This window comes from Calonectris borealis, chromosome 15 (assembly GCF_964195595.1).
Source record: "Calonectris borealis chromosome 15, bCalBor7.hap1.2, whole genome shotgun sequence".
Lineage (NCBI taxonomy): Eukaryota > Metazoa > Chordata > Aves > Procellariiformes > Procellariidae > Calonectris > Calonectris borealis.
The window spans coordinates 17,008,530-17,135,286 of record NC_134326.1 but is presented as its reverse complement, the minus strand read 5'-3'; the positions used below and the strand labels follow the sequence as shown (position 1 = coordinate 17,135,286).

At 51.0% G+C, this 126,757-nt stretch overlaps 1 protein-coding gene across 4 annotated transcripts; it reads right to left on the bottom strand.

Annotated features, from left to right (window-relative positions):
• Nucleotides 1–5,314: 5,314 nt before the first annotated feature.
• On the bottom strand, nucleotides 5,315–121,152 carry PPP2R2B (protein phosphatase 2 regulatory subunit Bbeta). Of its 4 annotated transcripts, none has more exons than XM_075164437.1 (10): nucleotides 121,002–121,152; nucleotides 120,678–120,755; nucleotides 35,586–35,683; nucleotides 33,881–34,046; nucleotides 31,342–31,454; nucleotides 19,649–19,826; nucleotides 16,791–16,955; nucleotides 8,879–9,048; nucleotides 8,261–8,352; nucleotides 6,022–7,425 (listed from the first exon to the last, which is right to left on the bottom strand). In XM_075164437.1, exons 2-10 carry the CDS (start codon nucleotides 120,739–120,741, stop codon nucleotides 7,146–7,148), a joined length of 1,326 nt encoding a protein of 441 aa, XP_075020538.1. In that variant the 5' UTR covers nucleotides 120,742–120,755; nucleotides 121,002–121,152; the 3' UTR covers nucleotides 6,022–7,145. The 4 variants fall into 4 exon arrangements, with proteins under 4 accessions (XP_075020536.1, XP_075020538.1, XP_075020535.1 ...); XM_075164434.1 differs by having other exon boundaries at nucleotides 120,903–121,057; XM_075164435.1 differs by lacking the exons at nucleotides 120,678–120,755; nucleotides 121,002–121,152 and adding an exon at nucleotides 113,965–114,329 and having other exon boundaries at nucleotides 5,315–7,425.
• Between the last annotated feature and the right edge of the window lie 5,605 nt (nucleotides 121,153–126,757).

The window sequence follows — 126,757 nt, the reverse complement described above, 5'->3', positions numbered from 1 at the left end:
TTTTCCTCTGAGTTGAGGGGTGGGGAAGGATTGATTCTTCCATGAGAAATTGATATTTTTTTTTTTTTCCCCAGCAATTACTGTTTTGGTAGCAGTCTGAGCACCAAGGCGGAAGGTTGTTCACAAAGATTTAGGCAGCTTGGGAGAGATTTGTACTGCTGACATCTGAAGCATGGTGCTTGTAGTAAAAACTTCCTAAATTCAGGGCAAGCATCCCTCCTCTCTGTGCCTGCCTGCTCCGTCGGTGTGGCCGTACCCAAGCCGTCGGAAACCGGCGCAGGGCAATGCCTTTGCTGGGGCTGGAAGTGGAGTAAGGAGGATTGTAGCTTGTGTAAGGCCAGAAATGTTAGACCCTGCGGGAAGTGTAGTTCCCACCTGGAAAGTACAGAAATTAAACTCTGCCTGTATGCCTGCCGGGGAGCAGGGGGAGGCTGCGGAGCGGTCTGCAAGGGCCGTGGGGAGCGGGCAGAGCTGCCCGCGGTTCCACAGTCACTGTTGGACCTGGAGAAGTCCCACGGCTGCTGCCGATAAGCTTGTGTTAGCACGTCAGACCCTCGGCAGTTTTCTTAATTTTTAACAAATTCTTGATGCTGTATTTGAATGTCAGATGTCTAGAGCTTTTTGGATTGCCTGCTTCAGGCAGACAGATTTCACGTGTATTTGTTCACATCCGAAAACAGGAGTGAGGGACACGAGGGGGACACGAGGAACGAGCGCAGGAACACGGTACAAGGTGAGCAGGAACGGTTTCGCCAAGGACAAAATGTCAGAAAGTTTTTGCTGCGATAACATCAATTCAGAAAAAAAGCGTTGGTTCTGCATTGAGCTGCCCCAGCCAGACCCGTCCTTTGCAGGCTGCTGCCCGCGGTGGGGGTGGCGGGCAGGGCGGGCGGCCTTTGCCTTGGCCAGCCAACGCTGCGCACGGGACCCCCGAAGCAAACCCCACAGCCCCGAGTGGCGGCTCCGCGGGGCGGCGGGGGGCTCTGGCAGGGCAGGGGGCAGCAGGGGGGGCCCAGCGGCGGCTGCCCCGCTCTGTCCTCTGCCATGGCCACGCACGCCTGACACCAGCCAGGTCGCTATTGGGCAAACAGAACATCAAGGGCGTTTTTTTTTAATTTTAAATTTCTTAAAAATCTTTGTTTTTATGAACAAACGAAGAGTCCACTAAGCCACAGCACAGGAAGGTTTCGGCACTGAAGGGTCAGAGGGCTCCAGCTGACAGCAGTGACGCTCACAGACAGGTCAGCTCCTTTCGGTGTTCAGCTGCTGGCAGCGCAGCGTCCTCTGAACCCCCCGGGCGCGGGGTGGGCACAGGGGGACCCTGCAGCCGCCGCTGTCCCCGCACCCGGCGTGGCCCATCCGCACCCGCTGGCCTGTGCGGGGGCTTCGTGTCTCCTCAGGTCCCCTCTGGACAACGACACCGTGTCTGTGGCTGCGTCTGGGATGTGGAAAGGACGCTGGTGGGGGGGGTTGTGGCAACGCGCCCGCTCATCGTGAGAGCACGATGCAGCCCCGCTCTGCCAGTAAATGAATTTCTTTTCGCTCAGCTTAGCACGGCCCTGCAGGAAGCCATGCATTTTTTATGGCTCTTTTAAAATACGGTTAACTTGTTCATTAAATGAATAAGATTGCTATTAATTTTAATTTATCTTGTTTATGGAGACCAGATGTTCATTAATGTTTATTTATCTGCTTATTCTGTGGATAAAGCAATTACGCCTGATGTACCAGGCCCCTGGTGTGGGGGGTGCTGCTGTTGCAGCCGCAGCGATGCTGCCAGAGGATGCGCTGGCGATGCATGACATCGCGGAGCTGGTCCCCTGTCCCTGCAGCACCTCGGGCACAGTCCCCTGTGTCTCCCAGCAGCAGGGACAGTCCATGGGATCCTCTTCCAGAGAGGAGGTTGGGTATAAGGGATGCTGATGACTTTTCTAGCACCTTTCCCATTGCAGCCTGGCAGCTCCCCAGGTCGGGCTGCTGCTGTGGCTGAGCACTCACAACACGCTGGCGTGGCAGGAGTTAAATCCAAGCAAACTTAGGAAAGGGAAAGAAACTCAAATCTCAGAAAGTTGGACTCGTTTCTGGGGTAAGGAGCTGCAGTCCATCACCAGCGGGATGGCCAGTCCCAGTCTCGGGGTTCAGTTTCTGTTGGGGCTGTGTCGCCGTTTCCAGCTGCTGAGCAGCACGGCCCCAGCCGTGACCGATCCTTCCCTGAGCCGAGTCTACAGCGCTCTACACATAACTCGATTTTCACAAAGGTAAAGACAAATGTGGCTGGTTTAAATTTCAGAAGCCTTGCTGGAAATTTTGAAGAGCTCTCTGAGCATCTGGGACTTACCCAGAGGCTTTTTGGAAGAAAAGGCCCACGGTGCCTCCCCCACCGCCCCCAGCTGCCCCGCTTGGACGTGCGCTGCACACCAAGGAATAAACCCAGGGCTTGAATCCGTGCACGTTTTAGTAGATTAAGGTCACACAGTTAATGTGAAGGTAAATGAGTGTCTGTTTGAGTAACATTTCCTTGACAGTATAATTCATGCCCTGCAGCTTCTAATTAGGTGCCGCTGTTTAAATTCATCACCAAGAACAGCAGAGAATTAGCACACGGGCTGCAGAGGAACTGACAGCTTGTTTTAATGCTTTATCAATGAGATTTGTCCTGCTGAAGAGCTGTTGGATGCTCCCAGTGATTTACCACGAACAGCTGCCCTCCTGCGTTCACCCCGTGCCCCTTCCCAGCGGTACGGCGCGTAGGGCCGGCAGAATGGGGCCATCATTGCTGTGCCCGTGCTTGCGCCACGCCACGCACAGCGCATCGGACCTTTGCAGACAGTACGGTGATAACCACTAACTTGCGGCTCACCCAGGCAAGCTGTTCCTGCATCAGATCCTGCTTTAGGCTTATTGTAAAGCCAACTCAGCCATCAGCAGTGATTTCAAAGGGAAAATAAAACCAGGTTCTTCCTGAAAAGCACTGCAGGACCCGCTGTTCCCCGCGCTGGGGGGTGGAGGGTGAGCCCCAGCCTTGGTCTCCGTGACGGGTCAGAGCCGTCGGCGCGGGGTCCAGGCACCGCTCTTCACTGCGGCGGGGAGTCGCCCACCCTGCACCGGAGCAGGGGGAGCAAGCGGAGCCCCAGCTGCGCCGTGTCCGCCCCTGCTCCTCTGCAGCGCTCGCCGAGGGCGAGGGGGAAAGTTTTCAACGAAACTGCCCATCCTCATCATGATGAATTGACTGTCAGCATCTGTATGGAAGCAATGAGGCAACGAGCTCTGCAGCCACCGCGATGCCGGGAGCGACCTGCAGCATCTCACCCCAGCCCTGGGAGAAGAGCCCAGCCCCACCTCGTATCGCTGACCTGTCGGCTTCAGCTGCTCAAGGCCAGGAGCACGCTAGGGTCAGTAAATATATAGGTATGGAGCTAAAGCTGTGTTTGGTTTCTGTGGGATACGGTGTTTGATCAGACTGCTGAGGGCGAGGGCTCAACAGTCCACCCAGAGCAGCTCGTTTATGGGCATGAACATCCCCACGCAGCCACCCACGATCCATTCCCGCAAACATCGTGCAAAGGGGGGTCCAGCTCCCGTTAGCCAGTGGCTCCAGCTTGTGGCAGAGAGACCCTGGATAAATGGAAGTGCTCCTCTCCTGCCTCGCTCTGCTGATCCAGCCCCTGATGCCAGGCGGAATTTCAACAGGGTCCAACTCGTTTCCCAGGCACCGTCACCGGACAGAAGCTCCATTTTCGAGAGGCCAGGCTGCAGGATGAGAGTAATAGCCCTTGTCACTCCACATAGCCCTGTTATTGGAGATATTTAGTGCTGAGGCTGGGCTATGGGGCTAATATCTGGGATGTGATAATGTTGCTCCCCGCACGAGTGAGCAGGACATCGATTGCGGGCTGTCAGCCGGCAGCCTGCCCCTCAGACACCGCGTGCACCGGGCAGCATCCCGCACACGGCATCAGCTGATGCTGCTCGCACGGCATGCGTGCTGCCCCTCGAAACAGCATCCTTAGTGCTCTCAAACGCCCCTCCACGGCTGCAGAAAGCATTCGGGATTGCAGCTGGACAGCTTTCTGCATGTGAACATCAAGGGCCAGCTCAAGTACCACGCTGGGTGAGTGCTTCACTGACCGACGTAGGGCTCAACTGCAGTTGCTGAATACAACCGGTTCCCAGCCTGGTTACAGGCATCTCCCCTCCTCAGTGCCCCTCAAGTGCTTTTACCTTGCTGCCGCAGGCTGCAAATGACCAGAAGGGACCGTTCTAAAGGACAGCAACACGCCAGGCCTATCCACCCCACGGCACTTAGCTAAGCTGAAAAGGGAATTAATGCCTCCCTGGCAGCCGAGCTCCACCACTCGCAGGGTTGTGCTGACAGCGGCTGCCACACCAGGAACTCCCCGGGACGAAGCACAGGCACGGCCCGCCATGGTGGCTCCTTCCCAGCACGTCCCCTGCACAGCACCAGCACCGGCCATGGCATGCACCCCACTCCCTCGCTTCATCCCGGCATCTTCAGGAGCTACCGCGCTCTGCCGCAGGGTAACGCAGCGTGTGCGCGGAAATGAGGCAAACAGCACCTTCCCCTCGTGGGCAAGGCCACCGACCCCGCTGGGCTGTGAGCAGGGCTCGGCACGTGTGGCTGCCGCGGGGAGAACAGGAACCACGTACAACAGGTGGGTACAACGCTGAACATCCCTCCTATGGACGATCACCGCGAGTTTCGTAGCCGTGATTTCTGGGCAGGTGTGGTGCAGGACGCTGCAGGACAGCGCGGTTTCCAAAAGCAGAGGTTCTTCCTGGCTGAGGCTGGTGATGGTCGCTCCGGCTGCGAGCTCCCTGGCACTACGCTCACACCATGGCCGACTGCGCCAGCAGCAGCACTAACCCTCCCCACCCATGCACAAACACATCCTGAGTGGGACGGGACCATGGGTGTCAAAGCCACGGGGACACCTGTGCATCCCTGGGTTTCCGCACCCCCTCCCACGCGCTGCCAGCGGTGGACGCAGGACCGGCGGGACGTTTGCTCGGCCCCACCACGGCCCCCTGCACCCAAGGATCGACCCTCGCCACGGTGCGCCCCGCTGGAGGGGGAGGCTGTATTCCCACTCACCAGTCTCCAAATTATCCACTGCCCCGATGTCCCGTGCCTCAGCAGGGCTGCAGAATCCCTGGGCTCTCTGGGACACCTCATCAGCACAGACCTGGCAGCCAACCTCTGACCAGGGACCTTCTTCAGATGCCATCCGGGTGCCACAGCGCTACCCTCACCCAGCACGCGAGAGGCACAACAAGCAGCGACTCCACACAGAGACACATTTGGGACAACTTTACTTCTGATACCAGAGTGCAGGCTTTCTTTACAGGAACCAAAAAAGAACATTTTTTTTTTTTTTTAAAAATGGTTCATTTACTCTTGCTATTTTTTTTTACCATTTCATTTTTTAAAAAAAAAGTTACTCCTGAAAGCCATCACTTGTAATAAATTTATAAGCCAGTGCACTTTGGTTATTTTCCCTTGTGATCACTCCTCCGAAGGCGGAAGCTCTCCCCGCTGCTGCCCTGCGCAGGCGCGCGAGGCGGGGACGGGGCATCGCAGCAGCTCAGCACCCCGAGGCTCCGTCCCAGGGGCCGGGACAGCGGCTTCCCCTGGCCCGGGGCACAGCCGGGGGTCCCTGCCGCTGCGCAGCTCCTGGTTTTCCACGTGGGCCCTGCGGTCCTCGAGTAAGCGGCAGTTCGTCTCCCTTGTCGGGGGTAAGAGCTGGGAGGCCGTTGCGGGACACGCTGGGAATCCTCGCGGTGCCTCGCAGGGAGTCGAGTGAACGTCCCTGCAAGGATGCAGGCGCTGGTGGGATGCCCACTGCCCCTGCCTAACGGATGCACAGCGGGGTCACCCTTACGGAGCCACTTCTGAAGTGACAGCTTTGAGTTTTTTAATTGACTTTGTTTACTCATTTGCTTTTTGTTGCAGGAGCAGTTTTCAGATTGGCTGAAAATTCAGTAGTTGTTTTTTTTTTTATTGAACAGTTGCTCAAGTAAAAGATTGACCTGAACAACCTTTAGAGTAGAAGGGGGCAGCCTTGCCATGCAAAGAGGAAGAGTTATTGTTTTTATTATTATTATCATTATTATTATAATGTAGGACCACAGACAGCCTCCCTCTGAAGCAGTCAGGTGCTAACAGCAATATACGGTTGGATTCTTTTTTTAGAAGGTCATAAATTAGCAACTTATACTTTATCTTTTAAAAAATCAAATAAATAAATAAATAAATTTAAAAAGAGAGAGAGCGAGACAGTCACAACATGCAAGAGCTCACAAGAGAACAAGTAAAAATGACCAAAGCAAAAGACAAGAAACGCAGAAGAAAAGCCCAGGTTCAATTTGGTTTGCAGTCAATGCAGTTTGGAAGCATCATTTATAAAGGTATTTCATATACCAAAAAAGGCACCACAGTATCTACAAAGCCAAATCCTCAGGAGAGTTTCTGTGGGGTGGGGGTGAAGGTAGCAGCCTGGCTAGAGCGGACACATCTCGGTGCGCAGCAGATCCCCCCCCTTTAAGCTTGTCCATTGCAAATCTGAACTTTTCCATTTTACGTTTGGTTTTGCTGTCTCTGTTGGTAAAAACACAGAGTAATAATAATAAAAAGACAAATGTGAAAAATGGCAAAGGGGACGACGTTCTGATCTTGCAACATAACAGGTGGAATATTTCTAGGATCAAGTTTAAAACAATCGGAGCGGGACTGCTGTAACTAAAACCCCCCAAGGGCACACAGCGTGCGCCCCCTCCCCTTCTCCTCCCCAGCCGACTGCTGACAGCCCACACTCGCACAGCGGCAGACAGCTACACTGTCTGGGGACACCGGGATAGCAAAGCCTAACACCACCCCACGTTACGTCTTAGCTCTCAACACGCAAATAAAGAGAAATCTGGTGTCTGCTGGGGGTGTGCCCCGCTGCCCCAGGCGCCGGGGGGGGGCAGGAGCGCTCGCCTCTGCACAACCGCTGTCCGCAGAGCCATAACTGAACAAAGGAATAGGAAGGAAAAGGAAAAAAAAAAGAAAGAAAGAAAAGAAACATTTGAAATCTTGTGTTTACTAGTATTCAGTACATGAGATTCCTAAAGAACAACTTGTCCTCCTAGTTAACCTTGTCCTGGAATATATACAGGTTATTTGTTGCTGCCACGGCAATGATATTCTCGGAGGGGTGCCAAGCTGTGTGCAGGATCTTTTTGCTAAAGTCCAGACTGTCCACGCTAATTTCGTCTTTCCTCCGCTTGCCGCCCACGCAGACCTTGCGGGGCTTGAGGATGGCGCGGGGTTTGCTGTTCTCCCGCGAGGCCTCCAGCGTCACGTCGCGCTTGGTGTTGCGGTCGAACATGCGGAAGAAGTTGTTGTAGGAGCCGGTCATGATGACGCTGCGAGGAGGGAGGAAGGATGGGTCACCGCGCGCGGCCCCGGCCCCTGCTGCCCACCCGGCTGTGGTACCCCCGATCTGCCCAGCACAGACCCCACAGGACGTGGGGGCACAAGCAGGGAGCTCGTGCCCCGTCCTGCACCAAAAGGCTCAGGCTCAGCCAGTGAAGCCGCATCCCCATGTCCTTCTCCTCCTTAACCCAGGGAACGTACATGGGGGAGGCAATAATGGAGATCAGGATAACAACGGCGATCAGTCTTTATGGCAAAGATTTAGCTGACCTGAACCGAATGATTTTCACACCTTTTTAGAGGCAAACTGCCTCGTGACTAGAGGCAGACTGAATATCCAGAGGCATAATGAGATTTGGATTAGATTTGGAATTTGGGCTTCAGGCCCAGTTGTGCCTTGTTAACTCGCTCTGATGGTTCAGAGAAAAAAATGTGGCAAAACTGCCAGGTCAACTGGTCTTGTATGCTGTCTGCCACCTGGTTCAGTGTGATTTATGCGTTGTCATCCCCAGATTCTGGCAATCTGGAGCCAAATGCAGCCAAAGGCACCTCCAGGTGCGGGCGGAATGGAGACAAGAACCGAATCCGTTCAAGAGAGAGCCAGGCCCCCATCAGACACCCTCAGCAGCACTTGGGTATGGCGCTGCGGGTTTAGGTGATCCCTGTTGTACCCCCAGGAAAACTCTCCAGACCCTGCACCCAGCCGAAGGGACCGCAGGGCGACGCGGGAGCCACTGGGCCATCCCAAAGCGTGCACCCTCTGGGCCGAACTCGGCACCCGCAGGGCTGGGTGCTGGGGTGGAGCCGCGCCGCCGAACCCCTCACCTGTCGGACCCGTTCCAGACGCACTCGAACTTGTCGAAGATGCAGTCGTTCTCGTAGAGCGAGCAGAGCTTGCTCCGCAGGTAGTCGTGAACCTGTCGGCAGGGAGGGACGGGGTGTGAGGGCCCCGCACCGACTGGCACAGCCCAGTGGCCGGCAAACGCCAGCCCAGGGCTTGCCGGGGGCTGAAGGACCCGGCCCAGCCCCGCGCTCTCCGCAGCCGAGCCAGGCAGCGTTGGGCACAGCCCGTTATCGCGTGCCCTTGGCCATGGCCACCCTTCCACTGTAAGAAGCAGCACCAGCACCGCTTCACGTATGGCTTGGGCAGCACCGGGCAGCGCCAGGGCAGAGGGTGGCAAGGACCGCTGCTCTGCCCCGACGCTTGCCTCCCACATGGCCCTCCTGGCCGCCAGCACCCACCTGGGGATGTGGGTTACAATTCACCAGGCCACTCAAGCCCACATTTAACAGTTCTTTGTTTGCTTTCCATGATTTAACGGCACAATGCTCCCGTCCATCAGCTTTGTACCCATTCCCCCTGCCACTGGCCTGGGAGTGCGGCTCGGGCAGGAGAACTGCGGGTGCCCGACCGCTGCAGGTGCCCGGCCGTGCCACACTCACCTGGTAGGTCTCGATGGGCCGGTTCTCCATGTTCAGGTCCCACACCTTGACGGTGAGATAGTCCCGGGTCATGATATACCTCCCACTGTGGCTGAATTTGACATCGGAGATTGAGGAGATGATCTCAGAAAAAAACGACCGGTTACTTGGGTCTTCAGGCTCTTCGAAAACTGTGGAAGAGGAAAGGACAAGGCCCGGCATCAGCCGAGGCAGGAGCTCCCCGTCCCCAGGCCAGAGACCTGCCACCCTGCCCTAGCACCGCAGGATGCTCCTGGGAGGGGAGGGGGCACCCCCAGAGCCACGCTGCCTCGTGGCAAAGGAGGCTCCGGTTTGGCTGTGGAGACCTACAGACGGCACCGAGCCGGCGTCCCGGGGCAGCCACCGCCAATGCCCAAATGCCCTCCGGCCCCGGAGCCGCCCGCCCCGCTCCACCCAGCAGAGGCACCCGTGTGCCCGCGGGACGTCACCACAGTGGGCTGGGCGAATGCTCCCACTTCTGGGTTTGGCCTAGACCGGACAAATGCCCATATTTTATGGACTTTACTTGGCACAGCAGAAGCTCCTTTGTTTTTAATGTGTGCAATAAGCAAGAAGGATCATCGGAGACCAATCTATCAACAGCACCACAGAAGCCCAGAAGATTTAGAGCCTTGCATGTCACTTCTGCTCTCTAGAAATCAATGTGCAGCGTAACTGAAAGTCAATGTAAATATTTTATAGCCACTGCAACCTACAGATTTAATCTGATCAGTCTTTGAATAAATCAGTTTGAACAGTTTAAAGGAGACCGATGAAGTTCCAAATTAAATGTATTTACAGATTTGATTTCAAAGTAACGTCAGCTGTGCAAGTACGGCTTTAAGAAAACATCACAGAGATGCAGCTGATGCAGGAACATCCTCTTTCCACCTCTACAGACCGCCCTCCAGTGCAGCATTAAAGGGTACTGCTGGGTAACATGGAGAATCATAGAATCATAGAATCATACAGGTTGGAAAAGACCTCTAAGATCATCGTGTCCAACCGTCAACCCAACACACCATGCCCACTACACCATGTCCCTAAGGGCCTCATCTACACGTCTTTTAAATACTTCCAGGGATGGTGACTCCACCACTTCCCTGGGCAGCCTGTTCCAAGGCCTGACCACTCTTTCAGTAAAGAAGCTCACACCGCTTCACTTTACTGGAGAAAAATCCAGTTGCCAGCCACGTTTGTCCGACCCTCGTCCCCAGCACGGAAGCTCCGCTACAAACCCTCCGCCGCGGCGGCTGTTGGCTCCAACCCACCGGTGGCCAGAGCAGGGGATGTGCCAGCAGCCGGCCTGGCCGCTCCGCGCCCCGGAGGCAGCGTGCCCTGCGCAATGCCGCACCGAGCACCGGCGTCTGCTCGGGTTTATCATCGCCTCGCTGAGCCCTGCGGTACCAACGCCTGAACTCCTGAGTACGGCGGAAAAAATGCCTGAAGTGCCAGTATAAATGATCTCTCTACAAATCAGAAATGGCATTGCCCACAGCAGGACCCAGCTCTGGGTCCTTTAATCACCAGCAGGAAATCTGATGACATGTCAGGTTTTTTAAATAAGAAAAGCGATGGCAACGAGAGAAAATAAAGATCTGAGGCAGTCTGTGGAGAGCATCTGAATGCCATGACTTGTCTTCGCTGTAATCATCACAGGTTTGCTCGCACCAGGTCGGCCGGCTTCGTGAGGCTCGTTTTAATGGCTGCATCGTTTCCGCCAGGGATGCGTGTATGCGAGCTATGTCAAGGCTGGAGGTGTTCAGTTTTCAGTGCAGGGGCAAGAGGAAATTGTTGCTGATACTGTAGAAGTAGAAAATGTTAAATTGCAGACCAACTATCAAACAGGGAAGGCCTCAGAGAATGAACCCAAGAGCTGAGGCAGCACTGAGACAAGTCAGCGAGGGTGAGACGTCAGCGGAACGAAGCGGGCTGGGAACAGCTCTCCGACACCAGGTCCCGCATCCCTCTGGCACAGCTGCAGGGAGCGTTCCCGCTGGCACGGTGTCACATTTGCTCCGCTCCCTGCCAGCACCCTGCTGCTCCCTCCTCCCGCGACTCCCCATCCTCCGGGTCCTGCCCAAGCAGCAGCGGAGCGAGGGCTCTTCCGTCCCCTCGTGCCCGTGGGGGAGCCGACACCAAAGAGCAGCGCGGGCTGCAGCGATGCCCAGGAAGGGGCTGGGGCAGGGTTGAGGCATCAGCCCCTGCCCAGTGGGAGAGCAAGGGGGTCCCGTGCAGCACCTCCTCTGTGCCAAGGAACTTGTGCACAGGGCGAGAAGGCAGGATCCAGCCATGCGCCGAGGCCAGTGCAGGATCCAGCCGTGCACAACAGAGTCCGGCACAGGATCCAGTCCTGTACGCAGTCCAGCGCAGAAGAGCCATCGACTTTTTAAAATTCAGAGCAGCTGAGAGGTGAAGTCTGGTACGGATTAACTGCATTTTCCCTACGCCAGTCTCCTTGCCCGCCGTACTACGGCTCTGATACTGGGAAGCAAAAACCAGACCTACCAACGCCGAGAGCAATCGTTCAAAGGACATTCTGGAGACAACCTCCCCGAGCTGCTGCCTCCGCACTCGCCCTGCGCTGGAGCACCCCTCGGCCAGAGGGACCCTCTGTCGGGGCAGCTTCAAAGCAAATGGGGTTTTTTCACTCATCAATAAATTTAACTGCTCATCAATACATTTAACACCAATTCAAGTACTGTCTTTTCTTTCTCACTCCTCATTTAAACTCTAATCATGACAATTAGCAATGCAGACTGGAAAACTGAAAGCTCGGCAAAGCTGCACTGCCCCGTCACCAAGCCCAGGTTGGGGCCGTGGCTGTCACTCGGGTCCCTCTCTGGGCTCAGTGTCACCTCTCAGCTCGGCCCCAACACCCGCCCCGTTAGAAGCGAATGATTCACCAGGTGGAAGTTTTGATTTCAGATGAAGACAGCAGAGCGTTGCAAAGGCGAAGAGGTTTCCTGCTTTGCCAAATGAGCTCAGGGTGGCACAAGAGGCTTGTTCTTCACTCCCCTGGAGATTTTGCACAACCAACGAGTTAATTCTTAGCTTGAGGCCTTGCCAGACCTATTATTCTGTATAGCAAGACATCGTTAGCTCCTGCGAGGAGCTGGAGGAAGGAGATGATTAGTTTCTGGGGGCGACACTACCAGCTCAGCTCTGCTCCAGCTGAAACCTGGGACAATGTGAGCTCAGCTCAGCTCAGCTCAGCTCACCCCGCAGATTCCCAGTGCTGCGCAGGACTGGCTTTGTCTACACAAAGAAGTGAGTTTTCTAACGGGAATCAGATCTCTGTTCTCTACTTATATAACCTTTTTCCTCTATAAAAGACTTAGCCGAAAAAATAGGTAAAGAGAACACACTGTTGGCAGGAACATGGGAGCGAGCGTGTTTTGCTGGAGCCTGGTTTGGCTTTGCAGAGTCGGCACTCTTTAGTTTCATCCCTGCCTGTGCCAACAGCATGCGGCAGCCCCGGATACGTGGCTCAGAGCCTGTCCTCTGAGCTAGCAAAGGTGATTTCCAGGGGTGAGGCCAAGCCTCTCCAGGCATTTAGAGACACCCGCAAGCCAAGCAGCAGAGTCACCTCCCGGCAAGGCCAGACCATCACCCGGCGGGACGTGGGCATCTCAAGTCAGGGCAGGCAGCTGCTGCGGGAAAAGCCTTCTGCCCAGCTGCAGCACACTGCAGACAACAGCAGCACTGGGAGCATCTCCCCAAACCCAGACACCTAGGTCGGAGAAGTTAATTTAGTCCAGATGTGGCTATTTTACCCCTGTACTCCCTCTCTTTGGAAAGATACGGCTAGCAGAGCCCAGCCCCCCTCTCTCTTCTCCTCCTCCTCCTCCTCTCCCCCCCTTTTGTGCATCCTGAGTTTCAGGTTGCACCAGATGACCAGCTGCATTAAGCAACTTGTCAGATAAAAGGACTTCGGATCAATCAATCTGAGCTCTGCTTGAGCAGGCGAGTCCTACACGATAGTTATTCCCTGCTGAGCTTTTGGGGTGTTACTGAGACTGGCCACCAGAAAGCACGCTGTGGTTTTAACTGGCGGCTGTGTTCCAGCATGGGTCTGTATTAACCTGTACAAGACGAATCTCCTCTGCCAACACACTGGCATGGGCAAAGCCATGTCGCCATCTCTGCTGGGCTCTGGCTCGCGTCCGCTGCCTCCTGCGTGCTGCCTGCGCCGTGAGCTCCCTCGCACTCCCTCGCACACCCTGCACGATGCCCACCCTCGGGCAGCGCCTGTGGGTCAGGGAGCAAGGAGGACGCTGGCCCAGGGGCTGCATGCCATTCGTGTGCCAGGTGGCCCATCTGTCCTGCATACTAAAAGCAATGGAGCCACTTAGTGCGTAAGCCCCGGGCAAGGCATCTGACCCCTCTGGATTTCAGCTGAGGCTCCAATTAATCTGGTAATAAACAGGGCCCCCATGGAAACCTGGAAGCACAGTGGAGCAGCACTTGCATAGGCAAATACAGTAACCCTCTGTTTCTTCTCTTGCTTCAAATAAGAAGTCAAAACTCCACCGATAGTTCACCTAAAACCAAAATTAATCATGATCGTCACTGAGGAAAAGCTAAGCTAGCACAAGCAGAGAACTGAGCTTTGCTTTATATCAGAAAAATCAACTCTGCAATCTGTTCTCAGCCCAGAGGTGCAGGAGCCTTGCAACCACAGGCTAAGGAGCAGGAATTACTAGTCTGGTGCCAATTGCCCCCGTGAACTTGAGTGATTTGCTTTTCTGCCTCATTCTTCCTATCTGTAGCAAGGCAACAAAACGTGTTCGTCTTCTTCACGGTTGAGGTACAGATTAACGAAGCAGTTTTGGCAGCACGCTCTAAGCCCAACATGGGCCCTGGCAGCCCCAAGGCAGGACGGGGGGAAGCTGCTGTCTACAGGGTGGCTGGACCCTGCCATCCCCAGACCCTGCCAGCACTGTCCCCACGGCCACCGGGCAGCAGGGCCACAGCCGTCCGCTCCTCTGCGGCATTCCCGGACCCTCCCCAGTCCTGGCGCTGGGAGCAGGGGGGCTCTGCCAGGACTGGGGTCACAGCACACAGGCAGTGCCACCCAGTCCCCGACGGCGGAGCGGAGCGGATCTGAGAACCAAAGCACGCGGCTGGGCAGGGCAGGGGCTCGTAGGAGCTATTTTTGCTTCCAGGCTGAAGGCTTTTGTGTGGCTTTGCTCCTGCTGCATGTGCAGATCTGGGCTGCTGAGCTCACGGAAAGGATTTCTGAGCACTAATTCTCTGTTACACAACAAACCTATTTTCCTCCGACACTGCTCTCCCCATGCCGGCTCCCTCTGCTAGCCCTCCTTCCTGAGCAGCCTTCATCAGCACCCTCTCCGTGGGGACGCAGACCAAACAAAACCCAGAGATGGCCAAGAAGGGCTGCACAGCCCACGGGGCAATCCTGCTCCTCAGGGAGACCGGTGGCCTTTCCACCACGTCCTTGGAAAGCAGCAGCGATGCCGAGTCTGGCTGGGTCTTCCTCACCAGGGCTTCCCCAAAAGGCAGCAGTGCCTGCCCAAATACAAGGAGTGGGGGGCTTGTTTTAGAAATACGTCTGCAATATCAGAGGGTAAAATCCGTAAGCTCTCGGTTACCTTACCAAAGCAGCTTTGTGTGCTTCTTATTTCTAACCAAAGCTGAAACTGTTTTCAGCAAAGAAGAAATGTTTGGTAGTGTTGCTGTAAGACAGCCAGCAGTGAAGAGACAAGAAGGCAAAGGTCCCCCTTTGGGAAACGGGCTGTACTTTGAGCCTTTTGTTTCAGGAGTTTGGTAGGAACAATCACAGGTGGCTACTTAAAAAAGAAGTGGAAAGCCCAACGCATTTTGCTATGGGGAAATAACTGTAGTAACCCGCAATTGGGTTTTTCCTCACTTTCCCATATGCTTTTCAAACAGGATTACTTTTGCCGGCATTACCAGCTGCTCCAGGAATCCCGATCGCCCCTTTGGCTTCCCATGGTGCTTCGGACAATGCACGCGATTTCCTTGTGCATGGTGTGCCCGGGTAGGTATCCCCGCGCAGGACCACTGCCCCTCTTAGTGTTGTACCACACTTCACATCCCTGCGGAGCCGGCATTTCTGTATGGAAGCTGCTGTTGTCTCTTAAGCCAGCTACATGGCTGGAGATAACACGCACAATGTCACAGATGGCAGGAGCCTCAAATAAAATGGGCAAACAAAATTTAGTAAGAGAAGCACATAAGTAAAAGCTGGCCCCAAGCAGCAAACTGCATCTATCTAAATAAACACGACTGGGATATGCAGTGCTATCTTCTGCATTTTTATTAAATATTGACAGTTATTAAATGTCTCCATTGGAGGATGCGCCTCCAAAAGCCAATGTTGCTTTTCATTTTGAACTTTGATGAACTGTCTCAATTTCGACTCACACATCTGCTGAACTGCAATTGACTGAGGCTGATGCTTCTGAGGGCTGGAGGGAAATCAATAAGGAAATGTCACGGGAGAGGTCAAACTGAGCCGGGATTCACCGCTGGCCGGTGTGCTTGCGGAGGGCTGGAGGGACGCAGCGGTACCTAAACAAAGGGAAATGCCGGGGGAGGCTTCTGCCGCTGAAGTGTCAGAAAAATGAATTTTGTTTGCTCCTTAATTGTATTCTGATTCTCAGCTGGGAGCCATCACTGTAGGACTGCGAGACACAGTCGGCAAATGCAAGAACAGAAAGGTGTGTTTTGTTCAGGATTTGGGAAAACTGCCATTTGATATTTCCGAATCTCCAGCCACTTTACTCCAGTTTAAAAACAGGTATCAGACTGCGACCGCAGCTCAAAAGCCCAGAAGCAACAGCCGGTGTGCAATTCCCTATCGCCTCTAGGACCTAAATCTGAAACACACCCAGGTGCTCTCCGGATATAGATTATTAGCATGGGGCTCCAGTAAGTTGCACCCGGTTTGTGCATCTTGTTCTCATAACATGATCGCACTTCAAATACTGAAAATCTCCTTGATTTCCCACAAGATATTGGCCATTTTCTGAAGGAAACTCAAACAAGAACAGGGGACACAGGGGCTTAGCTGCCCAGTCACACAGCACAGTAGCCCTTGCTTCTGCCATATTTCATTTTCATAAGGCAGATACCAAAGTCCTTTAAGTCTGTCCCATCTTTGTGTCTTATTTACAACGCTGCGCTCAGCACAGAGCTGCCTTCCAGAAACTGCTAAGGCACAAAGAACAGCAACAGGTATTTACCAGCCCAGCCATAAGTGCCGTAGGTGTTCATGCCGGTATTTTACTGAGCAGTTGCTGATAAGGAGAATATTTCCAGTAACAACCTCCTGACACACACAGGCTGAGCAGGAACCAAGCTTCGCTGGCTGCCTCAGCAGCAGCTCACTCATCACATCGGCCCAGCGAGGACCAAGGACAAGCTCCCTAGCTGCCCAGCTTACTCCAGATTTTAAGGCGGCTTTTCTGCACATCCTGACCCCTGCAGCATCAACCACAGTCGACAACAGGACATGGGGCTATCTGGACAAACAGCTTGAAGAAACACAGCACTCCCTGTCTTCTGGCATTGACAGCTCCATAGTTGCTGTGCACCGACATCCCAGTGACCGCTCGGACCCGCGGCTGCCGAAACATCATCATGGGGTTTTTAACATGTTCCCCCAAAGGGTGTGGGGTCAGGACCCAGGGGAAGCTGCTCCTTTCGGGGACGGGCAGGACTGAGGGCAGATGGCCATGGGAACGCTCAGGGGCAGGCATGACTACAGCCCAGCACACCCCGAGGGATGGGGTGAGGTGGCAGGGCAGACCTGAGCCCAGGTCGGTCTCTGCACTCCCTTTTTTGGACTCTTTCAACCCAAAGGGGACCCTGTCCCGGCCGTCCCGCTGGCAGGGGCTGTACTCACACTTGGCGTGGCGGTCACAGAGGGCGGAGGTGCGCATGTCGCACAGCCGGATGGTGCCTTTGCTGCTGCTGTAGACGAAGGTGTTGCAGTGGTGCGGGTGGAACTCAGCGGCCGTGATCACCTCCGTCAGTTCCTCCATGTTGGCTGGCTTGATGTCCACGATGTCTGGCAGGGCGAGTCAAGGAGCCCCACATAGCCCGGCCCAGACCCCCCTCCTCCCGTGGGGTCTCCTCCCACTGCCCCTCCTGCTGATGCCTCTGGGCGCCTGGGCTTCCCCTCGCCCCTGCAAACCAGGTGTTCCCAGGAGAGCAGCACCATCCTGGGGCAGAACCGCAGCGCCGAGCCGGGACCAGCCAGCGCCAGCACAGGGGAAAGCCAACATCCGTCACTTCTTCTGTTCAGCCGGGGCCCACAGCTCTGGTACCATGGCCTGGACCCCCTCTGCACAGCACGAGACCTGACTCTGCCCATTCACCCCAGGCCAGAGTAAATGTCTTTTATTGCAGCATCGGGGCAAGGTGAGTAGCTGCACCAAAAACAACGGAGAGGAAACAAAATCCAGAGCCCAATGACCAACAGAAAACCACCTCAACCCAGGCGTGGCTGCCCAGGGATGTGTAATTTCCAAAACATTTCACGTGCTTGGGCTCAGTGAAATGTTGGGTTGAAAATCGAGCTGCAGACCCTGTCCCCAGGCCCCACGGATGGTGCCGGCAAGGAACCTGCACAGCCCCACAGAGCATCCCAGTGCCGCCGGGGACGGCTGACAAGCGTCTGTCCCAGCCTGACGCCAAGCCAGCGGTCACCAGTGGAAGCGGCTTCAGATCTTACAGTGCAATTCAGACACCCAGCATGGGATGATTTACCCACAGAGGGGTAAAAGTGCAGAGGGGGAAAAAGAAACAGCACCTTTCCTCACCCCCTGGAAAGCAAATTAAGATCCTGCTGTTCCTGGCAAGACAGAGGAGTTTAAAAAAAAAAATAAAGAAGAAGAAGATACGAATTTCTCACCCATGTGGGATGTTTTACAACAGCAAGCATTCCCGCAGAAGAAGCCGCCACAGTTCAGAGCCACTGAGTGGTTTCACAGCCTGGCCGTGCTGCGGGTCCGCAGCAGAACCTGGATCCCAGTCCAAGGCAGACCTGAACCCAGCACACGGCCCTGCGTGACAGCGATCGCTCCCTCCCACACTGCCGCAAGTCTGGATGTACTGGTGTTTGTAAGGGATGCTGACAGTCTGCCATGAGAAGCAGTACAGGACCGCACTGTGTCACAGTGCTGCTGCACTCCCCGTGGTTCTGTAGCGATCCTGCACTTCTGACCCGCAATAACAGCTCGCGACAGCCCCGATGCTTTGCTCAGCAGAGGTTTCAAATCCCATCAAACTGTGCAGCGGGTGGGTGACATGCACAAAACTAAGAAACTCCAATCCACAGCACTGCCTCTTTTCAACTCTCAGTCAGGCAGGGACCAGATTTGGTTTTTGTCAACAAAAGTGAAAATCAGCTACATACTCCTCCCCTCCCCGGGCAGGCAGGCGGTGCTGCCGTGGGTCTCCTCCCCGCCATGCCAGCATCACCCAGCGCCCCATCGGGTACCCTGCGGAGAGCCTGGTGGGGCTGTCCCATGGCTCGGCCAAACGTAGCCAAACCGGGGACACCCCGGTAAGGGGCTCCAAGGCACCGGGCAGAGAGGTGACACCAAAGCACCAGCAAGCCGATGGGATGGGACATCTGAGTGGACATCTCTCTGGTGGTGACGTTTCTCCATCAACTCTTAGCAAGCATTTTGGGTGCTGCACTTGCACCTTGACCAAACTCCCTCAAGCCACCTAAACTCCCTGAGTTTTTACCCAAATTTAGCACTCCTCAACCTTCTTCCCCAAAATGTAACACACAGTGCAGCCCTGCTCAACCGTACCCACTTTGAGCTCCCACCAGCCACACGCCTGTGACTGCTGAAATCCTCTCCAGCTGCCTAAATTTGCCATATGCCCTGGGGATTTCTCAGGAGGAAACACTATATAAATATCATCGATGATTAGTGCCCCGTTGTTACTATTTCTGATGCGGCCGTTACAAGGGTGACTGGCACGACCTCATTTGTACAACTGTGACTGGCAGCCTGTCACCCCACTGCAGGGTACAATGCAGACTGCATGATTAATATTTCCTCTCTCCGTCTTCCCCAAGGCAAGTGTCTTCTCCATCACCCGCGGACTCCCCTCCCTCTCGCCCACCCCACATAGACCCTGCAGGCAAAATTCAAAAATGTGTCACCCACACCGGGAGGCAGCAGTCGCGACGACACCAGCTGAGCCCTGTGCCGCGGAGGGAGCGGTTTGGTGTGACGGCCAAATGTGCCCGCTGGAGACACCCGGCGTCCCGCCGGTGGCACGGCTCAGCCCGGGCAGAGACGAGAGGGAAGTGCCTTGGTAACGACATCTGGGGATGGCATTTCAGGTGTTCTGCAGTCGGATGCATGGCTGTCAGCCCTATTTTGTAATCCTGAGCCCCTGCGAGCCCTTGCCAGAGGGTGAAGCTCCTGTACCGAGGAGCTGTGATCGGGGTGCGGGGACGGGGCCAGGTGAGATGCTGCGCTACCTGCTCGGTCACCACCACAGCAGTCACAGGCACGGCTCTGCTGCCTCCCACGGAGCCGGACCCCTCTGCCGCTCACCTTCACTGGGGACCTGTCTCCCCGTCCAGCTTTCTCATTCTCCCACTGACGTTCGCACGTGTCTGGGCTCCCAGGGCTTTTACACCCCACTTGCCAGCCAAGGCACCTCCCTTATTCCTGCTCTTGGCTGGGCTGGGACCGTCCCAGGGGCCACGGGGCAGCACGCACCAAAGGATACTAAAACTTTGATTTGTGATTTCAAAGTTCCACAGGTTTATCCTCAGGTCGTCCGCCGACATGTAGGTCTCGTAGTCGCTGTTGACAGAGATGGAGTTGATGTGGTAGGTATGCGCGTTGGCAAACACCCTCCGGGGAGTGGCCTCCACCATCAGGTCCATGGGCCGGAGCACGGGTACCTGCAGGATGGGAAGCAGAGCGTCAGCACCCAGGGACAGGGTCCGGCTGTCCCACTCAACCCACGCCAGCACCCGGCACGGGGGGGACGCCCCCACGGCTACGGCGGGTGCCCACACAGCTCCGACTGGCAGCGCTCCATCCCACCCTCCACGCTCTCACCAAGGAAACCTAACGCCTTTCCAAGTGTATGAACAGAAGGACAAGCAGACACGAAAGCCTTTTACTTTTGGAAGAGGCACCAGTACGGTTAGATTGCAGTGAGGCAGCGAGAGCCCAGTAAACCAGGCTGGGATCTCTGCTGCAGCAAGCATTCTTTCTTTTTTTTTTAAAAAAAACCCCACTTCTGCCTTGTTTTGTCACTGTTAACCAGAATCTGAAATTGCTGGAGCATTTCTAACAGAAATATATTTCTTGAGAGAGCCAGGTCAGCACCAGATTTTTCTTTTAAGTTTTTTGCATTTGCTTCACAGTGAAGTGAGGGAAGTAAGAGATGAGAAGAGACAGGGAAAGGGAACGCACAGGGCAGGGACAGATGGAGGGACTAGAAACAGAGCTACAAGTTTGCCTTTAGATTGATAAGCATAACTCATGTAAACATTGGGGGATGGAGAGATGCAGTAAGAACAGTGTATGCAAGGAGCGGTGTAAGTAATAACTTCAGACATAATGCTCTTAAGGCAACTTAATACACTAGAAAGGTGTCAGTCTGTGCTCCCGTTTGCCAGTAAGCTATTCCCTCAAGCTACTTCATTACTGTATATATTATCTGTATGCTGCCCAAACAGATTTCCCATGGCTGCAGAGGTGGGGACGGGAGTGTGACAGCCAGCTCGAGTGACACTAGAGCACAGGGACTGCCAGCTCAGAGCCTGAGCTTAATGTGACGAGCCTGCCTGCTAATTCAGTCTGACACAGTCAATGATGCATCGTTTGCCGCTGAAGGACTCTGCTCAGCCATCTGGGGACGGAGGCTCGCGTTTTGCTCAGGGATTACAGGAACCGCCTGTCGTTCAGACCGTCGGAAACATGACGGTTGCGCAAAGGGAGAGGGTTCAATGGTTACGCCACGCCTCGCCAGGCACAAAAATAAGTACAGCAAAGGCTTTGGCAGAGGATTTCAGCACAATTCCCTACCCGATTCTTATATGGCAGCTACTCACAACCACAGAGTAAGATAAACTCTTCAGCCAAGGAAATTCTCCACACACTACTTCAGAGCCAAATTCTAAGGAGTTTTTTATGTCTGGAACTTAGTCTGTCACCAGGTAAAACCCCATGAGAAGAACAAACCTGGTCACCCATGAGTATTTTGTTACGGCAGGATTTTTATCTGCTACAGTGGCAAGCATCTGCACTGGAATACGGAAAACAGCAAGTGTCCGTGCCCCTTCTCACCATGTGCTGCGAGCTTTTGCTTAAGGGTATCAACAATAAGTATCTAAATCTGAAAGCACTGACATTTTGAGGCAGGAGCAGCCAGGAACGTGCTGGGAGCACACACCGGGTGGGAATCTCGTCCCACAACAGCAGAAATTTTGCAGCGGAAGGCAAACCCCGTCTCAGGACTGCCAAGAGGAGCAGCTGCCCAGCGCAGGCTGAGCCCCGGCCTGGGTTTAATCTCTTCTCCGCTTAAGTCTGCCCTGAAGCTGGCTGGAAACATGGCCACTGCGGGGGAGGCCGATGCAAGCCCATGCCGACGGCTCGACCCTGGTGCTGGCACTGACGCGCGCCCTCGCCGACACGCGAATCACAGGCAGAGAAGAGCCTTCAGTCTCCCTCTCCCCGCTCATCCCGCTCGCTACCACAGGACTGTTCTTGGCTGCGTCTTTCCTAGTGCACTGCCTGGTCTCCAACAACGCAACTCCCAGCGCCCCAGGGACCCGTGCCAGCGGCTGACAGACACCCGCGTTACATTTCTGCTTAACGTACAATAAAGGAAAAGAAAGGGTGGTCTGAGGGAAGACCCCGCAGACTGCTCCGGGTGCCGCAGCCACGCCGTCCCGAGCCCAGCTGGGCAGGCAGGGAGCGGCTCAGGGTGGCAGCGGACAGCGACGGTGAAGAGAAAGTGCCCAACAAATGGGGCAACGTGACAGCAACTGAAATTTGGTCTTTTTTTTTTTTTTGAAGCACGCAGAGTCCAATTCAGTGTCTGCCTAAACCACCCGGCTCCCACCAGCATTGCCATGGCAATCCTCAACAGCACAGAGACTTCCTCAGTGCATCCCTTCTTCAATTACAGAGCCAACCTGCAGGGCAGGCTCTGGTATTATATATACCCATTATTAAAGGGTAATTCAGTGTAACAAACCGCATCAAGTACACAGAAAGGCTGTCAAATAAAATAAACCACTAATAAATTAAATTACTTTCTGTTTTCAGGAAGGGGGGGGAATGCCAGTCATTTTTCATTTAAAACAAAATATGTCTTAATTTTTCTTTCTGCCTTTAGCAGGCACCCAAAAGAGCCAGTCCCACTCATTCAAAGCGCACATGATACTCGATTCCTCTCTCCTTGTTTGGCGAAGGCTTCACCTTTCCTGAGTTAATGAGGCACTAATCCTCCCTTGAGCTGTAAAATTCATTTTTTTCTGTGGTTGGGGGGTGGAGGGAGCCGGCGGCCCCTGGCCCCTTCCCACCGCCAGTGCTGCGTTTCCTCCTGCCACCTCCAGCCACCGAGCAAAGGATCACGGCACAGGTAACGCGATGTCAGTAATGGTTGCAGCTTCACTACTTTGTCCCCTGTTCCTATCAGGTTTCCCCCTTTCATTGTCTGTCACATTGACTGTCACCAAATGCTCCCTGCTCCCGGGGGAAAAGCTTCGTGTGGCAGAGCTTCTCCTCGTCATTCATGGCGCTGTGATGGATGCGGCCTGAAGAGATGCAAAGATTCAGTGTTTCTCAGGAAAACCTTGTCCTCTGCCCAGAAGTCTATGTGGCATGCAGCATTTTCAAAACGCAAGTCAATATACAGGGGAAAAAGATTGAGGCCTCCAGGATGACACGGTCACATAACCTCTCACAAGCACAAGTCCAACATGTGCCGGGTTTGAGCTGCCCGTCACTGGGGTCAGACCGGTGACAGAAAACCCCCGGCACAGCCCCGCAGAGAGGTGGGACAAGGCGAAAGCACTACTGGGAATCCTTCTCACGGGACACACTGGAGGCCAAAAATCCCTAACGGGTGTGAATTTGACAGGGCTGGCTCATGAAGGGAAAGCCTAGCGCGACAAGCAAAGCAGCGATACCGCCTCTGCCCCAGAAAGCTGCTGCTGTGCCCCGGCATCGCCCTGGTGCGGGTCCTGCACCCGCCCCTGCGCGGTCTCCAGGCCATGGGCAGACAGGGGAGAGGGCGACCACAGACTGGTCAGTGTGGGACCACGCACCCATTTCTGTGTAATGGAGAAGGAGGCTTTGCTCTCCGTTACCTCCATGGAAATCCTCTTAGCACAATGGAGCCGCACTGGACTTACGCTGAGATACAAATCTGACCCAGCGTTGTAGCCATTAAAAAAAGAAAATCAATAAATAATCCATTTAGGTGTCTATCCAGTCCACACCTCGTCAAGCCTTACCAAGCCTCAGCACCAACCGCAGAGCTTTGACTGAGCCATTACCTGCTACATGCAGCGGGACCGGCAGCAGGTCAGCCCGACAGCGCCGTGGCTGTAATGGCAACTGCAAAGCAGCTCCCACCGCGGCCCGCTCGGCGTGTACGGCGGCGCTCGCGTTTAACCACGATGCTGTAAACCAGCAGACGGGGCAGAGCTTTCCTCTCTCCTTTTGCATTTACAGCCGGACAAGCTCTGCCCTTTCTGGTGCGAGCCGAGCAGCGGTGGCAGCACCAGGCCAGCGCAGCCACCCAGGCGTAGCCCTTCTCCCGCCAGCCCACCCGCCCCTGCTCCGCACAATCACTGCCTGGCGCGCAGTTTGCTCCGCAGCCTTGCACAGTCTCGGTGAGCTGGCAGGATTTGGCCAAGTGGGATTAGTCACAGCTGAAGCCCAGATTAACCCTAGCCTTGGGTTTGCAAGAAGGAAAACGTAATCCAGTTCCTGGCAAATCAGAGAGCAGAGCTAGCTGCTCGGGGATAAATCCGGCAAGGTTCTTCACCTGCACCAGCAGCTGAGCTCCTCTGAACGTGCTCCCCGACGTTTATTTCTTACCTACAAAAGGCATATTCTGTAACTGGCCAATGCTGCCTGCAGATTAATATTTTGCAGACAAAATGTGCATCAAACACTATTTTCATGGCAGAATGACAATTTCACACTCTTCAGGATTTTGTCTTATTGGACCTTCCCCATGAAGTGCGGAAGGTACCTTCCTGCGGGAGGATAAACCCACTATCCCATTACCGGTCCATGTAGCTGATAGAGCTTCTGGTTTCATCTCTTTTCCCTAGACATTTCCCTCCCTGCTAAGCATCACACTAACACCGCTGCTTCTGTTGCCTGTTACTGAGCCTTTTTTCATACAACGAAACGCAGGCACAGACTTGCTGCCAGCTGAAGATCCACCTTCACGTGTGCAGGTCCAAAAGGTGCAGGCTGCCCCAAAAGGGTCCGAGTCCCAGCTCAGGGGGCAGGAGCAGGGGGAGGACTATGGACACCAGGTCTGCAGGGAGGACGGTGCAGCCAGCGCTGGAGCATGTCCTGCCTGGCAGATCTGCCAGCCGGAGCCTTCTCGATGACCGCTCCGCCACGGAAGAGGCTGCTGGCACACCGCAGGGCAGCGGTACCGGCACCGGCAGGCGCTCAGCGCACACTCGCAGCTGCAGGAGGAGAAGGTGTGACACCGTACCTGGCTGCGTGCCGAGCATCTGCTGCGCCGTGGGAGTAAGCAAGGGCCGCAGGAGCAGGCGGCAGGTCCTTGCACCGCCTGCCCCACGCTCCCTCCCGGAGCCCCCAGCCCTGCGGTAGGGCAGAAGCGGGGCTATCGTCCTTCTGTCCCCACTTGGATGCCCCAGCAAGAAGCCAACGAGAGCCATTCGTGGGCAGCGGGTCCCAGCCACAACGGGAGCTGAGTCGCAGGAGCGTCTGCTGGGCTCTGCTCCATCAGCACCGAGGAGCCGAGTTCAAAGACTGAAGGTAGTCCATGTGGGCCAACTGTTCGGGCCACCAACACAAATACCCCCCCCAAAAAAAGGGGCCAGTTCACGAAGGGTTTTTAGTGCAAGGCTGAACATTGACTGCAAGTGTCGTTCCACATACAGCCCAAATCATCCCAGTTTTCCCGTTCTTTGTGTATTTTTATAGCACGATAGGATTTTTTTTTTGTTTGTAACTCAGAATTTGTCCTAGTTCAGTTATTACACTCCAGGATTATTTCCACCATCTGTACCTAAATTCTGAAATGAGTTTGCAGAAGCCTCAAAGAACAAACAGACCTTTTCTTATCTGAAGTTAAAAATCCTGAACTCTTCATGCCAATCTCATGAGAATTGCATTCCCTTAAAGACATGAATGTTTTAAAAGATATTTTTTAACTTATTTCTCCTGCTGAAAAAAAGCCAGTGTCAGTAAAATCCCGCCTAGCAGTTTACAATTTTCCTACTTTTCCCAGGATAAGTGTGTAGAAGCACAGCCATGTTACCAAACACAAATTCAAAGCAATCCAAACCCATTTGATAATTCTGCCCAGCACATTGTTTTTACAGTACGTCTAGACACAGATACCAGCAGTGTAATTGCTGTGGAAAAAGAGATGAAAAAAAGTATCTGAAAGGTCAATTCTGGTCATTGGCATTTCAAGGCAAGTTTACAAGTATTAAATGGATGAATAATGAGTTTTCACCAGGAAAAAAAGAATTCAACTCATGACCTGGGAAAAACAAAAAAAATGAGAAAAGCAGCAGCAGAACAGGCTCCTTCGTTTCTTTTCAAGTATCTGCAGAATGAAAGAGGCAGAGGTGCAGGCAATGCACGCTGGCGGGCTGGGTGCTGCCGCTGGCTTGGCCAGGAGGGAGTCCCCGCTCTGCAGACTCGCTGCGGCCGTGCCGCGAGTGCCCCGTCCCCACACCCAGCCAGACCCTCCTGCGCCCCGCAGCCGTGGCGCGAGGTGCTGGCGCTGCCCGTCCCTGGGGGAACCACCATTACCTCCACGGGTGACTTCAGAGCCCGAGCCCTGCAGACTGGCCATGCCTGAGCGGGAGACCGAGCCAAACCCTTCCTTCTTCATACAGGGTGTTGCTTCAAGAGCCACAAAAATCAAGCACCTCCAAGACAGTAACCACACAGGTCCCCAGCACGCCCCAGACCAGTACACCGGCTTCCCAGAAATGGCACTGCATGGTGGTGAGCCCAGCGCGGCCCTGCTCGGGCAGAGGGGCCAGGCTACCAAAGGGCAGCTGAGCATGCAAGTATTACACATTGAGCTGCTTTAGAGCAATGTAAACGACTAATGAAAATGGGAAAATCCTTTTTTTTTTAATTTCTGTGGCAATGGTTTGATGACGATCATTTGAAATTGATTAGTTCTGCCATGTGCATTTTATAGCCAAAAAAAAGCCAAATGTTTCACATTACCTTGTCATTTAAATGATAATGCTTTGGAGAATGTATACAAGGGAAAGACAGACAAATCTCTTTGCCGGGGTAGAAATGCAGCAGCACAGCAGTCCTCCGAAGCATCCCCCATCCCCTTCCCTCTCCCGTCACACAGCCCCGCTCTGGGGCTGCCCGTCGGGTGCATTGGATGCAGCGAGAACACGGCACAGCCTCCCCAGAAACTGTGCCCAGGGGCCAAGAAATATAAATACTTTGGCAAAACGGGAGATATAAAACAGAATTTATGATGGATTTTGCTGGAATAGAGAGAGTATAGTGGTAGCTCTTAATCAGAGGGAGATTTGTGGCAGCTACAAACACCAAGAACCGAGCGCATCAATGCACCTGCTCATCGCACCCACGCCGCGCTTGGCCTGGGAGGGTCATTCCTCACCCAGGAAGGTGTCCAGTCGAGACCACAGAAAACCACCTTCTGTACCACAGCAATTCCTGAGTCCTTAATAACCTGGGTGAGACACGGCCCTGCTGCCCAGAGCAACTGGCCCCTGGGCTCATTAGGTGCACACCAGCCAGTTTGCAGGGTGCTTCCTTACTTACCTACATTTTGAAGTGCTTGGGGCAGAGATCAGCTGTCCGGGGCAGGGAAAGTTGTTCCCAAATGGTATCTGAGCTCCGCTGGGTTTCACCGGGACAGAGGAGGGGAGGCAGCCCCTCCTGAGAGCCCCCGACCAGAGCCCCCGCCAGCCCCGGGGAGCCCCGGCTGCTCTCTCTGCTGCAGATGTAGCTCAGGAGCAGGGGACCTGCTGGAGTAAGACATCCCAGCCTGGCTTGAGAACCCACAGTGGCCTGACACAAGAACATCCTTCAGCAGCAGCCTCCACCCGGCACATCGGGGAGGCAGAAGGCCGTCCCTGTGGCCCTTGGAGCTCAGGTATTACATGTCAAGGCAGCGCTGGCAGCACAGCCTGCTGCTGCTTCTTCTCTTTAAACAATGTAAAGATCAGACCCTCTCTATAGCAAAGGGAGGCCCAGGAGCTGTCTCTCCTGGCTGGTTTCCCCAGTTTTGCTCATCAGAGGCACAGACAGCATCTTGCCGCACCGCACCCGGGTGCCCGGAGCCTCCTCCTGCTGCGGGGGGGGACGGTACCGGTGGGAGGATGCACACCAGTGCTTCACCACAGTCTGACTTGCGCTGTGAGGGATCAAAGCAAACACATTCTCTATTTAAAAAGATTTGAGCCCTGGATATTATTTGTGTTAATTATTTCCTGCACACATCCCACGGCGTAGGTGCGGCTGTACACTGAGCGGCACTCGAGAGGCTGTTAAATGAGGCCGAAGGGCTGTAGCTATTAGACTGGGGGCTATCCAAATAAGCAGAGCTCTTTTAATGACAGCAAAAGCCTTACTTTACAGTCTGAGCAAAGTTAAATATTCCTTTTGCACTATGTGGGTTAGAAATTCCTCAGAGAACAATGCTCATCAAGTACATTTAAACCATTACGAAGAAAGGGTAGGAGATGATTGCAGCAAGGTGGTTTTAAAACCCTTTTTCACTTCTCTGTGGTTGAAAATTAAACTGTGGATGGATGCGGCTTTACTCCAAAGCACGAGCATCACAGGACAATTAAATGTCAAAGATACACCAAGCTGCAGCAAAATGGTTACAGCTATGTAAATATCTGTCTAAGTAAAATCATCGAAACATTAAATCAAACTGGGGCTGGCTGAAGACTCCTCAATCTTCCATCCTCAGGGACGGCAGACGTTGCACAGGCAGATACTAATAACCATAATACTGAGCAATTACATCGTGTTTTACTTCTTCCTGTTGCCGTGAAGCAGGAGCTGTACGTTCCCGCAGGGCTGCTCACCGGAGAGCGGGGAATCGCAGTGCCTCATCTCATAGTGCAAGGGAAGACACTCCAGTAGCAAACTCCTCTAACCATAAAGCATCAAGCTGCTACCAGGAACAAATGGACTGAAAGTAAAACAAAGGCTGAAACTTTCGAGGCAGACAGTGGACTCCAATAAATAGTGTCCAGTTCTCTGATATTTCAGTATGACTTTCTACAGGGGAAAAAAAAAAATCACAATTCCCTCCTTCCCTGACAAACTCCCAGCAACCGCTGCCGCCTCCATCCACCCCAGCAGTGCAGGGGTGCTCCGGGGTGCGCAGGGACGGGCAGGCAGGTGCCCAGTGGGATGGGCTGGCTGCCCCCACCCCAAACATGGCCCCCGTACACTGCGGGGCTGGCCCACGTCCTCGGGAAATCCCCGGCACTGCCCTGCCCAGGGCTGGACCCGGCACCGGCCACACTGGCAGCACCTCTGCGTCCCTGCCCCTCCTCGGGGACACGCCGCTGGGCACCAGCAGTGATGGACAGGCTGGATGGTGTAACTTCAGGTTGAGGGATGAATCAACACCCAGGTTGATTTTTGGCTCCGCTTCAACCCTGTGGTCACCAATTCAAGCACCAGGATGCGATCAAACGCAATCAGCTCACGCCAACAATCAATAGCGAAGATAAGCACGACGATTATTTATTTATTTTCATAACCACATCGCCTGTGCGCCCCGCCGAGGTGTCATTACCCCCATCGCAGGCTCCGATAGATCGACAGCCGCTTCCTGCCGGTGCAGCAGGAGCAGACGGAGGAGCGCAGAGGCAGGTCCGGGATGGGACCCGCCAGCTGGGCACCCCTGCATCCACCCTGCGCCCACCCCCAAGCAAACACACGCAGGCTGCCTGTCCTTCCCACCCCAGTGTCTGTAACACAGGTAAGAGAAGGAGGAGGAGCAGCCAAACGATAGCGTTAAGCCCCCGGGCACACACAGCACTGCAAAGCCAACGTGAGCGTTGCCGCGGGGAGGGCGGCAGAGCCGGCACCACGCGCAGGAGAGGACACGGTGCCACACGGCCAGGGCCACCCGCCGTGCTCCTCGTGGCCTCCCCTCGCCCAGGCAAGGGGGAACCCACCAGCAGGTCTGGGCAGACGCGGCTGCAGCACATGTCGCCCCGCGCTCCCCACGCCTGCCAGCGCGGGTCTGACCGGCTGGTGGCCACCGCAGGCGAGACGGATGTCGTGAGACCTGCAGAGCTGATAGCCAGGTCAACCCAAAAGATAAAAATGCATTTTCAAAAAGTTAAAAAGTTTCATTTCAAAATGTCAAAACTCAGCGTTCCCATAAAGAAATATTTTGCTTAAGAGGTTACACTGATGTTTTGGCAGTTTTAATACAATTTGTGTTGGAAGAGAAATATGCATCACATTTATCCTGGATTCTTGAGTTGCTTCACTTCCCCCAGAAATTCAATGTTCTTAAAGAATACACTAGATATAAAAATAAATCAATATTCAAAAATTGCTCCTTTGAGAACGCTGACCTTGCATTTGCTGTTTTGCATGGTTTTCAGCGGTGTGTTAGGGTGTGCTGGAGGCCCCCGGGCACAGGACCGATGCCGACAGCCGCCCGCAGCAGAGCTCGGCATGGGCTCCGAGACAGCAGACCTAGGTGAAACTGTGACCTGAGTCTCCTCAGTAAGCCCAGGGCTTTTCCAGTGCGTTTAGCCAGAGAAGGAAGCACTAACTGGAGTAACACCCCGTAGCACTGCTGTCTTTTTAAAACCTGCCTCCCAGCCCTGCAGAGGGTTGATAACCCCAGCTCTGACATCCAGATTCCGAGCAAACTCCTCCAACGGGCTGTCTAGGTAACAGCGTATTAGTCTGGAAATGCTGCCTGAAACATGACAGCAGATACATATATACATGAAATAAAATGTTTTCTTGCTCAGTAAAGAAAAATGCCTGCCAGCCACCAGGAGCAAGTCAGTACGGAGATGAGAATTAACTACCTGTCTGGGGTTCTCAATGGCTTCATCTGCAGTGGAACTGGAAGCCATAAAAGTGAGCCAACGGTAATCATAGCAACAATTTTATATATATAAATATGAAAACCCCAAGTACTCAAAATGCAAATTCTGACAGGATGTTAATAAATTACAAGCTAGTCTGGTCTGATTAATGTCATGACAAAATTACTGCATAATTGGCATTTCTAGGCCTATGGGTTAAAGGAGTTATTGTCTGTTTCTGCTCTAATATCAAGCAGAGGGGAGCACAGCTTCTCCCCGTTTGCAGAGGGGCACCCTGCTCACTGCTGGGGGAGGCCAAGGGACCTGCTCCCGCAGAGGGTGCTGGGCTGGAGCCCACATACTTGGGGTCTCCAGTGCTGCCTGTACCACTGCCGGAGCTCCCTGGGGCACAGGGTGAACTCTGATTGAATTAACAGGGCACGCATCGCCTCGGGCCAGAGTTGGCTCTTTATATGCAAATTAAAGATCATAAACAGCTATCCCAGGGCAGCACTGGGGGAAGAGCAAATTTGCCGGCACTGCTGGCCAGGTGCAGTCAGCTCCCAGGGCGGCAAAGCAATGCCCTGCAGACGGGCGCTGCCGTGCCCGTACGCCTCCCCTTGCCAGGCTGCTTTAATGGGGTCTGTGCATCCATCCCCCTTGCAGTAAATGGAAAACGTAGCCTTAGGTGTTTACATTTGATTCAGGAGGCCGGTTTTAATCTTCTTAGGCTGGGAGGAAAACTCATTTAGAGAAAGTACTCATGCTCCCGACGCAGAAGTTGCAATCGCGAATGCACTAAGAAGAAAGAGCTCGTTAACTGCCTCCTCACCAGGACGGGCATGCAGGGCGGTGCAGCAGCAACACCGTGGCACTGGTACCCGACATGAGACGAAACGCGGCGCTTCGTGGCACACCTGCCCAGAGTCAGCGCAGCCTGGGCACCACTCCGGCAGCAGCTCCCTCCTCCGCTCCCGTGCCCACACACCAGTCAAAGCACCGGCCTCCAAGACAACGAGCACCCCCCCTGCCCTCCGACATCGACCTGCCGCATCACGAGGGCATTACTGGTAACGTGGCACGCAGATGACACCGGCAGTGATTTTCATCCAAGAGAAAGGCTCCTTGGTAGCCTTGGTCTTCCCACACTCACCCGTAGCATGGTGATCATGGAGGGGTCTCGGAGACGGCCATCCTCATCCTTGAGATTGTATCCCTCCGGTCTCTTGTCCCGCTCGCTGACCTTCCATAGCTTCACAGTCTTATCTGGGGGCAGGAGAGAGGAGAGCGTTACGGCTGGCTGTTCCCCCAGCCGCCCACTGATGGACACGCTAAGGCCACGCTGGTTGGTTTAACAGTGCAAAGTCTGCTGCGTCCCCACCCGCACCTTGCTGAAAGTGGTTACAGGAGATGTACCTGTCACCACAGCACTTTATCCCCAGAGCCCTGGTTTTCCTGTTCCTGCTGGACAACTGCCAGTGTGTTTATTCCAGATGTAAGGAGATGGTTGAACAACAAAACAGAACTATTGGATTAATGGAGAAATAACAGAAGTGATTTCCCAGGGCTCAGGGCCTCAGAGGTCATGCCCTGAATGTTGGCGTTCGATATATCGAGTGATGGGGCCGAGTTACCCCCAGAGGAGGTGACGAGGTGCTGGCACCAGGACACGGCAGCTTGGGCAGCGCAGGGAGACTGAACCCGACGTCCCAGCCATGGGCCAGTGCCACACACGGCTGCTCTGCTCCCCCCTACTGCCAACGTGCGCATGGTGCACGCTCGTGCGCACACGTGGACACACACACCCCTTCCCCCAGGCGTGCACACCCACTGGAAAGCCAGCCGAGAGCAGACTCCCATACAAGATTTTTTCCTCCTACATTTCCTAGCTTATATGGCAGTTATTCAGGGGCCACTGGTTACTTTTTGAGAGTAATTTCCGAATTAATTTAGCTTCTAGTAACTGGAAATGTGTTAAATACCAATGATGCAGCAGCTCTCCTAATTCTGTCCCCACTAGCTGCTCTACTTCTCCTCCTCTTTGACCCTCGCACTGCGAACACCCCCGGCCATGCCCGCTGACCCCCAGCGCCAAGGCGCTGCCTTCCACGCCCCAGCCCCACGCCGGCCCCGCCAGCCCCTTAGGGAACACAAGGAGGGACGGGGACGCCCAAAGGTGGCTCCAGCTGGGTGTCACCCTGCAGGTGTTGGGGTGCTGGGCAGGTAGCTGCAGCAGTGCCCATGCTGGCAGCAAGCGCTGGAAGCTCTGCACGGCTGTAAAGCTCATCAGGCACAGGGTGCCAGAAGGTAAATTATTTTGCTTCCAGTGGAGTTCATGCAGAAATCCAGCGTGCAATGACTGGAGCAGAGCAATGGGCCAGCTGGCTGGTACAACAGCACTGCGAAGGAGCAAAGCACGTGTGGAGGTAAGCTGTCCCTGAAAGCTCCCCGAAGGAGGTGAAATGGTGCCTGTAACTCACTCAAAAGTCATCCTGACCTTCCCCACCCAGAAACTGCACAGAGCCTGGTATTTACCACGTGCTGAAGGCAGCTCCGAACGCCCCCCCCCACAGCTCCCCGTCCCCTCCTGGCATCCCACCCGCTCTGTGCCACAAAGCCCCCAGGGGAAGGAGCCCCAGGAACACGTGGTTTTATTCTGAATAATGGTGTTTTCTTTCCTCTCTCCTGGCAGAGACTCTATCAGTAGTTTATCATCACTTCCACCGGGTTTCATACACAACCGTATCATCCATCTTCATTTTCTCCTTTACATGGCAATTCCAATAGAGTGCCATTAATTTTGTTTTATTAACCCGCTTTACTTCAGGGGGTTTCTATATATAATGTTAGCTTAACAGTAAGAACAAAAAGAAACAGCATAACACGGGAGTATTTCTAAAAGAATCATTTTGATAACCTGCTAGCATATGAAACACCATCCCAAATGGAAAGATAATATCCCTGTTAATCAAAAAACTATTTAAAAACTCAATTAACAGAACATTATGCTCTATAATTAATCTTCATTGCATTTCAATGATTCTACCCCCAAATGAGTTTAATAAGTCTTTGAATTTTATTACAATGATCAATAGAGTCAATTCTATAATACAAAGTAAGTTGGTTATGGAAGATAATTAGACCCCTCCTTTTCCCCTGAAGTAATTAAGTCACATCCATCTTAAGGTTCCATTCATCCCAAGTAATATTCCTGGATCCTCCTGATATTTATCTGAACATAACATGGAACTGCTGAGCTGAACACAGCTGCAAATTGAAACAAATCAGCTGCAGTTCTTCTTTAAAAAAAAAAAGTTAAAAAAAAAAGAAAAGAAAACAGTAAAGGGAAAAAAAAAAAAGCATTCCCAAGATCAAAAAAAATAAAAAAAAAGAAGTTGTCAGCAAGGGGAAAAAGACTCCCTCCCTTGTAGAGAATGGATGCTACGAAATAAGGACAAAACCTCGTGCATGGGAACCAAGCTCTGCCAGAGAGTTCTAGCCAGGTTCCTGCTCCCTGTGACACCCGTGTTACCCTGAAGGGAGTCGACATTTTTTTAACATATATTTTTCCCGAAGAAACCCTTCAGAGAAGGCCCCGTCTGGCTGTCGGGGGCCAGGAATCTGAAGCAGTGGGACGGCAGCGCTGGTGCTTGCCCAACCGGCCCAGGCTGCCCGCGGCCGCGGCCACGTACCGTTGGTGGAGAGCAGGAAATAGGCTGCGTTTTGCTGCGGGAGCCATCGTATCTTATTGATCTTCTCCTCTATCTCCAAACTCTTCAGGTAATCGAACTCCGGCTCGTGGCTCTGGAAGGTGCTGTAGACATTGTACTCTCCCCTGCGATGGGGCTGGTTTTTGCTCTGCAGGAAGGGGAACAGAGAGGGGTTTGAGGTACAGAGAGCGAGAGGTACAGAGAGCAACATTTTCTGTTGACTCTTTAGTTCTCTAAGGTTTGTTAAGTGACGGCGAGTGCCTGGTCACGGTGATGCAGTGCAGGTCTGAAAGCCGAGGCATGGCCTCTCCTGGCACAGCGGCTCCCGCACGCTGGTGTGCTCGGCGGGAACGGAGTGGGAACGGAGCGGGAATGGAGCGGGAACGGAGCCCGCCGCGCTGGCCATCCCTGGTGAACGGCTGGGACCAAGTGCCAGCTCCTGCCAGGTGCCGAAACCAGCCCCAGAGGAGCCGCTGGCACCACGCCACCTGCACAGGATAAGCAGCGTTTGCCCCGCAGGTGCACAAATATAAAGCAAAAATAAAGCACCCAAAAAAAGGACACAATCTCTGCACGAATTGACGCTGCATGCCGTGGCTCAGACTCGTAAGGTATCGTGTACCTGCAAATCCCAGGTGGTGAACCACCCAGCACCAGGCTCTGAATGGGGCTGAGGTAATTAAACGAGAACTATCGTGGAGATAAACTTCCCGCATGCAAATGATGCATGTGGGCCAGTGAAGCCCCATTTCTCCCCTGGAGCGCAGTCCTGCTCCAAATTAGGAGCTGAATGGAATACACCCGGTGTGACGTTAGGAAGATTAAAGTTCAAGAAAAGCAGTAGAATAATAAAATGAGAGAGAAATGAGAAATTAAGTATTGCTGGAAAGGTTGACGAAGCATCTATGAGTGTAACCTTTAACTGATCGGTTTTGTCCAGCGTATATAGAAATAATTTTGAGGCTGTAACTTTGAGAAAAATTTAAAACCGTTATCGGACCGCGACATTTTTCATGGCCAGGCCTGACTCATCCCTTCCACCGTCAGCAAACACACCCACAGGGGAGGATGGCTCCTGCCGGCTCAGACTGTGCGATGCCGCGTGCGCCGTGCCAGACCAGCTAACTGGGACGGCTTTGGAAATGGTGGGGAATCTCCCGGGCGGCGGGGACCCGCGCAGCTCCCCCGGGCCAGGCCGGCTCTGTGCCCGCCAGCGCAGGCGCCCGTGCTGAAGGCCGAGCACTCGCCACTCCTGCAGAAGGCTGGGCAGACTGCAACCTCAAAAAGAGTTTGTTAAAATCTCCTGGGACAAAGTGTTTTGGAGGCGAAACATGATTGTTTCCTCCATCTACGCTTTCCGGACATTTTGGCAGTGCGAGAGGGTTTTTGGGGGGTGGTGTTAGCCATGAGATGGACACCCGCGGCACACTCAAATGTGCCGGCCTGATTCAAGTTACACCCAGCTGCAGAGAGCTGCAGCCAGAGCAAAAGGATGCAGGAAATGCAACGTGGTTTTGGAGGGTGTTTTACAAGATGAAATCTGGTCCTGCGTATGTTAATAGTTGCTTTTCAGTTTGGAGTCTGCCAGGAGAGACCTGAGGTTTGGAGTGACACATACAGATTAGGAAACAGCAGGAAGCTTCTCTTAAAAGGATAAAATGGGCATTTTGCATTCACTGGCACTTACCTCCTGCTCACGTTGAAATATTACAACACGGCCCCCCTTGTCCCCTGTTGCTAGTAATTCTCCGGTGTGGTTGAATTCTACTGTAGAGATGATGTCAGCTGGAAAGAAGAAGACAAAGACAATTTAAGTAACCGCAGACTGGCTTTCACAGGCATCTAGAAAGCAGCTACACGCCTTATCAGCGCTCCGTCCCCTGTGGGATCTCCATAAATCTCCATTTTTCTATTGTCTACAACAATAACGGCCATAGCATTTTGGAACTTTGCTGTCAGGAACCAAGACCTGCTTGGCACTCCTGCCCCCTTGCCCCTGGCCTGCACCCCAACGGCCGAATTCAGGGGTATTTCCATCCCCACACTGTGCCTGTGCCGAATGCAGCCTGGGGACCGCTGCCTGCAGCAGGGGCACGGAGCTGGGCGGCATGGCACGGCACGGCATAGCATGGCACGCTCCCCTCACGCCCTGGGGAGCTGCCCCCACCACTTTGGGTGATGCGATCGATTCGGGAGGGCTCAGGGCCGCCTGGTGCCCCAGCTGTCCTCGCCCTGGCACCCGCCAACGGCGCCCGTGCAAGGGGCAGGCTTCGCTCCCGCCCGGCTCTTCTGCTTCCTCGCTCCCCTCCGACGCCTGGGGAGGTGGTTTGCCTTCACCCTTGGAGGACCGGGAGCAGACGGGTGAAGACACTTTGTACTCTCCACCCGAACCCACCAGGCAGAGCAGCCTGGGTAACCACATCAACTGTGCCAGCTTTCTCTGCCCGTTGCTGAATCTCCCATCATCTATCAAGGTAAATTAAAGTGACGCCTTTCAGCCAAAAGCCACCACGCTCGCACTGCTCCCCTTCCCCACAAACCAAAGTGCCATCACCAGGAGGCAAAACCCCTGAGCGAGGACTGGTGCTCAGCTGCAGTAACGGGGAAAAGCGAGGAAACGCTCATGGACCTGTAACTTGTAAACGCTTTAATCTGCAGAGTTTACCCTTGAGGCAACGCAAGCAGGAGAGCTGCTAATGATGGGATTTATTGGGCCTATTTTTAGAAGAATGTCAGAGGTTAATGCCACGGCAATTACTGCCCAACTGGTGTTCACCCACTGCCTGGAGTGCAGCTCTCCGCCAGCACGAAGCTGGGGAAGGGGAAGAACGAACGCAGCCTCGGAGACCCAGTGCTGGGTGCAAGATTGATTTTGCAATGAACGGCACTTAGCTATGATAACAGCCAGCTCATTCCTGCCATGACGGCTGACAGGATTTGCATTTCTTTTCCCTCTCATTTCTGCAGTCCACCAGAACTAACAGGGCTGTGCAGCCCACGGCTGCAGCCTCTGCGGCTCTGGGAAGGGGCAGACCACTGCAAACACCGGCTGCGCACGCAGGCCACCGGCGCCGCCCGGACCATGGGCACTGGCACCCTTGGAGCCCTCTGAGCACCACGATGATTTCTCTTGCTTATTAGCTCTGTCATGTGCCAGCAGAGAAAGCATCTGAACCACATAACCTGAATTGTCCCTTCTCCCTCCTATGATTTTTATCCTTTTCAGATACATACTAGAAAGTTACCACAGCAGATTAGAAAAGACAAGGAAGAAAAGGCCATCAACCCAAATTCAGAGACTGGCACAGACTCCCGCAGCTGCTGGGAATGCTTCTGACGGTCCACCTTCCAGGATGCTAGCCAAGACAGCACCCACCAAACGCATGCCCCGTGCCATGGCGTCTCCCAGAAGAGGCATCTGAGAGGCCCTTCCATGGCCACAGGCTCCCCCAAAACAACAAACCTCCACCTCGGGATGGTGTCTGAGCCGAACGAGTGACTCCAGGTGGGTTTGGGAGGCAGAACAGCCACCCACAGCCGGCAGCGCCTGGGCAGCCACCCCAACTGGCAGTGTGGGGCACTCACCAGCACACACCACTGCTCACCGGTGCGCTGCTGCTCACCAGCGCACACCGCTGCTCACCAACCAGCGCACGCCACTGCTCACCGACCAGCGCACGCCACTGCTCACCGACCCGCGCACGCCGCTGCTCACCGACCCGCGCACGCCGCTGCTCACCGGCACACACCGCTGCTCACCGACCGGCACACACCGCTGCTCACCAGCGCACCGCTGCTCACCGGCACACACCACTGCTCACCGGCACACACCACTGCTCACCGGCACACACCACTGCTCACCGCTGCCCTCAGCCTGCCTGCAGCAGCACCCCGACCTCAGGCACACCCAATTAGGCAGATGGCTGCCGAGCCTCAGTTCACACAGGCTTCGCCTCTTCTGCTGCCCATGCGGGTGGGTTGTGTCTTCTGAGCCGTGCCAGTGGGGAACCAGCCCTCCAGCACAGAGAAACCAGGGACACAAAACCATCCCCAGTTTATTCACACTGTCCACCACTCTGTGTCTTCGAGGGGGTTTCCCCGCTCACTCTCTGGATCTTCTCCGACAGTGTGCAAGGAGCCCACCACATCTGCTGAGCTGTGAAAATCCAGATGGCTGCAGGCAGGTGAGTGATGAACTCCGGGCTGCTCCTATTAATATTCGTGCATCTTCCCCATATTGTCCCACCTCTCCAGCAGGAAGCACATTTGTAGTGACACGTGAATGCATTCTGAAGTTCATCTTAATTCATTTACAACACTTGGTTGCTGTGAATAGATTTAGGGAGACAATTTCACCACAGATGGAGATGGCACTGCAGAAGCAAAACCCAAGAGGCTAACAGTTAACACCCCTGTCCTGCCGAGCAAGCAGAAAAGGGGGTGTATGCCGGGGGCTGGCCTGGCTAGCACTGAACTGGAAAGCCCTAAAGCAAAGCACTTTATTCCCTCGCATGGAGCCCTTCTCCCTCAGACTGCCTCTGTGGGCAGCAGAGTCTGACAGAAAGGTTTTAACCATCTGCTACTGACGTTAATAAAAAGGCTGAAAAGCAATGCAGAAGGGCCAAGCTCTGCTCTTGCTTACACCAGTGAAGATTCAGGCTAACTGCGGCGGAGCTGGCTGCAGCACTGGGCACAGGCAGCATCTGTTAGGGATTTCAGTCTTTTGGGGTTAAAGTCACTGAATGGATTTTGAATTTCTTCAGATCACCTGTTCTTCCTCTCTTGGCTGGGTTTAAACTATTGGTTAAATACCGTTCCCATTTAGCAACTGGGAAAACAGGTCGTGGAAGGTTTTCAGGATTTTTTTTTCTGGTTTCCCTTAGGCAGTGTAATCCACACATACTTCTTGGTTGCTTCTGCTGTTCTTGCACACTCTTTAAAACCTCTGTTAACAGATCACCTCTCTGCCAATAGGTTTACAATCCATTAATGCCTCAGATAACCTGATGCACAGCCTCTGACCTGTAGATCACCATTTCGCATCCAACAAGGACTGGAGGCAACCAGGCACCATCTGGTGCACCCATGACTTCCCCACGCTGTGTGCAAGGTGCTTCCTTCCTCCGCACGGCTCCTGAACTAAGCCATAATACACAGATAGGTTACTTAGTTTTGGAAGAACAGAAAAGGAGATCAACAACCTGCTCCCACAGTACAAACACGTTTTTGATGTTCAACATATGTTAAACAAGTATCTACTACGAAAAACAAATCTCTCCCGTACCCACACAGTTCTTTAACCTTGGATTTGCTCAACCGATGGGCCAGAACAGCAAGGACCCATGAAGTCCCTTGCACGAGGGAAACCTTTGCAAAGAGCCTGCACTGAAGCTAGAACCTCAGAAATTAAATTAGCAAAACGTCAGTGAACAAAACATCCACCTGATATAGTTCTCTTTCCTACAATCACCATATTCAGCGAATGCCTCCCAAAGGGCAGGACAGGTATTTTTAAACACCTGTTAAAGATTGGCAAAGAAAACCTAGACGGGACAAATCCCACCCATGCTGCCAGACTTGGCACAGCATTTGAGGATCCTGCAGAATCAGAAACCCATTTGCAGTTTCAAGGAAAGGATGTTGGGTCTAACAAATGTGAGAAAAAACATACCCCTGAAAAGTTAAGCCAAAAGCCGTCTCCCATTCTCACAGGTAATTGCATCCACAGCTGCAGACAGATGCTGGAGCCAAAACCAAACACGCTCAAGCACTGAGGAACTTTGTGTTTGGAACCAAAACTGGCTCAGCAGCTTGAGCTAAGCCCCAGTTCAAGCAGAGGTTTTCATTCCTGTAGCGGATGACCTCCACCCCAGTGAGCGTCGCTGCGATGTCCTCAGCCGAGCCTGGCATCAGCAGCGGTGTCACGCACAGAAACACGCCGGGAACAGACTTGGAACAGAAGCTGCAGCAGCAGCTGAGGAACTGCAGAGACCATGGCCATGCAGCGTTAATGTGCACCTCGCACTAAGCGGTATTTTTTCCTTCTAAAATTACTCAGTTGAAAATGTATCTGTTTTGCACTATTTAATCTTCTACATCGCCAGCTGCTGGTTTTAGGTCATTCACTTTTCAATGAACTAAAAATAACTTTCCGTGATGCAGTGAGACATTTTTCAGACGGCGCCTGCTACCTAATGCATCACCTTGTCAGCAGAGCTATCTGAAATACCAGGGCTGGGCACTGCCAGGATCCTCCAGCCACGCTGGTCCCATCACCCATTTATTCTGTGCCTGTGGGGAAGCGGGATGCAGCTCCACAGAACCTCCCAGACCAACCATTTGCTCATGCCCGCCATGAGGATTTCAGACAAGGATAACAACAGAGCCTGGCTAACAACATACCTTCATACCTTAAAAACACCTAACAATTAAAAAAACCTCTTGTGAGCTGAAGTATTGAACCCAACCCAAAACCCACCACCGTCGACAGGAGCATCACCCCCAGGCACCCGTGGGCTGGGCTCTGGCTCTTCTCCCTGACGTCTCTGGTTAGTAACGACAGTCTGGCATTGCGGAGGAAAACATCCCCAAGGGGTAAAATGGAGGAGGTTACAATTCAGGAGCACAGTGCAGCATCAGACCCTTTTCAAAGATGTCTCTTGACAAACTTGGGCCCCTCCAGCACCGGCTGGTTGGTCACGGGCTGCTGCCTGCTCATCCCCACCCACTGCACTTGAGACACACGACAGGGTGATTATTAATTAAAATTCACATGTATTCCCATTGAAATGATCAATAATTTATGCTCGTTTCTCCTAAGGTTCCTACAGCAGTTTGTGACAACAGAAAGGAAAAAAGCTTCTCTCTTTTTTTTGCGTTTCCATTTCCTTCATCACCTCCTACACGCTCAGTGCCCTGAATGCGGGAATTTAAAGAAAACAGTTTCCATGGAGACCCTCCCCTCCACCAGCACCCACCCGTCCTCCCTTCCCTCAGCATCAGTGCTCCTTCACGCTTTCATGCTAAAAATATCGAAGACAGGATTTGATTTCCGCCGTAGCAATACAGTTTTATCAGAAATTTATAATATACACACACATACCCCGCTCTCCCTAGTGCAGAGGGAAGGCGTGCTCTCCACGAGGAACGGGAAAACAAATCCGTTATGGAAAAAAAAGAAGACAAAAACAGGGGAGCTGCAATCGGTGCTGAGACCTGCATCCCCCGAGCAGCCTGACCCAGAGCAGGGAGCTGCTCATGCTGCTGCCCCTCTCCTCTCGCCCACCAATACAGGGGCCTGGGTGCCCCGCCTCCGCTCCCTGCACATCCCAGGAACCTCGTCCCCGCTCCTGGTGCATCCCAGGCACCTCATCCCCTCTCCTGGCGCATCCCAGGCACCTCATCCCCGCTCCTGGCGCATCCCAGGCACCTCATCCCCGCTCCTGGCGCATCCCAGGCACCTCATCCCCGCTCCTGGCGCATCCCAGGCACCTCATCCCCGCTCCTGGCGCATCCCGCCTGCCTGAGCATTATCAGCAGCTCCACGCAGAAGGGCCCCGATACCGCCTGTCCCAGCGGGGAGGCCATGGGGACACCACGCGTGTCCCACCACATGTGCCAGGAGCGTGTGCCCCCGATTCGCACAGGATGACACCCATGATCCAGCCTGTGAGGTCCAGGGCACAGCAGGACAGCCATTAGCCTGGTGGCAGGGGCATCCCTGGGCTCAAACCCGCAGGGCAGAGGGGTGTCCAGAGCCTCCCCGGGGGCAGTGCCCACTGCTGTGTGCCCCCACATCACGTCAGCCAGCGTGGCTGGCGCAGGGCAGTGGCTCACGCCTGGCACAGTCCAGGACAGCCTATGCCCTCCCTGACTGGCATCGTTCTCCAGGGCCTGCCTTGCATGGAAGTGCTGAGTTTTTGCCCTTTCTTCCAAAGTCAACCAGTTTCCAGTGGGACAGAACGATTTCATCTGGGGCAGGATGGTGCAGCCCACTGCACGTTGCCGGATCGCATGGCAGGACTGATCCAACGGGCTAAAAGGGCTGTGAAGGAGTGCTCCGCATTGCTTTCACAGCACAGGAAGCCAGAAAGAGGTTCAAAGTAGGGAAAGCCAGGGAAAAATCCATCTGCAGGTAAGAATACCCTTTCTAGCTGAGGTACGTGTGTGACAGCAACCTTTAACATCCAGAGCTTTACTGGATGACCCACAATTTTTAATTAGCTTTTCAGAAATGTACTTGCACTGTGCTCACAACGACTACAGAACGTGTTGGGTGATGTGGCCGGGCAGGCTGGCGGGTACCGGCTGCGAGGTGCTGCCCGGCGCGGTGGCACGGGCACTCCCATGTGCTGCCTGCGGGACCGAGCTGGGGCCCAGACCAGCTCCGCTGCCGATGCCGGGAGGGATGTCGGCGGAAGCTCATTTCAAGGGCTTGCAGCGCGTCACTGGCACTGGCCTCATGCTAACTGGCAGAAGGTGTGCCAGAGCGCTGCCAGCTTAAAGCAGGGGACGCATGAGTCACTGCATTACAGCGTCTTCCCTGGTTGCCTCCGCTCCCATGCCTCCTGTACGCTTGAGAGCCACGCAGCCCTCCTGCACACCATCTCCTCCGTCTGCAGGGCAGGACCACGACATATGCACAAATATTTCTGCAAAGTTTCGCTCTCTGCGAGCCCCAGAGAAAACCCTTTAGAGGCAGGAAAAGCATTACTGTAAGCATCATTATGATAAATTGGCTACAGTGGGAAGAGCACAAACAGCAAACTTTGTGTCTGAGGTCCACAAATGAGTCAGTCACACAGCTGCAAAATCAGCAATTTCCAACCCAACAAGACCCAGAGCTGACAGCTCCACGCTGCTATGCATGGTTTCACCCTAAAGCTCGTCTGTTCCTACAAACGTGCTCAATTGCCCCAGGCACCAGTATTGGAGAGCCGGTTCGTTCTCCAAGTCCTGGTGCTTGGTCTCCGTTACTCAGCCCTTCATGCATGAAACGACCCCAGATTTTCACTCCCCCAAAATAAGTGACAAGTAGGTGTTCTTGCTGCTACTTTGTAGGACAGACACCAAGCCAGTGGAGCCCTGCTGAAGTCAAGAGGATGAGTCTATTTACACTCATGGAAGACACATGAGAAGAGCATTATGTAGCAATAATCAGGAGACAAAGATACAGAAAATAAATCTGCAATATTTTCAATGAATTTTAGGACTGTTCTTGTTCCTGCCAAAACATTGACAAAAATACAACAAAACCCTCAAATTTTGACCAGCTCCAGTTCCAAGCAACTGACCCCTGCCTCCCCGCTCCTTGGAAGTGGTCACAGCCGCGGTCCATCCCACAGGGACACTTAGGGGCAATCCAGAAGGGACTTGCCTCTAAACCAGCTCTGGCAATCCAGCTCCTTCCAGCCATGCAGAGCTTTGCTCTCATTTCTCTCTCTTTACTTTTTTCTGTACCTACTGAAAAGGTGATACCAGCCCTTCCCCAGGATGAAAACATCAGCTTTTCTTGGGGCAAGCCCTATCACAGAGTGACCGAGAGGCTCCCCCCAGCCCAGACATCTGGGGCAGAGCAGAGGGGAACGCTTCAGCCCTCCCAGCGCTGCTCTGGACCTCAGACCTGATGGTCCCCCAAGACCTGTACTTTTTCTGTAATTGAGGGCAATCCGCAAAAGCTGGGAGTCCAGGGAGGAAAAGCAACACAGACCTGATCCTTGTCGCTTATTCCTGCATCTCCTTCCCCTCTGGCTGCTTTCCCAGTGGAACAGGTCTCTTTTGGGGTGGGTGGTGGCCAGACCCATGACCTAGCACCCAGGAGGCCCAGGAGTTGGGCGGATGACACCATCAGGCCAATTCCTTCCCTAATTCCTCAAGGGTGAAGCTCTGCCTTTTTTAGGCAGCTCCTGACCTCTTAACTACACCAGACTGTCCCCAGCTCGCTGGCGTGCTCCTGCCTGCTCAGCCCTGCCAGCCGGGTCCTGCTGCCGTGCGCCCGGGGGAGGCTGTGGAGGGGACTCGTGACCGCAGCTCGGCTCTGGATGTCCCATTCTTTTTATTATTTGTATAAATCACTTGGCGGATGGCACCGCACACAAAGCCTCCAACTCTGCAGATGATAATAAATTGGGAAGTACCATAAATAACAGCAAACCAGACTGCCAAATGAAGAAGGATTTAGATCATTCAAATCCCAGGCTATGAGTGCTATGAGTTGTCAAATCCAGTTTAATGCTGATAAGTGTGGGATAATAACTCACCGCAAACACGTCTCTCCTCGCCCCCCCCAAGTCAGTCTCTCGAACAGAGCGAGGGCAGAGGGGGATTTGCCGAGCAGAGGGGGATGCTGTCCCCTACCAGGAACGTAACAAGGTGTTGCACGGCGATCCCCCCCTGCCCAGCCTGCTGCTCAGCTGCGACGGAGAAAGCAAATGGGATGCTGATGGGTCCTGTTAACTGCAGAACAAAAATCTACATCTGAAACCATTCAGGTGGATGAAGAAAGCACAAGGAGGTCATGAAAAATTAAAGGGCTTAGGGAGGGAAATGAAAGACACAGCCATGTCTGGTAATGGGAGAGCCAGACCACGAGCCCACCCATGGCCCCTCTGCGGGGGTCTCGGTGTGGGTGAAGCACCATCTCCGCATCCCACCGCTCCGGGGCAGGAGGTGGACCCCAAGCTCAGAAAGGGGTTTCGAGGAGGATGCAAACCTTTGAGTTCCCACTGAATAATGCAGCACAATCCTCAGCCTGGAAGACTCCTGGCTCTGAACCTCAGTGACAGCCTGTGGGTCTTATCTTGCTCATTGTGAGACTCTTTGCATTTCACTGTTTAAGAGAGATCCCTTTGGTTTTCCTTTCTGTCTGCCTCTCTTAAAATAAAAAAGAGAGATAGCAGGGTTTTTTTTGATAACTCTGAAATGCACACGCTGTCAGCAATGAGGAATTCACGCTGCATGTTGGAGCTTTAAACGAAGATTTGCAGTGTTTTGATGGAGAGTTGTAAAAATACCAACGTGCAGGCTTGAACACTGCAAGGCATTTTAAAAGGAACTATGACCTGCTCTCACTTCTGTAAGTTCAGATTTACAAAAGAAAAAACCCAAACCAAACCCAAACCAACCAATCGACCAAACAGCAGTCCCAAATGCAAACAGGCCAGCCGTGCCTTTCTGTCGTGGGTGCCAACTGGCCGACAAATGGAGAATGCTTCTGGGGCCAGTCCCTCCTGATCCACACACAGTGGGGACCTCTGCATCAGGAAGGCAGCTGAAGAGTCGTCCCGGTCACTTCAGGGACTTTGAAGCTTTACATCTTCTAGGGATGGCCAGGGCACCTTGGAAACACTTCCCATGAAATGAAGCAGAGCATCCCAGCAGCTCTAAGGGCAGCACCGGCAGCACCCGTTGCAGGAGCAGGACCCAGCCCCATGTCTCCGCAGCACAGCCGGCAGCCCACGGCAGAACCACAGCTCCCAGTTTCCACCCCAGCAGGCAGAGCAAAAAGCTCACCCAAAGACCTGAATGGAGCTTTCTTCCCTGCCTGTGAACAAGAGTTAATGAGGAACCAAAACGAGGAGGATTTCAGGGCCCCTCAGCTACACAAAAGACAGCTACAGAGGAAAGCCCAGGCAAAGCCTCGGAGCTGGAAGGAGACAGGGAAGCACCACCCGAGTCCCACCAGAACGGGCAAAGTGCAATTCGCAGGGTCACGCGGGGCTGAGCCCGGGCCATCAATCCTCCCCCAAACTGTGTGGTCCACGGCGGGGGGGAGCAGGCGGGAAGGGAAGAGGACAGCAGAGGTTAAACTGGGATCTAATGGAATGCAAAATCACATGTGATTGATCTGCATTGATTTTTCCCTGCTGAGGTGAATGATAGCCTGGCAAACAGAAATCAATTCCACTGCATTAAGCCCAGTAAGGATCTGGTATCATCAGCAAAACGCCCTGAAACGCCATTGCTCACCGACACCGCGAAGCGCAGCAACCCCTCTGTCCCAGATGAGCCAGGGCTGTGGCGAAGGAGGGAGGCCAGGCTTTGCAGAAAAACACCACACCTGAGCACCTCCAAACCCTGGGGAAAGCCCAGGCCCACTCCTTTGCCCCATCGCGAGTCCTGTTTTCTGCAGGGGTTGGGCTGGAGTCACAGCTTGGAGTCGGACCTCCCGGCAGCTTCAGGGAGGGCTGGATGCGCTGCTGAGCTCTGCCGCCTGGGTACGGCTTCTCGTCGCGACGATGCGATGCTGCAGAGCTAGCAGCAGCTGCTACTCTTCCCCAAAATGGAATAACTCTCCTAGATTTAAGTGCTAAAAATACTGGCACATTCAAATTTTCTCTGCCCTTGTTACAGCAAAGAATAATTTAGTGCTACCAACCTAGACGAAAGAAACTTCCATCTGGTAGCTCTTCTCTGCAGCATCCCCCACCACAGCACCTCTTTCAGAGTGCCTAAATAGAAGAATGTGGATTTACTTCTCTCCCACCATCCTCGCAAGGTTTAATTCACTGTAACTGCTGGAAATGAGAGTTCAGGAGGAAATAATGTCACGGAAGTGTTTGGCATGAGGGCGCACGGAGAGCAGCGGCTCTCACCGGGTGCGCAGGGCAGCACTCTGTCCCCGTCACATGGCAGCTGCGATCGAATGCCCCGCTGGAGCTGAGCGCAATCAGCAGAAACCATGCAGCTTCGAAACACGATGGGTCGGTTCATTAACAGAAGCAGAATAATAAAATAGAAAAGAAAGCCAACAACAGCTTTCAGACAGAACCATAACTTAGTACGGCACTTGACAGAAATACTTCTTTTTCACCCTGACGCGTCTTGACTTCAGAGGGTCCCATCGCAGCTGATTATAACGGGCACACACGTCGAAGCAAAGGGCTGGAGCCTCCATCTCAAGGGAGCTCCGGGACCTCTCCCAGCGCGGAGCAGAAACGTGCTCGCTCTCATCCTCCCTCACCAAACATGAGACCCAGGAAATGTAAGGCTCCGGCCCCTCCTCTCCGGCCACGCAGTGCGGCCGTTACCCTGCAGCCGGGAGTGACAAATTGCACCTTCTACCTTGTGGTAATAGGTGACTCCCCAAGAAGCACGGGGAGAGGAGGGAAGAGCTACGACTGGAAGATGAAGGTACGTCCTGGGGCTCAGCTGTCCCTTGCCCTCTCAGCCAGGCGGGGACGAGCAAGGAGCACAGCGGAGAGGGAAGGGAGGAGGTGAAACAGAGAGGTGCAGGGGGATCGGTCTATGTGACAGGCTGGGTCAAACCTCCCACTCCTACCAGGATACTCATCTGCCACAGGGGTGGGAAAGACCTCCCATGCTCCGGGCAGGAACACCCAGATCCTGACAAGCCCAGGGAAAACCCGTCCTGCGGGGAAGGACATGGCCCTCCGGCCGCTGAGGAGCCGCTCGCAGCTTTGGCACTGCACCAGAGCAGACTGCGGACATCGCGCCACAGCAGCCACGGGCCATGTCCCGCAGGGTGTGCAGTAGTCATTATTCTCAGGGCAGAAAAGCTTGCTTCAGAAAATGCTGGTGGTTTTAGATGATAGCTATGGGCAAGAAGTAGAAAAGGCAGAAGCCAAGGGCTGAAAGGCGAAGGCTGGTGTACGCAGTGAAACCCGGCGCTGGGCTCTTGCCGTCCGTCTTCTCCCAGCCAGACGCGAGTCCCTTCATTAACCAGACACACTTGCTGCAAGCAGATGAGGAGGTTAACAGACAGGGAGAAAAGCTACAGGGCTGGTTTCAATTAGGCTGCCCCAGCTCCCCCGTCCCCAGCAGCACCCGCAGAGAGGCAGCCCAGCCAGCCCCGAAACGCCTGCCTGTGCACTGCGAACTCTCACTGGTCGCGGATTTGCACGTGCAACGCAAAACTCCTCTTGCAGCATTAAGATGTGCAACTCGTTAACTCTTGGATTAATGACAATTTTTAATTGGTCAGGCTATGAAAACCTTATAGAGCTGTTATACATTACACCTGTGATGGCGGAACAGCATGTTAATCAAGACAATTAGCGTGGGACCCAGAGAATATCTCTACAGCGCAAATAATCCTTCTCACTTCGAGAGGAAAATTAACAGCTGCTTTACGGTGTCCCTGAGCACCTCACTTTGCTCCGCCAGCTGAGTGGGTGCTCTCTGGCCAGGATGGCACAAGCCTTGGCTGCAGGGACCGGCTCTTGCCCTCACGAAGACCCCCAGCCCCCGGCCGAGCAGCAGGATGGGCTGTGCCCCACGCGAGTGCCCGTGGTCCCTCCTAGCACTTGGAAATACCGAGAGCCGTTTCTGGGACCTGTCCACCTGGCACCAGGCTAGCACCATCGTCCCCCGAGATACGAAGTTAATACACACACAAATAGGGGAGGAGGCTGCATAGCCCACTCGTGGAAAGCAAACGTGCACACAGCTCTATGCATGATGGAAAAGATTTAAAGATGCCGCCTTAATAATCCTCATCATGCAGGACACACACACTGTAAGCATGCTTCAGATAATGACAAAACATGCTCCACAGGGTACGGTAATTTCCAAGCAAACAAAACCTATCATGAATTGTGCGATTACTAAAATCCATCATTTCCTGTATTAGTTTTCTTCTCTTTTTACTGTTCTTTTCCACATTATTCCTCTAGCATGCGCACACACACGTGTAAGTACAGCCTTCCATTACATTGCCAACATTTCTACTGTTAAAGGGGGTCAGAGGACCAGTGCCTGGGAAGATGATACAGTCTGACAGTAGTTTGTCCGCACCCACCGCCGGTGCCCGGTGCCAGCACCTCCCTGCAGACCGTGCATCTCCCTCCCCAGCCCCTGCGCTCCCGGCTGGACACTGCGCCGGCTGCCTGTGGTGTGCTGCTGAGCAGGCTCACGCTGCCAGAAGCACCCCCAGACAACTCATCCGACTGTACTCCGTGCCTTGGCTCGCTGCAGAATTTACGTTGCCATCCTTTTGCCAAGAGACTTAGAGGCACACCAGACAGAAAACCTCCTCAATATGGCTGATTTGGGCTTAGGAATAGTAATAGAAAATCCAAGTCCGCCTGCAAAAATATACTCTTAAAATAAATTAGACTTTGTAAAAAGCGCCTGAGCATTGATCAAGTCCTCCACTTCACCCTTGCCACACTAACACCTTTAAAATCTCTAAGGATTTCTATGAACCTCAGGCACTCTACCAGGTCTGCCACGAGACCGTCTGGACACTTCTCATTCATGGGCATAAAGGAATAAGCAGCCCAGAAAGTACCAAATACCTTCCGAAAACCTGTAGTTTCCAGTGACATCACTGGTTGCTGAAACCTGAACAGCTGACAGGAAACACAAATTCACAGATATTAACAATGCCTAGCTCTTGGCATTAAAAAGTTCCTTATCCTCAGCAGGAATACAAAGACTGCTTTTCCAGCAAGATCAACTTTGTGCTGACCACTACAGCAACCGGCTCTGACCATCAGTACGTACGTGTAATTCTCAAGACATTGCCTTGCAAACCCAGGACACCCTAATACATGTATACCACTGTTACATTATTATTACAGCAAAAGGGTCGGTGTACAGACACCAAGATGGAGGTTTTGCCAAAGCACTCTGTGTGCCATGCATTCTGGCTTTCTGGTCATCTTGCTGAAGCCATCTGTTAGCTTATCAGCAAAACCTATTGATTTTTAAAAAATTTTAATTACAAGTACCCAAATGTCAGCTAAGCAAGTAAAATTTGGAAGCAGCAAGCTTTCCTCTCATGTATAGCAGCTGTTTTCAGCTTATGACCAAAATTTGTTATCATCTTGCACTGATGTCATTCTCTGTCTCATTATTGCAGTTTGGTGCCCTTGGAACAAGCACCTAGGCTGAACACAGACGGTACAACGTGCAGCAACTGCTCAGAGATTTCCTCCTGCAAGTGGAGTTTCTAACAGGACACTGACACTGAGCGTTTAATAACAAGCGCCACTGATAGAGACTTATTCCACGAGGGATCACAAAATACTTTACAAACATGGAGACTCACAGTAACAATTTTACCAGTGGGCAAACCCGGGCATGGGATGACTGAATGAGCTGTCTGAATCCCCTAAGCCATACCCACCATCTGGGCTACTCGGCTCAGAATTTCCCTCATCAGAGAATTTATCAGTTTTCTCCTCCTTCCCAGTTTTCTGACACCCGAGTAAAGTCGAGAGCGTGCAGCCAGGAGCAGGGCAGCTCACGCGAGGTTTCTCACAGGGTCCTCCCTTGCCAGCCGAGCACTCTGCCTGCCCGCAGCTCCCCTCGAAGTCTGCCAGAACAGGGTTCCCCTGGCCATAAGGTACGAAGACCTTCTGCTCCCCTAGTGCTTCAAGCTCTACAGACAGTTTCTGTAATACCTGTCACAGGCCTCAGGCAGCGCGGTGCCCGACACGTGCGTGCACAGGCACATTTCAGATCTCAAGACCCCCAGGTTAGGCACTTGCAGAATGGACATCACAACTCTTCACTTTCTCTCCAGCTCTGAGCTGAGGTGCTTCACTTTCATCTCCTCTGAAGCTCCTGGGATCAGACATCTCCTCACCAAAATACCACTGCGGGCCAGACACGCATGCTTGCTTTTCAGCAGCGCTTCAGATATGAACTGCAGATTGCAGCCCTCACGGCCCACGTCGAGCATGGACCCAGGACAGTCCCTCTCTAAAGCTGAAAAGCCGTAATGAGGGTGACACAGCTTAGAATATGATTTAGAAAGCTAATACAGCAAACAACAAAACGGGAAAAGGACAGTCTATTGCAAGGGGGTACCTTGTGTAAATAGGGTGGACTCATTGTGGAGTTTTCATAGAGACAAGAAAAGAAGAGCATCTCTTGGGCTGCCTGCGTGCGGGGGCAGCCGGGGAGGCAGCGCAGAGGGAGAAACACCAGTGGATCAGTGGTGAGACGCGAGTGGGCCTGGGGAATGGGAGGAGGCAAACAGGGAACGCAGGCAATGGAAGATAAACACCTTCTGCACGGAGCAGCTGAGCCTTCTCAGCTATAATCTACCTTTAAAGAAAGCATACATGGAAACCACAGCCTTCAGAGAGTGCGGATATTTGAAAGAATGTGCTTAATACCCCAATTCTATATTTAGGGGAAATCAAACACACTAAAGCTATGTACAGACAGTCCTTGGCATTTGTTGCATAGATTGGAATTTAATCAGCTAAAGATGGCTTAATCCAACATCTGGGGCTGTTTCAAGTAGGAAGGCGTCACAAAAGAATTTCTTTCACATTGGGCTCAAGCAGCTGCAGCCCAGTGGTGCCAGGTGATGCTACCCAAAGTACAGGGCGGCACCTACTCCATCGGAGCCACCCCATGTCCAAGCAAACAGGGCATTTCAATTTGACATCGGCCACCACAGTGCTCCTGCATCTGTCCCAGTCAAGTCCCATCACCTGTAGGTCCTTGCGCTCATCCTCCAGCCTGTGGTCCCCTCCCCAGGTGGTGGCGTGGCCCATCGGCACCCACCACCGCCCTCCCCAGTGCCTTCGGGGACCGGTGCTGCTCGGAGTCCTCCCTCCGGGACGTGCCCTGTTCCCACAGGCACATACAGGCGCTGCACCCGTGGCAGGTGGCCGCCATCGGGCTGCGCAGGCTCTGCCACCACACGGGGCTCAATGACGACGCCCACCGCGGCTCCGCCACTCCTCGCCTGGGGGCACAAACCCCTCACGAACCTGTGCAAAAACCCACCTTAACCCAGGAAAAGCCTGACAGAGTCCCTGCACGGGGCCAGTCCACAACACACGTTTTGTCTGCTTGGTTTAAAACTCATCTTAAACTAGATTTTCCCCCTACTTTAACACTTCTTCCAACAGAAGCTGGATGTCTATGCCATCACTTTCAATTTGCCCTGGAAGAACTTGTCTGAAGACATTTTCCATTCAGTATTTTAATTAAACTTTCTTTCTTCCAATTTAGTGTTAGGTTCATTAAGTGATGTTCTGAGCCACTGAAATGAATTGCTTAAAAGTAATTTGTGCAGCAGCGGAAGGAGGAGATTATAGCTATAAATGAGTCCATCTTTTGAACTTTGCATTTTTTGCTGGCACCAGTTCGCAATGTGTGTATATCCATTTCTGCACTTAGCATTCAGCATCATTTGATGTAATGTTTCAGAAAATGTAACAGGCACCAGCCTCTGCAGACTTCTGCCCAATTTCAACGCGAAGCAGGCAGCAGCTGACCGAATGAGGAACCTGCCTTCGTGGTGTTCACCGGCCACAGCACCATACGGCAAAACCTGAAGCCATGCTGCCCGGGGAGGAGAAAGCACTCAAGTGTCATATGCGCTGCCTTCACCCTGGAGATGGCTTGTGATCTGTCTGAGTAAGAAAGCACTCTGTCTCTCGCTGGTAAGTAACAGAGAGTAAAAAATACTTGGTTTATAAATTGCAAGTGTAAATAACAAATATTTCTTTTTGAAACCGATCAGGAATTTCATACATACGCCTGATCATACTGCTCTTCTCCTGACTTAGATAAGGATCTAATACACTGCTGGAATACCTCCTCCTGTCTGCCCAAAAAAGAAACAACCTTGCTTACTTCCCTGAGTGATAAATCACTATTTAATCTATATCTGAAATGGAGAGGTCATGGTCATGCTATTTTTAGGATCTGCTAGGTTGTGATAACACGAATTCATCTTCAACATGGGAGAACATGATCTTTAAGCTTAAAGATGTCCACAGTTGGATCCTAGCTAGGCTGCTAATCATCACCATCATCTGCAAGAAATATGTATAGCAGAACACTGAAGGACCCTTCAATAATACAAGACAAGAGGTACCTGCTGATCACTCTCCAGCAAAGCCTTTTCATTAGCACAAACCAGTCTGTTAATTTTTGCTGTGAGTTAAGTATGCAAATGACCAGGATTTCAGAGAGCTGAAAGAGTAAAGATCCTCCGGAGCAGTTTGGAGAGCTCGGAAAGTTCCCCTGCTTTTCTGCTGACGTGCATCACGAGAACTTATCTCATGGTTATGGTCGGGGTAGATGGTGTGTGAATGGTATCACCCCTGCACAGGGACCTGAACTCCCACCACCCTCGGTGGCTGAGCTCCTACCCCAGGAGACTGTCCCCAAAGCACCCAACTGACCCAGTGGCTTGATGTGCATTTGAGGACATCCCAACACGAACATGCTTGTGTCCATTCTCCAGGTGACCAGTTCAGACCAACTCCTCCATGCAGAGTAAACAGGCTGCAAGCCATCTTGCCATGCCAACACCCCAGCCCACCGGTCCGTCCACCGCTAGCCCAGGGTAGCCATGCAGCCGTGTCTTGTATGCCAGCAAATTCAACTACAGTCCCCTTGCTTTTAATTTTTATTTAATCATTCTACCATGGATTTTGTCCTCTTGGAAGGAAAATTTATTTGGATTTATTTTAATCTATCTTTAGTGGAAACAGGCAGACAAACCTTGCTTGTTATCAGGGAATAAACTCCGGGATGTAATACGCTTCCAAATGGAAGCACGGACATTTATTAGATCAAATGAAAACCCTCTCCAGTCAGGTGGGATTTAATTAAGTTGATTCTGACAGGGAATTAAAGGTCTTTGCTGGGAGCTCTGTTTCTGGTGTCAGGGCTGTATCACTGAAGCTGAACATAGTGCTTCCCTAGGCAGTATTAGTACAAAATACTTTGGACAAAATTGTTAGACTGAGATAAACTTGACACTGTTCATCTGCCACAGTGCGGGAACCAAAGTCGCAGCTGAACCTGGTTGTTCCTAGTGAGGTCTTATCATTAACACAATAAAAATTAATTAGAGTGCATGGAAAACCGATTTGTTTATTCTAAAACTAGCGGCAAATGCAGAGACAAATACAGAAAACGATCCTGTAACACTATAGGGCCGAGCAGTGGCACAAAGCTGTCAGTCGTCTAGATGTGGCAACTGCTATTTCAGAAGATCCATGTGCAATCAAACAGGAACACCAATGGGCTTTTAGTAAAACATCCCATCCTCAGGTCCACCAATTTTCTATCAAACTATGAGTAATTCTGCCTATTACGAGTACGTCCCTTGCTGTTCCCCACAGTGACCTACGGCTCAGGACGTTTCAGACCTTGGCCGGTCACAGGCTCACACCAATCTCTGATTTATGGCACAGGCTTCAAGGCAAAATCACCTGGATTTAAACAGTCTTTCGCAGCACCGCCATTGAAAACATTGGGCTTTACGTGTGTCTTTTTTTTTTTACAACTACGTAATTTCCCAAGAGCTAGGGCCTCGTCACAAAAGAAGGTGAAAAACTGTTTTTCTTCTATTGTCCACACTTCTGTTTGAACAAAGCTCTGGTTCGTGGTGAAGCATTGGGCTTCCCTCTCCTCACACTGCTGCCCGCTGAGGTTCACCAACAAGTGAATTGCATTTTTTGAGTAAGGCCATATAGCACATAGGACAGATTTAAACCCTGCTCTCAGTCTGAGTCACAGCCAGCTTCAGTTCAGAGCTCCCCACCCAAACACCGCAGCGTCACCCACCTCCGGTGACTCCGAGCATCGCTGCCAGCCCAGTCAAGCCTTCTCAAGTCTGGCGGTGCCCTGTAACGTTAATCGATTTGGGACAATCTCTGCTACAAAGAGGGATCGGTACCATGAAAGCTCGCACACGCCCGCCTCGGGTGGGATGATGCACCGTCTAAACACTGCACTCGACACCGGTTCATGCCCGAAGGAGGAACAGCAGTTTCCAGTGACAGATGACATGCTGTCAATGCGACATCCTCCTTACACTGGTTTGTTGCCTGCCCGGTACAGCCTGCATCAGATGTAATTGTTTGTATAGGCTTCCACTGTGGCTGTGACGGGAGAGCTGGGGAATCAACAAATGTTTTCATATTCCGGAGCAATGCTCTGGGCAGATCAGCAGGCTGCCGCTACGGCTGTCTGCATGCAAGGCAAGACAGTGCTTCATCCCAGGGACAGGGGACATTGTCAAGAGGGGGACAAGGAGCAGCATCACTCCCCCAAAATGGCCATCGCAGCAAAAGCGACTACATGACACCCAATGGCTGACATGGTCCCTTCCAACACACCCAGGTGCAAGCCAAGGGTAATGATGTGGATTTTAGCAATTGTGCTGGGAAGCTGCTCCCCATTCTAATGAAAATCTGGGATTACTTAATTCAAAAGAGAAAACGCAAACTGCACTGTGGGTTGCGAGCACATGTTTGGGCTTCTTTCAGACGGGGAAAAAGTGAAAACACTAATTAACCTCAGTTGTTGGAAGAACGCCCTGTAGAAACGTGACTCAGAATGGGTCACAAATCATAAAATAATAATAATAAAAAAGCCACAATGCTCTGGGGACATTAAGCGATTACAGAGAGTTGTTATTTGGCTGATTTTCACACTTCATTAGTATATGCATAATTTAACAAGTGAACGTGCTGAGGGCTGGCAAGACATAAGAGGCACTTTCTTGAAACACGAACTGTAAATTGGGACGGCCACAGTTAGATTTTTTTTTTTTAAATCATGATGGAAAAGCAACAGACATCAATTCTAGGCCTTCAACAGAAGCAACTGATTTTCAGGGACCAAGGACCAAGCAGAGAGCTGCTATGGAGAGGCAGCCTCTCCTTTGGAACAAGGCTGTAACATGGCCCAAGGCATCCAGTTTTACATGGCTGGGAGCTACTTCAAACAGTTTAAGGTAGAATTAGATAAATCTAGGTGAAAACAATACAGTGAATCTGTGACTTTCTATCAAAAAAGGTGTACACATTCTGCCAGTTAACGAGAGATTTAGTGTTTACAGACTGTGCCAAACCAGCCTGTGTCAGAGGGTCTGGTTGCTTTTATGCACAGCTCCTCATTTTTGCAACAGCTAAACGGATTGCGACACTGACTGTCCAGGCTTTCCCCATGGATTAATTGCTACCAGTAATTAATGGCCTGTCAGTCCCCAGGAGCGCTTCCGCCATACACACAGGCGGAGAGAAGATCGTCTGACACCCTGGCCCTCAGACCTGCAAGTTGGTCCACAAAACACTCCGAAACCCGAGAGGCCTTTGGGAAAGCCGCAGCCCCCCCGCTGCGGCTGGCACCCCCGCCCGGTGCTCCCCACTGCACAGCATCGCCCTTCCAGCGGGCCAGGCAGTGGAGAGTCTCCAAAACACCACTTAAGTTTAAGGGTGTGAAGAGCTGCGGTGCAGGTAACAGAGAAAGCGCCATGCCCACGCAGCTCCTTTTTGGAAGGGTGGAAGGGTTACGACTGTGCACTGCGGCCGGGTGCAGCGAGCCCTCTGCACGGGGCACCCCTGGGTGCTGCTGCTGGGCACAAACTGCAGAAACAGATGAGGAAGCTCTCCAGTCACTCTCAAGCATTTTCTTTTCCTTTTCCACTTTGTGGCTGAACAGCCCAGCCCTGGTTTATTAACACCTATTTTTAATCCTCTCCAGAGCGCTCTGCTTTACCAAACCCTTTCTTTGGGGCTTGGTTTCTCTGCCTTTGATCTGCTAATTGGCTTTCACCCTGATTCCTTTTATGCTGCTTCCACATGCAAATTCACTCCTTCACTGCCTGATTTGCCCCACCTCTCTAGCAGGGCTGCCTGCCCTCCTGCCAGGCCCCCACCTTTCCCTGCTCACCCCAGCCCACCCGCACCCAGCCACGGGAGAGCACCCAGGTGCCGGCACCGCGCTGCTGCTGGCGCTCCACGGCTCGCCATGGGTGAGAGCGTCCCAGGCACAAATTGGGACTCCCACCTCTCGTCTGGAAAGGGCAGGGGGAGGGAAGGGGTTTGCACGGGGCTTACGGCCGGTCGGGGAACCCGCCGGCAGCCCCAGCTCTGGGTAGCGGGGTCTCTGCAGCTGCCCGTGCGGGGGGAGAGCAGCTCCCACCGCCCCACCAGCAGCAGCCGCTCCTGCTCGCCCAGCGTTCGCCTTGGGAGCAGCGGGGACAGCACTTAAGCCTAGGGCAGACAGACTTTTCGGAGTCACCGTCAGAGCAGGCGACCTTCCAGCATGCTTATTCCCCTTCCAGTGGGGGAGAAACGAGGGCAGAAACGAGGGCAGGAAAGAAAGATGGTTCATCTGTACCAAGATCGCTGCGTTTACATGGAAGGGGCAATGCCAAGACGTACCAGACTGCAGGGGACCCTGGGCTGCTGCCAGCCCTCGTTCACGCCACGGTGGCAGGCAGCCTGCAGGCAGCCCGCTCCATCAGCTGTGACACTGGGGGAGCAACATCGCACTGAAGATCATGCAGTGTACAACGGCACCCTGGATAAGCAGCCCAGGGCACACACTGCCCATCGCAGGGGTGCCCAAGCAAGCGCGGACCCCATGGGGTCCATGCCCAGGCGCGTGGGCTCCACAGGACCTGGGGGCTCCTGCAGCACCCGAGCGGGGCTGTGCGGGCATGGCAAGAAAGGGAGACTCAGCATAAGGAGACCTGCAAGCTAAAGAGAAAAGGATGGTTCAAGCGGTGGAGAGACAAGCCTTTTGCAAAGAAAAATCTCTTGCTCCTTTTCCCCCCACAATCTGTGGCAGCCACAGTTCCAACAACCATTCCAGACTGTAATTTCTCCATATTTTAACAGATGTTCTGTTTACGAAACTGCAAGAAGATTTAGGACTTATGAATAATGCCATGAGGTCTGGGAGATGTTTCTTTATATGATTAACTGACCACAGGTCATTTGTTTTACAACAAAGATGCTCAATGATCCATGCACACCAATTTATTCAGACCCTGGCTATCGTAATGGTTGACGTCTCCCTGGTACCCTTCATTAGCATCCACACAACGATGGGAGGGATGCAGATCATGACAGCAAGTCCCCATTGCTCTCCATGACAGTACATTAGCTAGGGCAGAATCGATCAGCAGGAAAGCCAAGATCATGATGAGGGGAACCTAACAACTGGCAAACCTGATTTCACAAGTAAAGCAGGTTTGGTGAAGTCCCACTTTCAGGGCATCCTTAACACTCTGCTTACTGGGGCATTTTTGCATGTTTGGCCCACATTTCTGATTTTAGATATAATAATACTTGCTGCAAAGATAACAGGGCAATCTCTCTGCTACCCCACCACTTGCTCAATGGGACCACTCCCAATTCCGCTGCCAGCACAGCTCGTCCCGCACAGTGGGAGATCGTCACTGCTGCCCGCTACCCAACACACCCAGCTTTGTCTTTGCTAATGAGCTGCAGGAGTAACAAGGATCCCAGAGCGACAGGCAGTCTCCCACATATAAAGCAAGGCAAAAGCTGACCCTTCTAGCTATGAGTCTCTAGAGGTGAACAGCATCTTCCCAGTGCTGTATCGCAAATAGATGGGGGGAAGCAAGTAACAGTCTTGTCATATCCAAACACTCCCTGACATTGTTTGCAGCTGAAATATTGCTGCACTGAGGCAGTGTGTGAGAACTGGCAAGTGGATCTCACTCTAAATTAAAGTAGAACTGACAAATATATCTTAATTGTCCAAATTAAACAGCTGATGGCGAGTACCCGGCATCATCCAGGTAACATGTATTTGCTCTCCATAAGCACTTGAGTTTGATCGGTCTAAGTTCCAGGAAAGGCAAATGTTAATAGCTCTGGAAAGGTTATTTTTATTCTGACTTTGGTTCTTAATAAATGAACAAGAAATTTTATGACTATGAAAGAACTTTGAGTTTCTCCATCAAATGAAACACAGCAATGCTTGGATGGCACTTAATGTTGTTTTGTTTTGTTTTGCTGCACATAAATAATTACGAGTGAGGATGCAGTACTTTGAAGTTGGACTTACAAGTATGAGCAAAGCTACAGTGAGAGTAATAAATTATGCAAAACTATTTGTGCTTGGAATGTCAATGTTTCAAGATGATGCAAATAAGCACTTTTTGAACCTCTTCTGAAAACCCAAAGAAGCCTTGGGACCAAACCATATGGTTCAAGTCAGCAACCCATACCAAGCTTAATGCTTCCGCCAGCCAGCAAGGATTTGGTCAATTACTTTATTAATGTGTTTATGCAAACACAGAGAAAAAGAGTTGGGGAAAGTCTCCTTGATTTCTCTCTGCCAAACTTATTAAGCACCATAGGGCTGAGAAAATGTTAATCTAAAAAAGTTCAAAAAACAACAAAACCCCCACATCAGTCCCAAGCGCCCTGACAGGCAGAGCTGATGACCCCATCAGATGGACAGGGCTTGAGCAGAGCTGTGTCTTACCAGAGGTCAAAGTGAACAGCCAAAACGGTCCCTTCCGATCTTGAAAATCTATGAAATCTTTAGCAGAAAGCTGCTGTATCAGTTACAGTTTATTATTATATATCCTTGGCTCAGGATGAGGAATATCTAATTATACTAATTGCTTCTGGTTTGGGAACAGACCCTTTACACTTGGATAAAGGTGCCTATAAACAACAGTGGGTTTGCCTGCTCAGGCTGCGGGTCAGGTTTTACATGCTCTGAGAAGATTAACTTTATTCCTAGTGAAGAATTTAATTACAGGAAGTGATTAGCCAAGTGCTCCCAGTCAATACAGCTGCAGTATGAGCCGCTCAGGAGCGTGCGCGTTTTTGATTACATGGGAAGCCAAAGAATGGCGAAATTGTAGCAAAGCTGTTTGGGTTTTAAGTGATACCAGCAAGACCTGGATCTCCACAGGCCAATTACAACATGCTGGCTCAAGCAACATACAGCAGGGCTGGAAAGAGGGGAAACCAATAAAAAGACAGCAGGAGACTGAAACTCCATTTTAAAATACAGGAATAACATCATTTTATAGGCTTCTTGTTTTCTAATTGCAACGCTGCAAAAATCAATGGCTTTTGGAAAGTAAAAGAAATGCACACAATAAACTGCTTGCAAACCCTGCTAGCCAGAAAACAATGCTTGCCAATAAATATAAGTATTGTTTTCCCCATCTTTTGGAGGGGGATGGGACAAAAGAATGCCTTGAATATTTCCCATCTGCTTTAACATTTTTCACTACAGGTTAATAATAGTACCAGCAGCTATTCGCTAAGCAAGAAAAAACTGTAATTAAATATACCTAAAATAGCCTTCCAGCCTCCAAACAGCACTGCCAAGAGCATAACAAAAGCTAAAATTGACAATCTAGCCAAGCTGTCTATTAGCATTCTCACACTGGAGGTAACCGAGTGCAATGGTTAAAACAAGCTCCTATTTCAACGTACTGTCATGCAGAGAGACTATTTAAACCACACCGGGAAAACACAGCCCCTGTTTCTGTTGAAAGGGCCTGGAGAAGGAGCCGCCTCTGCAGCTCCTCTCCGGGCTGGGCTGGCCGGGGCCGGGGGACCCACAGCCCCAAGTGCCCGCAGAGCGACCGGGCGTTCCAGCCCTGGCTGGCAGAAAGGCATCTCTGCAAGGACAACTGAAGGCAACAGAACAGCCAAGAATAAATGCCACCTAAAACCAAACATTAACTTTGCAGAATTAAAGTCTTTCCAAGCACTCTGCCAAGACAGGATTTTTCCCAACAAACTATTCCCAAAAGCTTCATCTGGATGAGCTAGTATCATCCTCCATTGGGAGTGGCTTCCCATTTAATGCATCTGACCATATTCTTATTCTCTCATGCTAATCTCGCTGAAGAAGTCAAGTCCATCAGTGGATGGCAAAGCATTTGCAGAGCCCACATTAGCGCTAACTCCCACAGGTGTGTCTGCATTCCCATCCCTGAACACCGCAGTGACTCCTGCCCATACCACCTACCACGACACAAAGCTCCTGGACGCCAGGCCGATATAAAACAGATGTATGTCAGTCTTGAGACTGACTTTGTAAAACAGCACTGAAAATTACTCCTCTTTCCAGGTGATAAAATTGCTGCAGGTTTATGGTAACTAGGCAGACGGGACAGGATTTGGTGAGCAGTATCCAGCACTCAACGGAGGAGAACTCGCAAGGACAGTATCACGGTGTATTTTTCTTGTGCTAATTATCACCCGCACCTCTTCCAAGGCCTGCACGTGCACTGAGAAGGTACCGCTGGGCCCATGGGCCACGAGGCCACCAGCCCGGCCTGCAGCCGCTACCCTGAACCCCGTACACTGCGCATCCGCACACGGGTTTTACAGGGGGGGATGGTTTCATTTGAAGGCCTGAGACTGCATATGCAGAGGAAAAAAGCCGCCTTTTTCTGGCAAATCCTAGTCCACGAGATTTCATCACCTTGTCAATAACTTCACACATTGTCAGAAACAGATTGCAAGGAAAGAAAGAGGTTTGGTGAGGCAGTAGCTCTCGAAAGATAGAGAACAAAGTGCCACAAAAGTCAGGAATTCAGCTGTACAGTGGTACTTCAAACCAGGGCACGTCTCCTGCCTGGAGTCATGGCGATCACTTCTAGCCAGCGAAGTGAACAGCTACGCATTCTTCAGCCTAGCTGCATCATTACCTTGCAGACGTAAAAGGCACGAAGCAGAGCAGGCAGCTGCGGTGCCCCTGTTCGGAGAGGAACACTAGCGCTGGCCATACTCACCGCAGTAAGGGCTCCCTGTGGCCAAGCCACAGTATTTAAACACCCCGAAGGCTTTGGGCAGGATGCTTCGCCCCCCTCCAGCAAGTGCAGCAAGTGCGGCTGGCCCGATGGGGACGGACGCCTCCCGCGCACGGGGACACAAGCATCCCTAAGGAGATGCCTCCCTCCAAAAAGCACAAGGAGAGGTAAAAATGAATCTAAAAACAACCTCGTGGTTTTAACAGCAGGTTTGTCTCTTAAGAGAAAGCAGAGCTCTCTCTTAATTAAAGAAACAAAGCCTTTAAGAATAAAATTCCAAAGCTTCACTGGTTCCCAGGGCTGCGTGGGTCCCTGGCAAGGTGAAACACATCAGACGTGAGCACAATTTGGAGCAATTTCTGGCAGTTTCTCTCTAAATACAGCTCAGTGCAGACTCCCTCCTCCTGCCTCTGAAGGAGGTCTTTGTCTCACCCTGCACCGCTCTCCTGCTGCTCTGTCATCAGCAGGTCCATCGCTGGATGCGCCTGCCATGCGAGGAGCTGGAGAGCTGGGCAAGGGCAGGTTTGAGTGAAGGAAAAGGGCAAGAGTAAGGCTTGGTGCAGAAGCCCCCAGCAACAGAAACTGCCCCACCTTTCCGCTGGGGACAGGACTTGGCCCCTCAGAGAAAGTCAGATACATAAACCGGGAGGATGGAGCCCGATCTCAGCAAGCCTGGAGAGCTTGCTTTAAACAACGCTCCAGCCGCAGGGGCCGGCGTCTGCCTCCCCGCGGGTCGGATGGGCTCTCGGCCAGAGGAAAGGTGCAGCCAGCACGGCCACGCTCCCGTGGTGCTGGAGCCTGGCCTGGCTGCCACCGCCCTACCGCGCCGGCCAGCACACACAAGACACCGAGACCTCACAATTTGGGCGCGTGGTGAGCTCTGCCAGCGAGGCGCGATCGCACCTCCTGCATCCTCTGCCCACGTAATCCCCACTCCCATCTGCTGCCTCTTCTCCACGGCCATCAGGCGGGGGCTGAGGGACACGGAGCCAGCCCCTGCCATGCCCCCGCGGTTCAGGCCCTGCTGCCGCGCTCCCCTGGTCCGTGCCGCGCCGTCCGCACGCCCGGCAGCACAGGGTCACCGCAGGTGCCAGCTCTCACACCAGCAGGCGCAGCCATGACGGCAAAGGCAGGGGCTTGCGCTGGTGGATGAGAGGTGAGGGCCAGCGGTGGGACAGAGCTCGCCACGCTCGAGCTCCGAGAGCCCAAACCACGCTCTCGTCCAGGCGGCCGGCACCCCTGAGACCCCGAGGATTCGCACAAACGCGGAGGCTTCACACAAGCTCCACGCTGGGAGGTTTTGCCGAATCAAACGCAGGCGATGGGCTCAGCCAGCCCTCTGCGATTCATTTCAAAATGAAATTCATTTTGGTTTATATTGTTCCCCTATCTACAGAAGATTTTATTCTAACACATGGCAGAAGATAAGCTTGCTATTTTGGTTGGTAGTAAAATATACAGGTTGCCGTTAGAAAAGACAGAGCAGAAATTTTAGCAAAATTCTCAGTTCTCAGTCTGGGATTAGACACATCAACCCCCGCGGGACAGCTGCCCAAACCACGAATTGAATTTATTTCTTCTGCCCGGATCACATTTGTGTTTTGAGCTATTTCTGTTTGCAATGAATATTACACCACAGAAACTCTGCGAAGCTCATTGGCCTACTAGGTGAAATCCTGTTGAAATACACATTATCAGTTACTTTGCAAAATTTCTGACTTCTCTTCAGGAAGGATTTTCATAGGTTTCATAGATTTTTCCATGTTTTCATAGAATAACTTTAAGGAACATGTTCACGAGAGCCCCACCTCTCCTGCTTTTGCAGCTCAGGACTGTTGTAGAGGAACCTTGAACTTGTTATACACCAGGCAGGGAAATACCATTTTTTCTGTTTTGCAAATGAACAAAGGAGGAGGAGGGTTGGGTTCTGCCTGGCAGTTGATGTGAGGACAGACCCTAGCCGAAGATGTTGAGGACAGAGTCACGTCATTGTTCGCTCCACTTGACGGTACCGTGGAGGCAAGTGACCTAATCCTGCCATCAGGTCAGTTGAGGAGATGTTCATCACTGCCTTGGGTGGGCCAGAGCCCCCTAAGAAGAAACAGCGATGGAGGTGCCTTTGTGCGAGCGAGGCGAGGATGTCCTCTAGGCTCCTGAGCAGCTCAGGGAGGCGTGAAATTCAAGCGATGGATCTATGAATGATCTATAGAATAACGTCACGGGTTTGCAACTTTAACAACAGACTGACACAGTTATGGAAAGACGAGGCAAAATGCAATTTAGGGAATAAAATTAACTAGAGTTCCCAAGACTCCAAGCAGAGCTAAGATAAATGCAGAAGTCCACAGCTTTGAATTTGTCACATTACCAGCCAATGGCGTTTGAAATGGACACGGTGCTGCTGTCCTGCCGTGCCCTCCGCGTGCCCCTCGCGAGGCCACCCAGCGCTGCCTGCGGCTGCGCACCCAACCGCAGGGACAGTCTCCTGCCTGTGAACCTGCCATGGGAGTTCTACCTGCTTCACCTAACCTGTCCTAAGTACGCTTAACACAGCCCGTCCGTCCCACACACCCTCCCAGCTGCTCCCAGATCAAGGTGGTTTGTCTTTTCTCTCCCTTTTTCCTCCTAATAAGTGCCAAGCCCGGCAAGCAGGAGCAGGTTTACTAGTGGTAATGACAAGCGTATGTGTGTGCAGTCAAGCACATGGGTACGCATGATGGCAAGTGAAGACACAACCAACCGCCTTTAGCTGTGCAGGCTGTTGGCTTCGCAGCTGCTTGTCCCTTGAGAAAGGGGGTCCCAGAAATGCTTGTGAATATTGCTCTGCCCTTCTGCTTCCTCCCACAGGTAAAATACCCCTGGCAGAAAGGGAGAGATTGCTTCTACCTGCCACATAGAAAACCCTCGTGCAAAAAGGGCAACTTGCAGTTTGACTGGTTTTAGCTGTTCAAGGAGATGGTAGGAAAGGCACCAAGTCAAAGCCCTCAACAGCCAGCACCCTTGAGCAACCCAGACAAGCTGTAGAGCAACAATTCTCCCGTCCTGGTGCCGTAAACCACACGGGACATCAGGACTACACAGCCAGAGGGGTCGGGACCAGGATCCCGCATCTGTATTTAACAGACAGACAGTGCTGGTGACAAAGCACTGCGGCTGCGTCTGTATTGTCAGCTACGTGAGTGATGAGGGGATGTGCAGCCCAGGACACTAATGGGCAACCTTCACACAGAAGCTGAGGGCGGCGTTTGGCCCCAAGAACCTAACTTATAGCAAGCCTAATTGCGTATTGCTTTATTTGTAATGAGTTTTAGGCTTTAGAGGCTGAGAATTCCATCTGCAAGAGCAGACTGTTGCAGGATTCAGCTATTAATAGCCACTGGTACACGCTTATTTCCAGCTGAGGGACACGAGGGGGGAGGAGACAACCAGATGGAGATAATGCATTAGGGTGACACAAAGCCAAAAAAAAGGATGATCCACTTCCCCACATCCTCACACACGTCTCAGGCTTGCAGCAGGGAGCAAACAAAGTGTCACATGTGATTAACTTATAAACATCCTAATTAGAAAGTTCTTACGTTAGATCAAGTGTCCACACATGACAAGACTTCACTGTCTCCTCCTAAGAGCCCCGTATAGACAAGGTAACACTGCAGACTTCAGCTCTAGCTTCAAAGCAACATCGCCAAGATCAGTGCTCAGCCTGGAAGTGCACTAATGGGTAAGAATCAGTAAATACGTCTGTAAAACACGAGCAAGAACCCTCATCTCGTTTATTATGTGCTTTGAGACCTGCTAGTGAAGGAGTGCTGGATGAGAACCAGGAGCCACTATTCTCTCGCCGACGTTACAGCCAGATGCGGATTCCCGAGTGCCTGACTCGGGCTGGATCCCCATACCAGTCTCCCAGCAGGGAGTATTGCCACCCGGCAGGCACCACACAGATGGTGAACACTGGACTCTGTTCATCTCGAGACCTGCAGGGAGAAATGGATCTGTCCACCGGGGACAGCCCTGGCTACAAGGTGATCTCTGCGTGGCATCACAAACACAATCTTGGGCAAACTAAACCAGTTAGTGCTACAAGTATTGATCTCTGATTTTATTTTTATGCCCAATGACTAATAAAGGATGCTTCTTCGTTACTTCCATTGCTGAAAAAAGCTTAATAACCTGCTATTAGCTGGAGGCGCTTCATCAGTAACACCAAGCTGCTGTATTTTGCAGGACTCCTAATGAAAATATTACATCAAGGTGTCAAACAGCAGTATGAAATCGGATCCATAACCAAAATGCTCTGTCTGCAGGGAAACTCAGACCTAGCTGGTACTGGGGGAGAGGGGCTTCCAGCTGCACTTTGCTGGATGTGACAAACCAGTAGATACCTTCAGGGTGCCAGCAGCATGACAGCCCGCCTGGCATTGGGCCAGGCTGGCTGAGAGGTGGCTTCCCTCCAGCTTTCTCACTCACACACAGCCTAACACACTTGCTAGCAACAGTCCGGAGACTCCTCACAGCAACTCTCCTCCCTCCCTGCCTCCAACTCTCTCCCACCGCCCAGCCCCCAAGCTGCTTTCTACTCCGACACAAAGAGCACAGCAGATGCGAAAATCACAGGCTCAGAGTGTCATGCAGTACGTTTTCCAGCCTAGCAAAACTCCTGGGACTCACAGGCATTGCCAAGGGTGGTCAGGACCCCATCACTGCACAACTCCATGCTCCGCATGTGGCCGTGTCTCAGTAGACTGAAATCACACTGGTCTGGTGGCTGCCTGAACCCAAAGCCTAGAGATCACAACTACGGCTGGGGTGGAGGGACACCTTCTCCAGAACTTAGCCAAAACTCAGCAGTACGTCACTGTTTAGAGATGCGCAGATCCCCATTTACTCCAGTGTCTTCTAACATAACAACTTTTTGCAGAAGGTAATTGCTGCACAGACACTCACAAGGATTTTGATGGGCCTATGGACTCCGGCTTCTGCCAAGAAACCAGGCAAACAAACCAAGCCACCCCTGGATACCTGCATTACTTGTATCCTCCAGCTGAGAGCGTTACCCCCGAATTGATCTTCACAACCAGAGGCAATCACAAGCAGACATCTGGCATACCACCCCTGCTAGCCAGAAATTTTCAGTGGGGAACCAGTTACAAAGCAACACTGCTCATGCTGTTGTTATAATTAAGAGTCTGTCAGCCTACTGCGACCCAGGCCAAGTTTATTTAGGGATTGTGAGGGACATCTCTCAGAAACCACCTCTCTAATTCTCCCTCTTCCATTCCCCCGACCCCACATAGATGCACGTTTCCACGGACAGCTTGCCAGCAGAGGTCCGAGCAGCTTCCACCTCTGCTGACCCCTCACCTCCAGCAGCAGACCGCATCTCCTGCTCCAAAACAGCAAGGGTCCCAAGTCAGGAGTCACGAAATAATCTGCTCATAACGGAGGCTTCCTCTAACCTGTCAGACAGGTGGAAATCGGTTGATACAGATAGGTTCGGAAAGGAATGAATCTTTTATGTATCTACCTACAAGTGTTCAGAAAATTCAGATTAAATGTTTAGCTCCCTTTTGTTACATCTCATGTGAATTATGCACCCCACTAAAACACTCTGCTTAAGATCATCTCCTGCTGCAGATGGTTGGGCGACAACCTTCCCCCTTCCCTGGACAACCCTGTTGTCTCAGCGGAACAAAGACCAACAACGAAAGCCATTTCGCTCGCTCAGGAAACATCAAGTGTGCCTGATTTTCTCAGTGCAGAGTTCCCATCCTGACATTCGGAGAGCTCATCGGAGCTGTACAGCCCAGTTATCTGCACCTAGGACCCACAACAGTATTTCACAACAGAATATCATGAAGTGCTTCCCTTAAAATGAAGTGGCTAAAGAGAAAGAAATTCTCCGAGCCCCGCACAAGGGAGCTGGGGACGTGTGATGGGCTGAAAGGGCATCTGGGTTGTCCACTGCTCTATCCCAGTTTTATTACAACTTTTAAACCAGAGTAATAGGCAAAGCTGGACACCAGCAGCGTGACCTCTCAACAGACTCCTCAGCACCCAGAAAGCAGGATGGTGACAAAACCAGGTAAAGAGGGAGCTGGGCTCTTCGAGTAGCCCCCCCAGCCATTATAGAGGTTTCCCGTGAGACTGGGAGCAGCAGACACATGCCCCATCTGGAGGCAGGTGCATGGTGGGAGAGCCGGGACTGGTGCTCCCCTCCTGCCTCAAGGGTCACGCCACGCACCCGACTTTCAGGACACCACATCAGGCAGCAAGGGAGCAGGGGCCCCAAGGAAGCAAAGCTCATTTTCTTGCAGGCAGTTTCATGCTGGCTGAACAGCCCCACACCTGCACACTGCAGCTCCCGAGGCATTTTCCATAGGGCTGCCATGCCCCTGAAATGCCGCGCTTAGAGATGGGCGCGCTTCCTGGCAGTAGGTTTTTGCGGGAGCTGCACCATGAACACGGGAGTACAAGCAGTTAGTGTTCTGTACCGTGCAACTGAGCAAGTTTAATGGGTAGGAGCCAGGTGTTAAACAAGCTACAGCCCCCCCCCGACGCCGGTCGGCATCTGGCACCCATCAGTCTGAGCTCTGCGGTGAGACAGATTCATCAGTGTGCACTGTAAACAACGCAAGGTGGAAGGACCAGCTCCTCTGCACTCCTCTGACCTCCCTCCTCTTCTCCCTTGGTAAAATTTACTCAGCCTGCAAGTGAAGCAATCTGTCATCCCAGCTAATGTTGCTCATCAGCTGCTAACTGCTACGAGACTGGCGGCAGAAATGAATTGTCAATAGCTAGTACTCAATGCTTGGTCAAACGCCTGTGTTCGTCAGACAGGTTGCTTTTCATCAGAGTCAGATTGCTTTTTCTTTACTCACAGAGCTAACAAAGGGAATGCAAGGAAATGCCTAATGATTCACCACCGAGGCTGCACTGCTCATTTTGGGACTGCCCGGTGACACGGCAGCACGCGGGCAGGATCCAAGCCTGGCAAGGCAGGCAGCACCAACGCGGTAAGGCAGCTGGGCGCTGACCAAGAGACACCCGGAGCATCCGGCACTGGGCACGAAGTGCCAGTCCGAAGCTGGCTGTCACCGCACGCTGCTGCTGCGGGACGTCACTCCATCCCTGAAGGAGGAGAGAGTGCCAGGGCTGGGTGAGGGCAGGGCTTTACCCAAAGAGGTGCTGACTGCAAGGCCACACCGGCTTAGCTCATGCGTTAAATAACAACTGAAATATGTTTATCTTGCTATCAATGTGTGTGTCACTGAGGACCTTATATCAAGAATGAAAACACCAAGATGAACCTTAAAAAAAACAGCGGTCTCCCAAAGTCTACAAAGGCTTGGAAAAGAGCATATTCGGGAAGCCACATGTGTGGGCTGGGCTCACTGAAGCTGCAGCTGAAACAGTGGCTGTTTCAGGATCCGGGGCTTCGTCCGCTCCCGTACTTCTTGGGGAGCTTGTTATCAGCATTTTGGATAGTTTCCACTTTGATACGCCTGCATTAAAATGAGTTGCAGATCAAACCAGGCAGCCAACAGAATTTTTAAATTAAACTACAAAATAATTTAAAAACCCCTTTGAGGATGTTATCACAGGGTTAACACCCACTCTGGCTTCAGATAATATAGCAGCAATAAATGGTAATGTGCACTATGGAACATGATTTATTTTTGCTGAGCAGGCTTGGCATCTATAAATCTCAACACTCTTAACATTTAAAGTTGTTATTCCAGTGACAAAATAGACATGAGGGAGATAACAGTCTTTATCTCCATTAACGTTTTATTGTTATTCAGAGAATATGGATACGGACTGATCCAAGGGTAGGAAAATCACAGCAATTTGTTTGCGTACTCGGGAAGCTGAGATAATGGTCGTGTTTTATGACTGCACTAGGGAATCAACTGAAATGCAGGAACGAGAAGATCGAAATGGGAGATTAGTTGTCTATTTTGGTTTCTGGTTTCTATTTCTGTTACCTTTCCATTCACAGGATCTGCTTTAGCACAGCATTAGGAGAGACGGTCCATTGCACGCTGTTGAACAGCTGACTCGCTGCATATGAGCAAGCAAGGAAACAGTTTTGAAAGGAAACAAAAAGGCTGCAGAACAATTCTGTAGAATGCAGACAAACAGAGTTGCAACGGAGGCAGGATCTTTCTGGATACACCAGCCGCCTGGAAACTCTCTGCTCTCTCCCCCAGCCCTGCTGCCTGGACTCCTGTGATTCCTGCAGCCCCCCACGAGGTTGCAATAAAAAACCCCTAACCTGTTTGGCATTTTTCTTTCTTCCCAAGGTACATATCGCACCTCAAAGTACATCCTTTGTAAGCTGACCCTGAAACAAAGTGAGCTGAAGCTGCGGTGAGGGCTTGATTGCAGGAGGCTTAAGCAGTTAAAGACAAAAAACCAAAACAAAACAGAAAAACCACACAAATCGCACAGCCACCTGCCTGGCCCTGGGACCTGCTGTGCCAGGGAGGGCTACGCTTCCCACTCCCAAGCATCGCCTCCCACGTAGAAACAGCCTGTGAGTTGCAGCCCCATCCATCCCTCCTGGCAATTGTCACTCGCGTTCACTGCACGCTAAAAGGCAACAGAAGTATCGTGGGCCGCCCCTCAGCAGGCAGCTGTATTCCCGCTCGAGGGCTGCTCCACCTCCGAACTCCCCGGGCCGAGCACTTCTCGGGAGGTCTCACGCTGACCCAGAGCAGGTATGACACCGAGGAGGGGCGGCCGCTTTGGGATTTCCTTCACACGCGCCCAGCTGAGTTCTGGGCAGGGACCAAGCCGCTCCTCTCACAAATTCGGCAGAGCTTCCATCCCTGGGCAACTTCCCGGGGCATCCTCCAGCGTGAGCAGGGACAGGTAGCTCCTCCACCAGCCAGCATGAGCACTTGCAACAGAAACCCAGGTCTGAAACAGGCCAGCCCTGCATGGATTCAGAGGACCGCATCACCGCATGGATTCAGAGGACCAAAGAGCTTAGGACAAGCTTGAACTTGACACAGGGAAGGCGTAAAGTCTGCACTGCTCACGGAAAACACCCAGGTTATAGAAAAGCCTCAACAAAAAGGCAAAGCTATCATGAAGGGTGCTACCTCAGTTTGTTTCACGTGCCTGTCACCTTACTCTGCTTGCCCACGCTGTGCCTAGCAGGCAGAGGGGCTGCAGCTCATTCAGGTCAGGAGCCGTCTGCCGTATTCGATTGTCGAGGGCAAAGCAAAAAACCATCCCAACTCAGTTAACTGCTGGATGAAACTGCAAACCTGATGGGGAACGACACAAGGATGTCAAGGACGACAACAGCGCCCAGGACTCCCTTCGCTCACTGCCACACCGAGCAAGATCCCACTAATTTGTGCCTCCACGCTGGAGCGATACAAAGGCCAGCGGCATGGTGCAAGAGGAGCACTACCATTCCCCACTCCGACCATGGCTGCAGCTGCTACGGGAGAACAAAACCGCTCAAAGACCCTTCAAATGTTTCCCCTCAAGAAATCAGGCTCACAATGTATCAGGAGAAAAATAACAACTGGTGCTGGAACAACTGCTCTGAATAGAGACATTGACTCTAACAGCTCAATTATGCCTTTATTGGGGAGGGCGGCAGGGACGCAAGCTGTGCACAGCGTTTCTGACAACGTACCAACACCACGCCGAGTGTCTCCGCATCTGGGCTCCGGCGCCCAGGCGCTGGGGCAGGATGGCCACGGTTGCACCTCACCCCTTCCAGCAGCGCTGGGGCCAGGCGTGCTCTGCCCCGGCTCGCCAGCTCCTGGGCACGGCAGCGCCTGTCCCCTAACTCACAGGGACTTTGGGAAGGCCGTGAGGAGGAGCTCAGGTGCCATTGCACAGAGCTGCCGGGTATCCGGGAGTCACGGCAGCACCACACAGAGATGCCAAGATGAGAAGTCAGTGGGTGTTTTGGTGTTTACTCACCAGCTCCAGACAGACCTGCTGTGCAGCAGCTCCGCTGTCGCTGGGCGCCCCGGATCCCCACTCCAGCCCCACGGCAGCGGGCGCCTGCGCGGCACTGCCCGGTACGCTCCCTGCGGTACCCGAGCTCTGCGCCAGCCACGGCTGCAGCTGGGGCTTTGTGCCTGCTCAGCACATCGGCGTAAGCGCTTCCAGCTCCCGGTCGCAGCCGCACAGCCGAGATCGGGAGGAGCAGGGAGGAAGCAGCTGCTATTTTTAACCTGCCTGATCAGCATCCTGCCACGTCAACACGCCTCAGCTCTGCTACGTGTGCGTGGTTCTGTGGGTCTCACCTCTGCACAAGCCAGCACACACCTCTCACGGCGGTTATAGGAGTCACCAGCCCACACCAGTGGCATTTCCAGCAACCCCAGCAGCTGGGACTTACATTCTCAAAGGATCTCTTCCACAAATCTTTATTCCCACAGCTGACCACCACTAAGCCCCCTGGCAGGGGTACGCCTCTGCTCTAACTCCCGGAGTTCAGGGTAGCTGATGATTACCTGGTCTACCATGGCATTTGCCATTATGCCCTACTGCCTACTGACTTTCCAGGCACAGGATCTTGCCAGCTGTTTGGGGAGGAGGCGTTAGGGATTTGGCAGAGCCCTGCAGACTCTTGTTCACACAAGCTACCACAAGAACCTTGCCAGGACCAAGGCCGTACTGGGTGAAATCAAAAGCACGTCCAGCCCAGTATCCCATCTCCAGGGGGACAACAGGAGATGCACACAAACAGGGAAACCACATAACGTGTTTCCACTAATATTCTCCCACCCTCTAACAATGTTCAGCTCAGGGTGTTCAGCTCTGAGCCAGAGGTGGTCCCTCTGTGTTTAGTGAACCTTGGCAGCTTTCATGACCTTGTCCAGTCTCTTCTTGCAGATGCTAAAAGATCACAAGGGTTGACTATCCCATGGGAAAGTTTCCCAAGTCTGCCCCCCTTCACATGACTGCTGCTCCGCCAGACCTTCAGAAGTTTCCCCACCGGAGCTCCCTATGCCTCTGCCCCGCGTGGCCCAAGGAGACCCCTGCCACCACACGCAGCCCCACGCACACACCCATGGCTGCAGGACAGAGCAGGAGCGCAAAACACTTTGCATCACCTGCCAGCCTCCTCGCAGCTGGCAGCACAAGCGCAACAAGGTCGCTCTGACCCGGAAAGATCACCCCAAGTGCCCAACGAGCTCTCTGATGAGACACCAGTGGTCTGTGGAGACCAGGTATCACCGCAGGAGCTGGCTGAGGAGCAAGCACATCCAAGGGGAGGCACAAAATGGAGGTAGGCACAGAGGGGATGGGAAGGCAGGGGCATAGGGAAAGCCACTGTGTCACCTCTGGGGCCTCCACCACCACTTCACCGAGTCCCACAATCCCTTGTGGGATTGAGAAACCTGAGGATCGGGCTGTCCTGTGCTGGCACCCCAAGGCTCACCGTGCCAGCACCACAGCGTGCCCCAGGGCCCCGGGCTCGAGGGAAAGAGTGGTGTTGGGTTTCGACCTGATGCAGCTGGTCCCCAGAGCAGATGGACCCCTACAGGGACTGGGGCAATGTTGGGTTTTAAGGCCAGACCACTCCACCTTGCTGTTGGTGCCTGCTGGGAGCGACTTGGCTTTCCCCAGCATCAGAGCAGGAGCAGGTCCTGACGTGGTCCTCGCACAAAGATGGGGAGGGGGAGTCGCCAAGCCCCGTCCCCTGCAGATGGGTACGAGCCCTGCAGATGCCATCACCAGTGACCAGGTGCTCTCACAGCCCATCTGCAGTGGGTTGGAGTTGCATCATTACCTGCTCCTGGTCCTCTCAGTAATCCCTAGATTACAGAGTCCCCAGGCACATCTATTCTCTCATTAATCCCTGGATTAAAGTATCCCCAAGTAGGCTTTGACGCAGTACACTACAAATGGCTGAGTTACACTGCTCTGCTCGCAGTGATCCCCAGATTAGACAGAAGGAGACGTGTCCGTGGGTCCTTCCGACCCAGCTGGAGCACAGGCTCAGGGAGAGGAAAGGAGGTCTAAACATAGTACATGTATATAAATAAAAAGCATAAAGGATGGGACTCTGTTTCATAATCAAAGTACTTATGTGATAAAACAACTTCAAGGAGGTTCCCAGATTAATTAAATCCCAATCCAGATGATCCCCATACAGCAACTCACATCATTCACAATAACAAAAATACCCAACAGCTCTCACCCTGAACCCAGGGCTGGGGGAAAACACCTCACTTCATGCTTCTCTGGGGACTACACACAGGTCTCAAAAAAAGTCCCCGTCGCTTTAGCGACAGAGCTCTTAGCAAACTGACCCGGAAAGTGAAAAAGCTTTCAGGGACCCAGCGCAGCACAACCTAAGCTGTGGGTTATGTACAGCCCCAGGCTTTTTCTGAAACTCTGCCCGTGTAACCCCCGGGGCAGGTGGGATGGGAAAGCCCCCGGGCAGTGAACACACACCCAGCTACCCGAGGAAATTGTGACCAACTGGTCAGGTTTTAATCTCTCCCCAAAACAGAACAAAAGAGGCTAAACTTGTCCTCTGCCATATGCAGCGGCTGCTTACACATCCGATGGCTCCCAGGTACCCAAAGGCCCTGACGAGGTGCTGGTGGGGGGACTCCCACAGCCATGTCCCCAGTGTTGGAGCAGAGGGGGACCGGCATCAGAGCTCCTTCCTGCAGCACGACGGCAGGGCCGGGATAAAGACAGGATGGGAATGACTGAGAGAGGCAAGGGGGTTACAGCTGGAAGTAACAAGATTAAACTAGGAAAAGGAAATGAAGGCTTAATGATAGATTTCTTAGCAGCAAAATCTATTCAGTTTGGGAAACACTCCTCAAGGAGATTAAAGACTCGCTGGGGCATCAGCCAGTGCCCCAGGAAAAGAGGCACATGGGGAGCAGCTGTGTGGTGGCCGGGGAGCGGCTGCAGGGCATTGTGGCCTTCCCGCCCAGTGGCAGCCTGCGCGTCCCCGAGGCCACACAGCCCCAGCAGGGTCAGCCCCGCGCCCCGTTGGGGAGACGCTCCCTTGGCAGAGCCAGCGGGACACAGGGACACCCCACTGGGGGGAGGGGGGGACCAGGATGGTCCCAGGCCACGGCTGGCCCCACAGCAGGCCCACGCCATGGCTATGGGACGAGAGTCCTCCTGAGGGTCCTCCTCCAACAGCATAACCACCTGGCCATGGGCCGCCTTCCCGAGTGGCCACAGGCGAGGCCACCGCTCCTCCTCCAAGTGCTTTGCTGGGAACCGTGGGTGCCAGGGAAGCACCCATGCCTGTATCGCCTACAGCCATCCTCGGGCCTGGGGCCATTTGCGCTACGATGTTTACAACCGAAGTGCACACCCCGAAATGCACACCCCACCCTGAGACTGCTCCTGGTGCCTGCCGCAGGGCAGGAGCAGCCCTCCCCGGAGCAGCTCTGTGGCACCTGGGGCGCAGGGCACCCATCACGCCCCGTGAGATTTTCCTGTCCGTTGTACCAAACCGGCAGGAAGGCATATGTCTCCATGCAAAAGGGTCACCCAGCCGTGGCTATGGTAGGGCCAAGCTCTGCAGGCTCTCTGCGCGGAGCCCAGGATGCCCTGCAGCATCAGAAGGGGGTGGGGACAGAGCTGGAGAGACGGGAGAATCCCGTCCCCGCCAAGGCGGGACGTGCACAGCGGCCCTGCTCCCAGCCAAGCTTGCAGGTGGTGGACAGACGGCGCCAGCCTGGCCCCGGCCCCAAGCCAGCCCTGCCGCCATACCCACCTGCCCCAGGAGGGACCCACCTCCCCAGGCTAACATGGCACTCAGCATCCCTCCTCTCTCGAAGACCCTGCCCTGCAATGGAGCGGGTGTCTACAGATATGAAACACCCTCGTTCTTCAGGCATTGTCCCGCTGGGCTGAGCCATGACGGCCACCGCTCCTGTCCCACCCGAATCTGCTGAGCACACGGGCTCGGTCATGACTGTCACTCATCAGGGCAGGGAGCGCAGAAAGGGGTGTTCATGCTGTTCCTCCTTTGTTTGGAGGTATTTACCCAACTATAAGCCACCAAGAAGACTCTGAGACTTGCGAGGTGGACAGCAATGCTACACAAAAAGATCACACCCACAGCTTGAAGACTTCAGGAGATGGGAGTTTTGGGGCAAGCTACTGGAAATGGGCCAACTTTAGGGGGGAGTGAAGGGCCCTTCAACATCTCTAGCAAGCACATCTAAAAGTGGAAGGTACTCAAAAGGTTTGCGTGTATTCAAATAGTCCCAATTTGTCCTACTTTTGACTGGGTGTTCAGCAGAATTGCAAATGAAGATGGATTTATGCAGCAGAACAAACCAAGCATATTTTATGAACATTTTTCACGTGAGACCTGCCGTTCTGGGGCAGCGCGGGGAGGTCTGAACAGCGAACAACCTCGCTGGCATCGCCCTGGAACCAGCTTACCCAGCTCCTTGCGCCAGGGTGAACTCTGCGACACCACCCCCGGGGATGGGCATTGCATCTCAGCAACTTAATATTCCCTGGCAACTAAAGTCAAATTAGCACAATGGCTGCATTTCCTTCATTAGCAGTACTTCTGAGCACCACAGAAGAACCAGGCATTCAAGTATGTGCTTTTGAAATACCATCCTCACCCCGCATTTGCATAAAAATACCAGACCTATTTAAGTGACAACACTTTACTAAACCACATTACATAACCCATTTGTTCCCTCAGTTGACATACCAGAGACACCTTCATTTCCAAAGCAAGTCTTCACCTTCTGAACAGGCTTTGGAAGAATATTTTTTTTAAAACAGACGACAGGTTACCAACCACATCGTTTTAGGCATACGCTGCTTTCACATGTAGAAAAAATAAAACTGAATTATCTTCCTTCGTTTTTTTCCGCACTAGCAAGATCTACCATTTCAAAGTACATTCAGCCTTCCTCTAACAGAACAACTCCATGGAGAATCACAAGTCCTAAACAGCACAAGGTGAAGAGAAACTCCCAGCTGATACGCAGCCATTAAGCACTCTCACGTACCTCCTCCAGCCCCGCCACAGCAATGGGGATCACCCTGGCTTAGTCGGTTACCTACTGCACAAACACTTCTGGCTATTTCATTTCCACAGAGAGGTTTGCTATAGTTTTCTAGTACGCTGCACAAGGCTCTTCTGAAAAAGCCAGCTTACAGCTTGGGGAAACTCACCACAGATTACTAGATGGACTGGATCTTATCACTGAAACCTCGGGCTGGAAAATCCCCAGACCTCCCGGTGTCACCAGCTGAAATCACTGCAGGCTCCTCTCAACCCTCCATCCTTCCCGACCAGGAAAACCGAGTTCTCAGCAAGACACGACAGGGCAGCTACCTTCCCATTTTTTATTTGCTGGCTGCTGCAGCTGCCTTTATAATGCAGCAACAGCAAACTCATCCTTTGACGGACCACAGCACAAGGCGATGTGAGCCAGGCGACTGGGAAATACGGGAGCTCAGCCCCATCCTGGCCGCACCACGCTCCGGGAAGCACCTCGTGCCATCCCTCCCAGCAGAAACATCCCTCCACCCCTGTGCTGGCAAACTGGCTGTGAAGAAGCCAGCGTGGCCTCTGTGTGTCCACCTGCCACCTGGCCCCACAGCGTGAGACATGCCAAAGAGAGCAGCGAAGCGAGGGATGCACCGGGGCGTCACCTCCCCTGCCTCTGGGGCTTGTCAATGCCGAGCACTTATGTTTCAGTTACACACAAGCAACACGAACTTGCACATGATCATCACCAAGCATCCAAAGCTTTCCATTACTATATTAAGCTGAAGATTTTCCCACTAGATAAACCCTCCTTTAGCCATGTGCTGGAGTTATAAAATTCTCAAAGTCTGGTCCTATGCTGGCTTCCTCTAGAACCTTAGGAGAATTAAACAGTAAGGGAAAGCCTTTTCAGCTATTAATTAAGCTATTAATAAGCCTGTTCAGACTCTCTGGTGTGGAGTCTGTTTTTTGAAGTTTTATGCAAGGGGTCGGTGCTACTGGGAGGGATGGTGGGGATTCGGTTTTGCTTTACAGCAGCTGCATTTTCCTCCTGAGATAAGGGAGCAAAAGGAGGTTGTGATGGAGCTGATCTGAAGTCAACAGCTCTTCGGCTGTCAGTAAGGACAGCAGAAGCAGCCGCTGCCCTGTCCCCATCCCTTCTTCACCACCTCCGCTGGTGGAGCCTGCCTCTTTGTGGCAGGCTGCAGCGTCATGTGCAGTCTGCAGCTCACTTTCCGATGCCTGAACTGAACATGGCCACACCGTCTCCTCCACTCCCCGAGCCATTACGGGAAATCGTGTTCAAATGCACCCATAAGCTTAGCCAGGGCTGTGACATTATGCATGTCTAACAGTTTTGGCATCTCCTCGCCTCTGCAACACACAAGTCAGAATACGTATTTCCTCCTGCAGAGGCTTGTAGGAAAAACAGCCCTGAGACAACTATTTAATTTCTGTAACAAGAATTGCACTAGTATTTGCGATATTTCCTAACCTCGTGAATACAGCTACAGTCACCGGCTACCTGCGGAAGCCACTAATGCAGTCATAAGATAATGAAGCATATTTCGAAGTCACGGCCGCCCGCATCCCTCCAGCTGCCAGTGAGCCCACCAGCCGCGCTCGGCCCTGGCAGGGCAGCGGCAGCGGCCCCGCTGGCTCCGCTCCGGTGGGGAAGGGGCGGCGGACGGGGCTGGGCTCTCACCGCTCCCGCCGGCCGCCCCAGGCATCGGAGGAGTCCAGCGACGGGCGAGGGCGCTGGGGCTCCCCGGGGCGGGGCAGGTGGGGCTGGGGAGGCTCGGCCCTGACCCGCTTCGGCACCCCGGCCGGGAGATGCGGGGCTCCGGACACCCCGGGGGGTCCGGGCTGCGCGCCCAGGGCGCTACGGGCGGCTCTCGTTCTCCGGCTCGGCGGCGGCCGCGGCAGCGACGAGCCGGGTACCGAGCGGCTGCCCCCGCGCCCGCCGAGGGACCAGCCCGGCTGAGTGCCGCGGCCCCAGCGTGCGGGGGGCCGGATCCCCGCAAGCCCGGCTCAGGGGAGCCCACCCCGGCGGGGGGCGGTGGGAATCCAGCGGGTCCGGCGCTGCTGAGTCACCAGAGCGGATCAGCCGCACGGCGCAGCCCGCACAGACCCTCCGCGACCCCCGCGCCGCCCCCGGCCCGGCCCAGTCCGGCCCGGCCGGCGAGGAGCGGTGCCCGGCTCCGGCTCCCGCAGCGGCCCCGCCAGCGCGGCCAGGGGCGCGGGGAGCCGCAGGGGAAGATACGGGGCGTGCGGGCGGGGGCCAGGGGCTGGCGCGGAGCGGCCCCCACCTGCTGCGGGCGGGCAGGGGCTGCCGCCGCCACCGGCCCGGCAGCACTCGCTCACCTTCCGTGGCATAGCTGTGGTCTCGCAGGAAACTGCTGCTGATCTTGCGGGTCTCAACGTCCTCCTCCATTGACGGCGGGCTGGCGGGCGCGGGGCGTCAGCAGCCGCAGCCGCGGATCCATCATCCCCCCCCCCCCCCCGCGCCCTGCTCCGCGGCGGCCGGCCGCGAAATGCGGCGGCGGCGGGGGGAGCGCAGGGGCGGCGGAGCCCGTTGGCTCCTCCCATACGGCACGGCTCGGCACGGCTCGGCGCCGCCGCCGTGCTCCGCCCGCCCCGTCGGGCACGGCGCGTCCCGGGCGGGCGGAGCGCAACGCTGGCGCTGCCCCTGCCCCTGCCCCTGCGATGCTCCTGCCCGGGGACGTACCTGCCCCCGGGGGATGTTCCTGCTTGGGGATGCTCCTGCCTGGGGATGCTCCTGCCCGGGGACGCCCCTGCCCCTGAGGGACGCGCCTGCCCCCGGGGAAGCTCATGCCTGAAGGAGTGCTGCTCCCCGAGCTGCCCGCCCCGAACACAAGAACACAGTCGCGGTCTGACACCAGGCCCTTTTTTGGCAAAGAAAGAGCCACAGCATGTAAACACCGGGTGTCCTGGGACAGGGGATGCAGCAAGGGCCATGGGGGTAGCCATGCCAGCAGCGATAAGGAGGTGTGCGCCCATGGGTGCCTCTCCCAGGCTTGCCCCATCTCAGCTGTGGAAGGGGGTAGGGATGCTCGGTGGTTTATGGCTGTGAAGGTCAGTGCGGGTAGGGGGATCAGTGACATCCGAGGAAGAGCACAAGCACAGGGAATATGGGGGAAGGCAGGGCTCTCCTTTTCAAGGCACATCTCTGAAAGGACAGGCTGTATTCTGGACATGTCATCTGGTGCATGCCAAAGGGAAACAATTACTCTTTGGGAGGGTTTTGTGTCTTGATAGAGTCCAGGAAGAAATAAGCCTTGGCACTGACTGAGCCACTGGCAGACACAGAGAAGAAACTCACGGGGGGCAAGTTCCCCCAGCTCCACTTCTGTTAGCTCTTGCACCTGAAGTTGGAGGTAAAACCCAACCGCAGTGTCAGGACACAAGACGTCCCCAGCCAGGCAGCAATGTGCGCCCTGGGCAGAGCGGAGGGGGACAGGCACGACTCCACGCTCTCACGCCAGCGCCACAACCGAGCCGCAGTGTCCCCTCTGCCCCCCGCTCTCCTCCACCCTTCAGATGGCTGCTGAAGGGAAACGGGCACACAGACACAGCCTGGGGTCCGACCCGGGCCTGCACCCCAGGGCGCACCCCTGCCCCGCCGTCCAGACCCACCTCAGCAGCACCTTGGTAACAGCAGAGCCCTCGCTCTGTCCAGGATTGTCATCGGTGCTGAGCGCTGGCTGGCTGCAGCAAGGGAGCCGGGCACACACGGGCACAGGCCCCACGACCCCTCTGCGCTGCGTGCCCACCTGCCAGTGAGCCCAGTGCCCCCCGAGCCCCCCGCAATGTAGGGCTGGGGTCAGCTGCAGGAACCGTGGAGCTCAACAGGAGCTGTCTTGACAGCTCAGTGCCACATCAGCCAGGAGCGTTATTGTTACTGGGACCAGAGGGGAAATAAGGGATGCAGACGGAATGGACAAAGATGCTGGATAACACTGTAAATACAGTGGTGCGCTGCAGCTCCATTTCCTCTCCTAACTGTAGTATCATAATTAAAATCTCATTGGCAAGGTGCAAGATTTTACATCCTACGTTATTATTTTGCTGAGATCGCACTGCCTCCTTGGGAGCTGCTTATTTCAGGGGAAGCACGGGAGATAGCATCTCTGAGCGAGAAGGCTCAAGGACTCCAGCACATCCAGTATGCACATCTTGTGGACAAGGCGCTCCATTCCGCCGCACCACTGCACGCCTTTTGGAGGAGCGTGTGGATCCTTTCAGGCAAGAGGAAAGAGAGAGGGAAAGCTCCTTCTGCCCCATGTCGTGACCTTGTGAAGAAAGGTGAATTCCCAGGCTCTCAGCTGCCCGCCTCCCCAGGATGTTTTTTACATGCTGTCACGTGGAGGTTGATATAAGGCATGGTAAAACTGCACCTTGCAGAACTCTGGCACTTACTCATACGCATATATAACTTCAAGGATTTGTCAGTCAACCACATCACATCACAGGCCATTCATTAATACGGGGATTACTGATGTGACAAGCCAGAAGCATTCATCAGACAGGCATGAGCCTGAAGTCTCCATGCCCAAAGCCTTCACTGAATTATTGTGGAATGTGAGTTTCTTGCTATAATCACCAGGCACATGTTTAAGTTAAGCAAACACATTCTATTTGTGGCTGACGCTGCTCTTGGTTGCAGCGGGCAAGATCCACAGGTTAGTCTGAATTCACTCAATGTGACGAGGCACAAGACCTGGCCATGGTTTCATGGCAAAGTGCAGACATGTATTTACCGACGCTCTCTTGCAGGCCAGAAAGAGTCACAGCAATAACATCATGCTTTAAAAATAACTTTTGTGTTGCTGGTAGCTCCTTGTACACGCTATAGCGCACGGGACCGGAGCTGAACACGGCACAGCAGGACTCAGAACTGCTGCTGGCTCTGGGCAAGTCAACTGATACCTCGTGCTTGTAGTCTCTTGTCTCCAAAGGGAAGGGAAGGGTACGGATGTCCCGCAGGAAAAGAGAGAAGGAAAACAAAGGTTAAAACCAAACCAAAACACTACACCCAGGAATCAGATTACCTCTGCCTACGATGTGCATTTGCCTGCAGGTGTGCACTTGTGTACACCATGTAAGACACAGGAGCAATCTAGCTTAAATGATCCCAACTCCAGAAAAGAAAAATAAAAACAGATTTTTAATACGCAAACGTCACTGTATCACATCCTCCCTTCAGATCTCAGATGGCACGCCTCAGTCAAAAGGCAATGCCCAGCTGAATAACAAGCCCCTGCAATGCTTATGAATATTATTTAAGAAACATTAACACAAATCAGCAACCTCCTTTCCTTTCTTTTCAGCAGGCTCCATCTTCAGTGTATTTCCATCTTAACAAGTGCCAAGTCCTTTCTCTTTTATTAACTAGAAAAATTATTCTTCCCATTGCGCATGAATTATAATTATGTATTCATAAGTCCTGCAAAGTTTTTCAATACACCGTATCATTTAAATACATCCACAAGCCACTTGTTTGTTATGCAATGCGCATAGGAGCTGCATCATGAAATCCATTTATTCTCAGCTTTTTAAAATCCAGGAACGAGCCTTTACAATAACTAAAAGCATTAGCTGTCCTAAGCAGGAATGCATTTGCAGATTAAATTCGCCAAAGGTCAGCTTGTAGCTGTCACTGTTTCCCAAACCCCCAGGTGTCTACCATGTTATATATTTTGACATCTCTTGAAGAGCCAGGACACTTTCCACTCCATTGATTTACGCTTCAATCAGAATAGGTTTAAGAGCCCCGGTGCACAGGTTTCTGTGGGACCTAAGCAGTGTGTTAATAATAATTGAATCAAACCTCCGGTTTTATGCTCAGCACAAAACTTCCTTCACCTCATTTATTTTACCTTCACATCCACGAGCACTAAATCTATTTTCCTAATTACTGGTCTGGGTTAGAATGCTAGCCTCATCTTTTTAACTGTTGAATATATTATTAGGTAGCAACATCTCTTTTAAACTGGTAAGAATGATTTCTATTGATTAACTGATTAGCGCAGTGCCGTCACTGATGCGCTGAGTTGCTGGACGATGCCGGGAGATCAGCCTGTGCGGAGAAGGTCTGGTGACGGCACGTGCACACACCTCCACTGCCCCAATTCAGGTGACAGGGCTGGCAGCGGGCGTCCCCGTGCCCCTCTGCTCTGCCCCAGCCGCAGGGTGTGTGGGCAGCACGGCTGCCTGAGGCCACGGGTGGACACTGCTGCCCCTGCTCTGCCCCTTCACGTGGGTGGAACATCCTCCTGCTCCGGGGCGGGATGGGGAAACGCTCCCCCGGAGCAGGACGAGCTCCCACCCTGCAGCATCTTCGGCTGCTGTTGCCACGTGGAGGAAGATGGCTCTTGGAAGACTGAGTTGCTGTGCAGCTTCCCCGCATGCCGTAATCTGTGTTTTATGCAAACGGACACATCAGAGGGCACAGCGAGATGGGCTGTTTCTCCGCACCGTTCTTGGTGAGCACCAGAGCTGACGTTGCTCTGGAGCGTTACAGACGCTCCCTGAGGAACCTGGCACATGGTGGGAGTGGGGGTGCTTGGAAGAGGCACTAAGTGTGCCTGGAGGAGATCGCAACAGGGATAAATATTTAATTGCATATGTTTGAAAGAGAAATACCATCTTTCTGAACAGTGCACTTTAATGCATATGTAAATTAATTAGAATTCATGACATTTGTTGTGCCAATCATTACTTCATAAAGTGATGCAATCCCTTACACCAGTATTGGCTTTTGAAAGGCCACTGTCACTCTGAAAACACAGCTGACTCCACGTTATTGTTTTCTTATGTGGGAAAGAAGTTTTCTCCCGAGGAGTGCTTGTAGACTTATCAAACTAAGGACACAACACAATCGGTGCCACCACTATCTGCACTAACCAGGTTTGCATAACTTCAGTGTATGAAAGCATGCCTTATCTGAAAGCCCATCTCTGTGTGGGAAGGGAAACCACTGCTAGCATGACACCACTCTGCAGCTTGCACCTAATTTTTGACCTGGGTGAAGGTCATGTCATAAAATTAATATTCTGAGAGGGAATGCACTTAAAGCTCTTGTACAATTTCTCTCTTCATGTCCAGTTCTCAATGCATTTATAAGTGTGCTCCAAGTCCTTTGGCTCGCAGGTTCCAGTAGACAGAGCACTTGAAATCTGAGAAGCTAATTAAGCAGCAAAAATGGGGTAATTACACTCCTATTATCCCACATGTAATTGGTGTCAGCCGATTGGGTTCGTGGCTGGCTGGCCCGTATTTCAGGGATGACCCCAAAGGGAAAGGGGCTGAGACTCTCCTGCTGCACACGCTGGAAGAGCCACATTACAGGAACCCAGAGCTTTTCCTGATCCCCAGTGCTGAACACACCTGACGCCATAGGCGAGGTGCCCCTGGGATGGCCACGGCTGGTGGGAGCAGCACCTCTAAGTGACCACAGCAGACATTCAGGGGTCCGGTTCCTGCTAAAACTGGGTCTGGGTGCAAGCGGCTCCCTCCTCTCAGCGAGAGCTGAGCTGCAAGCCAGGCTTCTCTCTGGAGGTGGAAACGTAGGATTGCTTGGGGCATCCATCACAGGACTGGCAGGATTCATTGCCCAGCGGCGCGCTGGGAAGAACTGACTGCGTGTGGTCCTGCCTTCAGACATGGCCCTGAACCCGTGGGCATCACTGACCCCTCAGTCCTTGCACTTGCCACGCACGCCCAGCTGAAGGGCTCGGGCAGCACATACCCCCTGTATGAAAACACTGTTTCCAGCAACACAAGGGGAACATAACCCGGGAGGGCAAGTCCTTGTCTCAGGCACCAGTGGGAAAACAGAAGTGAATCAGGAATTAAGGCCTTTTGATGGAAGTGCATCGCCATCAGTAACTGGACAATTACACCAGTCACTCTGCAGCCGAGCACACTGCACGGCCTCCGGAGAAACAGCCTCCTTCAGCAGCCTTTGGGGGCTTTATCACTCACTCAGCACCTCTAACCCCTGCTCCCCAGCACAGGGGCTTGGAGCCCCGTGCTTGTCCACGCCGGGAGCTGTGCTGCCCGATGCTCCCAAAGTCTTCTTGAAGCAGCACCTGGTCCAGCACAACGGTGGTTCAATCCAGAACCAGAGACACAGACACCAGGGCAGATCTTTCCTTCCAGAGGACCAAGGACACCCAAGTGCTTCCCAGCGGGTGTGTAAGTATTATCCCCGCCGTGCAGCTGAGTACCCAGAGAGACCGACACTGCTTGTTTACAGCCTGGGGAAGGCTTGGGTGTCCTTGGGAAGGGCACCAGCTTGCGCTGGCCAACAAAGACCATTCCCATCCAGCCATCAAGGGACGGACAGTGCGGATGAACATGCTCCAAATGAACATTCTTTTGGTGAACACCTCGTGCCGGCCTATCCTATTCACCCACAGACGGAGGGCTGGGCTTCCGCGCGGTCACCGGAGAATGTCTGCAAATCCCACCGCACATTAACAGGCTCGCTGAGCCCCCTGAGCATCTCCCAGCCCATGCTCTGGAACCATGCCCTTGTGTTTCTCCTGTAGCATATCAAAAGTGTCGACTGTGATTTCACTACATTAAGTCAGTTTGTTTCTCACATTTTCAACTATAAGTCACGTAAGAAAGCTGAGGAAGCTGTAACCCACATCCAGGATGAAGTCCCAATCACATGAACCTTAATTAGCGTGACTTCAGGAAGACCAATAATTTACTGGATTAAACCAAGATGACAAAAATTGGGAAGTCAGGTCACATGCAGAGGGCGAGCTGCAGCCCTCTCCTTCAAGAATGACGGAGAACAAGGGTCAGGACCTTGGGGCAGAAAAGGGAAGAATCAGTTCATCGAATGCAAAGTAGGCGAAGACTTCTGCCTCCCTAAGGTCGTATGATAAATTGATCTACTTGGCCTTCACCCCTGCTACGCGCTGTTACTGGTACTGGTACAAGCTGTACATGATTAACAGCACACCAGTAACAAGCACTGCCACACACCCAGCCCAGCTCAGGGAATAGCTGCTCTCCAAGTGTTTTCTCTCCTATCTTCAATTAGACAGACCAGCTTCTGTGGCACTTTAGCAGGCCTTTCTTCATTTTTACTCTTTCCTACTAAGCATTTTATGCCAGGGTCTGAAAACAGCCTCCTCCTTTTTATTGCTTTTGCCCTTTTTTTTGAGCAGCCCCATCCAGGGCCCATTGCCAGTGCTTCTCGCTTGTTTTCTTCTGAGCCAAAACTTTGCTCTCCCTTCATACGTACACAAATAGCTACAACTGAGCTAGTGGGACATGTCTTTTCAGCGCAAAACTACACAGATTTTGCTCAGGTGGTGTCAGATTTTGTACGGTAAGTGTGCCTTTGTGTGACTGTGCACACACTGCACGTGCGGTACGGAAAGGTTGTGTCAGCACAGCGCTCTCAATGCACCGAACGGGGCCAGGCACTTCCACGTCATCAAGTGCAACCATCAGATCTCGGCATCTTTGATCACAGCAGAACCATTTGGAAGAAGAAACATTTTTGTGCTAAATAATCAAGGTTTCACAATTTGTTCTCTGCTCTTCTGAGAGCAGTGATAGCTGGCAACCATTGCAATTATCAGGGCTACTAATCAGTAGGAACTCTTCCCCCTGCGATATATACGTATCAGGTAAGAAATAACTTTTCTCAACCATGTTTTGTATTATCTCATCGTGTACTTTAGATATACTGTTTACTGGTACTTGTAAGAACTTTATATATATAAGAAAATACATATTTGTCTTATGGACTGCAAAGGTGACATGACAAATCAAGGAGAAATAACAATGGACTACCTTCAAATTAGAAAGAGAAGAGTCTTATTTCTTTCTCTTAAGCAGTAGACCTGGATTATCTACTGGCTATTCTTCAGCAAATTGACTTATTTTTCTGCAGTTCATCGCCCTGCCGTTCTCCCAAGAGTGAGGCAATGCCGCCGAGCACCGCAGTAACCCCACCGTCGGCACCGCGGCTTCTCGTGGCTCCAGCTGGATTCGCGGGCGCCTCAGACGCAGCGACCTGCTCCGAGCCCAGCACGTGGCCGGTGGCCTCGGCAGCACGCGCGCGCCCACGTTTGTTCCCCCAGCTGGGGCTCGTGAGGGCAGGGATGAACCCACCACTAAGCAAGTAACTTTTTCAGTGTATCGCCTACCCAGGCGGACATCGCTCTGTACTCAGAGCCACTCGGGGTACCAGCACCCATCCAGTTCCCCGTTCACAAACCTTCCCCTTACCAATGTTTTGACTTTGAGCAAAATCAGTACGGAGGTAAGGGGCCTAGCTCCGATCTCACCTATGTCCGTGAAAGCCTGCAGAAATGCTCCCGAAGCCAAGTAAGTGTCTGTGGGAACTGGGCGTCCTGCTCTCTGCAATCATACTTTAACCGCAGGATCCTTGCCCCAGCACTAAACAGAGCTGAAAAGCAAGGCGACGGGGCAGCCTTTTGTGTGGGAGGCTGGGGGCCCAGCGCCGCACAAAGCTCCCACCGTGCCCGGGAAGCCTCAGGAGACACATCGACGCCTCGCGAAGAGCCGGCCGGGCTTTTGCCTTCCATGCCGGCGGAGCATCCCGCTGACGGCTCGGCTGGCTTGGGCTGTGCCGCTGCAGCCAGAGGCAGCTCGCAACCGCCGCTGCTGCCGGCCCACACCGCCCTCCCTGCCACCGGAACGGGCCCTGCTGCCACCGGGCCGATCCCCCGCGGCTGCTGATCGCTCCTCCATGGACATGAGCCTTCTCATCTCCCGGCGTCTCGGCAGCTACTGCAAAGCTTGTTTAGACCTTCATACAGAAGTCTCACCAGAGAAGGCATCAGCACAGGACTTCGATTTCAAATGCAGCTCTTCTAAAGCCAAAACATCTTTCTGTTTACCAAATCACTCCTATAATGCAACAGATACCGTAACTGTGCAACTGCAGTGCAAACACGGCGCTTCCGGGAAAAACTTGTCATGAATTATTTCTTCCTTTACTCTACGGACAATCTAGCCATAACATACTCATTTTCTCTATATTGTTACTAAATTATATTATTGCTAAATACACTGCAGAACACATATGATACCCCAAAAATGGCATGAGGCACAGAATATTTCATGAGGTCCGAGACTTCAATGTCCTTTAAAGGATACAGTGTGAACTGTTTGTCACATGTTCCTCACATCAGAGATATAATTAGCTTAAATACTTAGTAAATAGGATTTGCCATTTCTGAAGATTAAGGCCATGTTACAGCATCAGTGCATCTGAACCAGCTGAGCACAGTGTATGCTAAGGAGTAAGCTTTTGCTTGAAAACAGCTACTCTGAGCAGTGCTGCAAATGAGGTTTTCTGTCGGTGTTGGGGGTTTGTTTGTTCCTTTGGTTTTGGTACATGACAGTGGAAAGCCAAAACCTGACTGGCATTGGTTGGGTATCCAGGTCTGGAACACCATCATGAGACACCAAGGCAGAAGGTCTCCTGGGGACTTGGAGCACTATATATAGAGCACACAGCCGATGTACACAGCACCAAGTAATACATAAATACTGGCTCCTTGCCCCAAAGTGCTTACAGCCTGCTGCAGCGAAATGTGATACAAGGGATAAAGAGAAAGCTAGATGACACTGGAACATTGTTCATGAGATAACCATTATAGGAAGTCTAAGGCTGAATAACTAAATCTAGTGAGTACAGAATGGAAAAATAAAGGCAGTATTTTGTTTCTTGGATTTCCCTGTTGATTTATTTTCAGTTGGTGAAGAAAATCACCATGTTGATTCTACTATTTCATACAGAGATACAACTCCCAAAATGTTTTATATTAGATTAGGTCACCATATAGGAGGGGAACCTGTGAACTCACATGTGCATTTGAGTGGAACAGATATTGTAAAATTATACTGAAGGTCATCTGCTTATCTTCAGCTGGCTGCACACCTCAGCCGTGCACACCCCTTTTCATCTGCTGTTCACAAAACGCAACGCGCACAGGCTGGGCTCTTCACAGCAGCTTCGGGGACTGGCTGCTGCTGGTGTGTACATGTGTGTGAACTGGCTTCCAAAAACTGTTTCTCATTTATCACTCTCCTGCTTAAAAAATTTCAGTCATCAAGCCAAAGGCAAAAAACAATTCCACGGAGCAAAGATGACAATCACACGCCGCAGGAATAAAAAAAAAAACCAAAACCAAAAAACCTGGAAAGCTAACAAACGACCAATAGTCTGTAAACTGTTTATCCATCAGCTGCATGATCAGAAGAAACAACAAAAGAAGAAAATGGGATCAGTTTGAGTGCAGGAAAAAAGCTAAGTTAGTCATGTAATGTATTTATACTGAGCATTCAGATGCTTCCCCATGTATCCTGGGATGAGATACTATTTGTAAGAATGACTATTTAGCATTTATTTCTGTTAAATTAGCATTAAATATGCAAAATTTTGCATGGCCCCAAAGGTGGATTTTATTTGAAAGGATATGTGCCAATATGAGACACCAACACATCTAGGTCATTTTGACTTGTATATCCTAAACTGCAATTACTCCACTGCCTTAATTTAATTTGAATATGGCTACACCAAAAAGTAATGAAATCATGGTATGAATTAAACTAGGGCTGCCCACATCTTGTAAAACAAGCACAGTAAGTTTTATAGCATTGCGAACTTGGCGCTGGTATTATTACTTTACAAAAATCATTCTGCTAGTCCTCAAATGTCATCTAGCAGCAGAAGAGAGGAGAACACACAGATGCAGCTTGGCCATCCTTGTAAAATGGAAAGCACAAAGGCTAATCAGTCAGACAGGATTAATTCTCCAAAGAAAAAGAAACTGCACGTCTGGCAGAGCAGCAATCTTGACCTGTATAGGGATTAGTTGAAGTTTCGCAACCATCAGAAGGATGGATGGGCTCTCAAAACCAGGCTGGTGGATAATACAAAACTGGGCAAGGCAAAATAAAGCAGCTGTTGGCTGCAATACTGAAAGCCGGACAACTGAGAGAGCCTGTAAGTAATGATCTACTTGCCGACTGTTTCAAGATTCACAGGAGTTTGTAAATTTTTAGTGATACTTCACAAAGTGACAACGAACGCAGGCAAAGGGCCTGCCCGGCTGCTTGGCAGAAGGATACAGTCTGTTGGCAATGCATTGCAATAAACTAAGTCTGAAATTCAGCCTAGTACTGGAAAGCCATCCCAGCCTCATGCATGCTTCGGTTAACGTAGAACGTATTTTAAGCACAAAACTATTTTGGTATGGGAAAAATCACAAGAAGTCATCACAACATGCTCTGATTCACCCACCTCTTTGGTATTGTATGGCCACACGCCCCACAAGCACGGCTGAGCTGCCACAAGAGATGGCAGCCGTGGCACTGAGGGTACGTGGGCCTCCTGCCGAAACCCAGGTGAGTCCAGAGACTGGAATGGGAGCGCTCGGAGGCAGGCGGCTGCGCGCCCCGGGGCTGCACGCCGGCGGGGTGACGCTGCACCGTGCTCACGTCACGCCTGCATTTGCATACCGTCATTACAGGATGATATGATATGTTATACTATATCATCCTATAAAACAAAGCCCTTCAGTAGGGAACCTTTCAGCTTAAATTGTGTTTGTGTTCGAAGCATCTAAGCATTAACGAAGAGTCAGGGAGTGTTATGCTTTTCCCATTCAACGTTTCTTACGTGCACATGGTCCTAAATTCAGTCAGTAATGCTACTTCTCCATGACTCAGAGCCACATACACGGAGCGGCAAATGACAGCAAACGGAGCATCTGTGGCTCCAGCCCTGCGGGCAGGCACTGCCCTCGGTACAGCCCTTCCCTCCCACGTCATTCCCATTTCATTCATTCCCTGTGAATGCCTGAAATTCAGCATTCAAATTTGACCCATCACTCCTGGGGCTATGCCCCCTCCTCCACAGGACCTCCAGGTGCCTCCGATAAAAATGGCAGCTTGGGGAAACACGGCATTGGGACTGGCTGGGGTCCCTGTCCCTGCTGTGTGCCCTGGTACCTGGCTGGCCCCCGCCTGGGTAACAGGCGGGGCTGCACCGTCACAAAACAAAAACACCAGCCCCCGTTTTCAGAGTCCCACACGAGGGCTGGGCGTGACTGAGGTCTCACCCGTGAAAACGAACCCTGCAGTGCTCTGCCCTGCCCGGCCAGCCTCTCGCTATTTCCCAGAACGACAGAGTTCGTTTTTCCATTCTTCTCTTCAACCATCGTGCAGTAATAGCTCCCAGAAACGGCTGCATCCCAGTGGTGGGAGAAGTTTTCTCTCCTGTGTGGTACGCAGTCTTCGTACTTGTTTACACCGATTTCCACTTTTGGAAATCTCCGGGAGGAAAGATGGGATGCGAGTAGCGCACAAGGGTATAAATGGGATGGAAGAACACCACATAGGCAGGATAAATGTAGAGAATGGCTTAGGACATCAGCCAGGTCTATGCTCTCCTTACACTAAGGAGAGACCAACCTTTAACAAAACATAAACCCAGTTGTGCTACTAGAGAATACTTATGAAGTATAGCCTAGGGGAGGGGGGGAAAAAAAAAAGACACCATGGGGAGCGTTCAAAGTTTGCACAACTTCTCAAAATGCTAAGGTTGTAAAACTAATATTTGTGCTAACATTGTAAAACTAATATTTGTGTGTCACTAATATTTACATATAATCTACCTCATGTCATTTGGAAAAACAAACCTGCAAAACTGTTAATTAATAAAAGATATCACGTCTTATTAACGTTCATATAGTAATTACAAAAACCACAAATCCATCTGTTAAGTAGTCAGCAAACAAGACAAATGACTGTGTTATGTTAAACAGATTATAAAATGCCTGAGGGAAGGAAATCTAATAGACCCGACCAAATCATGAATCAACCAGCAGCCCAGCCTAGCACAGGGCTTACACACGAACATGAACATGTGCATGTGCTCACTCACATACCTGCCTTTCCCAAAGCCTTTTCCTGAATTATGTATAATAACAATACAAGCAATGAGGTCAGTATTACATTATGTATAAAAGTCTACACTGAAATGTGATGATATGATCGTTAAGATTTTATTGTCCTTTAAAAAAAAATTACTTTCTAAAACAGAGAACTATCCCCACCAAGATGAGACTGGAACAATATGCAAAGTAATATTAAATTCAATTGCCCCTGTCCATATGGGAATCCAGTTACTTTAATCCAATTTAATAAACAAAACTGATTTCATTCTTGTCATGTTTTTGAGTGATTTCTGAACATTTAAAGGAAGAAACATTCGTGCATGGAGAGTAATTGATTCATTAGCACGAGCATCATCATCCATCAGTATTGTCTCTGGACATTCAGCGTAGTACTGACGCATGAAACACTGAACACCCCATTCTTCATGCAATAAATATGCAAAACTGGATGCCAACTTGTATGCAGTCTTACCGTGATTACTCACCTAAAACAAGTAATTGTGCTAATCAAAAAAAGGCATTTGAGCAGTGTATTTCACATGATTATCCTGAGTTCGCATGTATTAGCAACTCACTCCACCCACTCTGCAGCAATACACACCTGTACTGCTGCAGAAGGATGTCCTGGGATAAGAGACTGCACACCCAACTCCTCCCCAAACGAACCGCAGACATTAGCACCTGCAGCTCTTGGTCCCCACCAGCTTGTCCCAAGCAATTTCCACGCTTCATCTCTCTTAGCCCTTCCATTCCAACTTGCCACATCCGACCGGAAAGTCAGTTATAATCCTGCTGACCGCAGAGTCTGTTTTAGAGCTCTCCACACACCATCGTACATAACTTCTGCCAACAGACTATGGCAAAGAGCTCCATTGCAGTGCTCCATTTTCCTGAGACCCAAATTTATGGGAGCAAAATGTCAAGGATATAACAGCAATGTTCCCCTCACTCCTGCCCTCAAATAATGTGTCAGAAAAATATGGCCATGCCATTCTATCAAAAACATTCTCCGTGGTCTTCCCAGTCTTACCCACGTGAAATTTCATCAGTGTGAATTTTATGGCTTTTAAGTTTAGACAACATGGAGAGTGATGTCAAGCACAGCAAACCTGCAATGCCTTTCCTCTCAAGGACAACTACCCTTGAAAAATTACAAAGTCAGCACAAACAGGAGAAGATAAAGATTTGAGGGCAGCCCGAGCAGCGGAGGATTGTAAATGGACTCATCTGCAGGCAATTTGTTTGCTGTGTAGTTGTGTGTGCACTCACATTCAGGATACAGCACCCCCAGAAGAAGATGGGGAGCTGTTTGCCTCCCCAGCGAGAGGAGGATGGGGAAGGCACGGGAACCCCCCAGGGACCACGCAGTGGGTCTGGGCAGCCACTGCTCACCCCCACGCAGGGCCAAGCCTCACTCCTTGCTCTGCACCAGGCATCCTCGGGTCTGGACCTGCTCATGCACCAGGAATTCTCACTGCAGTCCTGCATCTTTCCTGAAAACGAGCATCTCTCGGCGACTCTTGACCCTCTCCCCCACAAGCTGCAGGGCCCCCAGACCCTTGGGCTGGGAGCTCCCCTGGAGCATCTCCAGGGCCCCATCCTGGGGACATGGGCTGCCCCAGCCACAAGGAGCGATGGCCCGCAGTGGTGCCCGTGCCCACGGGGACACTACAGACAAGAACCATACAGGGAACATGACTGCCTCTTGTTTCCCCAAGCGACAAACACTTTTGCCTCTTGCTCTTAGGCTGCTCCTGTTTTTAATCAATTGGATTATTTGTTTTCTTCTCCAATTATTCTGTCGCCTAAGACATCAGATTAACAGTGTGGATGGAGAGAAGCCTAAGCTGCTATTAGGTTAAACAGTCAAGTCGATTAGCCTCTTTCAACAGAATAACATCTGGCAGTGGGTCAAAAAACACACCTTGATGGTTTTTCTTCGTGGGTTAGCATGGTGGGTTTGTTGCCATCTGCTTGCGAGTTGCTTACTCTGTCATTTCGGCTGAGGAATGTTGAATTTAAAGGCAGAATCAAGGCAAAAATAAAAGGGAAGCCTTCTCATCAGCTCCAGCATTGGTTTTGTTGTGAAATTTCCACTTTAGGCGGGTTACTAAGAAACCGGATTAAAGAGAAATAACACCAGCATGCAAGCTTGTATTGACAAGCTCCGCACATGTGAGTCTGCCTGTTTGCGTGGGTGTACGTGTGCACGGATATCCCACAGCTCTGAGAAGGAGCATCCAATGAAAGAAAACTGTAAGGTGAGCTCTGCCTGCGACGAACACAGACATCTCTCTTGGACCAACACGCTTCTCGACTCGCTCCTTCCCGACGCCTGGAGAACACTGCTGTGCAGGCAGGCAGGGCATATGCCACCCTCCCGGGGGCTCACGCTATGGCGGCGAGACCCTGCCCAGCCCCACGCGTGGTCTGTGCCCACCCTGGCGCTGCCACCGCTCCAGCCACAGGGATCCGTGCTGCGACAGCTGCTGGGGTGAAAGGCGACACAAATGGCCCCAGATTTAGAGCTGGCTGTGATCTGATCCAGCCCAGACTAAGGGATGAAATCCCTAGCAACACACATTGCAATAAATCTTTCTTCAATGGAAAATTCAGGTATTTAAAGCCAGACTCCTAATGCCACTGGAGCACCAAAGTCCTCGTGATTTCACAGCCTCAGGTGTGGCATTACTTCAAGGTACATGTGCTATTACCAGAATGGGAGCTAAGACTATGGGAATTTCCAGGTGCTTTGTATAAAGCATAAGGGAGAAACAGAATTTAGAGGTTTTCCTACAATAGGAGTTAATGGGGAAGAGCAAACAGAGCAGGGACTGAGCACCTGTGTCCCCAGGGGCAGTTCACTACTGGTCTCTCACTTGCCCAAAGTCACAAGTTCTTGCTTGCTATGATTACATGGCTTTCTCTGCAAAAAAGAAAAGATATCCCCCCAGTTATAGTGGAAACAAGAAGATTAATAAAGACAAGAAATCAAGAAACGCAAATCCTATGCCTGACTCTACCATGGATTTTTTTTTTTTTTCTAATAACCTTGATCAAGTTCCTTGACCTTTTAGATCTAGAGACTTTATGCCTAGAACACGAGTGAGCAGTAACAGAGTGCTCGGTCCATCCCTGTGACGAGCTGCAATATTCGCTGTCCCAGGATGGCGAAGTCCCCCTGTGCTCACCGCACTTCACAAGCCATGGAGGGCCCACACATTTACAGTGCCATGTAAGCACCCCATGTTATTTTAAATTACTTCACAAATGTTACAGAAAGAGAAGACGAAGTATTTCATGAAAAATGTACTGTTCATTCAACAAAATGGAGCACCACGCTCTTCTGCTCACCCTGGCTCAGTGACCCGGATCACACCCAATGCCAGCAGACACGGTGCTGGTGCTGAGCGCGGCCGTTGCCCCTCAGGGAACGAGGCACAAAACACGGCCACGAGCCGTGAAGGTGGGCACTCACCCCCAGCTTCTGCCGGACCTCGGCGCAGCTGCACTGCCTGCGGTGCATTCTCGGTGCTTGGCCCTCCCAAACCTCCTTTGGGGTCAATGCATTTCGCATTGCCGCCGTGTGCTGCCATTAATCAGTGCTCAATGACAGCCCAAAGTCATTTCAGTTTTCATAGCTCTCAATAAAAACAAACTGCAGTTCAAACCTTATGGTATAAACCTTGCTCAGAGAGTCACTGGTTTAATAGGATCATGGTATTGACTGGTTTCTACTTATATACAAAAAGCAAGATGCTTCAGCAGCTAAATCACGGCAGCCCAGACCCACAGACCAGGTATCGAGGTAACCGAGGCAGTGGGGTCCCCAAGCAGAAGAAAGAAGAAGAAAATAGACCAATTTCATTAATTGTTAGAAGAATTCAGGAGAGAATTTGCAGCTAGCCAAAAGAAGAAGAAAAGTATTTAAAATCAAGAAACTCCTCAGAAACCCAAGACTGTCTCAGAAACCCAAGACTGTCTCTTAACACTTAAAGGACAGACAGCCTAACTAACAGTGATTCCCTCATCCATCACACCTTCTCCTGGAGCACGCAAAGCCCAGCACTGCTTCGCTCCCACGCCAGCTCCTTACTGCACTTCTCTTAGCCCGTCTTTCATCCTCGTGTGCATAGGAAAGACGTGCCACTCGCAGAAGTTTCCTTCCTCCCGATGAACAGTTCGTGCCCAGCATAGCAGGAGATTAAGATGTTATTTTCATCTTGTGGCTCTTTTATAACAACTCCTGGGAGGTGGGTTTTGTGGGTTTTCATCAAGTTTCTAGTGGGGAGACATTCACCGCACAAAAAATGTCCACGGTAGTATCTGCACTAGACAGCGATGCTTTGCCAAGGATGGCCTAGGTCATATCTACTGTGCTTCTTTTTCAGTCACCTGAATGACTCCTCCAGCTGTGCTCCAAGCCAGCTGTATAATTTGACGATTACACTCAGCAGACCAATCACTGCAACGCCGTCCAGCACACGCTTAACTTCCTCCCCAAACCGTACGCTGCAGTTGCACGTCACTGTGGGTTAAGGGATGAGAGTCGCCCTTGGTACACACCACGGAGCAGCTCGGATGCGTGGAGGGTGGCAGTTCTCAGACCAGGGCACGGGCGCCAGCCGTGACCTCCGCTGTGCTGCAGCAGACGTGAAGCAATGGCTCTAAACCAGCGGGAAGCCACATCTGGCATTGACATGCTGCCAAACAAATGCACAGTGATGGTGAACCACTGCCCTACCATTCTCTCGACTGTTCCTGTGGCTTTCTCATCATTTCCACCAATATCTAGAGAAAAGCAAAGGCAATTGGATGTATCCATTACTAAATGTTTTTAAATAAGTGATTCTAACAGCCAAATATGTTCCTCTGTCAAAAACTGGGATATAAGCAGCATGCTGACTGGTTTTATGCTGACTCCTGCCTCTCTGTATGCAGCACTTCCCAGGATTGCAGCTGCCAGAAAGCATCTCCCACTGTGCCCAAGAGAGAGCAAGGAGAGATGGCTGGCTAATCATCACGCACCAGGTTCCCCAAGGGAATGAGGACTCCACAGCAAGTGCCATCTCCAGCCTCCTCCCCCTCTCCTCCTGCTCATGCATATGTTGCCAATACAGCAGCAAGCATTAGATGCCAGATGGTAGGGTATGCACAGCACGCAAGCTCCAGGAACAGCACAGGGCACGACCCAGCAGGTTGGCCTGGGCAGGTCTTGGGGATCCTATTTTTCTGTTGCAGGATCCTGTTGTAGGGAACACACTTCCCAAGAGCTCCAAAGTCCACTTGAGGCTTCACTGCCCAAGAAGCACGTACAGGAGATGCACATATGAAAGGGTGCAAGATTGCATGAGGGTAAACACATGTACACAGACATGGGACTGATCTGTTTTGCTTGCATATGCAGTCATGGAAGTTTTGAGGTATCTGTGCTTCACAGAAATACCTAAAAATGCAGATCTCTGCACCACTGCCTCCCATTTCAGCTGTGGATAGCAATCTAGTGCGCTGTGTCTCAGGGCAGAAGGTGTGTTAAGAGACAGAATAAGGAGCTTTTGAGCCCAATAAAGGGTCTCACCCAGTTACAAATCGAAGGAGTAAACTTGCACTCTCTGGTTAGTGATAGCACAGATTAAGAACTGATAAGCCCCTTGCTTATGTTTGAAAAAGCTGGGATTTTATAATGCATTATTATGAAAATAAATATTCCATTCCAGACTAAGACAACAAAAGGAATAAATAGGGCAATAGAGCAGCTCAGCATTTAGGTACAAAGCATGCCTATATCAGAGGCACCAAGTCCTGAACTCAGCCCCACTTGCAGACCCTTTTCTGTTCTCTCCCTGAGTTCCTTAAATAATGCATGGCTCCTTCACCAAGATGTTGTGCAGATTCATTAGTTAATGTTTAGAAGGCCTTTTTGAAGCTATTTAGTGCTAAGTGCTGTCATTATACAGGTGGGCAGAGCAGCTGGAATAGGCACAAGGGAAAGATCTGTGGCCAAGATCAACCACAACGCAGTGAGAGAAGGCGGCTGCTGTCTGCTGAGCTCCGATGCGCAGCAACGATCCCAAGGGAACACACAGGTAAGGACTGAGTCCTTAAAGGAAGAGGAGCTGAGCACCCTCTGCTCCCTGCACAGCCAGTGAGGTCGCAGGCATTCACCAGGGATAATCGTGATTCTCAGTACTCACAAGGACCCAGCCCGTAGAGACCAGAGCAGCCCACAGCAGAAGTCACCTGTGGGTGTCAGTAGTTACTTCCATTGGGAGAAGGTTGGATCAGGAGGAGACCCAGGAGTCACATCTCAGGTCTATCCATCTCTGACCGGTACGGCATCCCACTGCTCGCAGCCACGCGCGCTCACACCTTCTCCCCTAAACCCACCAGGTCCACGATGGGGACTGACTGCACCTCGGCCAGGTGCTGAGCACACCTCTGCCTGTGCATAGACCCCACTCGGCAGTGCCAGGGCTCCAGCGCCCAGCGTCCCTGGCACCAGCTTTGGACGCAGAGCCCCCTCCCTCGGGACAAGACCAGCCCCCCTCCGAAGGGCATGAAGAGGATCTCTTTCTGCCCACATTCCCACCGAGCTGGTATCTCCAAGACCCTCAGCCAGATCTGGCGGAGTAGGAGCAAGTGCCAGAAGTAATGGAGGAGAGCGAGTCTGGTGGCCACACAGACACACGCTCCAAGCGTGGTCTTACAAGCCCCATTTCCAGAGGAAACTGAGCCAAAAAGTCCCACTGTTGTGCAACACTGCATAGAAAGGAAAAAAAGCAGCCAGCAGCACTGGAAAGGAATCTGTGCAGGGACAAAAACTGATGATGAAGTACACAGGAGTTTGTAAGAACTCACTAATATAAGTGATTAATTATATTGCTGAATATGCGTTGCCCAGACAAGGGGTGGCCTACAACCGCAGCCAGCTGACCGCTCTCAAATCATATGCTGGAAAAGGAAAAAGAAGAGTGCTGAGCTGTATACTAGAAAATGTATTACTAAATGCCATGAACTTGCATTTGAAAGGAACTGCTGATTGTGAATAAATCCACCATATGGCTTTACAAAGCTGATAGTGCATTTATTTCCCAAATATAGCAAGATCAGCCTATGACAGCCTGTTTTTCTTTTATAATCCACATTAGAAAATTATTTAGAGTATAGTATCAAACACAATTCGTTGGGTTGCTGTCAAATCGTTACTGGTGTAATACAAGGCTTTTGCGGTAAAAATAGGGTCTTGTGTATAGCAATTACACCTGCACAGCTTCACCACATTTAAGGAATTTCTGAGACTTTTTTGGTGACCTTGCTTTAGCAAAGCTGCCTGCAGAGAAAAGAAAGGTTAAACCTCAGACTATTGCTTTTGTGAACGTTTTCATTGAACTGACACACATGGACTTGTGGCCCTTTGTGCCCTCTGCCAGCACAGTAATTTGTGACATTCCTGGCTGGGTTCAGTGGAGAGAGCATACAAAACTTGTGAAGCTGCAGGCTGTCGCTGGGTATTTACCATCTGGTCTGCCAACCCAGGACAGCAGCTAAACACGCCTCTAGGTCTGATTAGAGTCACTGAACTGTGCCTGTGGTTTGTGCTGAACGCAGCCTCTGGTGCTGGGGGAAACGCGCACCCTCGCCACGGGCCTCAGATGGGAGAACGGATTCAGCAATCCCACCGATACACGGGCAAAGCTGTCCGTGGTGGGGAGAATAAATAGAGACAATTTCCCTGATTTTTTCTTACAGGCAGGTCACCCTATCATACTCACCATCCTGTCTTCCCCAAAAGTGCTTAAAATAACTCCATTTCAAGCCAGCCACAGAATGCGAGATCTGCTCTGAAGCTCAGCTTCCCAGCCAGCTGCTCTCCCTCTCTCCCATTCTGAAGCATTTCTAGCTGTGCAACCCTGCAACCTCAATCAGGTCTCTTCAGAGTGGGAGGGATGACAGAAGGTACCTTTGTGCTGATTTAAGCACTAACTAAATATAGATGACACGGGAACACTGGGAAGCTACGGCTGAACCCATCTGTAATGAGTGAAATACAGTCACATAACGGAAATATCTCCAGAGCCTTGGAAATATGCTCTTAATTCGGCTCTTTTGTGGAGCTGGTTTGACATGCAAAATTGCAGCACGCCTTAGCACTAGGCAGCCTGGAGACCAGCGGTCGCACTGGGATTGCTCATCAGCACAAAAGCGGGACAGGGAGCAACTTCCCAACACGAACTGGGGGAGAAGAAAAATAATTTTCGAAATCCGCTCATAACAGGGTGGAAAATCCACAATTAAAAGTATTTTTGATAAAAAAAAAACCTCAGCAACATTTTTTGTTACTAAAGAAGAAAGCTGTTTCAGCTGCCTGTGGTCATTCAGCGGTGACATGATACAGAGTGACCCGAGCCCCGGGCGCAAGGCAGGAGCATGGTCCCCAGCTCTGTCTCAGCCCCAGGGTGCAGACACGCCAGCGCCAGAGCCCAGCCGGAGAACTGCCACACACCCGTCCCCTCCCAGGACAGGCAGCCAGTGCCCCAGCCTGCCAATTCATCACATGCTGGGTCGGGCTGTGACAGAGGAGAGCTTGGCCACAGTTTACCTGTGCTCCCCACGCTGCCATGTCCCATGCCTGTAGGGTCTGTTGCAACAGGACAAGGGGTAATGGTTTTAAACTAAAAGAGGGCAGATTTAGACTAGATATAAGGGAGAAATGTTTTACAATGAGGGTGGTGAAACACTGGAACAGGTTGCCCAGAGAGGGGGTAGCGGCCCCATCCCTGGAAACATTCAAGGTCAGGTTGGACGGGGCTTTGAGAAGCCTGATCTAGTTGAAGATGTCCCTGTCCATGGCAGGGGGGCTGGACTAGATGACCGTTAAAGATCCTTTCCAACCCAAACTATTCTATGATTCTACATCACCTGAGAACAAGAGCCCTTGCCCATACCCGTTCTGGGCCAGGGCGTGCTGCCTGCTGCAGGCACCCCCGAAGCCAGCTGCCAGCGGCAGGTTCACCCCCTCCGCCCCGTCCACCCCTCTCGCGGGGGGCAGCAGCGGTCTGGCTGGTTTGAAGCCACCAGCAAAGACTGGATCGCACCGAGCATCCCCCGCAGGGCGGGCGTCCCGCCGGCGGTGCGGCGGGCGGATCCGCGCTCCGGTGCGGCCGGGGGTCCCCCGCGGGGAAGAGGAGAAAGGAAGGAGTCAGAGCGGCCGGTGCCCCCAAAACCGCCCAGCGACCCCGAGACGCGCCGCTGCCGCCTCCCGCGGGGCGCAGAGGGCGGCGGGGGGACCCTGCCCCGGGGGGACCCCGCCCGGCGAGGCCGCCGCTGCCCCCCGCGGGACCGGGGCGCGCACCGGCACCGATAGCGGCACCGACACCGCCCCCGCCCGGCAGCCGGCGGGAGCGCACCCGCCCCGGGAGCCGCCGGGACCCGCGGCGGGCGGAACGAGGCGGGGCGGGGCGGGGCGCCCGTCCTTCGGCGGAGCCCGCCCAACGCCCCCCGGGCCGGCCGCCCCGAGCCAGGGGCCGCCCGGCTGCACCGCGCCCCCTGCCAGCACCGGCACGGCCGGGGGCAGGGGGAAGAAACCTGGGGGGGACCTGGGTTACCGGGTGGGGCGCAGCGCCGCCCGTAGCGGGTCAGCCGGCGCTCGGCTCTGCCTGGCGAAACGGGAAGCAGGGGTCTGCAGCGCCCTGGGAAGGTTTCCTAAAGCCGCTGCGTTTCACACGATTTCCCCGTCAACACAGAGAAGGTACACTCCCCCGACAACACACGCCTCAGCGACACCAGCAGAACAAGCCGAAAAAGCCGACCTGTCCTTGCCGCCGACGGTCCAACGTATGTGCGGCAGAACCCACACCCCTATTGCGTTTTTTTAAACGTGTTTCTGGTTCTGTGCATGTGCACACCCTTTCTCTGAGCAAAGGCTTCCTACAGACTGTCACCGCTCAGCAGAGCTGCTGGGCAGCACTTCAAGCTTGAGGTTTTTCCAGCTTTATTTTTGAATAGTACTTGCCACTCTTCTTCAATTTGCAGCTAATAACATCACCCTAGCAAGTGTTCCTGTGCTGCAATAAAACGAGGACTTCTTAACACGTCAGTGCTTCAGTGATTTCACAGGAGAACTGCATGCTCTCCTAGAATCTGTTATTAGTCCAACGAAACACCATGAGGGCAATGGGGTGCTGCCCCTTACCAGCATCCGGGGCAGCTTCTCTTTCTTCCCAGCTTCTCCAGTCCTCGGCCCTGTTGTTATTTGGTAATATAACCCGAATGGAACCAGCAGTGCTCAGAGACGAAAGGTTTAGATGAGAGAGGGAATATCAACTCGGGGGGGGCGGGGGGGAGTTTGTCTCCAGTAAACAAGTTAATAGCTCTTTTTTTCCTTCCTCCTTTTTTTTTAAAAAAAACGAGAAAATACGCAACTCCAAAGCCTAGAAACAAAGCTTCAGAAGAAAGCATATGCAACACCCTTAATGAGCTGTTTAAGTAAACGGCATGCAACTCTAATAACCACCTTGCCTGGCAGTGCTAATCTAGATCCACCGTTTCAATTGCATTTTAATTAAAATTTAAAACCTCCGAACTTGGCAGAATCGTCTCCTGCTCAATGTACCGCTCCTCGTGGTCAGGGATTTTCCCATTCTTGACTCTCCCGCATGGGCAGGGGGTTGCTGAAAAGCAAAACTTAAAAGGACAGACTGGTCACAGTTTACTTCACCGAGATGTACAGCCCCACCAGCCAGCCCACACAGCACCCTTATTCCGCATCAATAATCGCCAAAGTCTGATCAAAGACAACCCCAAGGTCTCAACGCGAGTCCTTTGGGACTGCCCGCAGCCCATCCAAAGGGAACCAAAGGCAAAACCTGAACGACCTCCTCAACTGTGTTTATTCAGATAGCTCAGAAGGGTCCCAGCAGGATATGAAGATTAATTCCTTTCAAATAGCAGCCCAGGAGAATTTAAAACCAAATTCAATCCCACTCTCTACCCAATAGCTTTGAGAGAATACAAATGAGGTCATGTTTTAGCCTGGGAAATTAGTGCAAATGCATATTCTTTTGTAATAATAAAAGCTGATCTCCAACTCGGGCCTTGTCAGAGTTTAGGAGCTACTAGGCTTTTTTTTTAAAAAAAAAAAAACCTACTTCAGCATAGTCATATCATTTATGGCTGTAAACTTACAGTAGTGTAAGATCATGTGAGGGATCATGGACTCAATACAGAAATGTTTATACTATCAGAGCTTATTTACAGATACAAAGCACTTTTATATTGCATTAAGAGGTTTAGAAATGCCACTGGCTAGAATTTAAAAAATTGCACCCCTAACTGATGAGAGCATCGTGTGCAGCTTCGACCTCTGTCCTCGTTTATACTGGCTTTCAGCAGGGCCTGCAATTAGCTCCCAGCGCACAGCCCAGCATATGCACAGAGACGAGAACCGCTCTTACCAGGGAGTGGCAAACCTGCTCCTCCAACCGAGGGAAGCAGGCATAGGATCTCTCCCAGTCAAGGTGTAGTTACTATCCACAGGAAATCAAGATGGATGTTTACACAGAAGTTGTAGCAAGGATCCGCGGGGTCCAGAGGAATCCCGACTGCAGCAGAGCTGAGATAAGAGCAAGGAAGGACCGGCTGCGGGGCAGCTGAGGAAGGTGATGCGGCGGCTGGAAGAGGCTCCCTGCTGCCAACCCAATGACCAGCATGCTCCGCCGGCCAGCTAGCTGCTGAGTCAGCCCAAACTGGTCCCGGCCAAAGCAGCATCCCCAGCTCACAGACTGTGTCTGGGCTCTTCTGGGGCTGAGATCGCAAAAGGCAGTTTTCAGTTTTCTCCAATGTCTGTTTTTTGTTACAGTCTCCTGGACCCACAGCACTACTACTTGCATTAGAAATGCAAGACATGAGATCAGTCCCAGTGTGTCCCAAGAGCTCACCTCCCACAGCAGAGGTTGACGCTGCACCAGTACACTGCAATTGGGATTCTCAGAGTGCAGGGAGAGCCTGAGAAACGACGGCAGCAGCCGCTGGTTTTCCAAGCGCCTGGCCACTGAGTGCTAGAAAGCCAGAGCCCCCTCCCTGGGCTGCGAGGTGCCACGCTCCTTCTCCTGGCCTCCTCCCACTGCAGCCTCTGGTCAGGCATCCATCCCCTGTGGGCATCCATCCGCCTGCAGCCTGGGCCAGCGGGTCCCCTTCTGCCTGGGCAATCCTCGCTGCTTTAGGTGACACAGTGAGAAGGCTTGGGGAGGGATCTCTGCTTCTTCCCTCTCTGCCATGGGGAAAGAGCTGCAGCTCCCCAGAGCCAGAGTCATCCCTCCTGGGGACACCAAGAGCTTGTGATCGAATAACAAAGCACAGAGGAATCATCCAGAGTGAGCTTTCCCTCTCATCTTTGACTCTCTGCCCCTTAAAAGACAAAATTTAGCATATCATTAAGGAGAGAGACTTCAAGCTGAGTTCTTAACGAAACAATAACATCTTTTGAAGTGGCTTGTACACTTTTCCCCCAATGAAAGTGCTCTGAGAGCATCACCATTCAGACAAAAACCACGGATCTTACTGTTCCTCTATTCTGTGGCAAAAAATTATACTGAAAGAGTGTAATTGCAAGAAGAAAGTTCTGTATCTGTGACAGCTGAAAACAGCCTTCTTCCTCTTTTATAAATTCCTGAAGCTAGTAGAGAGCAAAAGAAAACCCTGTAAGTATATATATGAATAATGAAAATGTTATTTTTTCCTAAAAGGCCTTGAAATGGACAGAGTATGAAAAGATGCAAAGGAAATGCAATCAGTGCAGCCAAGGAAAGATATTCCAAGCTCCTGAGTTACCACAACAAAAATGCAGGTGCACCAATCATCCCTAAAGAATACCAACCCATCTGCACCACCGATATGCCTAAATACCAGTAACTGAGTCTGGCAGCTGTAGAGCTGGGCATCTTGCCATTTCGTGAGCAGCACGCCTGCTATTGGAGCTCCCCATCATACCCAGTCAGGACGAAGTTTATAATTTCTCGTATTAAAGTCGTCCAGAGATGTGCCTGCAGCTCTCCCTTCTCTCCGGCTGCAGCACATCTCCCATCTCACGCCTGGCACCGCGGGAGGAGCTGGGCAGTGCTGCGTGATTTACCTCCTCCAAGTAAACAGGAATGAATGAAGAGAAATGGATGTAGCAGAAACCAGGCCTTAAGCTCACTGGGAGGAGAAACAGTTTTCACATACCATGCTTCGTTCTGATGTTATTCCTAATATTTTGGATAGGGAATTTGTTTCTTTTTCCCCTAGCAACAATCCATTTCTTCATGGCTGCACAAAATCAACCTCATTTACTGTTATTGAAAGAACAAACCAGGCAGTTGGATTCCTGCACACGGTGCAAGTTCTGATAAATGTAAGAACTGAGATTAGAGCAAATCTGATGTTCTTCACTAAAAAGCAAGGGTTGATATGGCATTCAGACTGAGGAATTAAAGAACAGCTAAATCAGGAAATGCAATTATTGTAGAAAGCTCAATCTTAACTCGGTGTTCTCCTCCATCAGCCTTAAACTAATGGCCTCTCTTCATGTAATTATAGACTATTAGTTACACCAAACCATATTTGCATACTTACACAATCTTACTGCACCTCTAATGCACATACCATTCTGTAGCATGAAGGCTGCTTCAAATTTAATTTATGTGGGTTTTACTCCAGGGTAATTTAGGACTTCAGTGAAGCTCCCAACCGCTGGTGCCTGATTAACTCGGGTCAAAGCCATAGGAATGACTCACCAGAAAAATAAACCCACTTGTGGTCAACTCCAGGCCAAGGATTTTGGCCTTGGGGTCCTGCTGTCCTAGGAGCCCTCCAGCATCCAGACCAGGGTTTGCTCTGCAAAGCATCGTGCAGAGACCAAGCACAGCCAGAGGAGCCAGTTACCCACCAGCCAGCTGGTCCCAGCGGCTGCTCCATTCCACTGATGGTTTAATGTCTGGGATCAGGAGCTTTAAGATACATTTTAAACAGCTCCCGAGCAGACTTTCCTTCACTTTGTTAAATGGTCTATTCCACTGATCTAAATACAATAAGAAGTAAAATCTGAACATACTTTCTGCGGTCACTCATGGAGGAATCCACTGTCTGGAGCGTATGAGGAAATAATTACTTTTATTTTTTACATGCATCACTCAGAAATATTCCAAAGGCCAAAAGCTTAGCCTAGAGGTGCCCCTAAGGTAAAGAGTTTAGTTTTAACGTGCCTCTGGCTGGGCTTTCATGTTAAAGACCCCTAAAAAGCTACCCCTCTACCTTAAGGGCAGCTTTGAGCTAAGCTTTAAAATCAGCTCAAACATAAGTGATTAAACATCCCGGCCTTCGTGTCACTTCTGCTGGAACCTCCAAAAATGCTAGTGCAAAGCCTGGGCAGAAACTGAGAAACGTGGAAAAACAGAAAACTGTAAAAGGCTTCAGAGAAAACAAAAAGATAGTTACCTCAGGGCTACTTAAACACAGGGATTGCTCCACTCTTCGGTAGCCTTTCTGAGCCAGGGAACCATTCATACAAATATTCTGGGAATTATTGTAATTTCAAAATCCTTTCCTTTAAAGGAAAGTACATTTTGGTCTTTCAAGGATGCTGAATCTTGTGAGTATCAAGCTATTCAGGAAATAATGAGTCTGCTTAAAAGACAGGTTTCATTATTCAGTGTATTTTTTCACTAAAACAGTATTTAATTTTGAGCTAAAAGTCGGTTTCACTAACAGCGCCGATTACCTGAGTGGTGCTTGTTGCTTACCTTGCCACTGAGAAATTTATAAAGCAGGCACTGGACAGTCTGAACACTTAGTATCAATAAACTAAAGGTGAAAGTATTCCTAAAGCAACAGATTAATTTCCTTAGAGTAATCACATTAAATGAACCAAGTTAGCTCCAGGCCTCATACACCAAAGCAGACACTGTATGACCTTTTCTAGCTTAGCCTTTGTCAAAATACCGATACCAAATAGAGAGCACAGGATCCACGTTTGTAAAATGTATTTGCATATGTCCATACGAACGTGAATGAGGAGCAGAGCCCACGCACACCCGAGTACAAGGAGATTCACAAGGACACGCGAGGACTTGCCACGTCCTCCAGGCAAGTCCGGCAGACTCAAGCAGCATCACAGCGCTAATGCATTCAGCAACAGGCTCGTAACAGGCAGTTGTGCTTGTTGCATGAATCCCACTCCCCACAGAGGCGATGAAACCAAATCTGAGATGCCCTGGGGTCAGGGAGACGCAGGAGCTACTTAACAGAAGACGGAGAAGTTGCTGTGACTTATCAAGCAGCAGAGATCAGAATTAGTCCATGCCCTCCCTTGCTCTCTGCACGTGCAGTCTGTAATTTGGAAGTACACGTAATTTCTGAAGATCAAATGTAGATACACTTTCTGTTTAAACTCCCTGAAGGAGAGCCCTAAACTTCTGGCGGGAGGAGAGCTCACTGCTGCTGACTGAGCTCCCGGCGGATTCACGTCTGGTACAGCAGCAGCGGACACCGCACTGGGACCAGGCTGACAGCCATGGGTCATCCTGGCATCCCCTCCGGATAACCCCGGCAGGCTCTGCCCTCCCTCAGGGTGTGACAGGGATCGGGGACAAGGGCTTTCTGTACCCGGCAGCAGGGTGGAGCGAGGCTGCACCGTGGGCTGGTGCCCACCCTCGCCGCGGACAGTCACTGCCCTGTGCCTCTGCTGCAGCTGCAGCTCAGGCAGAGCCTCCCTGTGCACGGGTGCCAGCCATTCTTCAGAGGCCTCGAAAGAAACATTCATTTTCAAGTATGTAATATTTACCCCATTGATTTTTTTAAATCTATTTATTAAACTGTCTTTTCATTTCTTTTCCTCTGCTCAGCAATACGGCTGCTCTGCGCTCCGCGCAGCTCCCCAGGGTAGCTGTTCAGAAGGACAAACAGCTGTACGCCCGGGCCAGGCCGGCAGGCTAAAGCAGGGATGGTGTCAGCAGCGTCACCAGGGCAGCTGCCACCAATTAGCAGCACCGACAGCACAACACGTGGAGCACCCACGGAGGCCCTTCGAAGGCGGACAGCCTGCCTCCCTGCCAGCGGCTCTGCTGGCAATGCAGGGAGTCCCAGCGCGCCGGCTCGGCACGAAGGCTGCACAGCTCCCACCTGCCCGGTCCTTTTGGGAGCCCCGAGCGTGTCCCCGGGAGCCCAGACTGCGCGGGCACCACTGGGCTCAGCTCCGCTCCCACTGGGAAACCTGGACCGGCTCCACCAACTGCCTGCAACTGCAGCAGATGTATGCACCCACGGAGCCAACCTGGCCACATCAGAGAGAATTCCTTGTCCTGGGCATGCTTTTTAATTAATCTTACCCTACATGTTAACATAAAAGGTGTACTGAGGATTGAAGATTCTCCCCAGAGGAAAATAAAGTAGGGAAAATGACAACAGCTTGGCTTTAAAATAAAGTTTTCAGGAGGGTGGAGGTGAGGAAGGCTGACAGCTTAACCCTTAACAAACCTTCATTTTTCACAGTGGAGGGTGTTACCTGACACAGTCACAACTGACTATCTTCAGCAATACAGAAACTCACTTCAGCCAGAATTCCTCTGCTGTGTGTAGAAAACTCATCGCAGTGGAGGGCACAGATGCATTAAAGAGCACAAACTGAATTTAAGTTAACAGCACCATTGGCCCAAAGGTCATACAGACCCCAACAGATCAGCAAGGCTGCCATACAGTAAATATACAAAACGCATTCTCTACTAAGGATGGATGATTTTCTTAGTTACAGTACCAGTTCCCTTCCTGGCTATCCCACATTAAAGGAAAATAAAAGGGCCCAACAAGAGTAATAAGAGGTTCAGAAAGCTTCATTTGTAAGGGCAGGCTCAGACAGGGAATTTAACTGAACTATACAACATGACGACAAAGCCAATGATGAGCAATTCTTCTGCAGGCTATATAGTGGAGACTAAGATCATTTTAACTTGCAGATAGTTTTGTTAGAGATAAATGAACACAGCACTAGAACTGATTACCAGCAAAGATAGCAATTTGGCATCCTTTGAGGATTGAGAGGTGTTTGACAAGAACCTGTTAAGTATCTGCTTTGTTAGAGCCTGCTGCAAACAGAAAGGTGATCTAAGAGACCTCCCTAGCTCTTACCAGCCCTCCAGCCACTCGGCACTTCTCTGACTGTATGTTTCCGTGCTAACTGTCATAATTATCACTTAAAATCACTTAAATATTGTCACTTAAATCTTGGGAAAAGCAATACGGCATGATGGTTTTCTCCTGTGTATCTCCTCCCATTCAAAAATCTCAAATTGATTTATTAATTCATTTATTGCTAAATTAGAAGAGCCTAGAGACCAGCTGGATGGGAGTAAGATTCCAGACCAAATCCGGCATGGATGAAGATCTTTTATAAAAATCCCTGTACTACGTCAATACTACCAATAAGTACAGTTAATCCCGCAAGATGACTCCCAAGGGACTTTTCAATGCTTTTTTTTTTTAATTCCTTCCAAAATGCCACTAAGAAATCTACCCATGTTTTCTTCCAGCCTTGACCCAACACTTTGATTTCGGAGGAATGTGTGAAATCCCAGACTGCTGTGCCAGCAGTCCCACTGAGCACAGATCGGAATAGGTGAAGTATCAATACCATCCCCCAGGAAAGCCAGAGTTCCCAGTAGAAGCACCAGATGCACAGCTAGGAGGGCAGCAAGTGCAGCCACGACAATAAAGTAATAAAGACAATTGACAGTTGAGATGTTAACTAACGAGACGCAGTCCCAGATCACGGCCTGTGGTAATTGTACAGCCAGCCCGTTGTTTTTCACTTCTGCAGCTGCGATTCAAGACCTTCCCGTGCTCCCCGCCACCACTTGTTGTTCTCCAGCATGAGTCAAGTTTGAGCAGTATTGCTCCTTTCACATCTGCATCTGACAGCAGCCAGGGTGAAGCATGGCAGGGTTTCAAAGCCCTTCATTACCAGCAGCAGCTCCTCCCATTCGTATCGCACACACAAACCTGCTGTGCCTGTTGTGCACTGTCTCAGCTTTGAGTACGTTGGACATAGGAAGTTTTTTTATTTCTGTGTTTTCTATTTCCCAAGCAAACAGAAATCTATCCACAGTACAGTGCGAAGCTGGTTTTTCCCCCATGAGAAAGAAAACCAGCCAGGATCAGAATTCCACACCAACGATTACAAACCTTGTGCTTGGCCTACTACTGCTCATAATGCACTACCGCCATAACTTTCTATAAGCTACTGATTTAGTTATTCTAAATTATTTGCATGAATAAAGAATGTGGAGGAATGAGCTGCAGAGTAATACCAAGCTCCTGGTGGACTCTTCAAAGCAAGAAATACCGAGACTTTGGTGCGGAACAGCGAGTTTATTGCTTATATCAGTACTGCTCGAGCCTACTCACAGCAACGACTGAACTCCAAACCTTTGGCCTGACGTGACTTACGCTCAGTGGACACTTTCTCTTGGTCCTTCACAAAAGTACATGGGAAGTATAAGAGAAGTGCTAAAGTTTCTTATTACATTGTTATGGTGATTAGAGTTAATACAATAGTACAAAACCCATAGCATATATTTGTTTTGAACCTAACTTGAAAGTAGCAGTGCTTCTTTGACATATACCTCCTAAATGTGTTTTCATTGTATTGTCCAGATTTTTAGCACTGCAGTCTCAAATATATGTCATTATTTTTCTGTTACAATTAAAAAATTGTACCTAGACCTTAGCAGTAATTTCAGATATTGGATAAAGTATTTAATGTTACATAAAGATTAATATTTAAATAATCCCTATCAATTGCAATGTTAGTGAGTGATCTGAAAGCAGACACATTTGTATTGTTCACAGTTTTGTATCTGCACCAAATGAACATACTATTGCACAGAGATCCCACAACTGCAGCGATGAACAGCTACACTTATCAGCATGAAATACAAAATGATTCAAGACCTTCAGTCTAACTCAATGTCAACCAAACTTGGAAAAATTTGGAAGTTACTGAAAATGTATTCAAGTTGTTGGCCTGTCAAATTAATAATGCAGTTAAAGATCTCCTAAGCACTATAACAGATTTTAAGCATAGGAAATAACTATTACATGTCTAAACATCAATTAAAGTATCCAAAAGAATACATACTTCTGCAGAACAGCCAACATTTCAAACCCTCAGAAAAGTGCACAAAAATACATTTCTGTTTAAATTCTGGAAGAAAAACATACGCATGACTCAAAGTTTGGCGATTGTATGACCTCAGAGAACTCACTTCCCATCTTTGTGCTTGCTTCCTTGTCTGCAGGAAAGCATATTGTTTTCTTAATTCAAAGGCTTTTTTTCTGAAGGTTACTTAGCTAAGGATTTAAATGATCTTTGATATCCTTGAGTTGAACATGTTGCAGAAATTAAAAAAAGTTTGCATTTAAAAAAACAGGCAGTTATTTTGATCTGTATATATGTATTCACTCTGAAGTGTTTTGTTTTGTAAATGTGCATCCCAAGTCTGCCAGCTGCTGCAGCCTATCCACAGTTCTCAGCAAACCTGATACTAACACATACATACTTCTGTTAAGGCACCAGTCGCTCTGTCATTTAACCCTTTTTCAGCAAATAATAAATGATAGAAAGCCCACAGTGCACACTCCACATCACAAAGATATATTTGGATCAATTTTCAGTGCACACACCACTGCGAGAACACGGCAGGCCCAAACGCTTGTTTTGCATCTTAAGTAATAGATCAAGAAATGCTTTTCTACAGCAACATTCCTCATTCAAATACAGTTCAGGAGCAGCAATCAGGGTCCAAAGGATAGTATTGTGGGCTCAAATTCTGTCAAACTGCTATTATTCAGCCAAGCTACAGGCATATCTTTAAGATCAATGGGACACAAGCATGCGTTCCTACGTGCTGCTGAGGGGGACTGAATTCACACATGCGACACCAACCCCACATCTGAATGCGTCACCGAGCTGTGCTATTAAGGCCCAAGTAGTCAATATTTTCAAAAGATCTCAAAACGCACGTGCTATACTATACTGCATCCTAAGCCACACGCCTTGGTGCATGTCGCCTGCTCAGCCACACCACGTCCAGGCACTTCACTTGCACCAGCTTTCTCCAAATGCACCTTCTCCTTCCCGTTCATTACCATAATCCCGCACCTCCACAGTAACGATAACGACGCTGGATCATTTCCATGGGCACTGCCAGTCAAGGACTGTAACTTCACTGCAAAGCAGAGCCGAACAACAAACCAGTCTGTGAGGAAATAAACGAAAGTTCAGCTGCAACTTTCTAATACCATTTCATAGGCAGTGCCAGAAGAGGATAAACAAGGGTACTTTAATTTCAGGTTTATTACAGCTTTGTGCACAGTCTTTGTTCTCTGTTCCAGGCTCTTTGCTGACCTAGATCTCTTGTTTACAACTCTGGGAATTTGGGATGAATGAGGAAGAAAACTCTTACAGTGAGGTAATAGAGAATACATGGGGATTTCAGGTCTTGGTCTGGAGGGAGCCGGGATCAGAAGGGTCTTTGGAGTAACACCTTTGCCAGGAAGGGGTGAGTACAGAGGGTCGTGCAGGGGCACGCAGGATTTTCTCTTCTGGTTAAGAGGGACACCTCTACCAGGCTCAGGGAGGAGAGGAGCCTTTTCTCTTTGACAGGCTCAGCTGTCCCGTGCCTTCTGTCTGTCTGCAGAGTAAAGCCTGGCTGAAAGACGACCAGGGCAGCATCTGACTGAATCTGGTCCCTGAGGCATCGCAGCTTCACCCTGTGCATAGTGTCCATTTGAGAGTCTGCACTCCACCAAGAGTGAACAAGAGATACCAAATCGCAATTTCATTACTTCAAAACATGGCGGTTTGAGCACTAGATCCTGCTCCTGCTGCACATCATATCTTGAGGGTTCTTGTATGCTACGCTGGCCTTTTTAGCTGCTCCGAGAGGACTGAGGCAGGAGTCAGGCTTTTACCTGGGTTCCCTTCTCAGTTCTGCTAGTGATTTAGCCTGTAACAGAGTCATTTAAATTCCCCAGACCTCAGTTTCACCCCAAGTTAATTATATGCATCTGATAATTGGTCTGAGAAACTGTTCTGTACAAGTTTCATTCTTTATATATTGTTTGCAATGGAGAAGAATAGATAGCACACCGGTGTGGCATCCTTTCTTTAATTCATTTTTTTCTCTCAGTAGTCTCGTATGACCTCCCCTAAAACAGCGAGGTCTGTTGAATTACTTATTCCAGTAAAACAATCCAAAAGTTACTTATTCAGAACATCTTAAGGAGCTGTGCCTTTGGACAAAGTTAACATGAAAACAAAAGAAACCTTCAGATAAATTTTCAAAGCAAGAACTCCAGAATTAGTCTGAGTTATCTATTGCGATAATTTTATCTGCTTAGAACTTCAGAGAAAGTAAAATTAAAAAAAAAAAAAAAGGTGCATACTGTCTGCTTGGACTAAAATATAGCAACCTAACTAGATACAATAATTTAGCCTGGAGTGTCATCATCTAGGCCCAGTCCTTCCTGCTTGACCATATCTTCAGCCTTACGACATTTTTGGTCAAGGCATCAGGAGCCATGGCAAGGTACTTCCCACAGCGTTTCTTTTTCGCTAGATACACACAGTGGGCAGAGACTGAAGCCAATCATCTCAAAAACAGCGTAAGCATACACCCCTACAGCGTTCGTCTGGATTCTCCCATTGCTCACGGATAAGGTTGGTAATTCAGTCTATGCAGCCAGACTCAAATGAGATGAATGAGTCTGTAGAAAGCTGGGTGACAGGAAGGGTGGTTTTCCTCATTAACTAACTCTGGTCAGGGCACATGAGGAAAATCGCTGTGGTTTCACATAGGGGAGTAGCAGTGGTGTGAAATTTTGATCCCGCGGAGCTGTTTGGACAACTGCAGATGATTCACAAAACTGTCTGATAGTTCACACACAGCAAACGCACATGCAGTCATATCACATGGGCTTATAAATCAGCATGAACAAGCACTCCCTATGAGAGAAGTCCTACTGAAATCTCAGTGAACACATTTGCATTCCTACCCAGAAAATACAAAGTTCAAACACTGCTGAGAACATTTCGTTTATCCCAAATAGCTGCAGAGGTGTTTTGCCGAGACCTGAAAACAGGCTTTACTGAATGAGAGAAAGAGCACAGGTAACCAAATGCATGCACTGCTAAATGCTATTTCTTCATTTTCTTGGGAATATACAGATGAATTAAAGACCACATTTACGAACTACATAAACCTGAAAAACGTGCAGCACCGTAACTAGAAAGTCTCCCTTAAGCCGGTCCTGCTGCTCGCTTATTTGCGCAATTAGTGCAGAGTTAAGAGTAAACCAAGAGCACTGACAGGAATAAACAAAGTCATTTTCTGCTAAGCGTTCAGACGCCCCTCCGAGCTTTTTTCCTGCCTTCTCCCGTGATAAACAGCAGCCTAGTAACAGCCGCTTCCCCTGCTCCCTGCGAGGAGAAGCGGGCTCCGGCACAGAGGGGCTCTGCCCGCCAGCCCCGCCGCGGGGCCGCGCTCCCCCCCGCCCTCCCACCCGCGGCGCGTACCTTCCGCGTGGCAGCTGGAGGAGAGGATGGCGCTCGGCGGCCTGAAGATGTAAGGCAGATAGCGCGAGAAGCATTTCATCTTCCAAACCCGTAATTAAAAAAAAGAAAAGAGAAATAAAACCATACAAAGCTAAAAAAACACTAAAAAAAAAAAAAAGAAGAAAATAACGCAACCCCTCCTCAGTCCATGAGGATTTTCCGGTGCCCAGGCAGCCTACATGGCGGAGGCGGCAGGGGCTCGCTGCTGGGGCTGCCTGGCTGGCAGAGCCGGCCGGCCGGCCCCCATGCTGCCGGCCCGGCGGCCCCGGCCCCAGCGGCAGAGCGGAGCGGAGCGCTCCGGCCCGGCCGGCACCGCCGCTGCATCGGCTGAGGCGCGGCCGGGAGTGCTGACTAAGCCCGTCCTGCCTGCGAACACACCCCCGGAGCACCGCGCCTCGGCCGCCCGTCCTGGCGGGGAGGCGCAGACCCGCCGCCCCGCAGCGGCCCGGGCTCCGGGCCGGGCGGGCAGCCCCGCGGCCGGGGGCGGCGGGAGGGAGGAGGGCGGCTCCGCGGTGCCTCAGCCCGCTCCGCTCCGCGGCCGCCGCGGTGCTTCGCAGCGGTTTGTCAGCGCTGACTGCCCCGGCCGTCAGGAGCGCCGGCGGGCCCGCTCCCGGCGCAGTGCGCCCGAGAGCGCTGCCCGTGCCCGGAGAGCCCGGACGTGCCACCAGGTTAGAAAAGTAAGAGCTTGAGGTAATTTATGGTTTTAAACTCTGTTGCTCTCCCAGTGCGAAACCAAAGCACAGCCTAAGCATTTCTGCACTGAGGGATTTCTAAGGTACCACTGCAGTTACCGACGAGCGGCGTTGCCGCTGTGGGTCAGAGCAGCCCGAGCCCGAACGGCTGTGCAGCTCCGCTCTCGGCCCTCACACACTCAGAAAGCATTTTTAGACCGGGGGTAACCAAAACACACCAGAAAGGCACCTACAAACCACAGCATGCAAATTAAACCATAGAATGAAAACACATTTTGCTATATTATGGATTCTTCTGAGGCAGTGCTCTTAATTCAGACTCTCCAATACCCAGTTGAACCTGCAGCATTTAAGAAGTGGAAATTTCTAAAGCTTTTTCAGTTGCAACCCACTCTTTAAGGCAGAAGTCTCTCACAGCTAAGTGCACTCCAAACTTGCTCTGCCACAGCCTGCTCATGTGCACATAATGGAAAATACCACAGTATGAAGAGGGCAGGTTGGAAAGAATGTGATAAGCTGCTGATGCTCACACCCCGTTTTTCTGCTGTTTAATTACTCTACGGACGAGTTTTTGGTTTAGGAGCAAACCACTCACCATTCTTGCCTGCTGTTGTTGCCTCCTGTGGAGCACTGGGTCATTTTGGTCTTTGGTTTCATCACCTGGCTGCAGTCTTCCTAATTTTGCTGTCACTGGCAGATAACAGCATGATTGCATTTATACCAAAGAGATGCAAAGCACCTGTGCTAGTGAAGAGAGCAGCTTTTCATTTCACTTTAATATCTTTCTCTTTATTCAAAATACCTTCTCTGAATGTGGAAAAAAAAATCCAGGTCTGGGCTGCAAGCAATGCAAAGCCTTCCTGCTTAGAGATGACGGCTCACTCTGCATCACGCAGAAGTCAAGGCTGAAGATTAAGTGCTATTGTGTATCTCAAGTCCGTCCCAGGAAACAAGATATAAAATAAAGAGATAGTATTTTATAAAGCACTCTTCATGGGAAGTTACTTTATGTGTTCATGTATGACTCGCACAATGAAATTGTTTAATATGCTAGCCTGGAAATCTAAATGACTGCCTCTGAAGCAAACACTGCTGTTTAACTGCACCCAGAAACTACATTCAGGTTTACTTGAGAAAGTGATGAATGTCATCTCCAGTTGAAATTACAGAGGAAAGTTAGGTGCGGTATACATAATTAAACCACATCACAGATGTGAAAACTGCAATTACATATTTCTAATGATCACAGCGGCTCAATTACCACTGTCATACAACACCAATTTGTCACCAACAAAACCTGGAAAAGAATGTGAATTTCCAAGCAGCTAGTTGAACTAATATTCTAGAGCCGGGATGCCTTTAGAGAAGGTTAGGGCCACCCCTAAGTTAGGCCAGCTGAAGGCAGCTCTGGAGAAACCATTCACCTTTTACAAAGGAAAAAAGACTGTATTGCTGTTCTAGTTACGACCTTTCCTCTCTCAGCACACAGCTTACGCTCTGCACGTGCAGGTGCGTATCGTGAGAAGAGGGCAGCACACGCTGTGCTACCTGAGGATGGCATCTTCCAAGCCACGCTGCCGTACCACGGACATGGTCATCCACTGCGCACGGACCAACCTCCTCATTCTCCAGCGTGGATTTCCACGCCAAATGACATCCCGCTGCAACCCAGATCCTCACGATCACAGCATTGGGCTTGTGTAACTTACTCGGTAGCAGAGAGCTGGAAGTTTGTTCCACCACTGGAACGGAACGGATGAACTGAACTGTGAGGTATTGACCTGCCTGCTGTTCCAGGAAGGGAGCGGAAAACTGACTGCTCCAAGACCAGTCAAAGTCCCTCAGCCGCCCCGACTCAGCTCTCTTTGGTCCTGTGCTTAAGAGCCCAGAAAGAGATTTTCCCCAGTTCTGCTTACAAGATCATCACTATGGCTTCAAGAGGAGGACTGTATTTCCTCCTAAACCTGTCTCTCTCCTCCCTTTATGCCTTTTAAACTATTTATATCCCTGTAGTTTCTGTGTCTGTCTGTATCACCTCCTTATGGATGTAGATATAGATCACAGAGAGTTAGGTGAGCCTCTGGAATAAATATTATCCACACAGAGCTGTGCAGCGACTTGTTTCAGGTTTACCCAGGAACTCCGAGTCAGCTTGAAATAGAAGTCTTATCTGTAAGATTGCAATCTGTAAATACTGTGCCTCTCTTCCACCATGTGTATGGATGTAATAGATTCCATTGTACATGACAAAAAAATATTTTTTCCACTTAAAAATAGACATGAACATTCCCTACAACACAGATTAATTCTACCTCATTAAAATCATGTAGCAAAAAGAAACCACCAAATTATCTTTATTGTGGCTTGGATCTATTTAAATATTTATACTCAGTTTTTATGTTCCATTAACAAACTAAGTTCACTTTACATGCGAAAATTGGGATATATATTTGAGCTTAATTAGCAACACAAAAAGGAAACCAACATGTAAGAACACAAACCAGACTCTGAGCCAGCTTGGTGAGCCTGCAGACCATCATTCAACACTGAAATCTTTGATTTGGAGTTATTGGTTACACATTTGGATGATGTGGCAAACACAGGTGTGTGCAAGCAGACATAATAAAAATCTCAGACCCACTGGAAATGGCTATTGGTCATGGAGTTTGCTAGGATCTGGTGACATTCCAACTACAAAATATTCCAGACACCGGGCAGAACATCTGACTTCATTAGGACCATTTTAATTTAGCCATTACTATTTACGTGATCTTCCTCCCTTTGGTAATTTTATTACATGTATGCTTTACACCTGTCTAATTTAATATGATCAAGATTTAAATGCTGAATGCCTGGATTCCTAGTCTGAGGGACACAGCCCACATGCATGGCAGCCCCAAATCTTATACGGCTGCCCTTGCTCCCCTACCGTCTGCAGCCACTGTGTGACTCCCTTGTGACCTGCCCATCAGCAAGCGCTGAGGCAGCTTCCCACGGCCATGGCAGTTCTACACTGTGAATCTTGAGTCTCAAGAGGACTAGAGGAAATTCCACCTCTTAAATTTGCACAAATCTGGTTTTTACACTAGACTGCTAATTATCAACACATCAAAATAAGGCAAGATCGCTAAGTTTCCTGTTAGTAGTAATGAAATATAGTTCAAAGCACCAGCAATCAGCAACATCATTTACGTCATATTTAACATTGAAATCAGTGTTTGTTTGAGCAGCTGAAAGATGTCCCAGGCCTCCCATCTATGCATAAGAGAGCTCAATCATTCGCACAGTTGTGTTAGAGAGTTAAAGGATCCATTACACCACTGGTTTCATCAGGACAAGTACTACATACTGCGATACCATATTCCAACTTAAGGAAAGCAATGAACAAGGAAAGAACAAAATGAGAAAGTTTGTGCGTCTCTCTGTTCATGCGGCTTTACATGTGCATGGAAAAGAGCAAGCATATTATCAAAGAATTAATACAGAATTATTCTCAGCAACATTTTAAGTATAATTTGAATGCCAGAATGACAATCCATCCTGCTGAAGGATGCAGGCTCTTCTACATTTAAAGATGCAGAACACTGTAAACATAATAGTAACATCTCCTTTCACCTGACCTGACAACTGCATGCATTCCAGTAACTAATGAAATTACATTTTGTAAATTCAGGATGCTTGGATGCTACCAAGAGTTCTGAAGTCAAAAATGTGCCACAAAGACTAGCATAAAAGTAACAAGTTATGGATAAACTTCTGACGAAGGTGAGGCCTCTGTGATATAAACACATTTATGACATGTAATTCATGTGTATTCATCTGTATCCACACACATACATATTCACATACAAACACAAAACCAGTGTAACAACCAAAAGCCCAATCCCATACCTAAAATACTCTCCCAAGTTTCTGCTCAATCATGGTGAGGCCATTTGTAACTGTTGACAAGATTTAACAGACCAACATGATCACCTTTTTGTTATTGGTTTCACTGAATATAGCCTTTGAAGTATTATCTGTCAGCCTTTACTGTTCTGTGATTCCAGGTTACCCCAAGAAAAAATCGCCGGAGTCCCTTCCTGTCATCATGCCTCTGGATTCCTCCAGCATTGAGTCTCAAATGTAAAAAAAAAAATAGCTTATAGCCTTAAGTTGGTAACTAGTTCATTAAGAAAAGGATAGTGAGTAAAAAGAGGCAACTTACCATTTTATTAATCCTGAACTAGCAAACAAGTACTCTTGACCAGTTAAAATGATTTTCAGATTCTACTGTAAAAAACCACTTGGAAACATTTTTGCAAAAAAACACCTCAGTAAAAAAATGTTGTGGCTTTTTTCCCTAGAGATTTAACAAATTGTTAAATATTCTCCTGAGTTTTGTGCCCCACTGTTGTCTCTAGAGGTTACAGACAGAATGAAACCCTCTTCTGCAAAAAAGAACTGCCACTGAAGCGAAACAGAAGACAGTACTCTAGGCAGAATTGCATTCCCACCAGGAGGAGAAGTCAGAGCTCTGCTGTCAGAGGCTCCGGCTGACTCAGTCCTCTTCTCAGTCTTACGAGACTGTGCTTTTAAACAAAGCATGACACTTCAGGAAATACAACAAAATAGAAGAAATATATCTAATAGGCCAACTCAGTTCCTGCATTTATTATCTTAATATCCACATAAGAAGCTGTGAGCAGTTGCACTTTTAGCAACACTTTCCCAGGCATTGCTGCACTTGTCAGCAAGCTCTTTCCCCAGCATTATTCTCATGTCCAAAACCATTCAGTTAGAGGGATGAAATGCTACTAGTAGTGTCTACACTCTGGCTTCAGACAGAAAATATTGGCACAGTTCTGCCGATGGGCAGCACCCTCACATGCTATATTCCAGCTATCAGCCTGTCCGTCATGCGGTCAATCTGCAGTGTGATCCCAGAGAACACAGCTCATGTCCTCTGGTGCTCCAAAAAAACATCACAGAAATTTACATGCAAATGTAAAAGGTCACTGTAGGAACAGAAACCAACCTGCTCTGCTCACAGGAAGTCAGGATTTCATCACTGTTTGTTTGGCCTCCCTACGGCACAAAACCATTGCCTGTACTGGGAAGGTTAAGAGAAGAGGGATGTGATAAAGGTTTCAGTTATCCTTGAGGAATAAAGAACATATAGGGAATAAAGTGTGAAATGGAAAGGGAAAGGAATTAATGGATTAATGGGCAATGCAATAAGAGAAAGGAAGATGAAAGTGTGAAATGAGAATAAGAAAATGTAGGAAAATGCCCAGTTTAAACCAGAACAATCATAGGAAGAACAGAACTGAATGAATAAATTAAAGTCAGGAAAATTGAATGCATTTATTTCTTTTCAAATGTCCACGTTTTTGCAGGCTACATGTTGGCTAAATGCCAAACAGATGTGCTTGCAGAGAGAGAAGTGCCTAAGTGATTGATGAGCACAAATCATCCTGAAAGCTACTGAGTGTGAAAGGGGATGTCTTGTGCTCCTAAATCCCCCAACTGCCTGCATCTGTCCCTCCCACATAGTTCATATCTGTAGAAGTGTATGCACTGCAATTTATTTTGACTCCAGATAGAAGAGTGAGCAGCAAGTTACACTTGTTACCCAGAAACAGAATCCAACTGATTCCAGTAAAGGATGTTATAGTGGGAGAGGCTATCTCGTAATTCCCTGAAAAATTCTGTAAATAACAGCTGAAAACCAAAAGCAAATCTGTTTCAAAGACTACTGATATAATTAAGCCATAATGCCTTCAAATGAATTTTCTGGATCAATAGCTAATTTTAGAGACTCATCTCTTTCAAATGCGTAAGTATATAATGAAGACAGAAACGAAAAGAGTGTAACTTAGCTCTTTGCCAGCGGTTTCCAACAACAACATGTGAATAACCCCCCTGCACACTGATTAGGCAAGATGTACATGACAAACAAGTTCTTTCTCATCACAGCAACAACCGGAAAAATAAACTTACCTTCTGTCACCCCAATATCTATAGTTCCTTTTACTTGACTAAAGCACCACAGCACATCCTGCATGAGGTTTCCAAATCCTGCCAGGGAAACACATGCAGAAAGAAGGTAAGATACGATCACACTTGTATATAGCTTGTCCTTTTTTAAACAAACACGCACACATGCACATACAAATTGGCACACAAATATCTGCAATCCCTGCATGAAGATAAATATTTGCTCACCTGGTATCATTCTTCCATACAAAGTGCAAAGCTAACACTGCAAAACTGAAAACATTATGCCCGCGTTATGAATTGCCCATCTGTTTGTTTTCTCCGTACCATGGTAGGGCTATTTCGAAAACGGTGCAATTGGAGTCAGTCCCCTCTACATCACTGGCAGCATCACAGAAGAGTCAGGAGGCCCTGTAGTCACGGTCTTTGTCACAGCCTCTCTTCATCAGAATACTAATGCCCCCAATCATTTCCAGCACTGTTAAAGAGAGAGTGAAACAGAGAAAAAGAGAACTACTCTTACTATCACAACAAAATTTTTTCCAATTTGTGGTCAGTGTAGTTGTGAACTGCTTGGCAAGCAGAATGAAGCCACTTTACAGCACGTCATAATATTATAATCAAAATTTGCCTGGAATCAGAAGTGCACTGCAGTTGCTTTAAAAGAATACTACAGGCATTTCTGTTATAAGGCATATTATTAAGCTGTAGCTCTCTCAGCTGTGCTTGCTGCTGTAGCAATACTCTGTGTTAAGCCACTGTGAGAGAAATTAGGATTTTATCTACTGCTGCTCCTCATTTTCTTAACAGCTCAGCACAATTTCCCTTTCTGTAATGCCGTTTTCACTGTAGCACAAAAAATCCACTGCCTCAAAGGACAACTTGCTTCCTTTTATCCTAACACACATTTTATCTCAAAGCAATTTCCAGACATGAAGCAAGCAGCACAATGGAGCCATGAGGACAGGAAATACCATCTTACCCATTTTACACACTGGTGAAACGTGGCACAGAAAACATAAGTGTTTCGCAGTCAGCAAGTGTAATACTGGACTCAGTCATGGGGTCGTCAAACTTGTTACTTCCCTGCAAAACAAAAGGAAAATATGGGATTGGGAGATAATAACTGAGTTAACGGGATTTTTTCATGGCCTACCCAAATGTCTTTTTGAGATTTCTGTCTGGTTTTATTTATATCATGATAAGTTTTCGTATAGTAATACAGGTCAATATATATCATATATATTAAAACTAATATAATTATCTTCAATACATAATAGATACAAAGTCCAGAATGAGTTTTATTGGATGATTCAAGCCAAAGACAGGAAAATTGGAGTTTTAAGAGTTTTAAAAGATCTGGAATCTGAGGGTATGAGACAATTTGATAAGATTATGAAAGAATATTAAGTTTAGTGAGATTCATAACTTGAGATGTCTAAACAATGGGAACAGCTACAAAATATGACAGGAACATGCGAAAAAAATGACATCTACTAAACAGGTCTTAACATTATTGCATAAACGTGAATGTCTCATAAATTCTGCTAGAATATTTTAAAAGCAAGTAGACAACATGGTGGTTGAGAGAGGCAGTATCATGATGCCCACAGCTCTCCTGTATTATTATCTAATTCCACTCAGATAAACTCCTCAAAGGAAAAAGGATTTGTGACTTAAAATTCTTCCTCCTAGCCTGGGAGTCTGATGACACCTAACAAGTTTCTGAAAACGGGAATTTTTGTGTTTTCCAGTACCTTGGCTGCACAGGAGCAGACATGGACAGGAGGACGGACAGACAGCACGACACCCCCCGCGGTGGTTTCCTTACTGGCCGCTTGCCCAGCTCCATTCAGCGTTGTTTGCAGCTCTTTTTTTAAGAAAAGCTTCTCAGTATCAGAGCACAGTTTTTTTTTTTTTTTCATGAAAAGCAAAAATGAGGTTTTAGAGGAATTATTTATAATTCTCCACTTTCTGAAGAGCCCTGGAAAGTGACACCTTTGACATTGTATTTGCTGTGGTGAACGGCTGGGCTGCTGTGAGATCAATAGGCCTTCTATCAATTCACTGGGCTGTGTTATGAAGCAGCTGCTAATACAAACTCTTCAGGCACAGTTTTAATTCAGTGGCAAACAAAGGCAGCATCCAATATGGTCCTGCTTGGGTTTAGTAAGCCTTATTTTAATAGATTTCTACTGATAAAAATGCTTCTGGCTATTTACAGCAACCGACGATCCTGCGCCTCTTCTAGCGAGAGGAAGGGTGGGAGGCACCGTGCGCGGAGGCTGGTTATTGACACCCGGCCCCGCGCTCCTGCCCTCACCCCGAGCCAGCCCGCGGGCCCGGCGGCGGGGGGCAGCCCTCGGCGGCGGCCTGACAGGGCTGGGCGTACGAGGCACCAGGGCTACCGCACCCGGACGCGCCACGGCAGCCTTTACCTCCAGATGAGGGACCGGGTGTTTAATTTTTCAGGAAAATATCAACATTTCCAGGTGGGGAGGGTTTGCAAAAGAAAACATTTTTCGCTGGGAATCGCTTCCCGCTGAAACCCGGCTCCGGGCGGCCCGCCCTGCTCCCCGCGGGGCCTGCTCCTGTCCTGCCGCCCGCATCTCGCCGCTAAGCTCTGACCGAGGGCGCGGCACGCCCGAGCCGCGGGGCGCGGGGCGCTCCCGCCCTCCGCAGCACCTCCCGCCGCCAGCGCGACACCAGCCTCGGCCGCCACCGCTGCCTCAGCGGCGAGCGGCGTCCGCGCATGCGCGCCTGGGGCTGGGCGCAGGCTGCGGCGCTGGGCGGGGGCGGGCGGGGTGCTCAGGCCAGGCCAGGCCAGGTAGCGCGGGGAGCGGGACCTTGCCGTGACCCGCCCCTCGGCTGGGCGCGCCCAGAGCTGAGGGTGCAGGGGGAGCGCCCGGGCGGTCCTTCGGGCCGGCTGCAAGTGCAGCTCGGAGCGGCGGCGCTGGGGGGCCCCGTGGCGCGCCCCGCTGGCAGGAGGGGTCCGCCCCGCCGCTCGCATTGGCCTGCCCGGCGGCTCCTGCCCAGGCACGGCCCTGCTCCGGCTGCCAGCGGCGCCACCTCCCTCGGCTGCTGCCCAGGGCCGCTGGAGGCCGGGCCAGCCGCTCCGGGCTGTCGTGTTTCTCCTGAGCGGGCTGTTCGCCGTTCTGAAGGAGCGCCGTTGTGTGTCTGGCTCCGGACGATGTTCCGTACGAAGACGTGCGCTACCGGGGGACGTCCCGGCGTTGCGGGTACACGAGCGTTAATACCGCACGCCTTTAGCTCCGGAGTTTCTCGCCCCAGTTGTGTGCGGCTGGGGCGGGCTCATCACAGTCCCCAAATCGTTTGTTTCACTGGTGTGCTTCAGAGCGCTCGCAGAGGGCTGGTCTCGTCGTTCCTGTGTTAAGGCGATGGAGCCATGGGGCGGCTGGCAGCGGGCACCCAGCCGGCCAGCATCGCCCTGAAGGAGAGTCCAGGTTCCTTAAGTGCCAGATGAGTGGGTGAGAGCAATGAGTACCCGCCGTGTGCTCCGCGTCGACGCTGAGCCGTGACATCTGACTCGAAGAACCGAAGCAAGAGAGGACAGCTGCTGCAGGCTCTCGCACGCCTGCAGGCTCCTTGTACGCAGGGTATAGCGTACCTACTCTATAGGTACCTCACTGAGCTCTGCTTTTCCCGTGTTACCAGAATAGGGGATGCTGGTGCCAGAGTCCCTGCCACCAGCCCCTGCCCCGTGGGCTGTTCAGGAGGAGTTTGTCCCTGGTTAGATCGTGGTGTGCTCCGCAGTGCTTAACCTTTTATATGTGTATGTTCTGGATGAAAGCCCTTTGACCTCCCTCTTAACGGTTCTGTCAGTCTGGAGTCTCAAAAATAACTACTTAAGCATTTGTAAATAATGGCAGCCTGTTCTTTAAAATTTTACTGTGCAAGGCAACTGGATGGGATCCAGTTGCTGTAGGCTCTGCTGCTGGGCTGCTCAGTGTGGTTTTGCTCCATGAGACTTACTATGCAAGATGGTCCGCATCTGCGTTTGAGAGACATCACTAATGATTCACTTTCTGTAATTAAGCGTTTCTGTAACTCTCACATGAGTCTCACTAGCAGGGGCTGAGCACAGGGCTGGTAGAGGTAGCTCGGGGCTTTGTGCTTTCCTTTAGGCTTTCTAGGTTTCATCCCAAACCAGTAGACTTCTGTTATCAGTGATTACAAAAATTCCTGAAGTTTAATAAAATGGATATGCAACTCTTAATAATAAGTACTGCATAATACCGTCATGCTGAGCATAAGGGTCTGCTAGCTCAGTCACTTGGAGCTTTTCAGTGTGGAAGAACAGATCGACAAAACCATTTGGGTTCCTGTCTGCTTCACTAGACAGCCATTAAAATTCTGGTCTTTAGTCACTATTTATACAGTAGGAATTACATTGGGAGTACTTCAGGGTCAATTCCTCACACTTTCAGGCAGGCAGGATTCTCGCTGCCTAGGTTAGAGCTAAGTAAACGCTGATATGTTGCCAGTAGGAAAAAATGCCATAATAGAAACGAGGGAAAGATTCAAGACTCTTGTGCATTGCTAATGCACTAGTGTAACTCTCTTGCTGGGTAACATCCAATGTAAAGTTTGGGATTTTTAAAATTTTAAATGTAATTAATTTTTAAATTCTCAACAGAGAATTTCTGGAGTTTGAGGGTAGACTCATTCCCCAGGAGAAATACTGCTTTTTAAAGCAGAAGATAGAAGGTCTGCCAGATGTTTCCACATTTATTGAAACATGAAAGAAAAATGAATTTAAGAACTGCAGCGGGTTTTTTTTTGCCAAAAAATAGGTCTTTCAGCTAGCTGTGGTCTTAACTGGAAGGTGTTGCGCACAGCTGAGCGCTAGCATAGGTGAAGGGAGTTGCTGATCCTGGCCAGGTTGTCCATGAGAAAGGGAAGTCAGAGAGCCATGGTGCTCGGCACCCAGGGCTGGGCGAACGGTGGCCCTTAGCCACAGCAGTGCTTTGGCAGCCAGATGTTGGATGTGGCCTTGAGGGAGAGGAAGAGTACAGCTCTGGAGTCCTTTCCAGTGGTGTATCTGGTTTCACCATGACTAGATTTACCCATCAGGGAAAAAACGGTAATGCTGAAATTACTTACTTTCGCAAACAACCGAGTTTTTCAGATTGCCAGAAGATTACTACTTCTAAGGGAATAGATTTCCCTGGCTCATGTTTACTTAGACTTTTCCCCGAAGGATAGGAAGGAGAACATTTATGCAAGTTAGTTCATACAAATCAACAGCTGTTATAGCAATTTTTTTCCTCAGAGATTTGAAGTGTGAATTATAAAAACTGGAAAGCAAATATGGCAATCAAGCCCATCTGGGACAAGAATATTTTTATATGTAAGATTTTCTTTATACAGTCATGACAATAATAAGATCTCTGATTCTCTAAGCTAAGCAAACCAGTGAACAAATACCTCTTTTTCTAATTGTTGTGATAAGGTTTATGCTGTTGTTATTTCCTTATTGTTCATAACATTTTTATTATTTATTGTTTTGTCATTACAGGGACACTGTAAGAGTTAGACCCTCATTTTACTTTGATAGTTATTATTTGATAACAATTGTCTAACCACACCATTGAGTGTAGTTTTGTTGAGTGAAGACTTGCTGTGTTCCTAGTTGCGGTATAGGGTTTTGTGCGCGAGTGGGTGTGAGTATGTGCATGTGTGCTCTGGGAATTGCCAAGCTCTCAGTTAAATCTGCTGCCTCACCTTGACTTCTCCTCCTAAGTAACCACCAGATTCATTTGAGCCTTTAATCCTGATTTTTTACATTTGTTAACCTGTAAATGCCTTACACTGCAGCTTTATTAATGTCAGTTTAATGTCTATGTGTGTGATAGATGTCTAACGTTTTTAATGATGTTCGGTTACTAGCGTTTTGCAAAGATTTCTATGCTTATATACACATCTGTCTCATTTTATATGATTGTTTTGAAGACACCACAAACAACCATGTGTTTGATGACATTTTCTCCTTGTTTTCAGAGCATTTCTCAGGAACAGCTGCTGCTGAAGACATTCATGAGGAGTTTCTGGCAGTGGGAATG

Excerpts from the sequence above, each read along its gene's own strand:
- PPP2R2B (XM_075164434.1), bottom strand. Across the intron at positions 35,684-120,677 it reads AGATATTGGGGTGACAGAAG|CTGACATCATCTCTACAGTA; the intron begins GTAAGTTTATTT and ends TCTTCTTTCCAG. Across the intron at positions 16,956-19,648 it reads AATCACAAATCAAAGTTTTA|ACATCGTGGACATCAAGCCA; the intron begins GTATCCTTTGGT and ends TCGCCCTGCCAG.